The following is a 121896-nucleotide window of genomic DNA, read 5'->3' as shown; positions in this document are numbered from 1 at the left end:
CAAAGGTTCTTAACCAGTACGGCTACAACATTTTTTTTATAGAACACATAATTGTGTGTCCTATATGTCCTGTAAAAAAAACAAGTAAGCAGTGACCCTTCCATATCTTGTTTTATTTACCATTTTATTAAAGTCAGTAAAACATCTTATGCCATATTTTATTTTACACTAGAGAAATCTGTTACTATACTATATACTGTATCTACAGTCAGTGGTGTTACTATAGAGGAAGCAGACCCTGCAGTTGCAGGGGGGCCCAGGAAAAAGGGAGGCTGGACCATGGGGTTTGCTCCCTCTATAGTTGTAGAAACGACCCCACATGCCAGCCACTTACAATTAGGCGGTGCAAGCAGATAGGTAGTGGAGGACGCAAGCAGGGTAGGCAGCTGCGTTTTACAGGGTGTGCGTTGCTTTTGCTGTGTGCGCTGGGTTCCTCCGCCTCCAGCGTGGGGCAATGATGCCACTGTCCACCATGTCATAAATATTGTTAAAAACTGAAATAGAATTATAATAATAATAAAAACAAGGCAGTATACATTTTCCTAGCAGTGTACATCTCTGAGAAATATTTAATGATGTTCAACTGGCACAGTTTACTGTGGTTAACAATATATTTATTTTTTTTAGATTTCTTTTAAGGAAAGCAAAATTAAATGACCCTTTGAAACTCGGTGACTTTACCAGCCATTTGACTTTAGGTTGCTATTTCAACAGTTAAAGTTTTATTTTGCGTGGCATAACTTTTCTGAAACGTTATACTGTATCTTCATAGCATGCCCCTGCAGAATGTCATAATATCGAGTGTCGCAGAGATGAAAAGACCTTCATGCCAAAGCTGCAATGTAAAACCAGCTCCTCTTCTTCCACAGTTGTTTGTTCCATGTTTTAATGGGAAATTGTCATGAACAATGGCTATAAATATTCCCTCCTAAGATTGACATAAATAGGAGACATAGACAATAATAAATAGATATCTAACAATGACCATATGAGCATGTTTTATCTACCACATCTTGTCTGCATTTAATTAAAACTCTCTAACCACCCAACCCCAGACTAAAAAGTAGATTAGAGCTAGGACTGAAACCTGACCCTGGTTCTGCTGGTGGTAAGGCTGTAAACAGCAGCAGGTTTAGTCTGGCTAAATATGAGCTTGAATAAGTAGTGTGTTAAAATATTTTTTGATTTTCTGATTTGCAGTTCACAGTTTAATGCAAAACTGACAGTTTGAATGAAGCAACATTATACTATGGGGCTGATTTACTAATGCACGAATCCGAATCCGAATGAGAAAAATTCGGATTGGAAAACGAACATTTTGCGACTTTTTCGTATTTTTTGCGATTTTTTCGTTGCCGTTGCGACTTTTTCGTAAATTGTCGCAACGTTTTCGTAACCGTTACGACTTGCGCGAATTTTCATTGCCATTACAAATTTCAGGAATTGTCGCGACTTTTTCATAGCCATTATGACACAGGTGTCAAACACAAGGCCCGCGGGCCAAATCCGGCCCGCCAGGCCTTGCAATGTGGCCCGCACCGATCTCACCGGCCGTACTTGCTATCTATTACGCATGCGCATAGAATCTATGCGCATGCGTATTAGATAGCAAGTACGGCCGGCCATAGTAGAATCATTCTATGCCATAGAATGATTCTACTATGGCCGGCCGTACTTGCTATCTAATACGCATGCGCATAGATTCTATGTGCATGCGTAATAGATAGCAAGTACGGCCGGCTATGCCATAGAATCTATGAGGCATAGCCGGCCGTACTTGCTATCTATTACGCATGCGCATAGAATCTATGCGCATGCGTATTAGATAGCAAGTACGGCCGGCCATAGTAGAATCAATCATCATAACACGCAGGTAGACCATCCTATTTGGAAGTAAGCCTGAAAGAAATGTGTTTGTCTTTTGCTAAGTACGTTGTCCCTAGAGTGGTTTGGTATTTTGTTCTGTAGTGGTTCAAAGATAACCTTGTACTCCCAACCAATTTGGTCAAATTGTGACACTATGTACTGTATATTTCACAGGTGTCAAACACAAGGCCCGCGGGCCAAATCCGATCTCGCCGGCCGTACTTGCTATCTATTACGCATGCGCATAGAATCTATGCGCATGCGTATTAGATAGCAAGTACAGCCGGCTATGCCATAGTAGAATCATTCTATGGCATAGCCGGCCGTACTTGCTATCTATTACGCATGCGCATAGATTCTATGCGCATGCGTAATAGATAGCAAGTACGGTCAGCGAGATCACAAGCCACAAGTCACGCGAGATTCAGGAGGCGAGTGCTAAAGAGCGTGTGCTAAAAAATACACAGGAGAGCGTGGGCTAAAAAATTTCTGGTTAACATTGTCAGTTTATGACTGTTCAGTAAACCATTCGGCCCGCGATTTAGGCTGGATTTTAGATTTTGGCCCCTTCTCTGATTGAGTTCGACACCCCTGCATTATGACTTTCGTAAATTGTCGCGACTTTTTCATAGCCATTATGACTTTCGTGAATTGTCACGACTTTTGCATAGCCATTACAACTTTCGCGAATTGTCGCAAATTTTTCGTATTGATTGCTCGAAAAATTTGCGACAATTCGCAAAATACCGATCATTACAAAAAAAACGAATTCGGACGCTTTTCAGACGTTCGTGGATTAGTAAATGTGCCCCTATGTATTATATGCAGTAAGACATTTTTTAAATTCATTAAAGAACCTGTTGATCCCAGTCCAGTACCACGGTTACGTTCAAAGGAACTAACAGCTCCAACAATACTGATTATTTGATTCAATGTACAGTATGGTGTTTTCTGCTTCCGTGTCAGGTGATGTGTTTTGTTGCCATTTTAAATACTGTTGTTATGGGTAAATCTGTACAGCAAGGGCTAAGATTTGAAGGTTTAGTAATTAATCATTGCAGCCAATTAGAAGGTAGTTTTGATCAGTATATGCTAATTGGTTGCTGTAGGCAACAGCACTGGTACGAAATAGTGCCAATGATATTAAATTGGCTCTATGATGGTCAAGGTAATATACTTCTAATGACTAAGTGCCCAGCAAGAATGACCACTGTGACCATAGGTGACCCTGCCAAACTCTTTACTGTGTGTATACAAGGCTCTTTGTATTTTGTGCATGTGATCTCTACTAGAGGTACTTCACATATTTCATCAAGCTCTAAATGCCTAAACAAAACTTTATTGGCCTTCATACTTTTTAGGAGCTTGGAAGTACAATTAAAGAAAGATTTGAGGGTTTAGTAATTGCCCATTGCAGCCAATCAGCAAGTAGTTTTGATCAGTAAATGCTGATTGGTTGCTGTAGGCAACAGCACTGGTACAATTTAGCACCAATGATAGTAAATTAGCTCTACATTAGCTCTATAATGGTCAGGGTAATACACTTGTATACACTAATGAACTGCTGCCAAACAAGCTTTGCATTTGCCAGTGATATATGACCATTATAGGTGACCCTGTTTAAAGCACCAGGCTACAAACAGATTAATGCTTTAACTGTGTACTGAGCTACAACAATGTCTCTGTGAATTTAACATGTGCTTGAGTTAAAAACTCACGTTTAGTCTTTGATGTAATATTTGTTACATTTATGTGTGAAGACAAACCATATCTGTATTATTCTGATTTTAAAGAGCTCTTGGATTTTATTTTCAATAGACCATTATATGGCACTGCATTTAAAAATATGACCATTCTTCATAAAATTCACTACGGGAAATGATGACATACACTCTTGGCACATTTTTAGGTTTCCATCTTTCTGGCACTATTTGGATCTTATAATTTATGGGTTTCTGAGTGTTCCAAATGTTTTTTTTTTCTTTGGCTCATATTAAATATCTTGAAACGAAGAAGAATGTAACTCTATACTGGCACTAAAACCATGAAATATACTCACAAATATGTCAGATTCTGAATACTAATTTATTTATTTTATTGAGCACGTCAAAATTATTTTGCAATTACTGTATGGGTCACCCACTGTTATGTATTGTGCCCTTTTTATAACACATAGATGAATGAATGCACAGACAGTGTCAAGTTAGACGCTGTTATGTTTCAAAAACTTGACGCAAGGATAATTAATAATTTTACATTTAAAATAATCTCTGTGTCTGTGAAAGTTTTAGCAGATAAAAAGTTAAAAAAGATTTAAAAATATTATTGCTGATTTGAACAAGACATTCTGTAAAGGTTTACTTCATTCTTGTGTTTTTCAGTGGAGACCATTACTTCATAATGATAGAAAAGCAATGCAGCCTGGCCCATCTAAATTGTTATACTGTTAAAGAAGAAGAAAAGCTAAAGTCACTAGGGGGTGGGCAAGTGTTAGGCATTCACCAGTATTTCTAACCTGTGTCTGTGCTCATTTTCTTTCAGGGTGAAGACACACAGAGCAGCAGCACTAGTAGCAGCTACTTGTCGTGGCTACTAAAATAGACAATACTGATCATTTACTGATAGTTGTCTCTATGTGTGTTTTAGTTGAGGCAATTCTCATTATTGTCTATGGCAGGGTATTTTCTGGAGTTTAGCAGCTGTGAAAAAGAAGCTGCTACTTGTAGCCCAGTGTGTCTTCACCCTCACAAATGCTGTGGCCTGGGACACTAGTTGCTGTGTACTTAACCACCATTTTTTTAAGCTTCCTCAGTGCCCAATGTGCCAGCTTTAGCATGACATGGGGAGGTTGCAATCACGGTCCCCTTTCTCCTAACCCACACCCCTATCTACCCCCCCCCCCCCCCCCCCACAAAACCAAACACAGATCTGCAATTTTCTTGGTGGAAAGGCCGCAGCTTATTTTATTGATAACATAACAAATTGTAATCAATGTTTCATTCCAATACACTTTACACCAATTACATAAACATAGGTTACATAACATTTAGCCGCTGAAGGCTGCATTACAATTCTTACCGTTATAACTTAACCTTAAATTAACCATAGACATTTGAAGAACCCTTTCAAGCATGTGACTAAGCCTCCACAACCAAACTTTCCCACCTGTGCCTATTATGCCTGTTTCCCCCCAAAGCTTAGCCCCAGGCCTGCCCCTCCAGAAAAGCACCTGTCCCTTAATTTATTTAGCCCCTTTTCGGCTCCCCCTAGGGCAGCCCCACCACGCTTAAGCTGCGACTTACCAAACCAATACCCACATATTACCTACACCCAAATCCCTTACTCCAGGGCGGGCAGGCAGGAACGCTGTCCTTTCCCTTCAGCTGCCACGAGGTAATGGATGTCTTCTTCCGGTTTCTCTCTCTCCTCCCACCTGCTCCTTTGTTACTACAACTCCCATCATCCTATACACCAGCTTCCTTTTGGGTCCCTATTTACCCCCCTTGTCATGGCCTCGCTCCTCTCCACCTGTTCCAGGCTCGCTATTCCGGGCTCCTGGTAGCATGCTCAGTACAGAAATCTTGGAAACACTTCTGTATTGTGCATATTCTTGCTTAAGCCCAGCAGTGATGCCTGGAAGTCTGGAAGAAAATTTTTGTACAGCCCCCTAGTGATTTTAACTTTCCTTCACCTTCTATTTTTGCAATGCACGTGGCTTTTACTGCTCTCCCTTCCTCTGCTCCACCCTTTGCTCCCCCCCCCTTTCTGAACCGCCCACTCAGACCCGACTGCTGCTGCCTGCCTCCTGTGTCTCTCCTGCGATCTTCAGCTTCTTCTGCCCAGGTAAGTGCCACATACACACACAAATCACACACTTATTACACTAATACACACTTATATTTACACTTACACACACACACATACATTTTTTGGGGGGTTTCACACATTCACAGCACTTACAGCACTCACACTTACTTGCACACACACATGCACACAAAACATATTTTACCTAGTGTACACACACACTTACACACTTATGTAATTTTTTTTTTATTGCACCGTTTTTATTCTTGCCTGAAAAAAATGTTTTATTGCCATTGTGGATAGCGTATTCGCTAACCGCACTGCGCAATACCTTTTATGTATTATTTTGGTGTTATTACTACATGTTCTGTAATTTTTGGTGCATTATTAGGTATTTTATTGCATTTTTAGCCATTTTATTACATTTTCAGTTATGCATAGTTGTTGTTCACTTGACTTTGTCTGTAAAACTTATTTGCCAAAGCCAAAATACTCAAACTATTATTCTGACCACAGATATTACTAGGCAAAAAAAAAACATTGATTTTAGTGATTTTTTTTTTATTCTTAGCAATTTTATTGCATTTCACATTGTACTTAACTTGTGTTACTTGTCTTTGCACATGGACATTTTGTCTGATGTATTTTAATTTGGCTTCCTCTGTACCCCATATAGTTTGGTAAATCTATGCATATTGGGCATCAAACTGTCCAGTAGTCCCCTGGTGTTTTATGTTGGTACGTTACTAAATGTGGGGGTACATAATGGGGCAACATGCAAGCTTTGTGACGATTTTCAGAAATGTCACAAAACTGTTCTGTTTAGCATAGCTTTGTAGTTTGGTAGTTTGCAGTAGAAAGATGTATTTACCCATTTTTGTTTTGTCAGAATGTGTACTTTCGGAAAATATATGGTTTTCTAGGGTCTCTGTACTGTTAGGGGGTCTTATGGCACATAATAAACATACCGGGTGCAAAATTTGCACGAGCCGGAGCGTCTTATGTGAAAATTCATATGCACTATTTTTTTTTGGTTCCCCCTGTACCCCACATATTTTGGTAAATCTATGTATATAGGGCATCAAACTGTTCAGTAGACCCCTGGTGTTCATATTTAGAATGTTTTATGTTGATACGTTACAAAATGTGGGGGTACATAATGAGGTAAAATGCAAGCTTTGTGCCGATTTTCAGAAATGTCATAAAAACCGTTCTGTTTAGCATAGCTTTGTAGTTTGGTAGTTTGCAGTAGAAAGACGTATTTACCCATTTTTGTTTTGTCAGAATGTGTACTTTCGGGAAATTTATAGTTTTCTAATGTTTCTGGTATAAATCCCTATATCATGAAAAATAGAATTTTTTCTTTCTTTTCTTTTTTTTTTTAATTTCAAGCTCTAACTCTTGTTCCAGAAGTGCAAGTACACAAAAACTCAGAAAGGTTTGGAAAGCTCAGTTTCTCCTGAAAAAAAACCAATATATAATTTGCCTACCTAAACTTAACCCTTCCCCCAGTAAAAACCCCTAAATTGAGAGAGCACAGAATGTTTACAAAACGTCTGGCACTGAGGGGAACCGAATTGTGAAATTCTGCTGGCACTTAAAGGGTTAATAGGTATGTCTGTGTTTACAAACCTTATTGGAGGACATACATTTTGTTCTTAAACCAACAAATGTATTTTTTTTACATTGTAATTTTGGTGTGTAGGCAGCCATCTTAGTACATTATGTCTGATTCTAAACTGTCAGAAGAAGTCAGCACTACACATTAGAATTGCTTTCAGGTAACCTATTGTTTCTCCTACTCCCATGTAACTGGAGGAGTCCCAAGCCAGACTTGGATTTCCTACTACTGAGTGCTATTCTGATATCTACTGGGAGCTGCTATCTTGCTACCTTCCCATTGTTCTGCTGATCGGCTGCTGGGAGGGGGATGATATCCAACTTGCAGCTCAATAGTAAAGTGTGACTGAAGTTTATCAGAGCACAAGTCACATGGTTGTGGCACCCTGGGAAAAGAAGAATATGGCTAGCCCCATGTGAAATTTCAAAATTAAAATATAAAAATATCTGTTTGCATTTTTAAAAAACAAATTTCACTGCAATGATTCTGCTGGAGAAGCTCTATTAACTGATGTGTTTTGATAAGAAAACTTGGATTGGGATGTTATGTTTTCCACTAAAAGCACAGAACAGAAAAGGTTGTCATTTAAAATGAATAAATCATTACTGTTCTTAATTTTTTTTTCAGTTCAGAAGTAAGGAAGTTAGAAGGAAAGCACTTAAAACTACAAGTCAGAGGGGACAGAAGCTGTGTTTATGAATTATAGTTAAGATAAGCAATCGTTATTAACAATAATAATAATAATGATGATTGCTTATCTTAACTATAATTCTGTCATGCAGTGACATGATTCCAGGATGATAAACATTGATATCAACATTTTTGATATGAAGCTAGACCCCACAACAAACTTAGTGAGCATAATTTATTCAGGTCCAGCATTCTATCTCCTTACTCTACTCTAAATGATTCCAGGATGTACAGTTTCTTTTAATTGCACAGCAGAGGGCACTGTATCATGCTTATTTACACTTAAATATCCATAGTGAATTCATTTCTTGCTTAATAATATACATACTCTATAACTCAATAAATTCTTAGTTCACTTCTTAGACTGTTCTGCAAGTGTGAATAAGCAAAGCATATTTAAAAATAGAAAATATATTCCAAACAGTGCTAGTGGCAGAGGCTTACAGAATCTTTATAGGCAACATTCGATGCCAAAATGCAGAACTGCGCAAATAGGTGTGATCAGTGTCATCTGGTAGCAACCAACTGAAACTATATCTGATCATAACGAGGAATCGTTGTACCTCTTATTAACCACAGCTTCCAAAAGTAAACCATGCAGTGTAGTGCAGTGATAAAATATTCTGTTTCATTCTGTTTTATAGGGAAAACTACAACCCCTATTCATTACAGAGGCTGGCTTTATTTGCCAGGTAGAGCAAAGAAAGCAGTGGAAGACAGATGACTGTCTGTATGTTTTCTTTACTTCTTTCAAGATAGACTGGATATGCTGGCAATAAATAGTCCATGTATTAGCTGTATAAATGTTCATTTATCCTGTCCAGTAATGTCATGTTTTTTCCCAGATACAAGTAGTGTAGACAAAGGAAGATAAACAGAATGCTGGGCAACACATACATTTTGTGTATTATTTGTATAACAGATTGTGTTGGAATTTGGGACAGTGGTGCATGCAATGCTGGAATTTAATTGGACTTCTGAAGCGGTACAACAATAAAACAGCAATACAGTAAAGAATTAACTGTTGTAGAGTAATGCATACTACTGTAAACTATTTCACTATCAATCTGTACAAGAACACTATTTAGGAGCTATAATTTCCACTCAGATTCAACTGTTGTTGATGCAGAATTGTGACAGTCCACAAAGATCTGGGTTAAAACACAGTTGTCCATTAACCCTTTAGGTGCCAGCGGAGTTTCTCATTTCAGTTACACCCAGTGCTCTTTTTAGGGGCATTAACTCGGGGGGGGGGGGGGGGGGGGGTTTAGCCCCTATGGGGCAGATTTATCAAAATGTGAGTTTAGAGCTTAGTACATAAAAACCCACCAATTTTCTATTCATTCCTATGGGGTTTTTAAAAGTGCATTTATCAATGGGTGAAAGTTAGAACTCACTATTTCATACATGTGCTTCTGAAAATTCCATAGGAATGCATAGAACGTGGGTGAGTTTTTTTGCACTAAACTCTAAACTTTTTGAGAAATCTGCCCCTATATATAGTTTTTTTTCTGGAAAACCTGAGCTTCCTAAATCTGCCTGATGTTTTTGTGTATTTTCACTTCTGGAATAAGATATAGAGCTCTAAATACCAAAAAAAAAGAAAAATTACTATTTTTCATGATATCATGCTTTCCCAAAATTGTTGGTTTTGAAGAAATACCTAAACATTGCCTCAAAGCTTCCACTTTCAAGCACCTTATCTCCAACATTAGGTACCAAGAAAAAACATCCTAAATATGAAAGCCAAGGGTCCACTGAACATGTGCAGTGTATCAGCAGATGGGGAGTTACTGGGGGAATTTTCGGAGGCACAGATCTTCCCTGATAAAGGGCTGTGGTTGCCTATGGCTGGTACAGGAGCCCAAAACATAATGTGCAGCATTTCTAGCCTTCTTCTTTAGTTACGCTTTAGTTCTCCTTTAAAAATGTGAACAAGGGTAGGGTGTGTGTATAAAATGTTTATTTCACAGAACTTTAGTCAGTAAAAGAATGGGCCATATATACACCTTTTCTATGAACAGTTTTGTTTTCAAAAGGGCTGAAGATATGCATTTAACCAGTAGATGTCAGTAGCACTTTGGTGAAAACCTTATCAAGACCATATAGTGCAGTGAAAACAAAGATTGTTAGAAACCAGCAATTCAGAGGTATGTGCTGTTTAGCAAATGAACCCCATGTTAATAAAAAGCAAATGACTAATATTAGAAATGGAGGAATATGACTTTAGCACTGAAATAGTGTCCGCATTTTCCAATTCCTTTACAGATTTGCCAACAAAGACAAGACATGCTCTGTTCTCACACATTATATATCTCCATAATAAATAAATAATACATTCCAATGCATTTCCTTAATATATATATTTAGGAAATGAAGAGATTAAAACAGGAAAAAGAAAATCTGATGCAGAAAAAAAACCCGTTATTTATAAAACCACTTAAAAATGGACCAAAGTAGTCCAGTATCATGGAGCAGCTGAATGTTTCCTTTTCAGTAATGGAGATTTGACTTCACCACTTTAACTATATCAGTGCTACATTAGGCTGAGCAGTGCCAGGCTTGCAGACTGTATGGGGCATATCTATCAAAATGTTAGAGTAGAGCTAACCACAGAAAAAGTCAATACATTACAATATTGTACAACTGATCTAAATGTAGCCCACTTTTTAAATGCTTGTGGCACTACCTGCTGATTTACTTTGCTTTGGCGCTACAGGAGTCCTGAGCCCCCGCTTACTATGGGGGTTTACAGGGATTTCTCCCCTTAATGGCGTGCCTCCACCCAGGGATGGTCTTGTGGAACTATAATCCACCCCCTGGGAAACAATCAGGATGCTATGCCCCTCTTGGGACCCACGTACTCCTGGTGTAATGTACCCCATCCTGGGGTTATTCCTTACCAGCTTGGTAGTGGTCATCTGGGCTTGATAGATATCCCAACACAGTGGTATAAGTGAATCAGATGAAATGGTTTATTTGGACAGAGACCTCTCCAGGAGTGGCATATCATTCATACACAAGGCAGGGCACTTCTCCTTACTTCTCATTGAGAACCTTTTCCTGTTGGACTACCCCACGGTACTCACGCCATATGCTCCCCTCTAGGTGCTCTCCCCGGTACTCTCGGCAGAGACACTCTCTCATAGAGTTCTCCCCGGTACTCACGCTAGGACGTTACACCACAGGGACCCACACCGGTACTCTCGCTGGGCACCCTCAGATCCAGCCTCCTGGACTAGCGGTGACCTGCTCCACCTACCTAGCCACTTGTGGCCCTGCACTCCAGCAGATGTAAAGCTGGGGGATCTTAATCCCACTACCACTCCTGGAGGGGCAATGTCTGCCCATTCTAACCTCTGGTGTCCTACATATCACTCCTAGAGCGACCTCTTATGTAACTTCTGTCTATTAACTGTGCCAGGGGTGCACACTACCTGCACAGTCCCTGGACTAAAATGTCTGCCAGCACATGGCTGCAACCCCTTATATGGGCCTATGCACCACCCTGTGGCCATAACCCGAACTACAGGTATACTCCCTGTTAACTATTGATAACCCAGTCATCCCAGTGTCCCTGTTAACTATCACCACCCTGTGGCCTGTCCTAGGGGCGTCTGTCCTAAGGGCCCATTTTTGGTAAACCCCTACATAAAAAAAACAAATAATGTCCATCTAGCTCAGGGATCTCCAACCTTTTATACCTGTGAGCCACATTGAAATGGAAAAAGTGTTGGGGAGCAACATAAGCATGGAAAAAGTTCCTGGGGTGCCAATAAGAGCTATAATTGGCTACTTAATAGCCCCTATGTGGACTGGTATCCTGCAGAGTGCTCTGTTTGGCAGTTACACCTGTTTTTATGCAACCAAAACTTGCCACCAAGCCAGGTATTAAAAAATGAGCACCTGCTTTGAGGCCACTGGGAGCAACATCCAAAGGGTTGGTAAGCAATATGTTGCCACGAGCCACTGGTTGGGGAACACTGATCTAGTTAATACCTGCCAGGCATTCCCATACCTTCCAACATTTGAAAAATAGAAAGAGGGACAAAAATAAATGGTGCACGTAGTGCGGTGAAATTTAGGCAGGTTATTTAAAGTATGAACACATTTCTGGGGGTTTTGGGGTTATTTTATGTGTTATTACAGTTTTGCTAAAAAGTTAAAATTGCCCTTTAAGATGCATCTCAGTTCCCCCAAGAGACCTGTTTAGCTTATTAGTTACAATTGTATCTAAGTGCAGGTGTAGCTTGTTAAGATTTTTGTCTCTCTGCCAAAAGCTTCCTATTTAATTAAGTTTGAGAAACATTGTATCTTTTTTTTAGCATTCAGTACAGGAGATCAAAGGGAAATGAGGGACTTTTCAATAAGAATCAGGGACTGCGGGCTGAGCTGTTAAAAGAAGGACTGTCCTGTGAAAATCAGGACAGTTGGGACGTATGCATTCCCTAGTAAACAGTTTGCTGACCTCTCTCTAAATCCTCAATGGATGCTAACCACTGCATGAGTTAACACCTAAAACACACTAAAATCAGAATTGAGGGGCCTAAAGGAACTGGCAATTTGGTGAAAAGCGCATCCAAAGCAGGAACTGAATCAACTTAGGACAGCAAGGAAGAGACACGCAGAAGGCAATACCCACTAAGTTATATTTTGCCTACAAAATCAGCAAGATGTTATAAAGAAGAATTAAATCTTTGTAATAATATATTTTATTATAAAAACACAACACAAGAAATCGCGCCGCCACGTATGCCATCCCACCGGCGAAAATGTAAATCGCCGGTGGGATGGCAATCCGGGGACATTAGTCGCCCGTGAACAGGGAAATTTGTCGCGGGCGACTAATCTCCCCGTGTGCCAGAGCCCTAAGCGTGACTGAGTAAATATTTGATTAGGTGAGCCAAAAGTGTGGCGTTTTTACTAAACAATAGGAGGACTATTGGGCAGTATGCTTTTTAAATTTTGACTTGCATTCTCCTTTAAGGGGAAAAAAACTCTGCAGCCTTACTTTGCTGTTTCCTTCTCCCTCTGTGATTGAAGTGCAAGTATTTTCTGCCTGCAGGGATTTGTACAGCTGAAATCCCAGTACAGCTCTGCAGGAATCCGATTGGCTGGAAGATGAATTTTGAACCACCCACCAGCCAAAACCTGTATGGCTGTACCCAGACTTAAATTTTAAGGACAAAACCAGCTTCATGGAATACTGTAGGCTGAGTGCTTATACTGCAGGAGTGGTACACTCAAAGGGAGGGAGAACATTTTCACATTTATAGAAGATAATAGGTAAGACTGGTGGAACAACATAGAAAAGAAATGAAAAAAGGCGGGCAAAAGGGAAAGGGAATAGGAAGTATCTGGGATCAGAGAGGGATACAGAGAATAGGAGAGCATAAGTGAATAGGAGATACGGGAAGGAATGACTCTATTTTGCACCTGGTGATATCTACAGTAATAATACTGAACTCATCTCTAACATTTGTGTGGGTGAGCATTTGTTGAACAATGATCATAACATGGTCTCCTTTGAGATAATGCTGCAGAGACAGCTCTATAAGGGATTAACTTAAACACTCAATTTTAGACGTGCAGACTTTGAGGTTCATTGAGGTCTGGCATGGTGCAGAGAGACTGGCAAATTGCTAATGTGGTTCTGTTATTTAAGAAGGGATCCCGTTCTCAGCCTGAAAACTATAGGCCCGTTAGTCTGACATTAGTAGTAGGAAAGCTTTTGGAAGGGGTAGTAAGGGATAGGGTACTTGAATACATTGCAATTTACAATACTATGGGGCTGATTTACTAATCCACGAATCCGAATCCCGAATGGGAAAAAATCGGATTGGAAACGAACATTTTGCGACTTTTTCGTATTTTTTGCGATTTTTTCATCGCCGTCGCGACTTTTTCGTGAATTGACGCGACTTTTTCGTAGCCGTTACGACTTGCACGAATTGTCGCGATTTTTTAGTATTGAGCGCTAGTAAACGGCGGGCAAACCTTTACAATTTTTTCGCGACGGCTACGAAAAAGTCGCAACAATTCGCGCAAGTCGTAACGGCTACGAAAAAGTTGCGACAATTTACGAAAAAATCGCAAAATACCAATCATTACGAAAAAAAACGCATTCGGACGCTTTCGATCTGTTCGTGGATTAGTAAATCAGCCCCTATAAGTTTGTACCAGCAAGGAACCTTGATGAGCAGGAACCCCGATGCTGGAATGGCAGTTGATGTCATCTACTTAGACTTTGCTAAAGCGTTTGATACAGTACCTCACAGAAGGTTAATGATCAATTTGACGAATATTGGCCTAGATCATTTGTAGTTGAATAGAGAACTGACTGAAGGATAGATTACAAAGAGTGGTGGTAAATAGTGATGAGCGAATCTGTCCCGTTCCGCTTTGCTGGAAAATTCACGAAATGGCAAGAAAACTGAGTGGTTTTTTTGTCACCCGAGACATTTTTTTCGCTGCAAATTTTCGTAGGAACATGATTACTCTGTACAAGTACATTAGAGGGGATTATAGGCAGATATGGAATCTTTATCATAAAAACAAGCAGCGCACCAGAGGTCACCCCTTTAGATTAGAGGAATGGAGCTTCCATTTGAAGCAGCGTAGGTGGTTTTTCACGGTGAGGGCAGTGAGGTTGGGGAATGCCCTTCCTAGTGATGTTGTAATGGCAGATTCTGTTAATGCCTTTAAGAGGGGCCTGGATGAGTTCTTGAACAAGCAGAATATCCAAGGCTATTGTGATACTAAAATCTAAAATTAGTATTGATGTTGGTATATATAGTTTATGTATGTGAGTGTATAGATAGGTCAGTATAGGTTGTGTGTGCTGGGTTTACTTGGAAGGGTTGAACTTGATGGAATCTGGTCTTTTTTCAACCACTATGTGGCTTTCTCTCCTGCACAATGGCAACAGTGTATCCCCAGATACAATTTGTTATTGGGGAATGGTGACAAACAAAACTTTGGCTGCCAGTGTCCACTGCCTTTTACTGCATCATTTGCTTAGGGGCTGATTTACTAACCCACGAATCTGACCCGAATTGGAAAAGTTCCGGCTTGAAAACGAACATTTTGCGACTTTTTCGTATGTTTTGCGATTTTTTCGGATTCTTTACGAATTTTTCGTTACCAATACGATTTTTGCGTAAAAACGCGAGTTTTTCGTATCCATTACGAAAGTTGCGTAAAAAGTTGCGCATTTTTCGCGTAAGTTTTAACGCTACGAAAAATGCACAACTTTTACGCAACTTTCGTAATGGATACGAAAAACTCGCGTTTTTACGCAAAAATCGTATTGGTAACGAAAAATTCGTAAAGAATCCGAAAAAATCGCAAAACATACGAAAAAATCGCAAAATACCGATCATTACGAAAAAAACGCAATCGGACTCATTTCGACCCGTTCGTGGGTAAGTAAATCAGCCCCTTAGTGTTTCCTATTAAAATAAATAATTAAAATAAATTATTGGGTTATTATTATTTCATTTCTGACATGTATGACCAACTTTAGCCTCCCCAAACAAAAAAAATCACCTATGATTAAAAAATAATGCGCATTGTGCAAAATACAGGGATACAGTTTCTGGATGTGTGTAACTGTTGCAGTCATCTTTGCAGGCCGCTAATTCCCTCACAGACGCAAATAATTCCTTGTGTCTCCATTTTTTTTTCTGTCTGTTGATTTTACATGACTCATCTAGATTTTTATGTATACGGTATGTGCAGACATAAAATGCCATATTATGCATAAAGTAACCCACCCCTCATCTGACCTTCTTAATTAAAAAGGCACACATATTGCTCCATAAAATTAATTTATTTGCACAGAATTCCTTGGGAATACTATTCGTTAAACGGCTCCAACCTTTAATGGTTTTAGGGCATCAATAAAAGGGGCTCGATAATTACTAGATTAATATCAAAGTTCAAGGGCAAAATAAATTGTTAATGGAAATCATGAGAAATAACTGCACACTGATCTCAGATTATTGCTTAAGAAGGCTATTGCATTTGAAGGCTCTATAAAAATCACACAAAGCTGGGAAATTTTATTAGCAATTTAATAAAATTAATTTTCCAATCCATTTATCATATTTAAAATGTTCACTTTTTTTCCCTTTAGAATTTGTATATTCCAAAGGGGCTAAAGGTTTTACTTCTGATCTGTGTGTCTGAGGCTCTGATTGTTGATGCTACTCTGTTCCTGGAATGGCTTTCTCATTTTCTAAACCTTCAGATAAACCTGGGTTTTTTAAGTTTGGAAAAATTAATAAGCCAATAAATTAAAGGTGTTTATAAAACGTAAAGAAAATTGCCATATAAAATTCCTTCAGTTTTCTATACATAAAAAAGGCAAACAGCACAAATAATTAACCCGTGGGACTCCAGTCATTGTCATTTTTTTGCAAAACGGGCCCAAAAAATCGCTACAGAAATATTTGCCACGTGACAAAAAAAATTGCATGCGTAAAAATACATTTTTGACACGTCATTTTTCTTTTCCCGTCCAACATTTTCCATGTTTCATGAATGTTCACAAATTTTCCGGCGAAATGGGACAGATTCACTCGTCACTAGTTCAGATATCTCCTGCACTTTCTCACATTGTATCACCTGAACCTCAGGTATAGTTAATAATAAATGTGCCCCTTAGTTAAAGTGATATTGACATATTACTGTGAGATATATATATGATTTTAATCCATATGCTCCAAAGCTCTACAGTATTGGTTCCCTTTCAATTGAATAAGTTTCTCTTTGTCTTCCTGACTCTGGTACTCATCCCCATGATTGAGTCCATGAGCCCATTCAGGCTGGGTTGGGAGCTGTGTATTGCCACATACTAAAAAAAAAAATGTATTTTTATGAAAATGGTTTATTTATATGAAGCAGGGTTTTAGATATGAGCTCAATTATGCAATATGTTTTAATAGAGACCTAGATTTTTTGGGGTGGGGTTTCCTTTGAAGAGCACATCACCTACAAATTGTTCTCCTTTGGAGGTGCAGGCTAACAAAGCATGAACTCCCAAAGGTGGAAACAACTGTATTTTTTGCAGCAAGCCCGTATTTCAAGTGCTCTGCCCCCAACATCAAGAGGGCACTCCTAGTATGGGCAGTAATGTTAGGGCTCAGGCATGCACATAATATGCGAATACCCCAGCTTGCTCATTATGTGCATGAATGTTACATGGGATCAGGGAGCACCTCAACCTCTAATGGGGGGGGGGGATATTTTTTCAGGTGTTAGGTGCCCTTTAAATCTTAAATAAGGGAATCCACTAGATCCCCTGAAGTTTAATATATTTTCTCATTTATTAAAACTTTCTCAACTATTACAAACTTTTTCCTAACAGGAAAGTGTTCAACATATGACATATATATCAAAGCATTTGCTACTTTGATTAACGCGTCACTTCACCATCAGCATCAGCTGTCAGCTCCATTTTGTGCTATATATTTTTACTTAGAGTTATTCTGCAGGAACAATGTCCACATTTCCTTGTGGTTTTAGCACCCCACACCATCCCTTTAATGGTGGTCTTATGCCTAAAAATGGGCAGTGTCTCCATTAAAAGCTGCAAGCAAGGAAAGAGTAAGCCTGTGGAATCAATGTTGTGGACTTGGCAATCTCTGTCCTAAAATGGCAATCTCTGTCCTAAAAAGCTGATGGCAGGGAAGGACTTAGGGGCACATTCATGAAAACTTGAGTTCGAATCCCGAAATGGTATTAGTCACGATAATATCGTATTGGCAATCCGAAAGTCACAAAATTTTCGTACCGAACGATCGAAAACCTTTACGACTTTGATCCTTCTGTGCATGATTTTTGAATGCTCAGAGCGTTCATAGATTATTAAATCTCCCCCTTAATGTCTGGGACAAATGCCCAGGTCAGAAGAAACTTTTTTCCAAGTAAGCAGGGAGGTGCCAGCCTATGAAAAACATGACTGGAGGTAGATAGGATAACAATATGGGCTTTAATTTGACACTGTATGGTGGCTTGTCAATTTTATAATAACTTTGTATCTGCACTTGTACAAATACTAAATTACCAGTCAAACAGGGGTCAGGGAATGTGCATTGATCAATTTCCTTTCTCTTTGTAGCTAATTTGGCCAGATCAGTTGCGCTTCCATTGTACTTAATATAAAGAACATGTAAACCTTAAAGGAAAACTATATCCCCAAACAATGTAGGTCTCTAGAAAAATATATTGCATAAACAAACTCATATGTAAAACCCTGCTTCATCTAAATAAACAATTTTCATAAAAATATACTTTTTTAGTAGTATGTGCTATTGGCTACACCTAAATAGAAAATTGCCATTTTAAGAATTAAGGGCTTCCCCCTGGGATCATTAGATTCACAGAGCACACAAACAAGCCAAGGTACACATACATGCTAGGCCCCATCAGCCAATGAATGGACAGAGTTTTGCCTTTTACTCCCACACTACTTCCTGTTACAGTTAGAGCTGCATTACTTCCTGTCAGGTGATCTCTGAGGGAGCACAAGGGATCAAGGGAAAAGGGGAAGGATGTAAAAGGACAATATTTACTGATGTATATATTCCGATTTGGTGAGATTCTTTAATAGGTCACTTTAGCTAAATATGTCTTATAAAACATTTTACATTTCTCTCAGCCTTTTTTTTCTCAGTGAGATACCACTATACCATCCCAATCTTTGATTATCTCAAGTCTAAAATGTATCTTATAGACTTTGGTGTGAAACAATAGGAGGTTTTAGTTCTTTGCACTTGAACCCTTTACTGCTCTCATTTACTAATGTTTATTTTGCTGTGGCTTTAAATCAGTTATTCAAGCTTCAGTGCAGATCATAATACAACAAAAACTGTTAAACATTTTAGCATCACTTTCTATTATGATTTCATATTGCATGGCTTATTGTGAGTGCTCAGTTCTTTGTTCTTTAAAGAATTTCGCTGCAAATCTATGCCTGGCGAAATAATTCGCTCATTGCTACGCTAAACTCACATTTTTATAAATCTGCCCCTAAGAGTACATACTGAATGTATTTAGTATGAGTACATACTAACTATAAACGTAGAACAAATTGCCATTCGCTTATTGACTTTATGGATATAACCAAGAAACTGACACCTCATAATGCGATTACAAAATATGGCCTCAGAATGTTGTATGTTACAGTACCAACATGTATTGATCATTCAGAAATATAATAGAAACTGCTTGTGCTTGGTTTGAACTTACATTTATATTAGAATATACAGTCAAAAAAACTGGTCTAATAGCAAAAAATAAACTAACAACAAAAAAGTAATCACTAAAGAATTCAAGACACAATTGGTGCAAAATTATGTTTCAATAACTGTCTTTATTTTCTTTTGTCTTATATATGTAATCATTTATTTGTTTGTTCCTCAACCTATCATTTCATTTTCCAGCTGCAGATCAATAGATATCACCTGGTCTGATGGGCATGAGACACTTATTTGCTAAGCAAAGCTGACAAAGTGCATGGTTGTTGTTTGCAGCAAGGAAAAATGACTACGGAAGCACACAAATAAAACTGTCAAAAGAATAAGAAAGGGTGATAAAATACCCACTACATTTTGGGTTTTTAACTATTACAGGTACGCTATAATAATATTTCACTGGAAGTGTTAAAGTACCCGCAATTACTCCATAATTAACTGTAGGCAATAAATAAAGCTATACTTTTCAGTGCATTGATACTGACTTCTAGAACAGCAATGTCTATAATCCTACTGGGAAAATATTATAAATAAGTATATGGAAAAAAAATTTGGGTTATAGTTCAGCACAAATACTCAGAAGCATATGGCTGCAGATTCCAGGTGTCTGTGAGCCACCCCAACAGTATATCATAAGATCAAAAAGCAAAAAGGAATAAAACAGCTCCAGGCAGCATTTGAAAACTGCAATGAATTTAATGGCAGTGTCAGCACACTACATGTTTCGGGCAGAGCCCTTTCTCTCACACTGCCATTAAATTCACTGCAGTTTTCAAATGCTGCCTGGAGCTGTTTGATTCCTTTTTGCTTTTTGATCTTAAATAAGTAAATACACATATTTCTTTATATCAGTACAGGTATGGATCTTTTATCTGAAATCCATGGATTTTTTGGGTACTGGTTTATTATTATTGTTATCATAGGGTTCAAGGACATCCATAAAAAAACAATTCTTTACTTAAATAGGACTCAAAATGTCATTGCCATAATAAAAGGTCTCTGGAAAACAGGTTTCTGAAGAAAAGACCTCATACCTGTGTATGTTGTGCTACTAAATTGTAGGAAGTTGTTTAGGGCTAGAAAAATATCTTGTGTTTACTGTTCATTGCAGTTAGTCAGTGGGCAATAATGAATATTTACCAGTTTGGGAACAATTCAGCACTAATTTTGCCAGAAAAGAATTCCTTTATACATTTAAATAAAATTCACTGGGAAATACCTAGGGTACCAATTTAGATAACTAGCAACTAGCACTATTATTATTATTCACAGTTAAAGGCCATTAGATGTTTCCTGCAGAGGGGATAGCACCAGGTTGATATCACTATTGCATTAAATGTAGCCCATGTTTTACACCCTTTTCATGTTTAATATTATGTTGATACATATGAAATATTACATCACGGCTTATTGTACTGTACAATTATAAAAGGACACAACTTAGATTTGTGGTTGGTGTCATACAGCCCATTATCCTTTGCAAGTATTACCCCATTGGCTTCAGTGGGGCACCATCCACAGATAGTAGGTGTTTTAAACGTCTTTACGAGAAGTGAACAAGCTATGGCCTTAGTATATAACAGCATTTCAGGTAGTTGTCTACTACATAGGCCCATATGTAATAGTATGCACCAAGTGTTCTGCATATGTATTGTAATACCCAGTAAGAGGCTGTGTTGGAATTAGACATGGTAAACAGGGACTTCAGTCTACAGAGGAAGACTGTCAAGTCTTTCCTCATGCTCCCAGCCATCATTAATCTCATGTTCTGAAAGCAGGTAAATAAAGATTTTTAGACAAACATCCTAGTGACATGATATGAACCAAGTGCATTTACACTTGGAGGGGGGAATTTATCATCTCTCAAGTTTAATGTTTTTTCATGATTCAAGCGCTAAAAAAAACACAAATTCGAATTATGGTTCAAAAGCTTGAATGTCTGGTATTTATTAAGTGAAAAAAAACCTGTAAACTCGAATGTGAAAATTCGCCATTTAAAAGCTTGCGAGTTTCTACAGTCAGTAAGAGGTGTCCTAAGCAAAGTAGTCATATTTTCAATTCGAGATATTTGAGTTTTCAAGTTTTATTCGAGCTTGAAAATTTGCTGGGGGCAAATTTATTATAATTTATATGATGGAATTGGGGAATCTAGGATATCCAGCAGGTTAATCTAGTTTGCCATTTTAACCCTGCAAGGCAAACTATTTGCAAGTGCTTGCAGTGAGATGATCTAAGCTCTACAGGCTCATATGAAAGGGCTATTCAGGTTGGGAGGCATCTGTGTTAGACACTATATCATATTCAAATAACGCACAGAATACACTGTTTTCTAACTGTACAGTTTGAAAATAAAGCCATCATTATTTTACTATAAAGTGTAATAAGTGATCATTAATGCTTTGTCCTTTGTCTTTTAGCTGATAACCACTGTAAGCCTGCCATACATAGATGTGAATTTTCTTACATATGCAATATAAAACTGGCAAATTAAACAAAAATAGATACAGCGACATGACACAATTCAATATAATTTCAACTTATAACAAAGCTCAATATACATATATATACATAAAAATATATACAGCCTCAGTTACAGAGCATATACATTCAGCTTTTGCGCAGCAACCTGTTAGCAATGCTAGTTTATTTCTCAAAAGGGATTTGCTTATTCACAATATACTGTACCATATTTTCATGCTGACTGTCCTGATTGGGCATCAACAATGAAAAAAACTATTCTTGCAAACTTCTGCAAAATTCTTGCAAAACTTTGTACCTATTCCATTTGTGATTGCAAATGGTGCTGCAAATGAACCCCCATAATAATTGCTAGCTAACATGCTCAGTTAACAGTACTCAGTACTTGCTCTTTAACAGTACTACTTTGTGCAAGGGCCTGCTCAGGGCAGAGGGAGGTACACTTAAGAAAAGGATCAAACATATTGGTTTAGCACCAAATTTATTTCCCCTGAGCCAGTGCAATTTTTATAGAAGATGCACATTGGCATAGTATTGCTGGGGAGTGACCAACATATTGGCCTCATCTAGCGTTCTCCCTTATATATATACCTGTAGATACGTATATCTGTAGAGTATTAGATCAAAATGTATGAGCTTTCTTTCATACTAAGCTAAACTTTACATGTACAGTATATTTCTTTGCTGTTCCTTTAACAGTTGGTTTTTATCTTTTGAGCATTATACATTGTCATTAGCTACAGGTTTTGTTGGCTGTCGGATGTATATAGCTTGGCCCACTTCAAAATTTTTCACTCAGAGACATGCGGAACAAAAAAGCAATTACAATAGGCACTCATATTTCAACAAAAAGCACACAAAATCTTATGATATATAAAAATTGATTTACACGTGATACTAATTGTAAAAAATATGTCTGGAAGTTTTTGACTTTTTGCTTCCTAACGTCATGTATATAAAATTAAAAAATGAAAGTTAAACATCACAAGATGTGCTTATATTCTAAATTATATCCTCACTTTAACTTCCCAGCACAAAATAGGGGAATTACAATGAAGAGGGTTTTTAAATGAGCCTCAACTGGAATACACCTTTCTATATTTCCATAAACATCTATGAACTGCTCAAAGTGTTATATACACCCTATTATACAAAATCCAAGAAATACATACATTTCACATTTTACAGTAAACAGTTAAAAAATTACAAGCGGTCTGACATGATTACGTTTTAAACTCAACTTAGCGAAATATTCCAGTTTTGGATTTGTTTTAAAGAGAATGTGTTTATATTTACTGTATTAATAAAGCTCTACGTTTTACAATGAAGCAATTTAATAAACCAAATCTTGTGACGCTAGAAGTCTATAAACAAACTCCCACTATTTAATTCCCTTGCTTACCACTTTGATGATGTCACCAGCGAATGGTTCCCGGTTTCCCTTCCTAGTGATCTCATTACATGTCTGGGTTGCTGCCTTGGTTTATACTTTTATGTCTACTGCACTTACAGATGCAGAGGGGAAGTTTACTGTAATGGCAGTTGTGGTAATTCTGTATATTTTAAATACAAGAGAATAAAAAAACAAATGAATGGAAAACTGAGCTATTAATGCTTAAGCCAGTGGTTGTCAAACTTTTCAGTTCAAGAACCAATACAACCTTTTTTCAAGGCCCCATCTTGATGTCCAACTTTTGGTCAGGTACCTCCTTAGCTTACATATGATTCCAGATACAGTAAAACATTGGTGTATTTGTCATTTAGTCTGATAATATTTTCAAGACTATGTAGAAATGGAAATTAACATTCACTCTCACTGAAATCTTACTGAAGTTTAAGGTGGAGTTTTGGGTGTATCTAGAAGAGCAAATAACCATTCTCCCCAATTTTTGGCTTAAGGCAAAGCACATTTCCATAAATCAACAGGAATAACAAACCCTGGTTCATCAGTATTGCATTGTCTACCATTCATGTCCAAAAAATGGCAGCCCAGTCAGCTGCCAGAGGCATTCTGAGCTGAGCGGGAATAGCATCATGAAAATTTTTTTGTATTCATACTTGCTTTGAAAAAAAAATATAAAGCCTTTTCTTCAATGTACTGGCTTTAGAAGATAAAAATAAATCAATTTTTCTGCACTGTCTGTAAAAGACAAACATTTGTTGTTACTATAGTAATGTATAGTAATATAGTAATGTATAGTATTTTTGCAGCTGCCCTAGTAACATTTGTATTTAATGTCCTAGCCATGTATAGCAGTTGTGTTCCATGCTGCATGCCTATAAAAAAACAAGATTAAACAAATCAGGTCACTTTACCAGCTTTTGTGGCAGACGTATAAAAATGGTCAAATACAGAAGAGGAATATTAGTACAATCGGTTTCGGGCTGTTATTCATTATAAATGTTTTTCAGTAAATAAGAAGGAAATATCATGTTTATTTTAAAACAGAAGCCTTGGCAACAAAAGTGGCAAAACCTGTCAAAATGGCCTTTAAAAAAAAAAATAAGGCAATATCTACTGTATATTGTGAAAGTACTATACTAGTATAACTGTCAGAACTTGGCTTGTTTCAGCTTATCGATGTGGTAGCAGAGCTTCAGGGCAGGCCCAAGTTTTAGTCCCAAATATTTCATGACCATGTCACTTCTTAGCAGCAGCAAAGCATTGCCATCAATTTCCTGTTTTGGAAAAAGAAATAAATAAAGCAATACAAAAACAGATGAGGACATTTTTGTAGAACACTGACATTTCTTCCTGCGTATATTAACCATAAATCCATGGGGCTTTTCAGCTTAATTTAAAATAGTTGACATTATAGGCCTCATTTGCAAAGCCAAATGCAAAAGTGCAAAAGAAAAAAAAAAGGCTGCAGTCTGCCATTTGCGCACTTTTCATGCTGCATTCACCCATTTGCAAATGGCCACAGGCCTCTGTGCTCTGATACCTGGTGCACGGCCTTTGGATCAATCGCTGCCTTTGTAGGATGCAGCATGTAGACGTCCCCCTCACCTGCCCCCTTACTGCCCCTACACTGTGGCGCTCAGAGCAGAGTAGAGCATGCAGCAGCGCACTCTTGCACCCCCTTGCACTTGCTCCAGAATTGTACATGTTTTTTAAAAGACTAATTAGGTCCTTAATATATTAAATATGATGAGAAATCTGTAATTATTAATATATTTTTATTTTTAAAAAAAATAGTCCTTTACAGTTCAGTGGATTTTGTTTCATAAAAACAGCTCACCTTTAATGCTGCACCAAAAGGTGAAGGTGGCCAAAAGCAGGTTGTGCTGTATTTATGGGAAGAACTATAAGCTCCAAAATGGAGCGCAGAGACCTGCAGAGAGTACAAAGTGCTAAAAACATGACAGATTGTGCCTGTTTTTTACATTTTGTACCGTGCCCTGCAGGTAGTGAATGTCCCCCCAAATCTCTTTGCCTGGCAAGAATATCTGAAAATGAGCTGCTTGTATTAGAATGCATAAGTCTGGAAACCAAGGAGCTGCATTTGTGCATGTGTGCAGCTACTTAGATGCATACAAAGTATAATATTGGTAACAGAAAATAATTGAAAGGCTGCAAGGATTGTACATTATATGAATCTTACTTACATGCTTTCTAAAGAGGTCAACGTGAGGCCCTAAAGCCTGAGGATCAGCATCTTTCACAAACCACACAACATCTTCAACACTCCAGTTGGAAGGGTCTTTGCTCATTGGTCTACATGCCTCCTGGTTTTCAGGGGAAGGACTAGAGGCTACAATGACAAAACAGTAAGAATCTGTAATAAGAAATGTGACTTTAGTAACAAATCATTCTCTTTTCTGTCTTGTTCTATAACAGCCTATTTCAGTTCTTTTTTTTATACTGCCTCCTTATGTATATTTTAATTTGCAAAAGATATCATTCCGTTTTACTAAAACAGGGAACATTGCTAAAGGGGGGTCTATAAATCACTATAATTTTAAGAATTCCTATTTAAGGTTTTATTATCATTAAATTATAATATTTTTAGAATTATATTTACTATACTGAGTAGAGCTGCACTAATTATTGTTATTCAGTTCTGCAGCTGCTGTCTAGCTATACAAATATGCAGGGATAGCCAGAGTGGGCTACAATAGTAGAATAGATATTAATTAACAAAGAATATAGTGCTTAATAAATTGTATTTTACCACTTCTGTTCCCCTCCATATAAGATCCGTTACTGGTGGGGCTTGATGCTTGCCGTCTCAAACCCACAGATGATTGCCCCCCAGAAGATCGATGGTTGCAGGATGATGAGCCTCCTGCTCCTCCAAGACGTCCTTCTCCAGAGTTCTGCCTCATAGGATAAACAGAGCCCATGTAGTTGAAGGCAGAATCTGATGGGTCTACATTGTACCTTTTTGTGTTCACAGGATCCACCAAGTAATCTTCAGGTATTACAGTTTCTGCAGACAGAAAATAACTAAGTAAACACTGAAAACTGCATTTTTTTATATATTGAACACAAAATAAATTAGCATAGTTGGTCCCTGTTGATATTGGAGGTTCAAGGATAGGTTATCCACCTAGGTGCTTTCAGTTTCATCTTATTAAAGCTGACAGTGTCGTGCAACTGGCCTTCTGGTCCTAAATAGCTTTCCAATGGCATGAAAAACCCTAATTGGCAAATACAAGGGTGGTGCCAAGTATTCAGAAGGTATATTTTCCAAAAGCTATGGTGTGCATGTTCCATAATAGCCTAGGGTAGCACAAATTATAAATACTTCTTTCTTTGATTAAAATGGATCATATAGGAGCTTTCTGGATAACGGGTTATGAATAAAGGATCCCATACCTGTATCAGAGTTGCTCTGCAATTCAGTGTACTACAAACAGAGAGACTTTCCCTTTGCCCAATGAGTGCACGTCCAGTTACATAGAGATTCTGGCCATAACATAATTATTCCACAATAAGTGGTATGTTTTAAAATGACAGTTGATTGAGTCCATTATTTTGGTAATGAAAGACTTGTACCAGCTGTTCTCTTGATTCACTGATTGCTCTCATTATATAATGCACAGTTTGAAAGGAACCTGCATCATACCGAAAAACAGGACAGGAACCTTATCTGCTTCATTTTGTTGCACGGTATATTTTTACTACATTCAGCATTAAAAGCAGTAAATCACCTAAATAAGTGTGTGGCATACTAATTATTTGTGTGTGACATGTCAGCCAGTTTGCACAATGGCATAACATTCCACCCAAACCCCTCTCCACCATTTGCAACTGACTTGAATGGCAATTGCCCTTCACCTATGCATATTTTGCCCAAACATGTACATGAGGTGACATTGCAGTCAATAGCAGTTAGCATGATTGATTTCGGCATTTCTGCACTGGCATGTTTCCTGGTTTGCCATTAACCAATTATATTTTATATAAATAAGGTGTGGTGGCAGCCATTTAGGTTGAGATTGGGTTATAGGGCACATGTTTACAAAGCAGATAATGGATAAGCTGTATAGAATCCAGCGGTTTTATTTTTCGTACAAGAAGTTATCCTTCTGTGTCAAATGACATTTTTGACCCGTCTACCCTGCATTAAAAGTACTAAAAGCCCTCTTATAACACAAGGTATTCACATGCATGGTACCTTGCACATATTGGTGTAAGTGAATATATTTTAAACTGTGTGCTAGTAAACCAGTGCTTTTGGATCTATATTTGTCCAAAGGGACATAAATAAGTAAACTGCATGTTTTATCACATGATTTCTTGATTTCTATTTTTTTTTTTTAAAGGGAACACTATGGGCTTATTTTTAATGCTGTGTAATGAATGGTGACAAAATACACTGCATATTAACAGGCATCACTGTGTAAAGCAACAGTGTTCTGTGTAGCAGTGTAGGGATTTTGTGCTGGAACTTACTTGCTGCTTACATTTTTTCCATTCACTTTAAAGGACATATAAAACTCTTTTTTCTACAGTTGGATGTTGTGCACATTTCCCTCACCCAAATGGCATAATTTTTACAGTATATTTCCCCTTTATCTAAACAAAAAAGAACAAAAGAAAGGGTGTGTTATTTGAATCTTAATGTCTGTATCAGGCACACCCCGGGTGTTTCCCACCCTTCATAGCTATACAAAACAAAACAAGGAGATTGTTTTGGGTGTTATGACTTAAAATCCAAAATTTTATTGAAATGTATAGTTTAAAATAAGTATCAATTACCACTCATAAAAACAAAAATCAAAACAGGAACAATTAATAGCGTTCCAATTGGCTAATTAGTTTCAGTGCAGAGTAGAGGGGTAAGGAAGGCGATTAATTCATTAATGGATGGACTATGTACATTGTATGCAGTATATACATTAAGTGCTTCAGTGCAGAGATTCTCAAATTCATTAAATGGGAGTTGGGGCCAATCGTGGCCATGTATTATGCATATCACCTATTAACTAATTCATTGGAAGTTCTGTTTTTAAGAATTCAATTATCCGGTCCAAATCACGGACATCAATTCAATTTCTAGTTAGTATTATACATAGAAAATCAATATGAGCGTTATTATTATCTCAGCAGCGCTCACAACCAATAAATAGGTGAAATAAATAAATAATTCAATAAATAGATATAGGAGTAGCTATATTTTTAACTCAAAACACGCGGTAAAATACTGTACTCTGCGTTCTTATCAGCACATGGAAGAGGAATCAATCTGGCCGTCCTCCCTCACGGAAGTACTACCATCTAGGCTGAGCTGTATCAAGCTCGCAATGAATTCTCAGCATTCGTAGCTGTGATGAGTCATGTTACCCTCTCGTCACCCTGTTACAGTTAAGGAGATAAAAATTCTACCCATCAAAAACCTCCCACGCACTCTCTCTCAACAAGTGGCTATCAGGAGCCACCACCACCCGGACAGATCAGTCCTGTCCACTTCGTGAAACCCACTCGCCTCCCTTCCACCCTCAAAACCCACACCCGCCCACCGCGTTGAGATAATAATAATGCTCATATTGATTTTCTATGTATAATACTAACTAGAAATTGAATTGATGTCCGTGATTTGGACCGGATAATTGAATTCTTAAAAACAGAACTTTAGTTAATAGGTGATATGCATAATACATGGCCACGATTGGCCCCAACTCCCATTTAATGAATTTGAGAATCTCTGCACTGAAGCACTTAATGTATATACTGCATACAATGTACATAGTCCATCCATTAATGAATTAATCGCCTTCCTTACCACTCTACTCTGCACTGAAACTAATTAGCCAATTGGAACGCTATTAATTGTTCCTGTTTTGATTTTTGTTTTTACGAGTGGTAATTGATACTTATTTTAAACTATAAATTTCAATAAAACTTTGGATTTTAAGGCATAACACCCAAAAAAATCTCCTTGTTTTGTTTTGTATTTCCCCTTTATTCTCTAACACCATTACATTTTCCTAAAACAGCAGCTTTCACCCAGCAGCCATTTTTCCTCTGACATCATCAGTAACATTTATATCTGCAAACAGCACATGTGCGCTGTAAAGTTCATGCAATCAGGCATGCAGGGAGAATTTACTTTGATATCAAGTTCTGCTTGAATTGTACACTGTAATGGTTAAGGTGAGCTCAGGAGAGGAGAAAAAAGCAGGAGCAGACAGCTATTGCAGAGTTTCTATGGGAACCAGCAATGACATCTCTTTACTCCTTGCTAGCCTGGAGGGCGTGTTTAGTAATCTGAGCTGAAAAGAACTAAGCATGCTCAGCAGCCAATAGCCAAAGTTAATTCCTGAGGGAGGGGCCCAAGTTAGAGGAGAAGAAGGAATCCTAGGTAATTAAGAGGATGCTGCAGCCTTACTATTAGCCTTGGAACAACAGAAGCGGCAGGTATTTAAATTAAAAAAGGCTGTTCTCCTCATTCTCTTTATCGCGCTAGGTGGAGTCAGGTTCTGATTAACAGTTAGGTCTAATACATCCTTTGGAGGAGTTAGCTTTAACACATCTGCTAGGAAAGGAAGCCCCACTAGAAGATGTATTAGACCTACCCATCAATCAAAATCAGACCCGGACTTCTGTATGAAGAGAGAATGAAGATAGATAAGTTGCTAAGAGGGAAATAGTAAAGAGTAACTTGATCATTTCAGGAAAGTGACATCATTTTTTTTTTTAAAGGTAATTTTTTTTGGTTTTACAACATCACAAAACAATAAAATACAAAACAGTGTTTAATATACTGACATTGGGATGGTGCCAAGTCGAGTTTAGGTCAATACAAGCAAGCATACTATTGCTAGGCATTGCAGTTGTCACTGTGTAGGTGGCTGTGTTTAGTTCTGTTGGGTCAGTCACACTTGGTATAAGGGGGTGAGCTATGTGTCCTCACCATGGCCGAAACTAGGGGTAGGCAGAGTAGGCGCCTTCCTAGGGCACAATCACTTGGGGGCTCACTTTAAAGGGGAGAGTTTTTTTTTTTTTTTTAAATGGTTTGCATGGTTTGGCCTTTAATAGTTTGAAACGTTAGTAAACCACCCGCCCCAATCCCCCTTTGAGGTGTGTTGTGTACTATGTGAGCCGGGACCTGGGAGCTCTCCCCACCCCTATCTTTGCCGGCGTGTACCTTTATTAAACTGTTCCAAGTCAACACGTCGCGCTCCTGTAACACACTGGTGCTGCGACACATATAGCGCATGCATACATCAGTTTCATAGGAATGGTGTGTTGGTGTGGCTCGCACAGAATACAGAGCAGGAGAAAACCCAGGCTTATTTTCTGACGCTGGGTGCTGGCACAGGAACATATTTGGTGGCAATATCTTGGCCGCTGCTGGCACAGGTACAGATTATTTGGGGGCAATATTATGGCTGCTGCTGGCACAGGTACAGATTGGGGGCTTGGGGGCAATATTATGGCTGCTGCTGGCACAGGTACAGATTGGGGGCTTGAGGGATTGGCTGCTGCTGGCACAGGAACAGATTGGGCACTTGGGGGCAATATTATGGCTGCTGCTGGCACAGGTACAGATTGCGGGCTTAGGGCCAATAGGAGGGATTGGCTGCTGCTGGCACAGGAACAGATTGGGCACTTGGGGTCAATATTATGGCTGCTGCTGGCACAGGTACAGATTGGGGGCTTGGGGCCAATAGGAGGGATTGGCTGCTGCTGGCACAGGTACAGATTGGGGGCTTGGGGCCAATAGGAAGGATTGGCTGCTGCTGGCACAGGTACAGATTGGGGGCTTGGGGGCAATAGGAGGGATTGGCTGCTGCTGGCACAGGTACAGATTGGGGGCTTGGGGGCAATATGATGGGTAATGGCCCAGGTACATGGGGGCAATATGAAGGCTGCTGGCATGGCAACATGGACAGTCAGAAGGGGGATGGGGTTGGATGATGGCAGCTGGCAGCTGGCACATTTATTAGTTTTTTCTGACTATCTGGGCTACAGCTGGGCTTCAGGGTTGCCATGTGTGACTGCTGTTACTGAGGGCTGCTGTTTTTTGTGTGCTGTGATTATTTGGTTGTATTTAATTCATATAAATTAAGTTTCCTTCATTAATGTGTTGTAAGATGAATGAAACTGTCTGTTGTGCCACTAACAATTTTATTTAAAATACAAAAAAAAACAAAAAAAAAATTAAAATGTATAATGGTAAGGTGGGAAATGTTAATGCAGGCAGGGGGTGGGGCGCTGATTAAAGCCTTTGCCTAGGGTGCCAAAATACCCATTTGCATCAGTGAAATGTAACTGACAAGACCTTAGTAGGCCTTACCCAATATTGTTGTCTCTTTCAATTATATCTACAGGGTCTACAGGGAAATTGGTTTTTGAAATACACACCTTAAATAAAGGTACAATAACATCATGCCAGAGGGAAGACAGAATTGATATCATCGAATTATTAACATTTGCCTTTTACAACAATGTCCTGTCCTGCACCTTGGCCAGAAACTTATCTCTGGTACAGACAGGAACTCGGATGAGCTCCGATTACCCCACAGATGGGTCCAAACCAACTAAATTAAGGGAGTTCTCATGACTGTTTAAAGGCTCTTTATAATAAATGTTTACACTGGATTTATTTTAATATTCAGATGGCTTTCAACAGGGAAATCTTGCCATGGCTTTAAATTACCCCAAAAATCTGTTTCCAGGAGAGTCTTGTTGTCCAGCACAGGTTTTAACTACCAGTAAGCAAATACCAACTGATTGTCTAAAAAACACAGTCTGGCAGGGTCAGGCCACCATCCATCACCAGGACTTGCATAGTTTTAAAGGCCAATTAGGGATGTCCCCATGCCATATAAAGTTCTGTAACAAAGTCTCCATTTATTTAAACCTTATGCAGTGCCACTACTTATTTGTGAAAGATGTTTTCTTTATGCCCCCAGCTTCTAACCTGCTTACCTACAATTTTACAAATACATCTCACAGATTTTGAGGCAAACTACCATGTTAGCAGATGGCATTGCTATTAAAATGCTGCATATGTAACAAAGTTATTTCATGCAATGCCAGATGGAAAGACCCCAAAAAAGTTCCTGAAATAAGTATTTAGTTAAGTATTTCTATAGTGAAATAGTAGAAGAAAAACAAAACATCCAAACATATCAACATATGGCAGTATTACAAATGCTGATTGTTGAGCTGGAGTTACATTACAACAGCATCTGTCAAGAAAACTAGCCTAGTTTGTTGCCATAAAATCCAGAAAGAGATGATTAAATACATTTATTATGTTTTTATAGAAGAGGGTGTACAGACACTACATAATCAACAGTTTTGGTATTGCTGCAGTTCATTATTTGATGAATGTTATGTAGTTCAGAATATGAAACCCTATTGCTGGGAATTTAGAGGTCAACAAATCGCTAAATATTGCACTGAACACAAAAGGGGAATTAATGAACACTGAAACAATTTTATTAGTAATTCTGGACCCACCACCAATTTTAGCAACAATGTTGAATGGACAACAAGGTAGAATATAAAGCTGCCCTTTAGCTGAGAGGTACAGTGTAACCAAGTACAGAAAGTGGAGCAGCTGGGCTGATACATGCCGCAACCTCTTACTGGGAACAAGAGAACATAATTCAGGCTGCCAGGTCAAACACAATTCAGAATTTGGTAAACAGAGCGGAACCTGGTGCAGGCGGTCATACAGTCAGTTTTTTGTAGTTCTGTACTATGATAAGGCCACTGCATCCTTAATATAGCACGCACAAATAAAATACCTTACAACAATTAGCTGTGTATTAAACCAAAGTTTACAAGCTCTGTTTTACAGTGAAGATCGTTTCTTCTGAAGATGCCCATATAGTTGCCCAAGTATATTCCAATCTTTTTTTCTGCTAAATCACAGCACATGCTCTAAAGTACCAGCTACCTGGGCTTAAGGGCTGACAATATATAGTATACAATTCACAACACAAGGTTGATGAATAATTATTTATATTACTTATTAGATGTCAACACAAATCCAAGATACAAGAGTGGGAGATGCTGTGTTTTGAAGGCCTGAATCCTCTTTATTCCTTCAGCCATATAACAAATATACCTACTTGCTGCCATATGTTCAATCGAAGCAGCCTAAAACATACCTCCCAACATTTGAAAAATGAAAAGAGGGACAAAAAGATTTGGCGCGTGCAGTGCGCCAAATTTTTGACCACGCCCACTTTGTGTGGCCACGCCCCAATTGCCACTCCCCATTTTTAAAAAAAATACTCCTTTTATATAGATGAAATGGCGGGATCAGATGCAAATGTGCTATACCCTCATACTGTACTACCTAAGGAAAACAATATAGCAACTCCTACATATAAAATACAAATATAGAGAGAAGGCAGTCAGTTATAAGTGAGTTATAACTATGTACCAGTTTTGCCCCCCCATACACAGTGCCCCCATACACAGTAGCCCCCCATACACAGGTGCCCCCCCATACACAGTAGCCCCCCTATACACAGATGCCCCCCCATACAGAGTAGCCCCTCCCACAGTGTCCCCCATACACAGTAGCCCCCCCCACACAGTGTCCCCCATACACATTAGCCCCCCCCCATACACATTAGCCCCCCCATACACAGGTGCCCCCCCCCATACAGAGTAGCCCCCCCATACACAGTAGCCCCCCCTACACAGTAGCCCCCCCCACACAGTGTCCCCCATACACATTAGCCCCCATACACAGGTGCCCCCCATACAGAGTAGCCCCCCCCCACAGTGTCCCCCATACACATTGCCCCCCCCATACACAGGTGCCCCCCATACAGTGCCTCCCATACAGTGCCTCCATACATGCTGCAGCTTCTTCTTCAGCGTCCCCTCTCTATATGCGGCTCCTTGTTCGGCGGAGCCAGGCCCTTTTATAAGGTTGACGTCACACACACGGGCCTGGCTCCACAGAACAAGGAGCCGCATATAGAGAGGAGCCACTGGGGAACGCCTGACTACAGCCAGCGCGTCCCGCTGTCGGGATAGTTACATGAATGTCCCGCATTACGGAAATGCGGGACATTCATGGAACTATCCGGGACAGCGGGACGCGCTACCAAAACCGGGACTGTCCCGCGGAAAGCGGGACAGTTGGGCGGTATGCTAAAATATGACCCAGATTTATTTATTATTTAGTGCTAGCAAATTACACAGCTCTTTACATTAAATATGAAATGGAAAAAACATATGTTGGCCTTACAGAATTTTAAAAACATGCCATTTACCTGACTCCATTCTCCCTGTGTCATATTCTTTTGGGTTGTCTGATGCAGTGCTGTACTGAATGAAGGGTTGGTTGCTGAACAGATTGTCACAGATGAGGCTACGGCAAAGTTTTTTCAGGAAACGAAGGACATAACCAATGCTGTTCACTACAGGAAGGCTAAGAAGGTGCTGCTTGCCCTCAAATGATGCTGAAACTATAAAAGAAAAAGTAACACATATTCCAATGGATGGTTATACGACCTATCATTAGGAAAATTAACCATTATTGATCAAAGTAGACAATCATTGCCCCTATAAGCAAAATAAAGGCAGTGTTTAAATATTGTTTACAACAATAACAAGGAATATTTTTTTTGTCTGTAAATTTTTTTTTATTACCCCTGTCTTATAATAATCGTGGAATAACCTGTAATTTAAGGGGTCATTTATGTAACAGAACACAGTGTGTAAAGTGCAAGTAAAGGGTTGTGGTTGACCAGTTTTTACATTTTGCACACGCAGACTTTCCACTTCCCCTTAAAATACAGTGATGACTGCATTATTCAGTGTTGTTTTAGCAAGGGATAGGAGGTGGGAGGAACGTATTGGTGTCAGAAGGTGTTTACAGAAACCTGGACATTGGGGTGGTAGTGAATGTGATATATTTGGATTTTGCTAAAGCATTTGATACTGTACCATACAGAAGGTTAATAGTTAAATTAAGGAAAATTGGCCTGGGGCCTGGAGTTGTTTTCTTTGGATAAAAAGGCACCTGTGAAGGGACATGCTTTCTTTTTACAAGTACTTTAGATGTGGTATTTACATTTAGGTATAAAACAAGAGGAACACCCATTAAGAGGGGCTTGGATGATTTCCTGAACAAGCATAATATCCAAGTCTATTGTGATACTTAAATCTGCAGTTAGTTTATTATAGGTATGTGTATATATATATTTATATATTTTATATATGTGAGCTTGAATTTAATGGATTATTGTTTAGCTTTTAAGCCAAACTATATAACTATTTTAGCAGTGGTGGAGATCTGGAAAATACCTGTTCTTCCCCTTCTGTACATGGCTTGTATGTTCGACATTGGATGCTCAAGACCACCTGTTCTTAATCCTAAAGTACCATTACATGATATTCACCCACTCGACCTACTGTGCCGTTATGAGGCACCTTAGCGACAGATATGTTCAAAAGCATTTTGTGCTTCTTTATACAACTAATATTAATTCTTGATTCATTGACAATACTCCAAAACATGACTTGGCATAACACCATCCAAGAAAATAAAATGTAGTTTTTTTTTAATACAATTTTAACAACTAAAAATATTTGTAAAGAAATAACAGTTACTAACATCAATCTGCCAGCTAATATTAAGGACTGTTTTTAAGCAGGATTTATGTCTGCATCTCTTCTGTGACTGATTTCAGTTTTCATCCCTAGAAGCATTTGCTCAGAAGCTTTTGCAGTATATTTTGTAAAACTCATCAAGTTATAATAAACATTTATAGTGCATAGCAAGTCTGGTGTCGGATGCTTCCGTACATGAATTTAACCATAAAATTGCAGATAATATACTGCATACTATATTAAAATATACTGCCTTTTTATGGTAGATAATGAAGCCATAAAACTCAACTAAACTTTATCTTTGTTTGAACCATACAGACGCCTTTTTGGAATTATGTTTTTTGTAATGTTTGTTCATTTAAAGGGATAATGTCCAGCAATTACATATTATGGTTTCAACCTTTTATAGCTCTAGTTACTAGTTACTAATAGTAACCTACTGATATGGTTATTTTTTTACTTTAGGGCAAACAGTCCAAACTGCAATACAGTTTTTCTCATAGGAACCAACATAATGTAACTATATCACTGCATCTCAACAGAACATTATATAAGCATCAGACCAGGGGTGCTGTGCCCCCCAATTTTTCCTGGTTCCGAATGTTGATGCAGGCAGGTGGGTGGGCAGAAGGGAGGCTAGAAAGGTTAGGTGCCACAGGGAATAGTACCTTTGCCAACCCTCCCCCAAAAGGATCATCTACAATGCCTGTATTATTGTGCTGCTATATCCCGCAGTCCATGAATAAAAATAAATTTATTCTTATTGCTTAGACTAGTGATTTCAAACAATTGAAGTAGTTTAGGGCAAACAGTCCAAACCTCATTACAGTTTTCCTCATAGGAACCAATATAACCGATACCTGTATAACCAATATAACCTACACATTTATTATTGGTTGCATATAATAATCCATGAAGCTTGAACCTCCACAGCCAACACCATTCTACCTTTCTTTATTCATGCTTATTGCCTAGGGGCATTTCTAATTCTTTGCATACATTTTCTAATCATTTGCAAGTTCTTATGATTAATTCATTAAATGATTTAGCAAGTCTGGCTAAATTAATTCCACAATTTAAAATTAATGAGTATCATTTACTTAATTTGAGACTATAAGAGAGAGACCTGTGAAATATTTTAAGATACTCTTTGGTAATGTTAATTTTGCTAAACTGTGAATATCTTATGACAGTGTTACATGAGCATTATAAATAAATTATAGTCATTAAATCTACTACAATTAAAACATTCACACTCCAAAATGCATGGTGTTTTAAGCCATCATTGTACATTTCAGGATTTCACTTATGTGGTCAGTGTAGGTGGTTCTCCGCAGTGAGGGCAGTATGGTTGTGAAATAACAGCTGGGTAATGGCAGATTCTGTTAATGCCTTTAAGAGGGGCTTAGATGATTTCTTAAACAAGCATAATATCCAAGGCTATTGTTATACTAATATCTACAGTTAGGGGCCCATTTACTTACTCACGAACCGGCCGAATGCGTCCGATTGTGTTTTTTTTGTAATGATCGGTATTTGGCGATTTTTTCGGAAAATTATCGCGACTTTTTCGTTGCCATTCCGAATGTTGCGCAAAATCTGGCGATTTTTTTCATAGCGTTAAAACTTGCGCGAAAAGTCGCGCCTTTTTCGTAGCCATTCCGAAAGTTGCGCAAAATGTTGCGATTTTTTCGTAGCGTTCGGATTCATTCAAGCATCAGTATGGTGACTTTTCTTGGGCCAAGTTGGAGCTGCAGGGTGCCATTGAGTCTGAAAGTTTCGCCCGCCGCTTACGAGCGCTCAATACGAAAAAGTCGCGACAAGATACGAGCGAATCGTAATGGCTACGAAAAACTCGCGTTTTTTCGCGAAAACCGTATTGGTAACGAAAAAGTTGCGACAATTTCCGAAAAGTCGTAAAGGCGCCGAAAAAAAACGCAAAAAATACGAAAAAGTCGCAAAATGTTCGTTTTCCAATCGGAATTTTTCCAATTCGGATTCGAATTCGTGTCTTAGTAAATCAGCCCCATAGTATTGATGTTGGTATATATGGTTTATGTATGTGAGTGTATAGATAGGTTGGTATAAGTTTATACAGTATATATGCACTGGGGTTCACTTAGAGGGGTTGAACTTGATGAATTTTAACCCAACTTTATTTAGATCATTAACATGGCAGGCTAGAAATGTTATAAACTACGTGTTGGGTTCCTGAACCAGCCCAAGGCAACCACCGCCCTTTAGCAGGGACGATCTGTGCTCCCAAATATGCCCCCAGTAGCTCCCCTTTTTATTTTCTGCTGATTCAATGCACATGCTCTGTGCTGCTGTCAGGTACTGACCTGCTCACAATATACTGTATATATAGACTTTAATTGTCACAAGGCTGATTAGTAATTTATTCAGATTCATGTAACATGGCAGCTCTGAAACCAGAGCAATAAGCATCAGAATTTAATAATCAGCCCGTAGCATCAGTTTATATGACATATAAACCTCATTTTCTGCTTGGCAATTTGCTATAATTCCTAATCTTAGCTTCTCAACAGCTGCACAGAGCACACTGAGCTTGTGAGTGTCCCAGACACATCTAACAGATTCCAATATGGTGATTCCCTGTGACAAGTTTGAAGGCTTGGATCATTACTAATATAGAGATGCTGAAACTTTAGGCTGGTTGAATAAGTTCAGTAAATTAAATATTGCTTTTCTAGCCATATTCATTATTAGTGTGTAGTTCTCCAAGGCCTGTTTGGTGCCATTATTGGCCTTTGACCACACCTTCTTCTAAGCCAAACAGGATTGTAAAATGATGCTAAAGGCTATGAAACATGAGGTGTTTTGTTTACTGCTGATATGTAGTGATCAAAGCACTGGAAATTGTCGTGGGTTACTTTACAATGATTACAATGAGTGCATTGGTAGCAGGGTTTGACTGTTGTGTTACAACACACTCCTGTGCACAAGGCCAGTATTTCCATCAATATGTTTGGTGTTTTAAAGCAAAGGGTACCCAGACTTTACTAATGTCTGCATCTTGTGACGCTATTCCATCAAAATATACCACTACAACCTTAATATCAAGATTGTGATATTTATGAAAAATGTAATTCATCTTTAAGAAAACGTATATTGTCATACTAACAAAACTGGTTACTCACCTCATTTATTAAATAAAATTCCATATAGCAGGATGCAGATTGGAAGGTTATCTAATGAACCTATCTGTGGACAATGCTTTAGCACCAGCTAAATATAGGGGGGCATTAACTAAAAGTTGTATGTTTATTATTATAATTTTTTTGCGCAAAAATATGACTTTGTCGTGGAATAAAACACAGCTTTTTCACCATTTATCATGTGTCAAAACTGACAAATCCGAAAGAATAAATACGCCATCTAAAAGTTGTGGAGGTTATGTAGAAGTCAATGGCTGCTGTACTTTTTACAACTGCAAGATCTTTCTTTGCTTTGTGGTTTTAGAGGTTTTCAGGGAGTTTTGACACTTGCATTTGTATGTATGTATGTATAACTTTATTTATAAAGTGCCACAAGGGTATGCAGCGCTGTACAATCTTACAAAATACAAAATTACACACTGAGAGGACAATAATTAAGCAATGAATGAAACTTTGGTTACCTGAGACCATTTCCCCTCCATAGCCTTGTTTCACAAGAGAGAAGACGCTTTTTTGCTGATGAGCGCAGTCAATGCAGGCTTGAACTGCTTGCTGTAAAACCATGGACGGCCGCTCTGGCCCAAAATGATTAGGCAGTTGCTGAACCTTTTTTCTATCAAGATAAGGTCCGGTGTTGGCATGTTTGTTCACGTATATGCAAACTGTAAGTCCCAAATAAAGAGTTAAAAAATATTATTTTTATGTAAATGATAAGAAGATGCATTTAATTTATAGAACCCTTTGTTGCAATGGCTTGTTAGCTAATTAAGATATAATTATTTCTGCAAGCTAATCAAGCAGATTTGTTTAGATAGTGATAGAACTAATGCAATAAGATACAGTTTGATTGCCTGTGACATTTCATGTAGTTATTTATCAGTAGTAAAAAAAAAGTCACCTTATTTTATTTTATAATTACTGGTGTATTTGATGCCCACAATAAAAGTTGCTAACAAATAAAAGTTCAGATTCTGTCTGTGAACCAAAGACAACATCTTTACTGCAGTAGGTATTTACATTGCAATATTAGATTTCAGTAAAAACATGTTTTCCTGTTGCATGGGTTTTCTAAGCCTTTGAATGTATGAACTATGAGAAGATACCTGTAAGAGCCTGGGGAACAGCAGAGTTGGGTACAGTAGCTGCATCCTGAGGAATTGAGCTAATATCTGGCTCTGGAGTGCTGCGCGGTGGCGAAATTGCTAATGGGGTCATAATAACACGAGACTTTAGCTGCAAAACAAAAATTAACATTCAAACATTATTAGCTGCTGAGAGAGCAAGAAAAATGGAAGAACTACATCTCCAGACCTAGTCAGTGTTTTAATAACATAGAATGCACTGTGCTAAATAAGACAAAGAAACACATTTACACATTAAACTACAGTGATTTAACAAACTTTATTTTATTAGTAGTGCTTTCATTTGCAGAGCCCTACTTGTGTGTGTATGTGTGTGTATATATATATATATGTGTATGTGTGTGTACTGCCAATACCCACAATAATGTGCATCAGTTCATCATTACTCATGTTAAATTAGTTACTTGGTTTAGTTTGCCCCTCTCATTTTTCACAATAGCAGCTCAGCAAGCCTGGTTGACAATTTCTAAAATACTACAATTTTGTCCATTAGGGAAGTGTTTCTTAACCTTTATATTAGGGGAACCCATTCCAGCTTCATGGGGTTTATGATGGGAAACTTTTCCCTAAGCAGAGCGAAATGCTGTAAATGAAAGATAGTTTATTAGATTCCTTTGTGCAGTTGTGAGATACGGAGAAGATATTTAGTCACATTCTCAAATCCAAATAAAGTGAAAAAATAGAGAGTAATTAAAGATTATAAAATCGGTGAAATAGTTGGTACAAATTTACAGATAACTCCTATAAACTTTTTTTTTAAAAGGAATAGAATGAAAAATGAAGTTGGCCTCACATTGGTTGAGGAGTATTAATCAAAAACTGAATCTTGCCAATAGGGATTGACAGATACCTAACAGCATGCCTTACAGGTGTAAAAACACAAAAACCAACAGAGAGATGAATGTACAGCCCCCTGTCTCAGTCTTGACAAAAAAGTCTCGAGATCCACAAATTCAATTTTATTGTGTATTATTGTTGCAAACAACATGCAAAAATACACCAACGTTTATAATGTCACAAAACCTTTGGCTTCTTAGCAATGGAAATATACTGTCTCATGAGTTTAACTTTACTTAATGCTCTGTTTACACTGTATCTGGCTTCACCATACACAACATATAACCAACTGTTAAAATAGTGCAGGATACCATATAGCGAGACCATGTGTGTGTCTGATTCCTGGAAATCCAAGGCAAGAACCAGGAATCCAAAACAATTTGAAGTAGCCAAGACCAGAATGGATTTGACTACAAGGCAGCATGTATAATGTTAAACTGACTGTAGATTTTATTAGAGGTTAAATCCAACCATTGTGGATGTAGATAAACATGCGGATACAAAGAGGATAACTAGTTATCAACTGCAGCTTAAGTGAAAGTACATGGTTGTGATGAGGCTTAGTGCAACTATTTGCAAGTGTGTTTGGACCCAGTCTCTTTAATGAATTGCATAAGTATACAAGGGGGCTGACTTACCAATATTCAAATTTAGATTTTTTTCCTCAATTTTAATTTTTTGCATAAAAACACCCAAATGCAAAGTATGGTTTTCAGAACCTCGATGTTTGCTATTTATTAAGTGCAAAAAACATGAATATTAAACTTTGGCATCTAAAAGCTTACATTCATGCAGAAGTCAATGAGAATTGTCCTAGGCAAAAAAATTTTTCACGGTTTAATGTGATCAAGTTTTTTATATTTGAATTTTTTAATAAATAAAAACCATTAGTGAAATTGTGAGTTATTCAAATGTTTGCTAAAACGCACTCTAAAATTCACAAATTTGAAAATTGATAAATAAGCCTCTCTCATTTAAGTCCATTTTAGAGAGAACACACTTGCGGTCGCAAACTTCTAAAATCTAAGTCTAAAAATCTGTATAGTTGACATTATGCTTCAACTTCTTTAGTTTAATTAAGGGGTCAAATCCCAATAATAAAGAATTCCTTTTTATGAAACAGAAAAGGATGATCTTCAAATGTATATCACATTCCAAAATCTAGATTAAAAAAATCCATGTAAATATCCATGTAAAGACAAAAGGCTGGTGTATCCTTAATAAGAATCAGATACTCACACTCCGAAGATGCAATGCTTGAAGATTTATTGTGAGGGCATGCAGAGAGAAACAACGTTTCGACTTTGCTATGGACCCTTCATCAGGTAAGTGGAACAGTGGTACAGGAGCCCTCATATACTAAAAACATAAGTGAGAACAATGCTATCAGTTCCCGAGTAGATACACCATCCTTTTAGTCTTTACAGCTTATTTATTGTTGTGTATTCTCTTGTTTACATGTGTTTTTCTTTGCATAAAGTCCCATTTCATGGATTTACAAACACAATTTTACACTCTAATTGAAACCTTCATTGCACCAGAAAAATGTTATCTAGACTTATTTTAGTTCAGGCCTCCCCTTTAATGACCACCATTTGTCAAACACCCACCTCATCAAAACATGGAAACTTTGTCAAATCAATAATCCTGTTGTAGCTTCAAAATATCTATGAACCTCACCATAATTGGCAATCAGGCTGGCAGTAAATTAACATTCATCTCCCCCAAGTTTCTTTTGCTTGCCTCTATGATAGGATCCCATCAATTGCCTCAGGCTCCTTGGGGAAGGGAGGAGGGGGGCAGTGCCAAAGATTGGAAACCTCTCTAAGGTTTAGGTTTTGACATAATTACTAGTGATGAGCGAATCTGTCCTGTTTCGCTTCGCTGAAAAATTTGTGAATCTTTCTAAAGGTTTTGGGAATCGGTGAAAAATTCGCGAAACAGTGAAAATGTCGGCTATTCTTTTGTCGCCCTGCTATTCTTTTGTCGCTCGCGGCTATTGTTTTGTTGCCCGCGGCTATTCTTTTGCCGCTCGCGGCTATTGTTTTGTTGCCCGCGGCTATTCTTTTGCCGCCCAGCTATTCTTTTGTCGCTCGCGGCTATTGTTTTGTTGCCCGCGGCTATTCTTTTGTCGCCCGCGGCTATTATTTTGTTGCGTGGCTATTGTTTTGTCGTCCGCGGCTATTGTTTTGTCACACGGCTATTCTTTTGTCGCCCGCGGCTATTCTTTTGTCACCCGTGACAATTTTTGGACGTGCACCGAATTTTTCCGCAGCAAATTTTTTCATCCGTTTCGCGAAACAATCTGCCAATGGCGAAACGCGGAAATTCGCTGCAAATCCATGCCTGCCGAAACATTTCGCCCATCACTAATAATTACTGTTTCCGCCCAGTTTTAAATGCTTTGCCATGGTTTTCAATTACTTCAATAAACAACTGAGATGGCAAAATGTATCTTTTTCATGGACACCGTTGCAATCATTTGATTTTAATAAGCAGAGAAATCTAAATGTCAGAATATAGAAAGTGCATTTCTAATGGAAGAATGAAGAATAAATCACTCTGAAGGTAACTCAACTCTTATCTCAAAATAAATTGTGTGTGGCACTTAAAGAAAATGAGGATATTTTCAGAACTGGCCCAATGTATTATAGTAAAGCAAGATTACTGCAAACGTATATGATGAATAATAAAATAGTCCCGGTCCTAGAATCTAAGAACAAGTTAAGACAAGGAGATAATTTGAGTCAAAGTACTGTGACCCTATCACTGGTTTTACAGTATTATCCCCATCTGCATACAATCTAGCCAGTGTGTAAAAATATAATTCATATTGTATAGTGTTGGCACAGTAATCGCTAGTTGTACTGTATGAAAGCAAAGCATTTTAAAAATAGGAACGATTCCACAATAAGCTGAATTTAAAATAATTTCTAGATTTGTTTTAGGAAGACCTTACTTAAATATATGCTCAGCTAAACCTAGAGAACTTTATTCTCAACAAGTTAACATAGAGAAGAGCAAAGTATCTAGATTGTATCTAGGTTAAGGCTAGACATATAGGTAATGTTATAGTCTGAAGGAAGTAAAGTTAACCACAAATGACTTGTGGCAACACTTGCCATCCATTCAGCCTTTGGACTAAAATGGCTCTCTGCTCCAACTTATGGATTGCCAAGTGAAATTATTTCACTGTTGTTACCTTATTGGTGGATAACTGCTCCCAAATGACAGTGTTGGTGATCAAGATTCTATGATTGTTAGCTGAAACCCAAGGGGACCTCCAAGCTAAGTGATGGCCAGACAATTCAAATAAGAATGATCAACATATTAGATATGTTAGTCTTACCACTTTTACAGAAGTATTGTTATCCTGACCAATCATAAATGTCAAACACCCAGCAGATATGGAGGGTTAAAGGCCCAGTATACCCCCTTGTTCAATAAATGGGGCTTATGCTGAACATACTTTTTACCTTTTGTTAAATAATTAAAAATGTATGGTTTTTGTTATTTCTAAAATGGGCAAACAGGGAAACTGAATCTACTCCATGTTTGGTCCTTGTTCAATAGTTAATTAGATTACCAGTATACAACCCCTCCCTTCAGCCTTTGTTGCAACAGTTTGTTATGCAGGGGGTTATACAGTATGAATGAAAGAGGTGATTCACCTTTAAGCTATCTTTTACTATGTTATAGAATACCCTATAACTAGGATTTATTTATTTTTTATTATTTATTTTTTAATTATTTGCCTTCTTCTGCCTCTTTCCAGCTTTCAAATTAGGGGTCACTGACTGGGCAGCCAAAAACCATTCTCTACGAGACTATAATTTTCCTTATATTGTTACATTTAATTCTCTTTTTTCACATTCCCGTCTCTCGTTCATACTGCTGTCTGGTTGCTAGGGTTAAGACCCTAGCAACTAGATAGCTGCTACCAAACTGGAGAGCTGGTGAATAAAAAGCTAATTGCTAATTTGTCCCAGAATATCAATGTCTACATCGCCCTAAAAGTTAATTCAAAGGTGAACTACCCCTTTCATTTTCGCGATTAAAACAATAGGCAAAAAGCATATTCAGTAGTGATGAGCAAATCTGTCCCGTTTCGCCGAAAAATTTGTAAAAACTTCGGAAAGATTTGCAAAATGGCAAAAATTTGTGAAATGCGAAAAACAACTTTTTTTTGTTGCATGGCAAATTTTTGCACAGCTAATTTTTGGGCCCATTTCGCCAAACATCCGCCAATGGTGAAACGCGGAAATTCGTTGCAAATCCATGCCTGGCACAAATATTTTGTTCTTCACTAATGTTAAGCACAATCCATATTCATTGCACTCATGTTGAATAAGGGCCCTTCAAAGTACCAAGTCAGCAAGTAGTTTTGATCTCTCTACTACAAGTTAAAAATTAAATCACAGATTTCTCTACTAGTAAATCATGTCATTGACTTTTGATACTACATTGTTTGATCTACAAGGTGTAAGAGGAGCATTAATGACTAGTGTCTTTGCTTGCCAACTTGGCCACTCTACATTGAGTTGGCAGCTTATTGTCACGTCTATGGTGCCTGTTGATCAGCCTGCTCAACCAATAGTAGGCAGTAGACAGTAATTTTGCTCAAACAATATATGTGACAGTAATTCACTTCTAAGCAATGATGAGGGCCACATCTGAATGAGAGATCACACACCTTCCCAAGGTCCCTGAGGGACACAGACCAAACTCCAATGTGGATTAAAAATCCTGTTGCCCAATTCCTCTATTGGCATGTGGAAGGCCAAGAGAGAAGAAGAACACAAATAACTACCTTGTTTGAAATCTCCAGCCAGTCCTAACCACAGGTTACATAATTATATAAAATAACTGAACACAGGACACATTCTGCATTTTTAATGGATTTCTTATACCCTAAACAAAAACAGCCGTTTTATGTTTTTGTAATGTCCCATCAATTGATTCCCTGCTGTATAAATGCATACTGTAGTTATAAGCTTTCAATAAGCATTGCATGGCCTTTTATGCTCGCAGTCTGTCCCTTTCACTAAAATGTTTGAGAATTGAATTATCAGTGGAAGATTGGAAATATCATGTAGGAAAAGCATTTGAAATAGCAGAAGGCTACTGCTGTGCCATTCTCTGGGGTTTAATTGGAAACCTGGGAATATAAAGCAACATATTACATTTCTCATTATTTATGTCTGTTCTAGGAAAGCCGGACAATACACAAAGAACTGTAATTCACAAAATAATTTGGCAAAAAGTAATTTATAAATGACATAGGTATTGAATTTGAATCATTTTGCTGACACGTTGATTAATTATTACAGTTAAGTGGGACTGAAGCATTGAGTGCAGAGAGAAAACAAGAAAAATGTTTAGTAGCCTGGAGATCAGGCCTCAATGAGCCAATGTTGATTTTAGAGATTAAACTTTGTCACCATGGTGATGGAATCATTGAGAGCGTCATGGTTCCACTACTCATGAAGAGGCCTAATAAGCTGTGTGAATAATCTGTGACATTTAGAAAAAAACTGATAAGAGCCAGAATTGTCAGAGTGGGTGTAATAAAAGGAGAAACAATTTACAAAATTAATCAAGTGTACGCACTGAAATTCCCTGAGCTGTGAAAACCCGGGCAGATGGATAATGTTTAGAATCCAAAAGAGAAAAAAACACAAATCAGAGGCAAGAATAGCTAAAAGGAATCAAGGTATGCAGCTAGGGGCACCAAGCCTAGTGCAATTATTAATACAGGTATGGGATTCCTTATCTGGAAACCTGTTATCCAAAAAGCTCCATTTTTAAAAAAAAGTGATTTCCTTTTTCTCTGTTTTAATAAAACAGTACCTTGTACTTTATTCTAACTAAGCTGCATAAATCTATATTGGTGGCAAAACAATCCTACTGCTAACATAAAGGCTCCTAATACAGAAATCCCCAGGTCCCAAGAATTCTGAATAATAGATCCTGTACCTGCTTTGCTATTCATCCATACTGTATTAGCTATACATATTTTGTTTGGGAGTTATTTTAAACCAAAGCTAGTTTACAAATAAAATGCCACAAGGACATACAATTCAATGTATTGCTTTCATATTTACTGTCAATGGGCTTAGCACGGGGAAAATATTTGTATGAAAATGTACGAAGATTAGTCTTGAGCGCAGCATGTTTGGGTATAGATCAACCGCAATAAGACTAAAATTGCCTCCAGCACCTTTTTGTCTTGTTATAGTCCTGCCGTTTAATGGACTATAAGTTCAGTCTAAGTTCAGAATGAAGGAAACATGATCTATTAAGCCAAGAACTACAATGAAAACAAAGAAAGTTCGCCAAATATATACTAAAGCAGCACTGTAGGTACTGTTATACAGGTCTCCATCAGTGAAGGGCTTTAATATGACATAAATGATATATTGCGAAAATTTAAAGGGGGTAATATACACCTGAAAATAACTTTGCTAAAAATAAACACAATAAATAGGAGTTGTCTAAAAATAACATTCTGCCTATTGTTTTAATAAAAAAAATATTATAAAACACTAATTTGATAATTGGCCTAGTTTTACTGTGTTTACCGTCACCCCCTTCCTTTATAAACAGGCCAATTTATTCTGAGCACCCAACCTACCATTAAACAAACAAACCCCTCCCTTTTTTAAGCAGAAGCCTTTGAGCAGCTCATCATTAGGAGATTCTCAGTGAACTGATAATTTGTTTTATCTGCTCCTCTGAGATTCTGAGGGACAGGAAGTGACAGGATGTACTAAAGCAAAAATGGCTTCATATTCTTGGTTAGTGCCAGAAAAAAACAGAACAGAAAGAGTCCAGGCCACCCACCAACCAATTCTTTCTGACACTAGTCAGTAATCTCATTTAATAATCATGAATCATCTAATAATAATCTCTCGTGCTTATGAAAGAGTAAGAAATAAACCCAAGGTTCACAAGGTGAGACGAGGTCAGGTTTAAGTCAACAGAAACAAACTTTTTAACATAAAAACTAGATCAAATAAATATAAGAGGACCATAAAATGATGTTCATTCTACTTTGTTTTAGTGTTTCCTTTCATCAGTAAGTTGGAAAATATCCTCCCAAATGGAATGCTATAGTCATAATTAAGAAAAAAAATAAAGTTGTGTCAAACTGGACCTGAACAGAAAATACATTTATTATAGTAAGCTTAATATTGTGTATGTAGGCACTGAAAAATGGGTCCACAGTTCTTAGTGATTTCATTGACTTTCAGTCAAGTTAATATGCACATTCCATAATCACACGCAGTAAAAACAAAATGAAATGCTTTCTCCACAAAGTTCATAAAGCCTTGTCGTAAATATGTTGTAAAATGTTATAATTGTGCCTCTGTTCATTTGGCAGTATATTATAAAATTGTGTTAGATTACTGACAGCTGTTCATGAGTCTATATATACTGTTTCACAAGAAATAACCCAGTTCCTACATGCATAAAGTAGCATATATGGGGCTCTGAACACAATCAAAATGACATTTATTATACTTTACCTATTCCCTGGTACATTATATAATAATCATCATTATCTGCCTCCACTAGTTATGTATAAACAAAATGTAAGATGGAAGGAACTATAACTTGAGTTGCAGCGGTTACTGTTTGAAGATCATAGATAGGTTCCAATTCACAAATCTGCTATCCCCATTAGGTAGTAAGAGTAGGCTGTACCTTTAAAAAGGTAAATTCATGACTGGACTCGGGAAAGACTAGGTTTGTGACTATTGTGACTAGGTAAGTGACTATTTTTTTCTGCATTAATACTGGTTATGTGGCCTAAGTGATTTAGAATCAATAGTAGACAATAAATCTAACAGCATTACTGGCAAATTGTAATAAATGTTTTTTTTAAGACAGAAGAAACCATAATTACATTGTATAATGACTGTAATGTGCATGGATTTCTGTATTTTAACTTTAGTATGGGGTACTATTGTGGGCCCCTTGCAATAAAATAAAAAAGATGTTTACAGCTAATTATACCTAGATGTTATTAGACACTATTGGGGTTATGTAATAAAAGGGACTAAGTTTGCCCAGGAGCTGTAACCCATAGCAACCAATCAGCAGGTAGCATTTACTGGCCACCTGTTTAAAAGCAAACATCTTATTGGTTGCAATGTGTTACAACTCCTGGGCAAACTTAGTGCCTTTTATTAAAATATGGAGGTAAGGAGCTTATGGAGGCAGTGAAATAATGTGATAAGTTGTGTAAAAGCTGGAAAGAATAGCAAGCCTCCCAACAGCCCTATTACAGTCAAGAAATGAGTGCAACCCTGTATCTATAATGAATGTGTGGCAAGAACATGGTGGAACAATTTTATAATGGAGTTACCATTGCTCCACACTGAAACATATGCAGTAGATTGGGGATAGCCACTTTGCACACACATATCTCACTTAGTACATTTTTTAGATAAATTCTGTATTTAAAGAGAGATCAATGTATTTTTATATACAGAATCTATAGAAAATGTTATATAAAATTAAGTGCCTGGCACTGGATTTTTTATCCGGTGCCCACTACAGCCATTCCCCTGGGCAGAAGTGCTGCCTGAATGAGCACTAAGGGGCACATTTACTAATCCACGAATCCGAATCACGAATGGGAAAAAATCATATTGGAAACGAAAATTTCGGAAGATCGCATATATCACGAAAATGCTTACGAAAAAATCGTATTAGTCCCGATAATATCGTATTGGGGATCCGAAAGTCCCGAAATTTTCGTACCGAACAATTGTAAACAGCGGGAAAAACCTTTCCGATTTTTTCGTGCAAACGTCCGAAAAAGTCGTGCGCCGTACGAAAAAGTCGTTTGTGCTTTTGTAAATGTGCCCCTAAGGGTGCACTCTAGTTCTTCTGCCCTAAGGAATTGTTATTGGCCACTATAGTTCTATAGCTAAAATACAAAGATCCTGTAAAATCATTATGTATGAAGACAGATGCTCCCAGACAAAAGCATTTAAGGTGCTGTCAGTAATACTTAGCATTTTCCTATGTTACATATTCCAGTTTTCATTCAGTGTATGAGCTAGCCTTGTTACCTGACAGCCATTACTCTTTATTATACAGATTTAGTCCTTCTATGTGCTCACTGTATTTGAGCTCCCATTGTGACATTGACCTGCCACAGCATGTACCTCACATTTTTTTGTCTGAATCCTTTGTTCTATAATTACAAAGTCATTTTTAGAGAAAAACTAGGATTACAGTATCAGTTTTATAATTACTTGTCAAATACCCAGCACCCAGTTTTAGCTCTCTTTCTGATATACAGCATTCAACTACCTTTATAAAAGGGGCAAAACAATATGTGATATATAATTAAAAAATATTAATAATGCTGAAACAACAAAAAATATTTGTATTATTTACAGGTACAGGTATGGGATTCATTATCTGGAAACACGTTATCCAGAAAGCCCTGAATTACAGGAAATCCTTCACCCATAGATTTCATTTTAATCAAATAATTCAAAAATTAACAAATATTTCCTTTTTCGCTGTAATAATAAAACTGTACCTTGTACTTGATCCAACTAAGATATAATTAATAGTGATGAGCGAATCTGTTCCGTTTCGCTTCGCAGAAAAATTCGCGAATCTTTCAAAAGATCCGCAAAACGGCGAAAAATTAGCGAAACAGCGAAAATGTTGTGCGGCAAAAAAAATTGTCGCCCGCGGCTATTATTTATATATAAAATCATACAGTGAATGTTCTCTAGCAGGAGTTATCCAGGCTTATAAAGAAGGATTCACCCTATCATACATATTTACCCCAAAGCTGAGCATCAGAACTCCTACTTTTAGTGTGTGGCCAACAGTGATGGTTCTGGTACATGTCAAACTCTTGTAATGTAAGTTTCTGACTTTCTGAAACCCCTATGCTGATTTCATTATTTTTACATGTAAAAATCGCATCAGTAAATTCTTTCTGATTCTTTTCATGTATAAACAATTGGACTAATTGTTCTGCCCAGTCATTTATTATTACATTGTGCAAGGAATAGGTTACTCCCAGGAAAAAAAAATATAAAATTAGTTTCTGAAATTATATGAAAATACAACATGTTCTAAACTTTCTGGTATAAGTAATGAACACAATAGTTAAACTTATTACCAAACATGTCATAATAAAGGTCATGACCGTTAAAGTGGATGAATAGCTCTAGAGATCTGTACTGTAGACTGCCCTAAATTATTCCTTGCTGCTATTAATCATGGACGCAAATCTACAAGGAAAAGAAACCCCCATTTTTACTTGTTCTGCTTCTCCAGTAAGATAAACAAACAAAACGGTTCTTTAAACATATTTGTACTTGGCATAGTATTGGGAAAGATTACCTTAAAACCTGGCTTTCTGCCTCTTTTCTTTGGAATTTTTACAGTTGGCATGGATCCAGCTGACCCAGTGTAGAGATTATGGACAGCCATCTTCAAAGGGTTCGAATGAAGTGGGGGCCTTCCTCGTTTTCTGCCAGGTATCCTTGGAGACTGCATCTCTTAATATGATCACTCACTTAGTAGCAGGGAACACAGAACCTGTAAATGGTAATAAGGGAAAAATGCTTTGTTATATTATGTGCTAACGCTCTGTTAATGGCTTATTATAGATACTATCCCATAATTAAAAAACTACCAATAATAAAAAAGTGAAGACCAATTGCAATTTGTCTCAGAATATCACTCTCTACATCATACTAACAACCCCTTTAAGTATTTTCCCCCCTAAATTGGTTTCTTGGCCACAAAGAAAAATCATATGGGCTTACATACAGTTTATCTTTGGCAATGTCTACTAAGTTAACATTAATATCCCTTTATATACCCTGTGCCTTATCCAAAGTAAAGCAATATGCTTATGCTTTATTACATTCATTTTCCAACTGTTATCCCTAGATGAAGAATTTGCAGGTAGCTCTGTAAACTGTTGTTGCCTTTATAAATTCTGCATGTGGTCAGTTCAGTTCAGTGAAAGAACAGTCCTACTGGGAGGAAATGGCAGGCTTAAATAATGTAATACTACATGAAGATCAAATAGGAGTTACATCAGAGAACATTATTGATCTCAGTTCTTTTAAGCAGGCTGTAAGCTTTTACAATTTGCCAGCTTGCCACAAAGGCTTTGTGATTTGACATTCTCCTACCTGTTACATGAAAACCCTATCTAATTATAGCAGCAACACCATTTTGGTCACCTAGAGGAGAATGGGATATATTTCACTAATGACAGAAAAATCAGTCGCAATGGGACAAAAATGTTGATTTGTGACAAATTTTGTATTTGTGCAACAAAAAAATCCCATAGGTTTGAGACTGCAATTTTTTTAAATTGCCCCTATCTTCAAGCAGGTCTTAAAATGTGCAAATAAAAGTCTTAATGTAATGAAAAATATTACATTCCCCCACTAGAGATGTCTCTAGTTACAGATAGCTCTTAGTTTTCCGTGTAACTATGTAACAAAAGAGCAAAACAGAAAATGTGCACTGAAAGAGAGGGACAAGTGTTTAGAATGTAGGATTTTTTTAAACAATAAACATAACTTTTTTTTTGTTTGCCAGCAAAACCAGAATCTACAGTGCTCACATACAAAAGCACATAATAGCAATGCATTGATGCTGTATATTGTATATTCATAAAGGTTCCTGGTGGCCTTTTGATATATGTCACACGGGGGGGGGGGGTCATTTATAAAGCCTGGGCAAATTTGCACCTGGGCAGTATCCCATGGCTACCAAGCAGATGTTTACAACTAAGGGAAGGCAGAGGAAAATAGACCTTTACAGTACAAACTACTGCATGAATATATTTTTTCTTATAGCAGAAAACTGCTTGGCACTAAGTAGGCATTCTTAAGGCTCTGGTACACGGGGAGATTAGTCGCCCGCGACAAATCTCCCTTGTTGCGGGCGACTAATCTCCCCGATATGACATCCCAAATGTAAATCGCCGGTGGGATGGCATATGCGGTGGCGCAATTCTTGCCAGTGGGATGTCATATCGGGGAGATTAGTCGCCCGCAACAAGGGAGATTTGTCGTGGGCAACTAATCTCCCCTTGTACCAGAGCCCTTAATGCTCTCAGGAATACTCTCATGGAAAAACATGAAAATCATGCACCAGTATTATCCAATCTATAATCCAATATTATTCAATATTTGGTATTCTTCTAAATACAACTAAAGCTGCAGTGAGACTGAGTAACACTAGCAAACACCAATCATGTAGTGGCAGACGTGCAAAATATTTTGGAACTCTGGTCAGTTCTTCTGAACAGAAGGGTTTACATATAATAGTGAGGTCAGGCAGGTTCCACACTGTCAGCGCTTAGCAGAGGCTTATTCTTATCACCATTTCTAATGCAGCTTTACAGAACTTAGAAATAAGCGTTATATCTAAAGTTACAGTTGCTGTCTTGCTGGTACTGATATTTCAAACTAGTTTTCCCAGGTATGAGCTAATCTAGCAACTGTTCCATAAATCTGTGCTTATACTTTGTTGGACTGAGACTATGGGGGTAATCCTTCATGTACTGCCAAAAAAAATCCATGTGTAACAGACCTAGAATGGCTCTGCATTTTAGTTCTATACATTCTTACATTCTAAATATATTAATAAAAAGGATTTTTTTTAAAGGAAACTATGGCCATTGCAAACAAACCATATATCGCCAAACAATGTAGGTCTTATGGGGGTATCTTTTACGCTCACACTTCATCCTGTTACAGTTAGGGCTGCATTGTTTCCTGTCAGGTGAGCACCCAACCCATCACTAAATGGTGGCTCAATGGAAAAACTGTACAAGGGCAATATTTACTGATATAGTATATATATATATATATATATATATATATATATATCTGGCAAGATTCTTTAATAGGTCACTTAATATGATATAAACTATCTGTTGGTTAAATATTCATTCTGGGCAATAGTTTTCTTTTAACAGTAGCTACCCAGCCATGCTGTGTGCATCGCAAATTGCAGACGTGTGCTGAAATTAGCCAGTTAGAGAAGGCGAAAATTGTCAGGGTGATGTAGCTAAAAAAATAAATAAATAATAAAGCTCCCCATTTAGATCAGACCGTACATTAATATAGGATGGAACTCATTAGGGTAATCTGTGAGCAGCACTGTTTTTGCAGCAAGGCACAATGAGGCTCATTTACTAACTGGACAAATTTATATTTGTTTGACCAGCTGCAATTAAAACAATAAAACAACTGTTTAATTGGCTGCTGTGGGTTACTGTCCAGGTACAAATTTTTCCCAGTGTTGTCTTCTTATTGGAGGGGGGTAGTTTAATGTAGCTGCAATTAGATGTGCATAGTGACAGACACAATGGAAAGATGCAACTAGAGTCTTACACCAGGGTAGTAGGTTATGTGAATACATAGCATGAATACTAACCAGAAATAAAATGCTATGCTTATCTAAAGTCTATGCAAACAACAGTTATGCTAAGCAACTGATAGAGGTAGGTGTGATATCCAACCCCTTGGATGTTGCTCCTAGAGGCCTCAAACAGCAAGGGCGCTTCTGTTAAAAAGCAGCTCCTGGTAACTTAAAGAGATGAATTTCCATTTTTTAATATGAAAATTTGGCTCTGCTAGTGCAGAGAGAACCTCCTGTAGGCTGCAAGTCCACATAGGGACTACTAAATAGCCAATCACAGCCCATATTTGGCACGCCAGTAACTATTGTTGATGCTTGTATTGCTCCCCAACTCTTTTTCCATTTGAATGTGGCTCAGGGGTAAAAATGTTTGCGGACTCCTGTTATAGAGCAAAAATTGTTTTTTTTTGTAAGAATATACATTTCAGACATCAATTCATTATTGATAATATATTATTGATAATAGTTTTTCTTTTTATATGGATAGCATTTCTTATAGTAATATTAGTAATAGTAATACAGGTATGGGATCTCTTATCCAAAAACCCACTATCCAGAAAGCTACAGGAAGGCCATCTCCCTTAGATTCCATTCTAAGCAAAAAATTCACATTTTAAAAAAATGGTTTTCTTTTTTTGTGTAATAATAAAATAGTACTTTGTACTGTTTAAAACATAAGTCATACTTAAAAGGTCAACCCTTTATTATATATTTGCAATTAATTGTAAAAGGCTCTGCATATATGGTATTAATCAAAGAAAAGTGAAAATAAGTTTCTTTGGAAGGATTAGATTTATATAGTCGCTATTCTCCCAATTGCTTTTATCTTTTCTTTCTTTTTCTAAATGTCACCTACAATTCCAAAAAAGACAAAGGACAACAAACTAATATTAATAATGGATCTTTGTACTAAATGGAGCTTTGTACTAAAACATTCAGTTAAAATAAATATATTATGCAAGCACCTGGCTGAGAAAGTAATTAAATTTACCAGTATTTCAATAGCATGTAAAAAGGCCCCTTCATACAGATCTGTCTCACAATAGCGCGCTACTGCTTTTGGGTTCAAAGACACAAAAAAAAACATTACTGGCATAGATAAACTTCAGTCTGCTATTTGTTTTTGCTTCCATTTGCAGCTTGTTATATTATTTTCACTAAATGATCTCTGGAGTCTTATGACATTAATTGCACAGTGATCAAGGGAAACCTTTATCTTTCGAAAAGGTCTCTTATTGCTCATGGCAAAGTCTGCCACAATTCTTTAGCCTTGCCCAGCTTCCTGATGTGCATAATTCTCTAATAATGAAATATTAATTTTAGACATTGATTATAGAAATTAAATAATGACTTGAGATGTGTGCAGGGGGGGGGGGCTTACTGCCAAATTATATTTTAAATGGAAAATTAAAAGTATACGAATAATCATATTTTATTGTTCCTGATACATACAGTGGAGCTTCTGACCCTCCTGAAACCTTTCCCCTCAATTTACCCCTCCAACACTGGGACTGAGGCAAGGGAAAAGGATTGCTAATGCAGGGAAATGTTACTCTTTACACTAAGGGGCAGATTTATCAAAATGTGAGTTTAGAGCTTAATACATAAAAACTCACCCACATTCTATTCATTCCTATGGCAGGCAACCCCAAAACCTATAAAAAATAGTAATATTTTCTGAAGCAATGTTGTAGGCACACATAATAAAAATGTTTATCCTTTTTATGGTAACACAAATAAAAAATAGACAATAATTCCCCTCCCTGATGTAAAGATGTCAAATAATTTGGCTATAAAATTTTTTGATTGTTTACTTAAATTGCATTACTTACATTTACTTATATAACATGGATACAGTTTGCATGTGTGTATTTTTATAGTACCATATAGCATTCCTTACCCTCAGGACTTACAGCCCAAAGTCTTTGTGCCATCAAGTTTTGCCATTTATTAATCACTAATCTGCAAGTACATGTTAGCAGGTAAAGGTTGAGCCAAGCATTTCTTTAATCCCTAGAAGGGTTTTGATCAGCTAGAGTTGATATACAGCCTGATATACAGCTGGGAGGGGGAGTGTTTACTATTCCGGGTTTAAAGTATTTTCCTGGCAGTGCAGTAACTGGGCAGAGAGTGTCAGGATTCCCTAGTTATAAAAGGGGAAGCCAATGTGTGCTTGGGCTCTTTTGGGTTCCCCACTTGCTGGAAGAAGTGGTGTTCTGGGAGCCTGGAACAGAGCTAGGTTTCAGTAAGAGTAGCAAGTGCTAGCATAGATTTGTAATAAGTAGGATCAAGGTAGTTAGTAGAGCAAACAACAGCAAACTGATGCTCACACCAGCTTCCAGTTCCAGCGGTAAAAAAAGAAACCTTTATTTCACATCACAGGAAATATTTTTTTCTTCTTTTTACCACTGGAACTGGAAGGTGGTGTGCACATCTGTTTGCTATTGTTTGGCTGATTCTCTCCCTGCTATGGACCACAGGGCCAGCCTGGTGAGTAACCTGGTGTAAGCACAAGATTTATTTGAAAATTTTTGGCCGACGAAGTGGGTCACAAATTGTGAAATGTTCAATCAAATAGTTTGGGAGCATGCTGTTTATTGTTAATATAGTAAGCTAGAGCAGCCAGAGGCTTCAACAAGGAGGCCAGTAAGAGTTTGTACCCTGCAGTGACAAGGTCACCATTATTGGGGCTAAAGTGTTTAGGCTCAGGGATAGAGAGAGACTTAGAGCGTGGGACCGTTGTGCGCTTCACGTATCGCTGGGGATTGTTTCACCAAGGCACTACAGTTGAGAATAACAACTGATGTGAGAAAGTATTTGAAGCTGATTTGTAACACAATAAACATCACTAAGAAAAAAAATATATATTTTGCCAATAAAGAGTTTGATTTGTTTTTAAGAACCACTGGCGCCCAAGTTATATGTGAGATCAAATTCTATGTGTGAAATCAGTGTAGTTTACTCTTCATCCAATATTAAAATGAGGGCCTACCTGAGAGGGAAGAGTCCATATAACACATGCTGTACAGGGAGTTGCTACAGTCTAAAGCAAGCCTGGGTAAGAACTATTACAGTACAAGGTACTAGCAAGCAACTCATTTTCTAAAACCTGTTAATATACTGTAAAATCTAGAAAATTAGGAATTGTCATATATTTCCGAGATGACTTTACTAGAAGTGATGATAAATAGATGTTGCACAGCTCTAGGCCAAGTCTTTGGGGATAATATAATGACTTACACAAAGTTCACTCCATCCTAGTAAGTCTTTGCGCAGAATTTTAAATAAATCAATTTATTTACAGTATATGCACAGTTTTTTAAAAGGGCCAATTAGCTGCTCCCTAAGCTCTGTCTTAGTTGCTTCATGATACATCTGGGCCTGACTGCTTCCATTATTTCCACACAGAAAGAAATATATAGGGATTTCTGACATAGCTTTTAACAAGTAAAGAACAAAATGACAATAAGCATTGTGTTACTCCCTTTAGCAATATGCTATACATTACATTAACTCCTTTTGCATCAGAAAATTCTACAGACTTCTGTTTCACAATGGTCATGTCATTGTCAAGACTTTATCTGCACATTAATCTATTCACAGCTTGACCAGACTTATGTATTTTTTCCCTGCTAGCATGCTGACCTTCATTTTCTCTTTGATAAGCAGAGGTGTAGGAAAGTGTAGTTGTTCGGCCACAATATTTCAAAGAGTATGCTGGAATGATGGAATGCTATCTATAAATCTATCTTTTTATCTCAAAATACAGAAACTAAATGTATATGATAAATCTAAGCATATTAACAACTAGATGCACGTGTACATAAGAGACTGAGGCACACTGAGCACTACTACTCCTTAGGGTAAGAATGCCATTTTAGCTGCTCAAGAAGGTAAATACATGACAGAGTTATTGACTTTAGTAAATGCATCAGTTCATTAAAAACTTCCCAGGCTTTCAGGAAAATGTTCTGTCAGGGAAGTTTTAATAAACATCAACACAGACTGAACTGCTGGGAATCCTTTACAGAAATCCTGTATGTGCAGAGGCAGGGAATGCAATGTAAAATTCAGCTATGCTTCACTATATCGCTTCTACTATTCTGTGGGATCTACACAAAGATTATATGCTGAGTGAATTCAGTCAAAATGTAAAAAAAAATGCTGCCAATGCAAGGCAGGTGAGCAACTGCCAGCAGCAATAAAGAAATGTGTACCTGTCCATCTGGTCTATTGGGTGAACTTTAAACAGAGGAAAGCAAGTATATTAGGTTACAAATTAACTATTGGCCAGTGGTACCATAATGCCTGCACACTGACTGCTGCTATAGCTGGATTATAAACACACACACATAATATTTCACTCTTCATTCTTTTCTTACTATATTTAAAATGTATGCAATCTATTTTGCATAAACCTGTTTTCTAGAAAGCTCTAAAATATACCATTTCCCACAGGCTCCTATTTACATAAGCAATTCTGCATTTTTTGCTTTGATTATATTTTCCTATCTACATTACCATATACTATAGCTATTATCAATCCTGGAGGGGAACTTATATTAATATACAGTATGCTTGCAGTATTTCTGGTGCAGTGCTTTGAATATGTACTATTCAACTGCTGTGAGATTTTGATGGATGCAAGTTAAAATCTAGTACAAACTATACATATTTGGTATCGGCATGCTCGGGAGGCATGGATCCTTCTAAATCATAATAAAATATGTTTATCATATATTTTTTAATGCATTATATAATTTTCAATGCTTTGGGTATTTAGAATCTTGTCACAGAAGTGGAATTACACAAAAATCCAGTTTCTTTATACTAAATGTTCCCCCTGGAAATGCCCCTAAAATGAAAGAGAATAAATGTTGAAAAACTACTTGGCTTAAAGGAGAAGGAAGGGTATCATCTCTACCCTATGACGATGCTACTGTTAGCTGAGAAAAATGCATCAGCCCGTGGTCCTACTATTCTATTCCCATGCCGCCATCTTCTTCTTCTTTCGCAACCTTCTCTAAAGTCTGATTTTCACTCTCCTACACATGAGCACAGCGAAGATAGAAGAATGCTATGTGGTGCAGAAGAAGAATTCTATGTGGTGCAGAAGAATAGTAGTACCCAGCCAGTGTAGAATTCAGGACAACCAGTCCAGGGTCTCAGGGAAGCTATTAAAATCAGGGGGGGAGCATAGAGCAAAAATGTGCTGACATTAAAGGGGTTAATTGACCATATACATGCTGACCAGATTGCATGTTCTCCTGAGAGCAAATAAGAGAGTACAGTTCATTTAGCACTTTGTTATGTCCCCTTAGTTTTGACTGAGCTGCAGAAACAGCATCGTCTGCCTTATTGTAACTACAAAGCAACCTCTTGAACCAGTAATTCGACTGAGCAACCAGACTCTGCTGTACAACAATATAATTTTCATACTGCCTTACCTATATGCTAGTTTATTTGACAATAGCCTGTATAATACATATAAGGTTAGTGGGAATTTACAAATATGCATAATATTTTTCAAATGTAGGAGGCTTTGCAAGCAAAGCAACTTAACAAGGTATGATTTTTTTCTAATAAATATGTGGCTTTTCAATCAATAACACTAATTAAACATTAATTAGGCACTAATTAGTCATGTCACATTAAGAAGCAATGAAGCAAAAATCATTATACACTCTTAAACGTAATACAATTTGTCCCCAACATTTTTTATTCAGTTTATTATCCTGCTCTGCAATATCAAGAATACGGGGAGAGCATTAATAAAGTCAGTGGGGCAGAAGGGATATAACTGAAGTGGTAATGGGATTACTGTTTAGGATGACAGCTTGCAAAAATCTGAGCTCATGGTTTTCAGAATGACAAAAAGTGACACCCCAATACTCTGTGATTACTAAGCATACTCATTACAGCTAAGCAATGACAGTAACAAAGGCAAAAGGTTTGATATGTCAGAAAAAAATCACAGTAATGAATAAACACTCTCAAGGGCATCCGCAAATAAGAAACATGGGGGGGGGGGGCTGTCCCCAGGGGTGTTTCTGGGGTCTATGCCTCCCTGAGGCGAACTTGCAGGCTGCAGCGCCCCTGCTTATCCCAGATTGCTGTTTAAATGTCCCACGTTGCCCTGCTTGTTCTAGGTTCGTCTCAGCTCCCTGCTTCTCAGAGAAAAAACATCTAAGATAGGATTGGATTTTTTTACATGAGCCAGGCAGAGGGAGAGAGAGACAAGCAGCGTGGGAACAGCAGGAAAGGATAACTTTGGTGTTGGGATTCTGCTTGTACAAGTGTAGGTGAGGGAATGCTTTCAATCTATCCATTTCTGTATTCATCTTACTGGAATGTCTGAAGTTAATGGCGTGCTCATTGGCCATTACTACAGTCATTATAGGGCACATCTTGGGTTAATATGCTGATCATCCATTTCCACAGTAATTATACTGGCACATCTGGGCTTTAATTGCCCATTTAATGAATATACTGGCTCTTTTGTGGTTAATATACTCGTTTTCCATTTCTTGTAGTAATTATACTGGCATGTCTGAGGTATGTTTTGGTAAAATGGGTGCCGTATTTAGGGGTGTGGTCACAAAGTTCATGTGGCCAAACATTTCGTTGCACTGCATGCGGCAGTTTTTCATGGTTTATACTCTCTACTTAAACAATAAATTCAGGGCATGTCTAGCAAATCCAGCAAGAAATGCTGCCCTGATTACAATTTAATTCACATGCAATCAGTGCAGCCCTGCAACCTGCATTTAGTAGATGTACCAGCACAGGGCAAATGTGGATACAGACATCTGTAAGGGCTAGGGCAATGTTCCCCAACCAGTGGCTCATGAGCAACATGTGGCTCACCAATCCCTTGGATGTTGCTCCCAGTGGCCTCAAAGCAGGAGCTCATTTTTGAATTTCTGGCTTGGAGGCAAGTTTCAGTTGCATAAAAACCAAGTGAACTGCAAAACAGAGCCTTCTGTAGGCTGCCAGTCCACAAAGGGGCTATTAAGTGGCCAATTATAGCTCTTATTGGCACCCCCAGGAACATCTTTCATGCTTGTGTTGCTCTCCAACACTTTTTCCATTTAAATGTGGCTCCCAGGTATAAAAGGTTGGGGATCCCTGGGCTAGGGGGTTGCCAAAATTTCTGGAAAAAAATACCAGCCTTCCTATATTTTTCTCTTTCCTCCCTATTAACAAAATTGGCATTAAGCATTAATTTTATTGGCCAATGAGGCATTTTTTTTTTTTTGCAAGGGGAAGGAGGGCTGGGAAAGAAGGGATCACCAACAAGCTGAAATTTAACCAGCGCCCTCTGGATAGTTTTTTATCTTTTACAGTCCGTTGCTCTACACTGAGCTTTGAAGGAGCCTATTTGTATATTAAGCAGCAGCTCCCTGCTTCTCACAAAAAAAATCCAAAATGGTCATGCATTCCATGGTTATCCACTTTCTATAGTAACTAAACCGCATATCTTTGGGGAAGTTTTGTTATTATTAGTATGGTATTTAGGGTTGTGCTCAAAAAGTGCATGTAGCCAAAAGATTTTTCGCAGAGCTGCGCATGACAGATTTTCATCCCTCCTAGTTATACAATTATTAGGTGTGAGAAACTCTATGGGCTTTGCCAGTTAATTGGTTTCCTACAAACTTAGTTATTGTATACAGGTTTATGGTGGCCATACACGGGCAGATTTCAGCTTATCTGTTTGTCTATGGGCACAATGACGGGCCTACTTGACTGGTCTAAAATTGGGCAGATCTCAATCGGGCAGATTTGATTTTCCCATGGAATCAGGGGCCTGCATGTGGTCCTCTATTCGGTGGCTCATATACCCACCATTTTAATTACCTGCCATTTTAATTGGCCCTAGGGCCAAACAATCTAATTAGCCCAATATCGCCCACCTTAGATGCACATATCAGGAGAAGATCTGTTCATTTGGGGACCTCTTTAGTCTTAGAAATGTAAGTTGTTTTTTCTTGATGAATTTGCCCCCCTGAAAAAATTTTCTGCGGATGGTTTGTTTTCTTAAGAAATGGATTGTATGTACAGGTATCGGATCCCATATCCGGAAACCAGTTATCCAGAAAGTTCTGAATTATGGAAAGGCCGTCTCCCATAGACTCCATTATTAGCAAATGATTCTAATTTTTTAAAAAATGATTTCCTTTTTCTCTGTAATAATAAAACAATACCTTGTACTTGATCCCAACTAAGATACAATTAATCCTTATTGGGGGCAGAACAAGCCTATTGGTCATATTAAATATTTAAATGATTTTTAGCAGACTTACGTTATGGAGATCCAAATTACATAAAGATCCCTTATCTGGAAAACCCCAGGTCCCGAGCATCTGGATAACAGGTCCCATACATGTATTAAGAGATTGGGTGGAAGTATGAGTATGAGTGAAAGAGCCTTTATTTGGCATTTGTCTCATGGGTCTTATCATAGTAAGACTGTAATATATCCCTGTTTTAGTTAATGGTATTAGCCATTTTGATATTTAGACATGCACCTACAGTAAGCATTGAGTTTGGATGCAGTTCCACTTCCTTATGAGCCACAATGCTCTGACATTTTTTAGGCGCTTTAATAATTGGAAATAATGACGGTCAGGATGTTTAGCAATGATGCAGGCGCATGAAAAATTGCTTCAGGGAAAATGATAACAATGTAAATGTTAGTAAAACTGTACAAATTGGAAACCTATTCCCTCTAGAGTTTAAATATAATTGCTGCTGTGTTTCTATAGTCCTGATTAGTTGGCGGGGACATAGCCTTCTAATAATGGTTTATTTTAAAATGATATATAGTGACTAGTATTTCAAACAAATGGCTTGGTCTGACACACTGCTGAGTTGGCGGCCGTGCTTTAACACATGTCAGAGCTTTGTGTATAATTAGGGTGCAGACATAGTATCTGCTTATGCATTAGTAGGCAATTTAGGCTTAACCATTAGGCAACCAGTTTCTACATGCATAAATGTAACTCATCAGAGCATCTGAGCTTTGCCTTTAGGGTAAAATCAATAAGGTGTGATCTATTAGAGCTTTCCTACATTTGGATAAAGGGAATAGAATTGGTCACATAAAATCCTTAGGGAGCTTTTTATTCCAAATGCAGAGACAATAATGGTTTCATAGAATATGGGCAAGGGAAAGGGATTAAAGCAACATTTAGGAAATGTTGTACTTAATTTGGACCAAAAAATATTAGGTAAGTCATTCTGGGCCATTAGATGTTTTTCAGTCTTAGATTTTATAGCTTAATATAATTTGGCCCCTGCTGTGTGTTATTTCAAAACAAAAACACTGAATAGGCTTATTAGCACTGAAGACCCAGATAATGTGCTTCTGCCATTAGACTTTACTTGTATTGAAAATAAAAAGAGTCAAAACTTTAGAACAGAAAACATCTGGTATCTTTGGTGCAAGAGAAAATGAATTTCTTTACAAGACAAACACAAACAAGGGAACAGTTATTATAAATTCAATAGTGATAAAGCATTTCTCAGTGCTAGAAGTATTAGTACACCGTTGATATTAGGTCCCTGTCCCTAAAAGCTCACAGTCTATAAGGAAGAGGAGACAGACAGAAACCAAATAAGATGGGGACATAAGTCTGGGGTGTGTTGTTGCAGGGGAAGACTACTGAAATGCTTCATTTTCATAAAGTGATTTCTTAGGTTTCAACTTTTTATATGGTCAACCAGGGTTTGTAAAAATTGAGAAATAAAACTGTGGGGTTATCATGCATTTTATCAGCTGCAGAAACTTGTAAGCAAGATGTAAGTAGTGCTACATAATTCTTCCCTTAAAACTGTATTAGTTGTATTTAAAGCTTTTTAAAACACTCTGAAAAAAACTGAAAACAGTGAATAGAAGATGTTTGACAGTGTTTCAGTAGTTTTAAAAAAAATGAAAAAATCTACTGATTGGCTATTGGTCAGTGAGTAATAGATGACATGTAAATTCTACATTTTTCTCAGCTATTAAGAAAGCAGTACTGTGCTCCTTAATATTTATTATTTTATAGTATTGTGCTATCCAATATTAAAAGCAACACTACCAACAAATCTATATCTGGCTTGTTTGTGCTTATTCTACTTCTAATACTTCTAAAATACTCTAGGGACCAAGCAGTGACTTTAAAGTGGTAATGAACCATGTGTGACATGTTTATCATTAGACTTCAAAACATATTACCTATTTCTTGTATTAATTGGTCATTGCAAGTGATCAAATCAGTGCAATTTGGCCATCAATATGCATGTTAAAGAAAAACTATACCCCCGAATACTGTAGGTCTCCATAAAAATATACTGCATAATCAAGCTCTTGTGTAACATCCTGCTTCATCTAAATAAACCATTTTCGTTTAAATATACTTTTTTAGTAATATGTGCCATATATGTGGATACTCCTAAATAGAAAATTGGCTTTTTAAAGAGTGCATTTTATCATGTACTTGATCCCAACTAAGTTGCATGAATCCATATCAGTGTCAAAACAATCATACTGGGTTTTATTTAATGAGTAAATTCTTTGTATACACTTCTAGTATGGTTAAGTGTATGGAGAAAAAAACCTTTATCCAGAAAATCCCTGGTCCCAAGATTTCTGGATAATAGATTCTATACCTGTACTTACATCTGAAAGTTCACATAGTGTTCACGAACCTTTCCCACATACTCCAACTAAATAAGCTTATGTTAAAAGGGGGTGTATTTTCCCTTTAACCGGTCAGTGCTATTTACTAATAGTATGCAAAATCACAAATCGCTTCTAGATATTTCCAGGCAACAATTATTTGGCAACCTCATTTTAGATAATTATATAAAAGCAATGTATTATTCATGCAAAGATTAGCTAGCTGCAAATGCCCATTGGTCATTTATCAGAAGCCAAAATGTTATTAGCTCATTATAAGTTTTTTCTCTTGGGAATCTATGCCAAATGTACCGTAGTATAATAAAACAGAACTTGAAATTATCACATGAATCACATGGTTTGTCTAAACATACAACGCAGGCAATATACAGTACAGTTAACTAAAAATAAACAAGAAACTTGAAACCACCATGCAGAATGCTGTATTGCCCCATTTTCTATTTCAGTAATAATGCACTGAAATTCAACTTAAATGTAATAGAAAGACAATGTGCAAATGGAGGTGATCAGTAATTCCCCAACAGCTGCGATATTTTATTATAAGAGCAACTTTCATCCATAAGTGCATGTAAAAATTTAGAAGCCAAATTACATTCCATTGTACTGCATGCATAAATGAATAGGAATTGTTAAATGCTTTAGGAATGAGAATCATCTGAAATTTAAGCATAATACAAGCTGATTTTAACTGGGCAAGGTAAATCTGTAGTACATGGAGATGCTTTTATTGTCTCCATTTTTTTATGTTGCTTAAAGGTCCTTGATGTTCCACAATAATTGATTGAATAGGAAGGACACTCTATTGATGATCTGCCGTGGAAAGCCTTGGGGAGCTTAATAACAAATCAACAAGCCACGGTTTTACATAATTGTGTCCTTGACATTGTGTGCTTAGATTACTGAAAAAGATACCTTACCAATTCAAACTTGGCACATGGGAAATCCCACACATTTTGTGATATCTGGGACACCCAAACAGATCTGAACCAATGGCTGAGAGGTATGGTGTTTGGTACTCTTTCATTAATACTAGGCATTAGGTGAGAACATTGCATGCTCAACTCAACCTGATTTTTTAACGTCTGCACCTAAAACCTGGTGCATTTTTTATTATTTTTAAAAAAATACTCTAGTGGAAAAAATCCCTCATGGTTAAAAAAAAAAGTTAATGAAAAGATTATGATCTCTCTCTGTCTCTTACTATATATATTTAACTTGATTTACCCAAACACAAACATCATGGGATTACGAATCTACCGCTAAGCCTATGCTATGCTTCGCTGGGAAAATAGGGTAAGATGGTGGCATGGTGCTATTATTATAGAAAGAATTCCCAGGATACTGCTCTTTTTCCAAATAGGAGAGCCAGTCCAGGGAAAAAATTAATTAAACTCACTGGTGGGTGGGTGCCTAAGATAATTAGTTTTTTTAAAAAAACACATAAAAAACATTATTTTGCACTGATGTGACTATGTGAAGTGACTATAGTAGGGGCCCAGAAGTAAGTGAAATGCAGACTGTTTTAATGGGAAGGTTACATACAATAGATATTAGATACTTAGGGAAACCAAAGAGAGAATGGCAGCACTTTTAATCTGTCAGTCAAATATTAGCAAACTGCATACATTAACGTGCCTCAGTAAGTTAAATGGTTTTTTAATGTGGCTAAATAACTGTGGCAGCTTTGTGTTGGTGTGTTTTCTAATGTAAAAAGGTATGAGCAACAAAATTAGCTCCAGCTTTAGAAGATGCAGTGAATAAAATGGGTATTCCTAATAATCTGGTGCTCTACACTGAGTAGTCCTTTCCTCCACTGAATACAAAGATTGAGTTATAAATCGTTTTTGTTTTTTGTTATAAAGATCATTTCTTAAGTTCCATTCTAAGAAAACCTCACCTGACAGGAAAGCACGTTATTTATAGAGACACATCCTGTGCTGCAGACAGTGGTTTACAGAGGTCTTATACAGCCACATTTTACACTTTAACCTTTTTTTTAAATATGAAATTCAAGGCAGTAAATACTTTATATGTTGCACAGGTTCATTTGATTGGAAAGCCGCCTAGTTCTAAGGCTAGATCTAGACTCAGGTTGTCTGGTTCTACGGTCACATGGAGCCGATTCTCATCCTGTAGAAAAATGCAGGCCCAGAATCATCCCTACTCTGGCACCAGCCTCCTACCTTGCCCACACGCATAAGCATTGTCTCCCCAGGCAGATGGGGCAGATATCGGCTGGAAATGCAAAGTTCCATGTTTTTTGGCTGATATCCACCATGTGTGCCTGCACCAGGGCAGAGACAATGTATCCAGGTGCAGGCAAGGTAGCAGGCTGGTGCCAGCGGAGGGGTTGATTCTCAGTCGGGGTATGGTATATACACTATACCATATATATGCCAAAGAATGTTGGCCAGTGGCACAACTACCAGGGGTGCAACTGCACCCAGGTCCCCCCACCCTGGGACCTCCCAGAGCAGCGGAACAGAAGAGAATCTCTTTGCACATGTGTGCATTTGAAAGCAAAATACGTGTCTGGGGGGGCCCCCATTGCACATCCTGACAGAAGCACTTGTCTAAATGCAGTCCACATAGTAATAAATGCCCATGTATTAAAGGAAATGTGTACTCACAGGTCAAAAAGATTTTTGACCAAAAAGAAGTCCTATGAGTGCAGATGGGCATCTCTCTTTATATATAGATCTGTATCTAAATTCAGGATTTTTATTCCTCAGTAGATTGGCACTATGCAGTAAGATACACCACATATTGAAAATATAAATATACATTGTGGCTATATCCTTGACACATGCCTAATTAAATCTGCACACAGACCTAGATTATTCATATCGTTGCAAAGAGTACATATATTATCACTAAAAAGCTCCGTAGGAATCAGCTGCTTTGAGATTCCTTCTTTTGCTTTATGATTGGGGATGCACAGAATCCATATTTTTTATTATAAATTAGTTAATTATTTTTTTAATACTGAATCCTCAGCAAAAGATTAAACTGGATACCAAACATAATCTGAACCTAACCTAATACCTTTAAAATCAAAGATAAATATCCAATACGTATCACACACAATTATCACAGGAATAGCAATGGTTGTAATTTGTAGAATCTTACCCCCAATCAAGGTGGGTCCAGGTGCTCATGCCCCAGACTGCCTATGATTAAGTACCCCTAAGGTACGAAACGCATAAGGCTTCTGAAATTTTTGTTTTATGTATGGATTAAATAAATTGTAAACTTTTAACTACTACAAGCTGCTCCTTCTGACTTTTTTACATACTGTGGATACCAGAGTGCCTGCCTGCTTTTCTCCTGTGAATACCTTTAAAATCAAAACAGAAAAAAATGTAAACTCTGGAACAAAACAGGGGAGGGGCATGGCAGCAGCAGCCAATATGGCTGCACATTGAGACTGCTCCCACCCATAACATCTAACTTTTAAGCCACTGTGACACTATATTTTGACATCAGAAACAACAGTCCATTTGGATGATACCAGAATTCATGGCCGAGATTATTACCAACGTGCCTCCTACTTGGGCCATCAAAGAAGGTAACCATCCACCGCTGCCCCATTGTATTGATATGGCCAACCAACACAAAAAACAGCAAGGAGTACACCATAAAACCCCTACTCAGCTAGCCAGACCTGTTACAGAATACCTACACCACTACTTCAGTCTATTCCAATGCAAGAGGAAGGTCCCTTCAGTGAAATTGCAGACACCTATGGAAATGGATCAGCAAGAAACAGGTACCCCTGACCCCAACAAAATGCTGCTAGATAAATTCTGCACCACAGCTAAATGCATAACAGAAGATTTATCTTTACAAATTCAGGAACTTGGTTCCCGCACAGATCAACAAAATAAAGTTGACAATATTATCAATGTGTTAGATACGCTTGAGCATGTTGAACTAGCAACAACAACTGCAGGAAGCCCTTGGACAGTGATAACCACTCCCACAGAAATAATATTAGGGTCAGGGGTTTACTTGAGCACATCACTGAGCTACGTGCAACCTTAACTGATCTAGACTGATTTAGAGACTTGATACCCAAAACACCCCTCTCTAGACTAGAATTTTATCTTATACACAGGGCTCTCTGACCATACAAACAAGGGGACCCCCCAGAAATGTTATTACATGTTTTCACTATCATAAAACTCAAGATAGCATTCTATGAGCAGCCAGAGAACAGGGATCCTTGGAATTCCAAGGCCATCAATATCGATATAACCGGATATAACACTTCAAAAGCAGAAACTTATGCAACTAGTTACCAAATTATTACAACACAATATAAGATACCATTAGGCATTCCCTTTCCACCTGGCAATCACATTTAATAATAAACCATTCAGCTGCACTTCTCTAGAAGAAGGATTGGAAATAATGGCCAAATTTCATCACTCAGCATGATCAGTGTCTCAAATCTAGCTTTAATCTATACTACTTTGAACAACCATTTCTCCAAGGATATCTCTTGAGGCTTTATCCTCTCGCCTTTTTGCCTTATATTACCAATACAGTGTCTTAATTACAATCAAGGGGGAACCCTCCCCCCCCTTTTTTTTCCAAAACCAGTACTCTGCAGTATCAATGAAGTCTAGCATTTATAGCAGATTTAAATTGCATTAAATGTTAGACTGCCTATTAAACACTATCATACCTCCCAACATTTAAAAAACAAAAAGAGGGACAAGAAGATTTGGCGCGCGCGACCACGCCCCAATTAACACACCCCATTTTTTTCTAAAAATACTCCTTTTATATAGTTGAAATGGCGGGATCAGATGCAAATGTGCTATACCCTCATACTGTACTACCTAAGGAAGCCCACAGAGCCCCCCCATACACAGTGCCCTTCATACACAGAGCCCCCCCATATACAGTACCCCCCATACACAGTACCCTTTATATACAGTACCCTTTATAAACAGTGCCCCCATACACATTGCCCCCCATACACAGAGGCCCCCAAACACAGAGGCCCCCCATACACAGAGCCCCCCCAAACACAGTGCGCCCCCATACACATAGGCCCCCCAAACATAGAGCCCCCCATACACCGAGCCCCCCAAACACAGAGGCCCCCATACACAGAGCCCCCATACGTGCTCCGACTCCTTCCGCTGCTTCTCTCAAGTGGCTCCTTCGCCGGCGGTCCCAGGTCATTTTATAAGGTTGCGCCCCGTGTACGTGTGACGTCATTACGCACGGGCGCAACCTTATAAAAGGGCCTGGGACCGCCGGCAAAGGAGCCACTTGAGAGAAGCAGCGGAAGGAGTCGGAGCGCTCATCCCGCTGTCGCGGATCGTTCTATGAATGTCCCGCATTTCCGTAATCTATTACGAAAATGCGGGACATTCAGGGAACTATCCGGGACAGCGGGACGAGCTATAGAAAGCGGGACTGTCCTGCTTAAAGCGGGACAGTTGGGGGGTATGCACTATGCCCGTATCTCCCCTTTAATATCACAGAAAATACTAAATGTGTATTTTCATATCAGTTGCATAAAATATGCAATGTTAATAAGTTTATTATTCTTAAAATTAATATAGCGAACCACAGTTTTGTTAATAATATGGAACCTTTTTCCAGTCCAAGGATGATGGCAAGGACATAAATATTGACTTACCTATTAAGTTATTAATAGATTATATAGACTCATGAGGGACTTCAGCTTCATTATGTGGTATTTTTGCATATTTTTATGGATGTAAGGGCTCGACAAGTGAGTTTTTGTTTAGACTCATAAAGGTTACAACAAAATGGAGAAAAGGTGCTTGTATCTAGGATATCATTTAAACAAACAGACCCCACATGATAATTCTGTCCTACTGAATGGGGAGTCATTATCAAACAGCTATCCCCCTGTAACTCAGTAGCACATATAGTTACATAGTTACACAGGGTTGAAAAAAGACCAGAGTCCATCTAGTTCAACCTTTCCGAGTAAACCCAGCACACACAAACCTATACTGACCTATCTATACACTCAAATATATAAACTATATATACCAACATCAATACTAACCAATAGCTCTAATACCTTGGAAATTATGCTTTTTTCAAGAAATCATCCAGGCCCCTCTTAAAGTCATTAACAGAATCTGCCATCACAACATCACTAGGAAGGGCATTCCCCAACCTCACTGCCCTCACCGTGAAAAACCACCTACGCTGCTTCAAATGAAAGTTCCGCTCCCCTAATCTAAAGGTGTGCTGGCAATTTGATAAAACCACTGCCCCTGAAATTGAGTTTAAGAAATTCCCAAACATAGAAGCAGGCCTACTGAGAGCAGAGAAAAGGCCTACTGAGTGGGTAGGTCATGCAGGAAAACACGATCTCTGCTGTCTTACAATACAAATATATTTTTTTGTGATAATGAAAATAATTTCTATAGTAAGTCTAGCACTATTTTAAGTTGTGTTTACAGAATTGCACTATATGTGCTTATTTTCTTGAACTGTGTTTAGGGGAGAGAGTTGACTGAAAATGATATGTGTTTATACATATAACACATTACAAAAACAAGACAATCGTGTACCTTAGTGATCCCAAACTACCCACTACAGGTGAATACAGAACTGTTACTCCAAATATTATTAAAATCTGCCCTTTCCACCAATGGGAAGAATAGTGTGTCCTCCACTATATCCCCTTACATTACAGCAAATCCATACTTGCTTTATTATTTGCTATATGACCCACATAATTGGGTGTAATCAGCTTTTTCCATGCTATAATATTTATGGAAGTATGTCTTTGTGCTCATACACAGTGTCAGTTATGCACATGATTTACACAGATTGCTTCAAATATTTGCAAAATATTCTTTTGCTGAGAATGAACAAGTGACATTTTCTTTGCTCAATACATTCCGGTCTAAAGTCCATTAGTTGAAAGATCACATTAGACTGTTTATGTTGCTAGGCTACCAGACGTGAGTTAGCATATTCAGTTTATATTACTTGCATGTGTGACACACAGTTAATTGACGCAGACAAGGGCATTTATTAAAATCCATCTTACTGCATCAATATCTGTATATACAAACTGTTCATACATTCTACAAAAAAATGTTTCTTTTAGAACAGATTTTTGGCTGTATAGATTCTAAACTCAAATGTTAGCATATGTTTATGTGATTGCTTTTGCAGTATGTGTGTGGTACAACTGTAGGGTGCTCTTTTTGTATTTAGAAATAAGAACATTTATATTAGAGAAAAGAAGAAAAAAAAACAGCAGAAATGTTGATTTTTGTTATGTTGATACTCTATAGCCTTTATTAGGATACACAGGATGGCCTGTTGGTAATTAAGTGATAGCCTGGTTTGCCTGCAGTATATACAAAACTGGAACTGCACAGATGTCGGATGAACAAGAGCTTTCTGTCTCTGTCATGGTATATACTTATCAGGTCACTAGTGCCAAGTGGTTCGTGATGAGCTCTAACAATGAGATATGTGGTGTCTGTTTGCAGATGTCTGTCCCTTTAATAAAATTCTAATACATATTTTTTCAGCCAGCTGGCCATAGCTCACTTTAGCTATGAATGATCACACATTATACTCAGGCATTTACACTGTGCTGATTAATGAACTCACTTCAATAGGTTTACATGTAACAGACATCTATCTAAGCTGCATATATAGTCCCAACATGAAGGCTCATGGGGGGTTCTGGGAGATTTAATTGAGTGGAAAAACTGGAGATTTACAGTTGGACACAAAACAGAATCTAAATCCTCTTTAGATATTTAATATACTTGTAGTCTAGTATATTTGCAATCTAGCACAGACAACCTTAAAATAAAATGTCTTTGCCAGGAAAGGAATAGTCTTAATGGGCTGATGCTTACTGCAAGTGACACTTTATAGACAACGTGTTACTGGTTTAGAACTAACTAAGGGATGCATTCTTAATAAGAAATAGTTATCTTTTTTTGCAATATGAAAAAAAATAATAATTCTGGATTGCATTGCATGCAGTATAACATTAAACATCAGCATTTCCCCTCTATAAAGCTGTAAACCCTTATGCAAAATGAGCTATATATATATATATATATACACATATATATATATACACATATATAATACTAGTAAAAATCATAAGGATACAATGGAATATATGTACAATATGTATATATCATTATATAACTAAGTCGGATTAGAGCTGTACAGAGATACATTCTATTTATATATAATATAAATATATAAAAACAATGTTTTGTCATTTGACTTATATAAAAGGTACCAAGGTGCCAAGCACATCCACCTGTGCCTGTACAGTTTACCTTAGTGTCCACATGCAGATTTATGTAATTATAACTGTATATAAATACACATTGAGAAATGGGCATGCATGCAGATGGTGAGTGGAAGAAGCAGAGCAGTTGAGCGGGTATTAGCAATCCCCTTACCTATTAGCCTTTGCAGAACAGCTGTCAGTCTCCTTACTGAGCACTGTTGTTTTGACTTGAAGGACAGATGATTGCCAGCACATGCACACAGCCCCTCGCAAAAGCCATCTTCTCCCTGTCTGCTAGCAAACTGAAAGTCTCCAGCAGCTCCGCTCTCCAGCTGCAAACATCTCATTAGACTAATGCATTCAGCACAGGCAGAAAACTCGATTTACCATAGCTACAGCAATGAATTTCCATTACGATGACAGCTTCAACCACATCATGTCCGGAAAACCAGCCAACCACTGGCTTTTAAAAGAACACACACATTTTGCATGCAGAAAATGAGGCCTGTGTACTGCCTCTCTTCCTCTTTGCTGCAGTAAGGAAAAAATGTCCCTATACATATATATATATCTGCACATGTGTATAGAGAGGCTTAATAAATATGTGTGCATGACATTCAAATTCAGAAAAGGGGTTTTAAAAAGCAACATACTTTATTGACTCATTCTCAAATTTAAAAACATGAATGTGACTAAAAAAAAAACACAGTTGGGATATTATGTGCATTTTGGTTTAAACTGCATCCTTTTCCTGTTTCCATAGAAACCAGACAGTAACATCATCTCTTTGTCCTGATCATACTACGCTTTGGGCCTTGACTGAGCAAGCATGAGATTCACATGAAAGAATTCATTCAAAAGTATACGTTAAAACAAATATATATATAATGTGATTTTCCATTGATTCATAGTTATTTTATCTGAATATCACATACAGGTATTTTAAATAAATTGCAAAAAAGGCAGATATTCTGCAGCTGATTATTTATGAAAATGTAGTCATGTATAGGTTCTACACATATAGAATTCATCTGAGATAAATTGATGCACTTGAATCTGATCATCAGGGACTGGGGTTTTTTTTTTCTTGCATGAATGGTACTGGGGGTAGGGTATATCTTCCAGCACTCCCTTAAATAGGGACATTTATACAAAATACACTGTGCAAGTCTCTCTAAAAAAAAATCTCTCTAAAAACTCACAAAAATCTCTGTATTTCCTCTAACTTTCTTATTAAAAGATATCAATTAATGGAATTAATATAAATGTATAAGACTACTGTGTTCAGAATTGCATGTTTCATGAATGTTCCAATACCAGATATGTATAGTTTTATCACTGGCACTCTTGGGTCTGCTGCCGGCCGAGGCAGCAGCCCCGATGCCACCCCCCTTACCCGCTCCATACTTACCTTTTCCATGTCGGAGCTGGTCCTGGGGGGCCAAGTCGCTTAAAGTTACCATAGGCAGTTTTTTGCTCTCTGCTGCCTAAGGCAAGGTTGCTGCATGAAAGGAGTGGCCCTGAGTTTTATGGAGATTGTGTATGTGTCAAAAACTTAGTAAACTACCAAAATTTCAAAGCACCACCACAGATATCAGCATACTGTACTTCAGATTTCAAAGCCAAAAATCCTCTAATTGTAGGTCACCCCAGGAAAACATATATTTTTGGAAAGTACATATGAGAAATCCAAAATATGGGTAAATATGGTTTTCTCACACAGGTCAGATTGGTGTATTTGGGGGCTCAAGAGGTGAATCAAGAGCCCAGCCCCTGCACTACTCTGCAACCATATTACATCTCTACCGACACTGACTGTTGGTCAACAGCAATCTGGCTCACTCACCAGCATGCTCAGTCAAAAGAGGCCCAAGAGGACCAGGGTCCATCAGGTTTCTCCCTTGGGTCAGTCTAAACTTGAATTTACAGTACATGAATATCCCAGTTTGGGTGCCAGTGTGTATGTGCTGTTTGCTGATCACCAAGATGGCTGCTGGGAAGTGACGCAGCTTAAGGTGGCAGCCAATGCTGTCAAGCAGCTCAGTCGTTCTGCACATGCTAGTGTCTATGAAGTGATTAAGGGCTTGTACTTATGAGGGGTTGCTTCTGAGCTTCCCTGCGTTGCGTTCCTCTGTGTTCCACTGCAGGGAAGATCAGAAAAAAATGCATGCGCACAGGCGCATGTAAGCACTGAACAAAGGTGGAACGCATGTTGTGTCCCACATGCAACGTTTGTTTCTGCACTTCCCTGCGGTGAAACGCAGAGCAGAGTAATGGAGGGAAGCTCAGAAGCAACTGCTTGTGAGTACAAGCCTCAAAAACAGTTGCTAAAAAGTTACCTGGAAGGTTATACTTTTCCTTTGAATAAAGATTTATACAATATATTCACTAAAAACCTGCCTCATTCATTAAGTTAAAACTAGCATAATAATGCAATTGTGAAGTAAAACGTTTTTATATATATAAGATTGTATAGATTACACTCCTTTGTTTATGCAATGTTTATAAAAATGTCAGTGAGGCTTTTTGCACCTATTGTGCTAGAGTAAAGGTCCCCATACACAGGCCGATTGCAGCTGCCGATATCGGTCCCTTGGACCAATTTGGCAGCTTATTGGCCCATGTGGGGGCAGAAACGACGGCCATACCCGACCGATATCTGGCCTGAAATTGGCCACATATCGATCGGGCAGGTGAAAAGATTCAGTTGGATCGTAGACCGCATCAGCTCATTGATACGGTCCCTAAACCGACTGCCCCATTGCCAGCATTATAATTCAATCGTTTGGCTCCAGGGCCAAACGATCGAATTAGCCTACATGTTCCCCGATATCGCCCACCCGTAGGTGGGGATATCGGATGAAGATCCGCTTGTTTGGCGACCTCGCCAAGCGAGCGAATCGGCACGTGTATGGGCACCTTTAGAGAGAGACTTGTCCCCTGACAATAGACTGCTAATCCCCATTAATCTGCTAATTAGCCCCCAATGGTGCCCTAAAACAGGTGTAAAACGAAAGAACAAGTCAACCCAGAATATAATTTTTGCCTAATAAAAGAAAACTATATTCTAAGCAGCTTCGCAATATGTATTCATTACATGTTTACAGTTTAGATGTATATAAACTGCTATTAACAGCAGTGTTTGTCTGTCCTTTCTATTCTCTGCCCTGGTGGCTCTGGCATTTGAAACAATGTGCCGTTATTTAAAAAGGGATCCCGTTCTCAGCCTGAAAACTATAGGCCTGTTATTCTGACATCAGTAGTAGGAAAACTTTTGGAAGGGGTAATAAGGGATAGGGTACTTGAATACATTGCAGTTCAAAATACTATTAGTTTGTGCCAGCATGGTTTTATGCGTAACAGATCTTGCCAGACTAATTTAGTCGCCTTTTATGAGGAGATGAGCAGGAACCTTGATGCTGGAATGGCAGTTGATGTCATCTACTTGGACTTCGCTAAAGCGTTTGATATAGTACCTCACAGAAGGTTAACGATCAAATTAAGGAATATTGGCCTTGAACATAATATTTGTAATTGGACAGAGAACTGGCTGAAGGATAGAGTACAAAGAGTGGTGGTAAATGGAACATTTTCTAATTGGACCAGTGTGGTTAGTGGAGTACCGCAGGGGTCAGTCCTTGGTCCTTTGCTTTTTAACTTGTTTATTAATGACCTGGAGGAGGGCATAGAGAGTACTGTTTCTATTTTTGCTGATGACACTAAATTGTGCAAAACTATAAGTTCCATGCAGGATGCTGCCGCTTTGCAGAGCGATTTGACAAAATTAGAAAACTGGGCAGCAAACTGGAAAATGAGGATCAATGTTGATAAGTGCAAAGTTATGCATTTTGGTAGAAATAATATAAACGCGAACTATCTACTGAATGGTAGTGTGTTGGGGGTATCCTTAATGGAGAAGGATCTAGGGGTTTTTGTTGATAACAAGTTGTCTAATTCCAGGCAGTGTCATTCTGTGGCTACTAAAGCAAATAAAGTGCTGTCTTGTATAAAAAAGGGCATTGACTCAAGGGATGAGAACATAATTTTGCCCCTTTATAGGTCCCTGGTAAGGCCTCACCTTGAGTATGCAGTACAGTTTTGGGCTCCAGTCCTTAAGAAGGATATTAATGAGCTGGAGAGAGTGCAGAGACGTGCAACTAAACTGGTAAAGGGGATGGAAGATTTAAACTATGAGGTGAGACTGTCGTGGTTGGGGTTGTTTTCTCTGGAAAAGAGGCGCTTGCGAGGGGACATGATTACTCTGTACAAGTACATTAGAGGGGATTATAGGCAGATGGGGGATGTTCTTTTTTCCCATAAAAACAATCAACGCACCAGAGGTCACCCCTTTAGATTAGAGGAACGGAGCTTCCATTTGAAGCAGCGTAGGGGGTTTTTCACGGTGAGGGCAGTGAGGTTGTGGAATGTCCTTCCTAGTGATGTGGTAATGGCAGATTCTGTTAATGCCTTTAAGAGGGGCCTGGATGAGTTCTTGATCAATCAGAATATCCAAGGCTATTGTGATACTAATATCTACAGTTAGTACTAGTGGTTGTATTTATAGTTTATGTATGTGAGTGTATAGATTGGTAGGTGTGGGTTAAGTGTGCTGGGTTTACTTGGATGGGTTGAACTTGATGGACACTGGTCTTTTTTCAACCCTATGTAACTATGTAACTATGTAACACAAGGCAGCAGACCTGCCTTGCTGGTCAGACCTGGCACGTGCAACATTGTTTAAAAAGTAACAACCAGGAGTTCAGCAAATGCTGCTTTCAATAGCAATAACATTTACAAATAACTTTTAAAGCACTAATAATTTTTGATAAATTCACATTGGAAAGTTGCTTAGAATTATGTTTTCTTTTATTAGGCAAATAATTATTTAGGGGGTTGACATGTCCTTGAAGATTGGATGAACCAAAACAAAACAAAGCTTAAAATTGATCTGACAGAGTTAGACTGAGCTTTACTCCATTTTAAAAATGTCAGGAAAATGTTGCTATGAAAAAAAGGGCTATGTCCACTTTTGTGAATTCCCCCATGTTGATTCTAGTGTTTTTGCCACAGCAGATTAGAAGCGATTGGTTAATAAAATTGTGATGAGTGATGTAATTCAGATAACTGTAGCTAGTTACCTTATATTTTCTCACCTGTTTAAAGGCGCACAAAGGCAGAATATCTGGTAAATGCAAAAACTGTAGAATGTGCATTAATATATTAAAGTCAAATTATGCAGTTTCATCTAAATTGCCAGTAGTTTGGGATTAAGCAGCAGAAGCCCGCAAAGTCAACAGGCCAGTTTGGAAATAGGAAATCCGCTATAGACACCAATAGTGTCACTATGGGAGTGTTAATTAATAGGAGAATGCCATCATTTGCTGACAGTGCCCTCATTGCTTCCTTTGAAAAAAAAAAAATTATTGAATGGCTTAGCCAAGGAAAGTCACCCCAAGAGCCTTTACAGTGTAATTTTTCTAATAGATTTAAGTAGTGATGGGCGAAATAATTCTCCAGACATGGAAAAAAATTTTTGCAGCGCATCAGAAAAGTGACACATGTGTAAAAAATGACGCATGTCAAAAAAAGTTGTTGCCCGCGTCACAAGAATGGTGCACGTGACAATTTTTTTTGTGCGTGACATTTTCACTGGTTTGCGAATTTTCACTGTTTTAGCCAAACAGGACAGATTCGCTCATCACTAGATTTAAGGTATTTAGATCCAAATTATGGATCATTCTGGATAACAGGTCCCAAACCTGTAGTGAGCACTAATTGGGCATGTTAGAGAAGACACAACTACCTCTAATTTTTTATTAAGATGAGTGAAGATTTGTTGCTGCATTGTTTTGAAAACATTAACCATAGGTGAAACGATAATCAAACATTTGAAAATCAAGAGGACATTTTCGAAAATGATGTTAGGGTCATGTAGGAGGCAGTGGGATCTGTCCTAGGCATTTTTTTTTTTTTTGTGGTCCTTTTCCTTTGAGGTATTACATTTTTTGTATTTTTTTGGGAAGCTATCCATGCTATTTAAGTGATGTAAAATTCACAATTCGAACAATTTGTGTTTTTTTTTAACACATTAAGGTGTCCGCGTTTTTTTGTTGCGGTAGACATGCTACTCGTGCTTTTTAAAAAGTGAGTTTATTCTTGGTAGGCACTAACAAAACTTACAAATTACACAAATTCGAGTTTTGATAAATGGGCCTCCTAGCGTAAAGCCCATTGAAGTCAATAGGACAGTTTTAGATAGGAAAAATTAGCTTGTGTAGATTAATGTGTTAACATTTTTATGTAGCTTTCTCTAAGTTAATGCCTCTTTTTATGCAAAAATTGGGTACTATACATTTGTATGGAGTCATGTCACAAATTTATATTCTACTACACTCTGCCTTTTATAAACATCTTAACACTGCTATAATAAAATAAAAAAAACAGGTTTATTATACATCCACTAGTTTCCCTGATTTTGTATCAAAATGACAATTCTCCATTAAAGCTATAATATATGAAATTTCATATAGGTAATATACTGTATATATTCCCTTTGTCCCGTGTTTCTTATAACTGTTGTGCAATGTATGACTTTTAGCTTATTTTTCATAAATAAGGCATTCATTTACTCTCAGTCATACACACACCTGCATACTGCCATAGTTTACCAGTGTAAAGTGTATTCTGATCTTGGTATATATTTATATATAATTAGACCCATTTATTTGTGCAGCATACTTTCATGTATTGATAATAATGTGGTATTCAGATTCTTTCTATAAAAAATAGTAAGTGACACAATCATAACAGCTGTTCTGCACTAGTGCTTTTCTACCTCTGCCCCATTACTGAATGCTATATTAAGTGGTTTCTTTGAAGAATGCTTTTTTTCACACAAATATGCAAACACAACATAATACTGTTTCTTTTCTTCAAAAGCACAGGAAATGTTAAGAAGTGACATTTGTACTATGAAACTCATTTCTCTGTGTGGCTTTCTTTTTGGGCAGGGATGACTGATGTAGAGGAAGATAACAGGCATGTGTAAGCACTGAATGTAGGCGAGACACGCTCATTTACTGCATATGAATTCATATGTTCCACTAAAAATGCTGTGTCTATTTATCTAAAGCACCTTGCAAAAAGCACTGGGACCCTACACAAAAAAAAAATCTTTGGAGGGGCTCAGCACGCACAGCAACCTACCTGTCCCCCTGCTAGCTTGTGCAAGCACTGGTTGCAACTGAGGCACTGGTTGCAAATAAAATCTAGCCTACAAAAAGTGATCAAAATCTCATGTTAAGTATAGCATAAAGGGTAATGCCACACCCAGAGCTTCTCTGCCAAACCTAATTATTAGGAAATGGGTATCACCATTTTTTGAAGAGCATGTACTCATTGGGTGACCACCCCCGGGGAGATACTGTATGCAGTGGTGGCTATAGGCTCCCTGGGGGAACCTCTCTCAGAACTAATTGACTGTCTTCTTCACCCATTGGTTTTGAGATTTTTGACTTATCTTAAATACAGTTGCCATCTTATCACTTGATAATTTGAAATGGAACTCTACTTTTTCTATGGTCATTCTGGATGTGGCCTCTTTATATTCATTTATTCAACACACCTTAGGTTTATTACCTGGGCAAAGTAGTCTATATTCTGATCCACTTAAAAAAGTTGATTTTATAGGCCACCCAATACTTGTTTGACACACAACTTCTTTCTCTTTAATGACACCTATTTACAAAAATGTGGCACTGACATAAGGGGAAATTCACACCCTCCTCTGTGAATCTTTATATGGGGTGGTGAAAAGAGTCATTCATTTTTTTATATACTAACCCTTATCATAATCATATACAGTTTTATGGTTGTTACATTGATGATCTTATTTTTAAATGGTCAGGATATGACAAGAAGAGTTCTTTAATTATGTTCATTCAAACCAACTTAATTTGAAATTTACCAAACATAAACACCCTACATCTATCGTGTTTTTATATATGTCCTTATCTATAGTTGGTATCTACAGTTAGTGAATCAATACTTCCATGTATAGGAAAGACTGTATAGCTAATATGATTTTGAATGCTACCTCCTCACACCCCGTCATCTTATTCGGAATATGTGCTGATCAGCGCTCAAGCATGCACCCAAAGGAACCTTTTAACCCCACTTCTTGCCCTACTTGGCCTTCAGGCAGAGTCTTCGTCTGCTGTTTCAAATCCTTGTGTAAGGTTAGGGGTACCAAGCAGTTTTGGAACCTGTCCAGTGAATATTTTTATCTGTGGGTATATTTCACTAATAAATGCAGGCTGGTTATTTCCATAGAGTTACTGCAAAACATTTTAATGAATGGATCACTGACTCTAGTCTGTCAAACATATGTGGCTTCTTCCTAATTAGTAAAAGGTTATGTAATACAACAGATTGAACTGCCCCATTAGCAAGTAAAATAACATATAAGAGGTATGCAAGTCTGAATAATAAAAACACATTCTGCATTATATATATAAAATTATATTAAACCGGCACACACTAGGTTTACTTGAAAGGACTAGATACTCAAAGAACTGTTTACAGTTGTGTTCAGATGAATAGCAGTTTGACATCACTAACCTAAATATATAAAGAAATGCAGAAAATGAAAGGACTGATGAAAGCTAGATTGTTTTTTGGGTTTAGGGGCCGCAGAGTTTGTCAGACGACCCCCAAACACTGAATTCAATCCACAGTACACTGTAAAGACAGTAAAGCACGGTAGCGCAAGCATCATGATATGAGGATGTTTCTCATACTATCGTGTCGGGCCTATTTATCACATACCAGGGCTCATGGATCAGTTTGATTACTTCAAAATACTCGAAGAGGCCATGCTGCTTTATGCCAAAGAGGAAATGCCCTTGAAATGGATCTTTCAACAAGCCAATGACCCCAAACACAACAGTAAAAGAGCAACATCTTGGTTCCAGACCAACAAGGTTGATGTTATGGGGTGGCCAGCCAAATCCCCGGACCTTAATCCAATAGAAAACTTGTGGGATGACATAAAAAATGCTATTTCTGGGGCAAAACCAAGAAATGCAGAATTGTGGAATATAGTCCAATAATTTTGGGCTGGAATACCTGTTCACAGGTGCCAGAACACAGATGTGCAGCAGTTCTCAGAAACAGTGGTTATACAACTAAATATTAGTTCAGCAATTCAAAGTAAAGGTCCAGTAATTACGGTCGCACGAAACATCGTCAGATGTGCTACACACCATTCAGGGCTGAATCGGCAGGTAAGGAGGTAGAAACAATAGGATTTCTACCTCCTTCTGCCGATTCAGTGCTGAAGGGAGATTTTGATCAGGCGCCTTCTATGGCGCCCGATCAAAATTTTCCAACTGGTCCGATCGGCGAGTCGGCCGATATCCGCAGCTTCCTGCGATATCGGTCGACTCGCCGACATACCATACACGCACCGAATATCGTACGAAACGAGGTTTCGTACGATATTATCGGTGCGTGTATGGCCACCTTAAGGGATTACAAAGGAGCAAAATGGCCTATTATGGGATGGCTGTGAACACTGGTTGTATGGTCTAGATGTAATCTTCTGTTTCGGCTTCTTACCAGAGAGTAAAAAATGCTCTTCCCTCCAGTAATTACGGTGATAAGTTGTTCAAGATAAGGTCCAAACAATGAGTTCCGTAAATCTGAGAGCTAGTAAGTAGTTCTTGAAGGCAGTTTCTCAATTCCAGTGGCAGAGCCAGAGGGCTCTCATGGCTATCACCCTGTTTCTCAATACCAGACAGCAGCGTTTGATGAGATGTTGGTGGCTGCAAAATCTTAGGATATGTCCAACAACTCACCCCAGAAGAGGCCAGATGCAGTTTTTTTTTTTTTTTTTTTTAAATGAAAGTAACCATTGGTGCCTGGAACACATCAGATAGCCACCAACATTTCAACATTTTTTTTTTTTTTTTGGAAGAGGAGGCACTCATTGAGTAAATCTTGAGGCAGAATTCTTGATTAAAAAGTAGCTTCATTGGAGTACCATAACCACCTTACACATTTCGTGTTCGCAGATACTTAATCATAAACCATTTGGCCTATGATTAAGTGTCTATGAACACGAAATGTGTACGGCAATTATGGTACTCCAAATAAAAAAAAGCTACCTTTTAATCAAGAATTCTGCCTCAAGATTTGCTCAATGAGTGCCTCCTCTGAAAAAAAAAAAATGTTGAGATGTTGGTGGCTATCTGAAGTGTTCCAGGCACCAATGGTGCTCATAAATGCTTGCTTTTAATTGGCTTTCACTCCTCAATACAGAAGCTAGCGATTACTTTCATTTAAGGAATTTTGGAACTGGGATGGCTGGTGATACCGGGCACATAACTTATATATCACAAGGTAGATTAATATTAAATATTTCTGCTTATATTTTCATTGCATTTCCTTTCTGTTGTGTAGATTTTATGTAATGTATGTGCAACACAGTTAAGTCAATTACTGATTGAAACTTTACAACATTTAAAAATAATTTACAAAAGTAATATCAGTCAGTGACTCGAGAAACACAAATAAATCATTATGCATATAAACATCTGGAAGAAATATTAAAGACTATCAATGTAAAAGATTTAATAAACACTCACTGAGGATTTTTATTTTAGAATAGTTATGATTCACTTCTTAGGACCAGCTAACCATGCAAACGTGTGCTGACAATACAGAGTTAGTGCTACAGTTTCACAGTTGTTCTGAATCTCGGGAACTGAGAAACAAATTACTTGATATAAACTGAACCATGAAATATATAATAAAGTCTCAGATCAATATATAATTTATTTTAAAAGACCAATTCTGTAATTAATATAACACATTCTTAATGGGGAAAAAAAGGCCTGGCTTGTAGATTGGTTTTAATGAAAACTAAATAAAATGAAAGAAGACCACTTAAAGATGCATTATTCCAATGATGATTTCTGATGTTTATTTGCAACTATTGCATTACAAAGAATATATCAATGTAATTTTGCATTTAAAGTGACGACCCGTTTTCAAAAAAAAAATTTTTTTTTACCTTGAGTGGCTTAAATGAATTTAAAAATATTGGAATAACTGCCACGTGAAGGTCACCTCAGCATTACATAGTTATAGGTTCCCACCATACATGATAATCTTGTTTTGCCATTTCTATATTTAGTGAGAACTACAGTGTAATGAATGCTTTCTGTAATCTCATCCCAGAAGGTGCATTTGTCTTTGTATAGCAACAGGGACTTTTCAAATGCCTGGTATGTACAGCAGTTAAAAAAATCCGATTTTTCTCCATATTACGGATATTTGGAAGGGTAGAAAAAGAACACTTACATATGCAAAACAGTCATTGGAATAAGGTATATTGCAGATTTTATCATGGGTTGACTACACAAAGCCACAGCTCTCAGTTTGAGGTGGTTTTTTTTGTCCAGCCTGTATAGTTTCATCTGCAGAAATCCAAAATGAGCCAACACAAATGAAAGCACAACTGTTCCATATGTTGCAAAGCATACAAAACATTGGTAAAAGAGTAGTAGCTTGGCACTGTTCCGAAGACTAAATTGTAGTGTAGCTACATAATATTAAGAATCAAAATATATATTTCATGGCTGTGTGTAATGTTCACCCCTTCTCTAGCCACAGAGAACAGACCCTTCTATTTTACCTTACATTAAAATATCCAAAAGTGCACGTCTACCTCTTAGAGTGTACCTATAAAGGCCTCATACCACAAACATACTGCTACTTGTGGTCCCACAGCTTCCAGAGCTTTTGCTTGGAGTAACTGTTTGCATTGATTTGCTAGTGGTAGTTATGGGTTCTATTGATAAGGAAAAATAAAACAGTGTGGGGAGGTTCAAACACCTAAATGTTAAGTTGTGGATTACACCTTTCCTCTTAAATTTAGGCCTTGTGAACAATGTGGAATGTGACTTTTTACAAAATCCAGAAGAACATGTCTCATGCTACAAGAAGCTAAAAGTAAACAACTGAAAGGCAATATGTCAGTTCAAAAGGAAACAAGATGATAGAAAATGAGAGTCATACAATTTTAATAAAACTCAAAATGAGCTCAGAATATTCTAGTTTAGGATTCAACTCTTTCCACAGAACTCTTCATTTTGCACAAAGATGGACAGTTTTAGTCAAACCTGGACATGTTTTTAAAAAGTTTTGAGGATGGAATAAATGTATCACTCATTATCCCATGTGATTACTTGGCCACTGGGCATTCCAAGTTAGTACCAATGGCAAAGGTTTGTTTGACCTCCTAGCATAACATAAGCATGTTACACAAAGCACTCGGTACAGGTACACAGTTGCTAAAATAAACGTCCCCAGGTACGTCTACATTGTGGCTCTGCAAGATGGAATAACTCCGATATCAGGACAACAACCATGAACAACCATTCCAAGTCTTTCTTTGTACTGCCATTTAATCATCCTCATCGTCATCATCTTCCTCATCATAGCTTTCTTCAAAGCCATCACTGTCTCCCTGATCATCATCCCCTTCTATAGTGGTGTCCCACTGTGGATGATTTTCTGGGATTGGTTTAGCTTCATGAACCTCCAGCTGTAACAAAAGGGAATTGTGTTATAGTTACAATTAAACTAAATAATAAACTAAAAAGACTCATTTAAAGACATTAGGTATAATTAGCAACAAGATATATAAATAATGAACTTTTTTTTCCAAGGTACAAAACATTGTGTTAAAGACTATTAATATCAAATTAGTATATCACTATTTTTAGGATTATTTTGCAAAACATCAAGATGTCCCCAGCCCACAATAGTACTTTTATGTGTCACACTGTAACTGCAGTTATAGTAAAATCTATACCAAAATAGGGGCTTTTATCCTACTGAATTCATAACTTCTACTATTGGTAGCCAAGCTAGCAATCTCTGTAGGTTTATAATTTAATTATAATATATATATAATTATAATATATTTATAAGTTTTCAATGATTGTGGTGTAATAGACACATATACAAAAAAACCAACTGGCACACCTCTGTCTTAACAGAACTCTTAGAATTGTGACATAAAATGCATGTGCTACATATCAGACGCTTCCTTTAATCTTGCCTGTGTCTCACACAGTTTTTAATGTGCTTGGGTGTTTGTGTTTCAAAAGATCATCCTTTAACCAACAGGAAAGAAGTACTTTTAGCAAAGAGAAATTTACACCCTAAAGTTGTGTTGTGGATTTTATTTCCCTGTTCCTTAGAAGTGCTTTTTTCATGTGCTCTTATTGGAAGACGGCAAAAAAACATACCATTCTAATAATTGCTTAGAGGTAGTCTTTACCCGGACAATAAATTAATTTCTTCCTTTTCGTATTCTTGTTATGATGATGTTACAAAGGGCAAGTCTAGGAGGTTACATACATATGTACTGTTGACAAGCTATTTTAACTGATTTGGCAATAATATATAAATATTTATTGAGACCTAAACAGTTCTTAAGAAAATATTTATGCTTTAAAAATCCCTTTACTGAGCCCTTAAAATAACAGAGAGCGCTGCAGTTTACATGGAATTTCCATGATGTTATCTAATACTAGGCATATTACCATGATTATGTATATGTTTTAGGTAGGTATCATAAGAATTTAGTTTACATGAATGAAGATGGATGCTTCTCCCTGTTCAAAAAATTTCCAGCTAATAAATTACATATACAAATACTTCATACCCATTGTATTTTAGTGTACCGGTATGGGATTTGTTATCTGAAAACCCAAGTTACAGAAATTCCATCTGCCACATAAATAATTCAAATTTTTGAAAGTGAATTCATTTTTCTGTGTACTAATAGAACAGTCCTTTATACTTGATGGTAACTAAGCTGCATGAATCCATATTAATGGCAAAAAAATAAAAATAAAAAATTTAATTATTATTTAATGTTAAAATCAACTTAAATGTAAGATATGGAGATCCAAATTAGGGAAAGATCCTATATCTGGAAAACCCCAGGTCCCAAGTATCCCAGATAACAGGTCCTATACCTGTAAATTTCAATGAGGCAGGGAAAAATATACACTTTGATTAGCTTATTAAAGTTTCCAAAGCAAAAAAAAAAAAGATAACTATTAAACCTTTAGTCCAGAGTTTGTGAAACTTCTGAGCTCATTTTATTTTTTATATTTTGTAAAGTTATAAGAATTACCTTCAATGGTTTTATCTGATCCAAGCCCATATAGGAATCTGATCTTAAAAACACAGTATATTGATAATTCCCTGGTTTATTCGGTGCTGGAAACTTAAGCTCCACCTGAAACAAAGTGAAAAAGTAAAAACTTACCATAACTATTGCATGTTATCGATAAAAGGGTAGAAAAAAAGAATATATTCAGTGTTCTAAGAATATTTTGTAATGCACTTTGTTGAGGTGGCCCTGCTCCTTTTCCATCTGCACCTCAGTTACATTAATGAAAACATTTTTATAGAAGCTGGTAGGACTGTGAGGTATATTCGCAGAAGTGCATAGTCCTATCGGCTTCTGTAAAATCTGTTCTATTACAGCAAGGGCGGTGGAAGAAACAGTATTTTTTCCCCACATTTTTTTCTGAGGAGAACACTGTACAAGGTTCAAACATTGTATCCAAACTGGAAGATAATCCGTTCATTAGTGAAGCTTTAGTGCAAGTAAGTTGACTGCCCTCATCCTAACTGTTAAGTTAAAATAATTAAAAGAATAAATAACATCACCTCTTCTTGATCCTTAAGTGTACACAAATGATAGGGCATAGATATTAATGTTTGGTCTTTTCTATCTGCAATATAAATCCACCACCACTCCTGCTTTTCCTACAAAAGAAACAAATTGTTAATACAGACACATAAAAATCACTGACATAGTAAACCTGTTAATGTTTAATTAGCTGTTTGTGCTTTATATAAATTGGAACAGAGTATCTGAAATCTGTGAACATAAAATTTACCTCTGGAAAATAAAGACTGTAGACGGAATGAGTTATCTTTGATTTGGTTTCCAGGAGTGCCCGATCTTTACGCTGTATACTTTGCTGCAACTCTTGCCATTCCTATATAAAATAGATTTTCATCAATAAGCTGCTTTATTAAAAATCAAATTTGCATAGTGATTTAAAGATCATTAAATCAACCAGTGATTCTAGTCAATTCCATCCTAACCAAGACCAGTGATCCTCTGGCACTTATGCACTACTTAACAAACCACCTGAGCAATACAAAAGGGAGCAAATACAGAAGGTAATAGTACAAAATGTAGTGTCAGGCGGCAGCCATAAAAAAAGCAGAAGCATTACTCTATGTATAAAGCACTATTAAGATCACATATTTTAGTATGAGGGTGCAGTTCTGGGAATCAAGCTACAAAATAGAACTGTATAAAAAAAAAAGAAGAAGAAGGATATGAGTTACAGATGCTTTATCATCAGAACTGGAAGGGTGGGAAAACAATGGTAGGCGAAACACCTGTAGCACCCAACAGATTCTGGCAATCACTTGGCTATCTTCTCCCACCTACAGGTGAGCAATATTGGGCTAATTCGGTCATTTGAACCTGGGGCCAAATGATTGAATTACAATGGCGGGTATAGGCACTGTTGGTTCATGGACTGCATCAACAAGTGCGGTCCAAAATGTGATGGAAAAATCAAACCTGTGATCGAGATCTGGCTGATTTCAGGCCAGATGTTGGTTGGGCAGGCCTGTCGTTCGTGCCCATACACGGACAGTTAAGCTGCTGAATTGGTCTAAAGGACCGATATCGGCAACAACAATCGGCCCATGTATGGCCACCTTAAGAGATAAACTCTGCTCAAATTTTATCCAAGATGCAAACAAATTGTCTATATGTATCTTTGGTGTGTAGATCTTCATATGAAGTTTTTCTGTAATACATATCAGCCATTGTCTTTATTGCTAAAAGGCTTCTTATTTTTCGCCATACAAATAAAGTATCCCTTTTGCTTAAGAACCTTATTAATGAGTCTTGTTATACGAGATAAAACTACCATTAGGGTGCGATTTGGTGGCAAACGTAAATGCTTTATGAGGCTATCTTTAGTCTTGTTATAATGGGGGGCCCTTGTTCATTATGAATGCAGATTTTTCCTGTTTTAATCACATATTTTTTAACTAAACAATGCAGAGAAACTAAGGGCAGTGGCACACGAGGAGATCAGTTGCCTGTGATAAATCTTCGCTATTGAGGGTGACTAATCTCTCCAACATGCCATACCACAGGCAAGAATGTATATGATGCAATACTCGTTGCCAGTGGGATGGCATGTTGGGGAGATTAGTCGCCCACAATTGCAAATATTTATCGCGGGCGACAAATCTCCTAGTGTGCCACTGCCCTTAGGCTAATGTCCCACGGAGAGATTAGTTGCTGCGATTTTTAAAAAGCTAGTTTCAGCGACAAATTGCACGTCTTTTCCTAACAAGCGATTACTAGAGATTTCAACAATGGAGTGATTCTATTTTCCTCAAATCCAGATGTTATATTCCACAACCACAATTAGAAATTACATTCAGTGCAATGGGGAAATCACAGTGACATCCCGCTTAGTGGGTTTTACTTTCAGCAATTCCATTTCCATAGCGATTCAGAGCAATAAGTGATTTAAAGTAGTATTGTTAGTTTAGGTACTGGCGATTTATATTCTTCTCTATTTAGAGACTTGTCACTGGAACTCACTTTATAAAAATCGCAGCAACTAATCTCTCTGTGAGACAATAGCCTTAAGCTACTCCATGTTTGGTCCTTGAAAGATTCATGATTAGATTACCAGTGCAACCCCCCCACCCCTACCTTGTTGTGACCACTACTTTCGCAGGAGTCCATTACAAGGAGGACTTGTGCATTGGTATTGTCTGGTACAGTTTCAATTAACAAGCGTTCCAACTTATTTTATTACTTATACACATCATAGAAACATAGCTTACAGCTTCATCATCTTTTCCATGTTTCTCATCTGTCTCTCTGTCTGAATCTTTATCACTTCCTTCACTTTGAGAATCCCGGTTCTGATCTTCATCTTCAGAGTCGCTGCCTTTATCAGAAGCCTCCTCTTCATCATCTTTTACAGTGACATCCTTAGAAAGAAATAAAATCACAAATTTACTCTTTCAGCTGTTAAAGAATACTGTTTTCTTTAATAATTTAGGAATATTTTCTTATAGGCCCAGTTTTTGGGGATCCTAGTTGAAGACTCTTTGCAGCTCTGATGGCTTGCAACAGGGGGCTACAGGATTTCAATATGTAAGAGCACCCCTGTTATGGATATTACTGTATCTTCTAACCCCAATTAATATAATTAACAAATTTTAATTTGAACTGGATGCATGATGAGCTATGCAACCAATGGAAAAAAGGATAAACAGCTTCTTACATCACTTACGTTTAAAACAGCTCCATTTGCTTGCTTTTGTTTGATTTGCTTTTGCTGGGGTAAAGGTTGAGCTGCTGGTTTCTTTTTTGGTGGCTTTTTTTTCTTCGATTTGGAAGACTTTTTGGCAGTTTTATTTTTTTGTTGCCATCCCTTTTTCGTTTTACCACCCTCCACCTGCTGGATTGTTTATAAATAAAAATAAAAAAAAAAAAACAAAAAACCATGAACAGAATATTCCTAATTAACATCTGCCTACTTAATGTAAATACATTAGAGTAGTGTGCCTATGAAGATTTCCATTTATGCAGGTCATTATATAAAGCATCTAGAAGTGATAAATCACTTGGATTTGCTATGTAATCTTGAAAATGTAAAACCCACTGAAATGAATATAATTCATTATTGAGCACCACAGAATTAGCGCTTTACAAATATTTTGACATTTAAAATCTTTTTGGCCAGTAACTTTGGGGCAAAAAACATAGGGATTTTACTTTTTTTATAACATGTACAGTTTCACAATTTGCTGGAATCATTTTGAAATTAGCAATGTAGTGAGAGTTACCAATTGTTATTTTAAAGGCTTAGCCAGTTCAAATGTTAGTTTACTGATACTTTAAGAAAAGGTGGCATCTGTAACCATGACCAGAGTAAAATATGCATTACTTCTCAAACAAACATGAATATATATATTTAAATATATTTCTTACATTTTCATCCACAGGCTGATCTTCTGCAGAGCAAGTTGACTGTTCTTTCTCAAACACCTCCTATGTTTTATAAAATATAAAACAGCATACATGTAATTTATTCAGCAATGTGCAAGCCAAACTGTAATATCAAGATTGTATCAAGATTGATATCAAGATTGTATCAAATATAGCTGCCCTATGCCACAAAGAGTCATCATTTAAAATAATTTTTTGTTAGAGAAGTATAAATCCTCTACACCCTTGAATAGAATTTCCCTGTATAGATGGATCAATTTATAGTAAGAAGTATATTTCTATGTTAGAAGCTTCTGAATTAGACATGCAATTTAATATCAGGGTAAAAGTTTATTTGGCATTAAATATATACAAAACCATTTTATTACTTGGTGTTCTGGTCATTTTAGCAGGGAAAAATTTAAACAGACTGATAAGTGTAACCAACTTTTCACAATAATACATAGACCTTTTCTAGTTTTTACAGAGGCTGAAAACATATTTTGGTACTATTAATATTGTACTTAAAATGACTGTCACTTAATACAATGTCAATCATTTCTATTCTCTGTCCATGCTAAAACATTGTGTTAGACTTATAACATTCAAATAAATGTGTACACCTTTGTACATAATACAGAACACAACTAAATTCATGCAGGCTTACTGATAACAGATAACTGGTACTAAAGTATATAAATATATATTATACTTACAGCCATTGTCTGCCTTTTTAACACCACTAAAACAGTGACAAGGGAACCCACTGTGATATTATTACTGTCCTCATCATCTAGAACTGAAACAAAATAGAAGATTGAGAAACTGGAAGTAAATGGTAGTAATTATTATATAATTAACCTTAACTTCTTGGAAATAGTAGGAAATTACTTAAAGTGACTGACACCTAAAAGAGGTATGAACCATTATGCACTATGTAAAAGTGCACTAATAACTGTCTGTTATATTAACCCTTAAACTGAAAATTACTTCTCAGGGCAATTATAAGAACAAGCAAAAAAAATAGCCAACAATATAGGAGTAGGGACAGGACCTCGAACCTTCAGCTCTCAGTACCCAAGGCAGCTGCTTCTGTAAATACAGGTATGGGAACCTGTAATCCAGAATTCTTGGGACGTGGTGTTTTCTGGATAAGGGGTCTGTAATTTAGATCTCCATACCTTAAGTCTACTAAAAATAAATTTAAAATTGATTAAACCCAATAGGATTGTTTTTTTCTCCAATAAAGATAAATTATATCTTAAGCAGTGATCAAATACAAGATACTGTTTTATTATTACAGAAAAAAAGGAAACATTTTTCAAAATTTTAATGATTTGATTAAAATTGAGTCTATGGGAGATGGCCTTCCCACAGTTTGGAGCTTTCAGGATATTTGGGTTTTTAGATAATGGATCTCATAGCCAGTTTTATTTCAGTCATAACTGGTTAATATACAGTAAACATACAGACAGTTTTGAAAGCATGCTTATATTAAGGGTAAGGGTTACTAAAATGTAAAGGTACACCACATTTTCCTTGCATTTAGAATATTACAGCTTCTGCAATGTGTTTATTAAAGAATAAAAATACATACAAACCATTTTTTCAAGTATATGATACCATTTATAAATGTAACTAAAAAATATAAACCCCCAGAGTGCAGCTTCAATCTCTTACTGAAAAGCACACGTTTCAGTTGGCTTATACTAACTAAATGCATTACACCCAAAGGTATAACTAAAAGAAAACACAATTATACACTGTGTGGCATAGTAGTTATTTTGCACTCCCATAGCCTATTATTAGGGGGGGGAAATAATATAACATTTGTATAGAAGAATGGAGAAATACCCCTGATAGAAATATAATGGAGACAATACATTTATGGGGAAATGAAATAATGTGTAATGAAAGAAAATGTAAATCAGTGCATCTAATATACAGTAATTTAACATCTTTAGTGGTTATTTGTATAAGTAAATACTATTAAAAACTATTCTCTTCTGGTTCTCACTCCTGAAAATGTAGCCAAGCTAACTGACAGACCTGGAAAAATATCTTTTTGCTACATTGTTACAAGAGTCAGACCCAGAAGACAGAAAGGGAAACACAAGAACATTTACGAATAACTTACTGAAATTACTGAAAAATGTTCTTGCTGTTTTTGGGTAGAGGACCCCTGTTATCTGTTATATAAGGAGCAGAAAATGCTGTTCGGAAAAAGTATTTTACTTACCCTGAGTTTTTATTTCCATGTTAATGTGTGGAAAGCTGCCAAGCACAGCCAATAACTCTTCATAATTACTGTCCTCTAAGAAATTAAACAGGATGCGACGATCAGACTCCTTCATGCTGACAAGATCTCGAATGGACTTGATTTTAAACTGTCACAGGAAAAGATTATTATTTCTGTGATGCACTCCAGTATGGAACAAAAACATGCAAGCCTTGCTAAAAGGAGGTAAAAGCTCTTTCTTAAAGTGATACTGACAAGAAAAAACGACTTTTAAAATTATGAATCTACATAAAAAGTTACCTATAGGTCATGTTTATCTTTTTTCACTGTTAGAGCTGGTTTTGTATGTAATTGTTGCTTGAAGTCCCTAAACCTGACTGTTTTGCCAACCTGACTGTCCCTTCTCAGCCTGTCAGTTATAGCTTCTAATGCTAACGGAATACTGCTGCACAAATATGGCAGCCCCCTTATAGAAGAACATGGGGGATCAGATAAGGAATGGAAAAGCATCAGGAAATACTTTTATGGCAAAATGATAAAGCTCATGCAAAGACAATGTTATGATAGATGTAAAAAAGATTTTATTTCTGGTGTCAGTACCACTTTAAAGGAGAATGCAAGTCAAAATTTAAAAAGCATACTGCCCAATAGTCCTCCTATTGTTTAGTAAAAACGCCACACTTTTGGCTCACCTAATCAAATATTTACACAGTCACACTTACTTCACATTTTCTACAACAGGCAGCCATCTCTAAAAAGGTATTCTCCCTTCCTTTCCCTCCTTGCTTCATACTGCACATGTGTTACATTCCCTCCCCCCCCTCCCCCAGATCCACTTCTGATTGGCTGGTGGGCATGTGTAGCTCAGAACAGGAGACAGGATCAAGTTACACACATGCTCAGAGAATAGGAAGGCTGCCGCTGGCAGCCTACAGGAAGGACAGAGAGATTTCAGTGATGTCACTGTAGTCTTCACACTGCTGTAGGCTGCCAGCACCATATCTCAGAGAAGCAAGCAGGGATCTGGGAATTTAGATATGCAGTAAGTACTTAAAAATAATGCCTTTAGACTTACTTTTAATTTATATTAACCTTTCATTGTCCTTTAAGAACTAATCAATTAACAAATAAAGTGACCACCATGGAATAATTATATCTATTCTGCCATTTCTCTCATATTAACTATGCAGAAAAACAAGGACCTCTGGAGAAGAATATATAAGGAAATTAGGTCCATGTTCCCAAGATACATGCACTGTTTTATAAGGAGCACTGTTAAATGCAGCTCACATCCAACTAGACCACAGATTATGTGGATAGACAGGTTTTAAGCAAAAACTAGCTGCAATTAATCTTTAACAATCACAACATGTTTAGAGCCATGCAGCCCTTTGTGAAGACTTGAAGCCTGTCTTTTCATATAACCTATGGTATTAGTAGGTCTTACCTTTAGTGTCACACAATGGATGACACACATTAATTGACACAGTGGTGAAAAGAAGGGGTTTGTCCCCAATACTGGAATCTAACCAGAATGTAACAAATATTGCACAGTACAGCAGTGTGAAATCTTTGTAAACTATAAAAAATAAAGTATGTACTATTCTACAGAGATGACTCACTCAGTTTACAAACTTTTCTGAAGAGAAAACTTTTAAGGATATGGTAAAGGTTTAAAAGTTTCCTAGTGTTTGTGACAATGCGATATTAACTGTAACTTCATGCTAATAATTAAAAAGACATTAAAAGCAAGTACTGACATGATGTGAAGCACCACAAGTTGTGAATGATCATTTTTTGCAACCAGCCATTAGCTTTAAAATGTTTTGTTCAAATTACCAGAATGTGGAGCCCCCAGCGATTTAAATAAAATTTAAATCCTACAAACTGTTCAGTACCTTCTTATGGTTAGACACTCTTCTCAAATGGTCTTCTTCAATGAATGGTAGTTGCAGCAGAGGAGATTTAAACTGTTGAAGTCCTTGTACAGTCATCTGAGAGAGCTTCATGCAGTTCTCCAATGAGGACAATGAAGGCGGCCTAAGCTCCCTTTCTTGAAATATAGAAAAATAGATGTCAGCAGTATTTCTTATCATATCTATATACCTAGGACTTGGGTGAGTATTTATAAAGAGCAGTTGTGGCTTTGGTTTTATGTGTAAAATGCAAAATCTAATATATTCTTACCTTCACGACTACGAGCCATAATAATGAGCTGACAAATTACATTAACCATTTCTTGGAGTAAAGCAGGGCATTTCTTCAACATAAACTGCTGATCTGTAAACACAATTAGTAGAACACAATGTACAAGGTTACCATGGTGAGTTATAATAGCCATGAACTTCTTTAAACTACAAAATGAGTAATTCTGGTCATTATTGTTTTCAATAAAATCATAAAATTACCATCTTTTAATGTTTCAGGAATCTGCATTCTTGAAAGGTGGGCCAGAAGCAGAACTCTAGTCTTGAGGCTATACGGACAAGTCAGGGGAGGTTCGTTCTTTTTTAGATTGATGCTTCCAATCTCTCTTATAAGCTTTAAAAGAAAAAAGGCCATTAATATCCTTACTTTACAACTGCAAAGGAAAGACGAGATAATTGAATCCCTTACCTGTGGTATCAGTATATTATCAGCAGGCCGGCTTGTAGCATCCTTATTGTACTGAGGATCAAATTCTGATGCCCCAGCCAACACCATGATTAGGCCTATAAACAAAGGAACTCAAGCTAAATAAACTTCTAAAACTCATACAGAAAATTTTTAAACTTTCTCAGCATTGTTTTGGTCTTGAGTGGTTGACTAAAAACTGGTAGTATAAAGAAGCAAAAAGTGGGCCGCATCTCCAAATATCTCTTAAAACGTCATCCTTTATTTAGGCTATTAAAATTGTATACAAAGGTCAGCTAAGCATTGCCTGGTGCGTTTCAGACTTTCCCGGTCCTTACTCTCATATTTGGAGATGCGGCTCATTTTTGCTTCTTGATATGAATCGTTCATGTAGAACCAGCACTCCAATACCGAGATGCCACCAGAAGTGAATGGGACTGAGGTTTAGATAGACAGAGTGAATGGAGCGGATTCTTCTATGAAGTTTCTAACTTTCAGTATATTATACTTTTCAGTTGGTCCTCATTTTTCTTTTAGTTTGCTTTCCTCTTTCCAGCTTTCTAATGATAGTCAATGGCCCTGGTAGCAAAAAAAACCACATAATTTTGCCTCTTTATAGGTCTCTCGTAAGGCCTCACCTTGAGTATGCAGTGCAGTTTTGGGCTCCAGTCCTTAAGAAGGATATTAATGAGCTGGAGAGAGTGCAGAAATGTGCAACTAAACTGGTAAAGGGGATGGAAGATTTTAAACAGTTAACCCTGTATTTTCTCTCTTGCTTAAAAAGCCATCAAAACCTTTCTTGTTACATTTCTAACTAATCTGCCACTACAACCACTTTAGGGAGCAAATTTCATAACTTGTGCTTCTGCTAGCTTCATTACTTACGTTTCATATCCATGTTGCGGGTTTTATATACAAAATAGGTATATATCTGTGTAGTGCGAATAAGGATCTGGTCTCCACTGTAGCGGATGGATTTGTACCACCAAGAACCCTAGAAAATATTGCAATAAGTTAAAGTATGCAAACATTTGCTTGCCACATAAACACTGTATATCTATACATCTGTATTTTTTTTTTAGACACACCTAAAAAAAGGACTCAAAGTTTTTAAAGCAAAACAGGTCAAATTGCAGTATTTAAAGGGGTGGTTCACCTTTAAGTAAGCTTTTAGTATGTCATAAAATTGCCTATTCTAAGCAACTTTTCAATTGTTCTTCATTATTTATTTCTAATAGTTTTTAATCTATTTGCCCTTTTCTTCTAACTCTTTGCAGCTTTCAAAATAGGGGCCACTGACCCCAGCAGCCAAAAACTATTTTAACTTATGGCAATGTTAGCTGCACTATAAGCAAAACAGGATTTTTGCAAAGTCCAAACACTTTTTAACTTTGTGTTTAGTTTCAGTATGCCAGATTCTCTATGTGGGCAAACTAAGCAAGACTGATGGGTCTGGGCTGTGTTGCAGCTGAGCCTTACATGATATCATTCAGTTGGGCTTATGTATAAAAGGATCATAAACACAATCTGATCTTTCAGAAATATATACACACACACACACACACACACATATATATTATATATATATATCTATATATATCTATATATCTATATATATATATATATATAGATATATATAGATATATCTATATATATATATATATATATATGTATATATATATATATATTGTAATACACAGACCATGCAGGGATAAGCTCTTTTTACCTCCTTACATTGTGATTCAACCCCTTCTTCTCCAGTGTGAAATGGCACTTGAAGTGCCCCTGCTTTCCAAAGTTCCTGTGCACCAACAACTCTGGAAATCAGAGGGGATTCAAGTCCCAGAATCCATTACTTCACAATGGAAAGAGGGACTGCATTACATGGTCAGCCTATGTTGGGAAATGGCTAATCGGAGCAGAATGGTTTCCATTTAATCTGACGAATTAGGTCTGCCCGGGAAAAAAATTGTATTTTTGGAAGTTTAGATAATGTTTAGGTGCCTTTTCTACTGAGCTTGTGCCTAAAAGGGGGGTATGTTTTTTCTTTAAACAATATGTAGACATCACACCTTTCTTTTCTCTATGTTAATGTTTTTCCCCTAACTGTAGACAGTCAGACAGTTGATCTTTAATCCATCCACCATAACCATCCTACCCTTTCTATTTTTTTAACATTAAAAAATTGCAGACACTGCTATTATGTCTTACTTGGCTAGAGACATTCAGCAAAAAAAATGTTAAGAGTCCCAAAATATCTTAAATAGTGCTAGTCATACAAGACAAAAATATTTTTTTAGCAAAGAAGGCTTAAAATGGTAAAAAAAAAATATTTAATATGAAAGTGACCCTTACACCAGAAAAAAGAATGCACCATTTTCAAAATGAACCTACACAGCAGACAAGGAGCTGGCTGGGCTGGTAGCTGAATCCTTCTATGTCAGATAGTCAGGTTTGGGATTCAGGTGTTCCTGGGAGCTGCACACTCCTCTCAGGAAAGAAACACTGACTAAACTGCCTGGTGGATGGTAAGTCTGTGCTGAAGGCAGCAGATCAGTGTTCTCTAAATGTCTAATGTGACAAAATTATAGTACAGGCATCGGACCCCTTTTCCCGAAACCAGTTATCCAGAAATCTCAGAATTACGGAAAGCCTGTCTCCCACAGACTCCATTTTAATCAAATAATTCCGAATTTTAAAACTGATTTCCTTTTTCTATTTAGAAATAAAACAGTACCTTGTCATTGATCCAACTAAGATATAAATAATCCTTATTGGATGCAAAACAATCCTATTGAGTTTACTTAATGTTTTATTGATTTTTTAGTAGACTTAGGTATTGAGGTATTGAGATCCAAATTATGGAAAGACCCCTTTCGGAATACCCTTGGTCCCGAGCATTATGGATAATGGGTCGTATACCTGTACAGGTATGGGATCCATCATCTGTAAATCTGATATCCAGAAAGCTCATAATGGGTAGGCCATCTCCCAACAAATAATTTAAAAAACATATTTTCTTTTTCCTCTAACTTCATTTAATGTTTAAATTACTTTTAGTAGAGAAAGTATTAAGATCCAAACTATGGAAAGATCCCTTATCCCGAGAACCCCAGGTTCGAAGTGTTCTGGATAACACGCCCCATACCTATACTGTAAGGTTACAGCCACAAATCTGACACACAAACCTTATACCAAGCCTGGCACTCAAAATAAAGATCCTGCTGCTACGTGAGGAAAAAAAAGGTTAGAACCAAAAATGGGATAGAAGTTTGTCTGTCAAGAGGCAGAAACCTCCCTGAAGCTGGTTGAGAAGGCTGAAGCTACCAATAAGTTGTGCTTGGACTGTGAGGGTTGCTTTTTGTTTTTAATCCCTGTAATTACCAGGAAATTACAATATACAGACATTTTTTAATAAACCTTTAACTCTGACTGACAGATATTGTTATCCTGTACCAATACTACCACCAGCCTCCTATAAAGCTGTGTAGTGGGACTACTTGGTCAGCTACAAAGTAAAAGCTTAAATGACACCACTCTAGGATACAAATTCCCACATTATACATGGAAATTAGCAACTACTTACCACAACAACAGGTAGAATAACCATGAAGGCTAATCCATACACAAGTAAAACCTACAAATACAAAATAACACAACTATTAAAAATAAAGATACCATGCTGAGTATTTTAGCACAACAGACACATAAAGGGGAAAGCTCTAACCAGTAACATAAAACATATGTGGATATATAATTTAATAATACCACTGCTATATCACAAGTAACATGTAAATAGGTTTGAGCTTACAAAAAAAAAAAAAAAAGTAATTGCCTTTTTTGGCTTCATAAAGAAACAAAGCCCAAAACAATATTTCTAGAAATTATGTCTTTAATAAACTGAACTGCTATGGTCCCTGTGAATGTTTCAAATAGGAAGAGGGCATGTCATAAAGGACAGAAGAAGGGGGATAGCCAATCACAGCATTTACAAAAGCAAAGACAGGCTTCATTAGGTCAGCCTAGCTGCTGGTTGGTTCCTATCTTACAGCACAGTGTGCCGAGTGCTGCCGGCTCCCCTGCACAGCCTGGGAAAGGAGGTAGCAGGAAGTGAAACTGATGGATGGGGACAAGTTTTCTAAGCACATTTTTTTCCCACATTAGAGGAATATAATGCGCTGGCGCATCTGTTGAGAACAGCTTTATGTATGTTTTACAACAGATTCTATGGGTATTTATTATTCAGAATGACTTTACTATGGTATTATTTTGCCTGTTTATAGCACTTCAAATCACTTACCAACATAGAATTTTTCTGGTCCACAATCCACGCTGGTAGGGCTATACCAAACGTTGTAGCTATAGAAAAGAGGTGAAAAATTCAATAATTTTCTAATTAAATGAGCATACTATTGTCAAACAGACATAGATAATATCTTATGTAACACACACTATATATATATATATATATATATATATATATATATATATATATATATATATATATATATATATATATATATATATATATATATATATATATATAGGCTGAGGCACACACTTATAGGGATTACAACCTGGGTGCAAATCAGTATGTGTGTATATATATATATGTGTGAGAGGGAGAGGGAGCGAGAGAGAAGTAGCTAAAGAAAAGGAAACAACGAATGTAATTTAATTTGGTCAATAAATAAAATAAATGACAATACACTACCTTGTGGACCATCTGGGTTACCGTGCTCTTCCCAGTTTTTTCTTGACTCGTCATCTGTTAAACTATCATTTAAAAAAAAAAAAAAAAAATTAATAAAAATATATATTTAGTTTGATATAGCCAATATACCTGGTGGAACATGTCACATAAGCAACATTTAACTAGAAATAACGAGCTTTAACAATATGCAATGTCTTCTAATGTATCTTCTATAAACATACAAATATTGCAACTATTAGCCCGCACCTCTGGGGGGGGGTTGCAATTTCATAGGGATAGGTGTTTAAAAAAAAAACAAACCTTTAGATTAAGACCAAGAAAACAGTAGGTTTACCACAGGAAATGATATGTTGGAAAGTAAAGTACTAACACTTACTGACCAATATGGGTGAATTTGTCATTCTACTACAAACCACCAAACTGAATTGCTTTGCTAAAGTTAGCGTATTAAGAAAAATGTATGTAAATTCGTAAAAATATGACTTCAAAGGAACCAAGACATTAAAATCGCAGTTTCAATAGTTTCACAGTTTCAATTAAGTTTTATGGTCACAAACAAGCAATCATCAGCTACGCAGAACTGAAAATGCAATAAAATAGCTAAAAATGCAACAAAAATCATTAACACACATTAACTTTTTAGGATAAAAAAAAACATTTAAAAAATAAAAATGTGTGTCAAATTGACAATATGAATCCCTAAAAAATGTGTGCACTTAAGTGTAAATTAAAGTGTGTGTTAGTGTAGAAATTTTGAGCTGCTATGATGGTGAACACTACAGGGGTTGACACTGGGGGACACAGGAGGTAGAGACACCTAGGCGATTCTACATTCTGTGGCGTTTAAAAGGTATTCTAAACATGCTTTTGTTTTTATAAAAAAAAAACAAAAAAAAAAACAAACCTTTAAGTACTCAAGGCACCATTGTCATGCAATATCAGGATAATGAAAAATACTTTTATTGGTTCAAGAATCAAATCTTAAATGGTAGAATGAATTATTTGCAATGTATAGTGTAATTTAGAAATAAAAACTATAGCATAAAATCATGACAGAATCCCTTTTAAGGGGAATGGTTTAGCACAGGGGTGGCCAAAACATTGATCATGGTCCACCAGTCGATCCCCTGTGGATTTCTGGTGGACCGCGTCTAACCCGGGAAATGCGGCGCTTTTATCAGATATGCGCACGTATGCTGCGTTGCGTACGTATGCGAGGAGGAGCCAAAGTGGATCTCTGTCCGAAAAAGTCTGGGCACCCCTGGTTTAGCATGTATTCTCTTCTGCTATAAAAATGGCAGATACAGGATGAAATTGGCCTGGATTTGACAGAAAAAGGAAAACCTTGTGATGTGTGTATGCTAAGGAAATGTCATGACTGCCAAATTATAAAAAAATTTTGCAACAAGTTAGTACTTTGTTGTGAGTGAAGCCCAGGTAACCTTTAGTGAATATCATATTACGAAGGAGAATGGAAGTGCGATAAGAGATATAAGTTTAGTGTAGAATCACAAAATGTATTATCAACTGAGCAAGGCATTAGGCATATTTTAAGAAGGTAGAATTTCTTGTCACATTAAGAGCAATGACAGATGTGGCGCTTTGCACTAAGCCAGAGTCCCCAGCCTTTCTTACTTGTGAGCCACATTCAAAAAAAAAACTTGGAGAGCAACACAAGCACCATAAAAGTTAATGGAGGTGCCAAATAATGGCTAAGATTGGCTATTAGGGAGTCTCTATGCACAGCTTACAGGAGGCTTTATTTGGTAGCAAATCTTGTTTTTATGCAACCATAACTTGCCCCCAAAGTCAGGAATTCAAAAATAACTACCTGGTTTGGGGGCACTGGGAACAACATCCAAGGGCTTGGTGACCAACATGTTACCCCCAAACCACAGGTTGGGGATCACTGCTCTAAACCATCCAAACCATATCACTGCCTGCAAAGTAAATAGCAGTGAGTAAAGTACACAAATTGCACAAACATGCCATAATGCCATAAAAAAGCTATTTCTATCTGAGTGATTTATCTGCAGCAATCTGTATCGGTCTATATACATTTTGTGGAAGAGAGGTTTTCGAGAAAAATTACAAAGAATTTCCAAATTTTATTAACGTTAATAACTTCTTTGTTTACACACACACAGACTGGATCTTAGCATTTGATGTTTGCACAGAAGCTCTGTTTACATTACTTACGCTGCATAAGCTTTGGCTATTCTCATAAACATTACTTCATCTCCTCCTTTATCGGGGTGAAATTTTCGAGACAGATGATGATACTGTTTCCTGATTTCTGAGACAGTTGCACCCTTTCAAAATAAAAGCATTGCATTAGTAAAAAAAGACTTAAGGCCAGCACCTGTTTTTCCCGAAATCGCCCCGCTGCGTCTGCCATCCCACCGGCGACTTACATGTTCGCCGGTTGGATGGCAGGGGAAGGCAACTCGGGGAGATTAGTCGCCCGCGAACAGGGAGTTTTGCCGCGGGCGACTAATCTCCCCGTGTGCCAGAGCCCTAAAGGACTGCTCTATCAAAATTAATCCTATTAAAGAGGGTGTTAGCTCTAACAAAATTAGTCCTATATCTACATGGTTACAGTTGGTTGGATTGTTCCCCCGCCTAGGGTGAAATGGGGTCTAGTGAAGGGCTGCAAGGTATTCCATGCGACAAATGTCCTGAACTGTATGTTCTATTGTCATCTTTGTTGGTGGGGTTCTGGGGGGGGGGGGGGGGGGGGGGGGATTGTGTCTTTCAGTTCGGAGCAAATAGTCATTTAGCTGCAGTAAGTTTTAATCTAGCTAGTTCCTGGACATGATTTTTGAGCTTTGTGAATGACTGCCCCTTCTTAACCTGTCCGTTATAGCTTCTAATGCTAACAGAATTGAAAACTATTGCAAAAATATGGCAGTCCCCTCATAGGAGATCAGATAGGTAATGTAAAATCATTGTGGAAATACTTTTAAAGGGGGTTTTCCACCTTTATCTAATATCCTCAAATCTAATAGTTCACATTAATAGAACAATCTTTGCCACATACATTATTAACAAAAACTGTGCAGCTGAAGAGATATTCATCTCAGAATCATCCCTCTGCTGATCCTTCACTTCTGCACACATTACAGTTGCTTATTTACTTTCTTATATGATGTCATGCATAGTACTGGCAGCAGACTCCTATTGGCTGCGTCTCCTGTCAGTCTGACACTGCTTCCTGGGCCTGTGACAGTGCTGCAAATCTAACATAGTATGTTAGTATGTTAACACAGTATGTTAGATTTGTGATATGCTGAGTCTGTTTGCCTATGCAATTGGAAGGAAAAAATGAACCAATTAACCTTTCAATTTTTGCAACTGGTCAGAGTGCACAAGTAACCAATAAATTGGTCCAATAGGATAAAAGTAAGGGCAAAGCCTGGAAATGATGATGTAAGCATATAAGAAGATTTCAGTGTGCCAGGTTCATAACAGGCCACTCCCATCCAGTCAAAAATGATCAGAGAGACAGAAGAAAGACAAATTTTTAAGGTAAAAAAGTAGCTTTTACAGTGGTCTTTTCATTTTTTTATGAAATATGGATTTTCTGAGAGCATTGTTGGTGGTTTAATAAGATTTGAAAATTGAAGCTGAACAACCACTTTAAGGAAAAATTATAAATAGCATGCAAAGACAATGTTATGATGGATGTAAAAAAAAAAGGTTTAATGGCTGATGTCAGTATCTCTTAAAGAGAAGTTTTGTATAACCCCAAAACCTTGTGTATGTGCCAAAATGGGGTCCTAATGCCCATGCACAGGCTACCCGTTATAGAGCATGAGGAGGGAGGGTGAATTAGGAGTGCAATAACAGTAAATGACTTCCCGGCCTCTATGCCTGAAGCATACAGGCAGAGCTGGCTGGGTAAGAATTGACCCTATGTGCAATGCTGAAGACAGGCAAGGCTTCTGCTTTTTTTCATAACAAAATCAGGAATTAGGATATGAGAAACAGGAAAATGATTCTTCTATGCAAGCAACAGTAAACATTTTGCATTCTGATGACAGTGTTACTTTATAAACCATTTTATGGATATGCAAACATAACTCTTTTGTCATGAAATTTATTACTTACTGGGTCCAAACCTAACACTTCATATGGGTTGTATTCCTGATATTCTCTGTCAGTTTTGGAAACTTTATAGGCAAGAAAAATAAATAACGCCCATCCCAGAAGCAAAAATATTTTCCTGTTGGGAAAAATAAAGTAATTCAATTAAAACCTGAAAAGTTTAAATACCTGAGTACTGTTCAGTATAGGGCTGTACTCTATACTATAGAGGGCAGGAACGGCAAAATCAAGAACAAGGTGTAAAATGTGACCACACACAATCAAAGATTTAAGTCATCCTATATGTTGACTTACAAGATAATGGGTTGCATGCTGTATAAGTTGGCTAAACAAGCAGATCAGCAATCTGAAATAATTTACTTATTCTTCTGTTGCGCTATAAGAGAGGATCTCCATCTTTTTGTGTAGAGCAGGCCATATGCACACTACTTAAAGCTGCCAACTCAGGCCCTTCAGACTTAGTCCTATCCCCTATGTTGCCGTGTGCGTCACTTTTGGTAATGGCACTTCTGAAGACAGGCATCACACCGTGCTGGAAACCCCTAGCCCCACTGGCATATTTCCTTAGGAACTGTGTGGTGGGGGCTGGGGTTTTTTTTTTATTTTTTTGTTAGAAAAAGAAAAATCTTATATATAGGCACATGAGGGCCTCCCCCAAAAGCTTCCCACCCTAGGCACTGGCCCTTGGTGCCTATAAATACAGCACACTTTTTATCAGTGTAGTTTAACAGTGTATAATATTTAAATGCATACAAATGCTCTAAATTTTTTGGTGTTACAGGCCCTTTAGCATGACATGGGCTTGTATCAGCATGTCCACAGTAAAGCGCACAAATCAATACCATCTGGAAACAAATTATTTGCAAACAAAAACTTACTTTAGGGTGGGAACTACATTCCTCTGTGGCTTTACTAATTTTAGCTGGAACCACTGACAACTTCTATAGACGTGTCTTTTGTTTTTCAGCCGAATTTGCTCTATAAAAATGAAAAAACAACTTAAATAAATAACTGAATTAGATTTCTGCAGCAAGCAATAACCAACATTGAGAGATAAAACTTGGCTCATATTAGTGACCTATAAAAGAAAAACATTCGCCCTCTAAACTGCTTGCAAAAATGTAATGTACCTTATTCAAACAGGAAATTATAGTCATTTGCAATAACAATAAACAGACAAATATGGCTTATCAACCTTTTTATAAATTGATAATATAGTACTTTTAATAGATATAAATTCATTGCAAATGCAATAATATTTATTTGATAATATAACACAGTATACAGTATATTACTGTTGGGATGGTGGGACAATCAGTTGCATAACTTCCAACACCAGTCAGGGTATGCCTTCCATTTACTACCCGTCAGTTTTTTCCCCGATTCGCATTTTCAGCACTAAAATTTGAAACAGAGGTTTCGGAGTCAAAAAATTCAGGATCTTTGCAACTTTTCTCATGTAGTAAATTTTAAAAGAGAGAAATGTTAGAGTTTTAGTCAATGTGACCCTTGATCTGTGAACAGAGAGTTGGAGCTGTTTTAGGGCTTAACTACATGGAAGATTTTGATCAGATTTTGTGGGTCAGGTTTTATCTGACCCATGCAACATCATGAGATTTTGTAGGAACACCACAGCTGTAGCCCATACATTGGCAGATTTCAGCTGCCGATTCGGGGCCTTTATACCGATTCTGCAGTTTATCTGCCCATGTATGGGCACCCCTGACATGCATACCTGGACAAGACCTGGGCAAATTTAGGAGAGATCAGGCAGGTTTGATTTTCCGTTGGATTGGGGACCGCATAATCGTGTTGATGTCTTCCCCGATCCAACGACGCCTATGACCATCATTATAATTCGATCACTTGGACCTAGGGCATATCGGGAGAAGATCCATTCCCTTGGCGACCTCGCAAAATGAGCAAATCTTCCAGTATACGGATACCATGCTACAAAATCTTCCATGTAGCTTAGGTAAAAAAAAATTTCTGTAGTAGCAGGAGAGAACATCACTCTCATCAGGATTACGTCCAAACTATTTAAATAAAATCAAATGGTTTGATCGCTCCATGGTGATCTTCCTCAAGGAAAACAAACTGACTAGTGCAATTACTTTTGTTTAATTTTGTTAGTTAATTTGTTCTCACTGCCTGGCATTTATCACTAGATTACAGGTGTCTTAAAACATTTTATATATCTTTTATTGCCTCCATGAAAAAGCTGGAATCCTTGACAACTTGATTTAACATTTTACTAAATCACTATTCTGGTACAAAATCTTGTTCCAGTTCTGTGAAGAAGGAAAGGGGGCACTTTCTTTGGCTTTATAAAGAACAAATTCTAGTTTTACCACCCACCCAAACATTCCTCTCTGCCCTCATTTTGTATTTTTAATCATTATTTTGCAAAGAAATAACCTTAAACCAACAGCATTTAATCAAAAGTAATTTAAATATAGGAACCCATTCACTGGCCCCAGTGCATTATTGCGCTAAATCACTCACTTGTCATCTACGAATTTTAAACACCAAGGAAAAATTGGGATACAAAATATAATAATTATAATATTTTTCACTTTATTACTTTTCATTGGCAGCCAACAGAGAGCATTTTTGACTGAAAGAGCTGAAAAGAGTTAAAAACTTGAATGAACAAAAAAAACAACCTTGTCTGAGGTGGTTCTTGTGTCATGTGGTCAGCTGAACACAACCTCTGCCCAGACATACCTAAACAGACATCCCTGTACAACTGACTAAACAGAAAAGGGGACATACATGGTATGGCCACTGTTCATTTTGGTGACAGCCTAAATATTCAGAGCAGCAGAAGTGTAGAGTAGCTTTGTATATTTTATCTGCATATGTATGGCCAGCTTTATTCTCAGTAGAAAATCAATAATGTAAACCTAATGTTTGTATGCTGAGGCAAAGGTCTTCAAATTTGAGGAATGGACATAACTATGTGTTAGTCAATGCTAACATATAACTAAAAGATCTGAGACTCAGGAAATTCCATTGTTCCCAATTTGTCTAGTTTAGATACACAATACCTATGTAGTGTACATAAGAACACATCTTTGTAATGAAGAAAAAGGGTCATAGAACATCTGGAATCTGTCCTGGATTAAGCATATGCAGCAAGGTATGAGGTCCGCAAGAAGCATGTTGCAACTACAGGATAAATTATTTGGTGGCAATGCAACATGAGAATATTTTGAAACATTTTCTTTCAAAACACACAGTGGGTGTCATGGGCCTTGTCCACCAGGATGTGAAACTGGTCTATGCAATTAAGCATTCAAGGGGTCAAACCACTTGCGTGTCTTGCCTGCCTTGCATTTTTACAGCCAGCCAGATTGTAAGGCATCTGCAACCATCTTGCAACAAATAGCAGGCATGAATCATACTGTATTAACCACATAATGCTTTAGCTAACATTTAGTCACATAATACCACATGTATTAACTGCTTTCATTATTCTAACCTGCAAATTCTGACTAGGACATATATACTGTGACTCATGACTTAAGGCACAGGCCTAAGATTAGATGAAATGTCAGCCATAGAGAATTACATTTTTTATTTTTGCAAGAGTGATGTAGACATAGTGACATATGTACACTGGATTAAAAACACTTCAAATGTTTTCAAATGTTACATAACCCTCCCCTAGATTATTTTGGTTATCTAAATATTAAACACTGTTTTCAGGCACATACAAAAACAACATTTTACTGGTTTCATATTTCCAATTAAAGAAGTACTGCCTCCTTTATTTTAACCACATACCAAGTAAGATATGAATATACTCATAAACTGACGCTTAAACTGGCAACAGAAACAAGCACACAAAAAATATATTCAACTACACTAAAAATCTGTCGCTGTACTCACCTTATTAAAGTAAATTACATATACTGACATAATGTTATGTTTCTTCTGCTATCCCTGGTCTTTTAAAAACACCCAGAAACGGAAATGTCCAGGCACAAAGCTAGATGATTTCTTGTAGGACCCACCATGTAATGATCCACATATTTGCCACAACTTTCACAGAACAGTGGTCAAATCAAAGAATGTGGATCTTGGTACAAGTACGGCACACCTGCTTCGAGTTCCTCAGAGATCTTTTAACAGGTACAGATACTGAACATACTAAACATGCACTGCAGCTGTACTACAAAAAGCTACAAACACTACTGGTAACTAACAAAAAGAAAAAACTGCAACGGCTTAGACTACATAGGCAACGCTATGCGGATCCGACAATGCACAAAAACACTGTGTTATGAATTTGTCGGACTACACTCCTACTAAAGAGCAAATTACAGTACTTTCAAAGGGGCTAACATACTGTCCCACAAGAACAATGGATAAAATTGAACTCTGCAAGGACATGGAGGAATTCTTTAGAAAGCTGCGCCTTAAGGAATACTTTCATGAAAGGCCACACAAAGGTTCTGACACCTCCATGCAACAGGAACAAATTACAAAAAAGAAAGTCAAGTGGACACCTCCTGCAGGCCTTAATCCCAAACTGGATCAATATATAGATTCTTTTAGAGACAAGGTTAAATCAACCATCCTGGTCAAGGCAAAGAAACAGAACCACAATCTGAGTATCCAGGAAAGGAATGCTGTTAAACGCCTAAAAAACAACAAAGACATTATCATCAAACCAGCTGACAAAGGGGGTGCAGTGGTCATTATGAATACTTCAGACTACATTACGGAGGCTCACAGACAGCTATCGAACCCAAACCACTACACTAAACTAGATACTGACCCCACAGTGGCCTATAAGAAAGAACTAAAATACACAAAGAAGGTAACCCTGGACGACCTATAGTATCTGGGATTGGCACTCTGACAGAGGGCATATCAGGCTGGGTTGAGCAGATCTTGAAACCTGTTGTAAGGGGTACACCAAGCTACTTACAAGACACAACTGATCTGCTTAAACTTGCAGGTATAGGGCCACTCCCAGAGGGCACCCTGTTGGCAACAATGGATGTGGAATCACTCTATACAAACATTCCACATACAGATGGTATAGCCGCCTGCAAAGAATTTCTGGAAAAGGAGGGCCTACCATCTCATGCAGTTACACAACTGATTGAGTTCACCTTGAGACACAATCACTTCCTATTCGGGCAGGAAATATATCTACAGAAGATGGGTACACGCTTTGCACCCCAATATGCCAATCTTTTCATGGCAAAACTAGAAGAGGACTTTCTCTCTACCTGTAACACCAAGCCTCTGACGTACCTCCGCTATATAGATGACATATTCATAATCTGGACCGGTACTGAACAAGACCTCATTCAATTTCACAAACAATTTCATGACTTACACCGAACTATCAATTTAAAGCTGAACTACTCCCATACCCACATTCACTTTTTAGATACAACCATTCTGATCAGAGAGAATAATTTACAAACCAACATATATCGAAAGCCAACGGATAAACCATCTTATCTAATGTATGATAGCTTTCACCCTGACCACACCAAACACTCCATCATCTACAGCCAGGCTCTACGATATAATCGGGTATGTTCTGACACTACTGAAAGGGACCACCACCTAAAAACACTTAAAGCAGACTTCATTAACAGGGGCTACAACCCAAGGATTGTGGATCAAAACATCTATACAGCCACCAGAATTCCCAGAAGTCAACTTCTGCAATATAAACAAAAAACAGAAACAAATAGGGTTCCTCTAGTAGTCACATACAATCCCCAACTAAAGACCCTCAGAAAAATAGCTAAAGATCTACAGTGCACACTCCATAAGGATGAGAGGCTCCGAAACATATTCCCAGACCCACCACTTCTGGCATTCAGGCAGCCCCCAAACCTAAAAAAACTAATAACAAGAAGTGCCTTAACACAACCCAACAAAAATGGAACCTATCCCCGTGGCAAAAAACAATGCAAAACCTGCCCACACGTCTGTAATTCAGACAAAATACAGATTCCGGACACATTAGAGGAATACAGCATCCATGGCCAGTACGACTGTTATTCCTCCAACGTGGTGTACTTAATACAGTGCACTAGGTGCCCAACAGGAGGACTGTATATAGGAGAGACTGGCCAAAGCCCAAGAAAGAGGAATACACACCACCGCTTTACCATAACAAATAAAAAACTGGACACACCAGTAGGGAACCATTTTAACAGCCCTCACCACTCCATAAATGATTTAAGAATCTTGGTCCTTAAGGGAAACTTCAAAACAGAGAATGAAAGGAAGGTATGGGAGTACAAATAAATGAAAACTTTCAACTCTCTGGAGAAAGGACTGAACCTGGGCCTTGGATTTATAGCAAATTACATAGATTAAAGGAGAATGCAAGTCAAAATTTAAAAAGCATACTGCCCAATAGTCCCCCAATTGTTTTTTTTTGGCTCACCTAATCAAATATTTACTCAGTCACACTTACTTCACATTTTCTAGAACAGGCAGCCATCTCTAAAAAGGTATTCTCCCTTCCTTTCCCTCCTTGCTTCATACTGCACATGCGTTTCATTCCCTCCCCCCCTGCCCTCTGGCAGATCCGCTTCTGATTGGCTGGTGGGCATGTGTAGCTCAGAACAGGAGACAGGATCAAGTTACACACATGCTCAGAGAATAGGAAGGCTGCCGCTGGCAGCCTACAGGAAGGACAGAGAGATTTCAGTGATGTCACTGTAGTCTTCACACTGCTGTAGGCTGCCAGCACCATATCTCAGAGAAGCAAGCAGGGATCTGGGAATTTAGATATGCAGTAAGTACTTAAAAATAATGCCTTTAGACTTACTTTTAATTTATATTAACCTTTCATTGTCCTTTAAGAACTGCCTGCACCTAGCCAGAAATACCAACATGTGTACCTTATCTGTTTGTATCTGTTTGTCCCTTGCAGCCCCCCCCCCCCCCCCCAGCTTCATTGTATTCAGCTTGAAAAAGGAACTAAAATGTTCTGAAAGCTTGCTATGATTATCTTAGTTAGCCAATAAAGGTATCACCTTTATACCACTTTTGTTATTTTTTATTTCAAAAGGGTTACCCTGTAAACATAGTTGACTATACATAAACAGATCCATTCATTAGCCATGGCGACTGCCATGGAAAAAGCAGTCAGAGATGATCTCTGTCAGAAGAAAAACACAGGACAGAATCTGCCCATGTGACATTAGTCTAAAGAACCCCAAGATTCATGAACATCATATGTTTATAGAAAGAATTATTTTTTGTTATTTTCAGAAGATTATATTGTGTCAATCCATTTATTATCATTAAACATCTCTCTAAAATCATTCATTGTAATGCACTATTGTTTCTGCCCCTGCAGTGACTTCAGTGAAGAATTCTTTGTTCTAATAGCCTTACTGGAACCTGCTGGAATACTGGAACTTGCCAAAAGAAAAGAGCGCTCAAAGAGCAAAACTCAATTGGATTTCTCAAAAGAAAAAAATTGAATTAAATTAAATCAATAAAGTAAATAAATGACAAACTAACAAACAAAAGTACACAAATTAACAAAAGAATAAAAATATATAGGTAAGGTATATACCAAATAATGAGATTGGGCTCGGGTGTCAAAACCCCGAACCTGTCACTTAAGGTTCAAGGTTCAATCTCCCAAGCGGTTTTAGATCAGAGAAATCAACGTGCTCACCGGCATCCAGTAGTGGTCCGGGTGCTCAAAGCCCCGAACCCGCAGCTGAAGGGAAAAATCTCAAAAGTTGAAAGTAGGGCATCAAGCACTTCGGACTCAAGGAATCTGCTAAAATACGAACTTTATTTCTTCATGTTTAAAAGCAAGAGTGCCTCTTGCCAACTGCTTGTCTTACTTTGCATTATCATTACGGATTAATTTAGGAGTGTAAGCTCTTCTGCATCAGTGCAGTACAACTTTTTATCTGCAGCTCAGTCGCTGAGGAATACTTAGGTGGATGTATAAACGCTCTATCGTACTAGCATGGAACAGCATAATCATACCCTTCATTAACAGACACAGTAGTTTATATATTTAATTACCCTGAAAATGCCAACTCCATTACAGGGAGCATACAGCCGGTGCCCCCAAAAAGTTATTATTAAAGACTTTCAGTGCCTTTACTATGGAAAAGGAAATGGAAAACACTAGGCTGCTTTAACAATTGGGCTAAACTTGGTTCCACTGTTAAACAGCTGAACTAAACACATAAAAATGTAAATACTTTTTTTGTATAGTGGCACAGTTAACATTTTCTGCTGCCATGACTTGATGACTATAGAGGCCAAAGGACAGCTGCTTTGGAATAGGAAGTGATGACGCGCTTGTGTAACTCCCGGCATCCCCCGAGAGCCTCGGACCAGCACCAGATGCTGCCGGGCAGCTGCAATTGAGCAAATACATGAGATATTCCATCCACAGAGTGCCAGCAATTATGACGCGGGGTCAGCACAGAACATTCCATTGTACCACCTGCTAGGCACTCACCAGAGTTCTTGTCCTGCGGCCACAGGTAATATGTAGCCGGGATGACGATAAGCCCTACGAAGGAAGTCAGGAAGTAAAAGAACGTGTTGCCACTGTCGTCATACTGAAACTGTTGCCCGGCCATGTCTCACCAACTTCCCGGCACCTCCCTGCGGGGCGCAATGCCGAGAAGCCTGTAGGGAGTGATCACCGATTCACCCGTTCACAGACCTACCGAGGGCCGTTACACGGCCAAAGGCCCACCCACCACTTCCAGTGGGGTTCCGCCCACACGTCGTGTCATTTCTCGCGATAACTCTATGGAAGACGTGTATCTATTTTGTATAAACTTTATCAAACAGACAAAGCGTCTAAGAGTTTTCGAGAGTTTATAAAAAAAACTTTATTTATGTCGATTACAGGTCCGGAAGGGGGGATTTTTTTTATACTGTGCCATACACAAGTATTGAGAGCAGTGACCAATTATCTCATGACAGTACGTAACTAGTCTTTCACTGAGAATGTGGTCTTTGCGCTAAAACTTAAGGAGCTCTGTGTGGTCAAAAGTCACAGTGGGCGATAAGGACTGTTACCATGAGACAAGTTGAGAATATTGCCTCGGGCAGCAGCGCCTACACGTTACCAGGGGAAGCAAAAAAGCTGCTAGTAACTAAGCCGAAATTCCATTTTTTAAATCAGAATTTAGCCTCTTCTAACGCAGAGAGCGCAGTTGTAACATTCTCCTCTCCACCAACTCCAAAGCCAAACAAGTAAGCGCAGGGGCAGCATCAGAAAAGCTGCCCCAGGCAGGGATGTATTTATGTCCGGCACTGCCCAAGGCTCCAGACCTAAACACAGAGCCGCCATCAGAAATCACGGGGCTCCTCACAACAAAATTTTCTGGGCCCTCCCTCCTCCCATGCCCCCAATAGCCCCTCCCCCATTGACCCCTCCCATCAATACAAACGATACAGAGTCTTTGGTAGCCAGGACCCCCTAAAACATTTGTGGCCAGGGGCTACATTTTGCATTGGTGCCAGAACATTGCTAGCCAGCCCAGAGCCCCCTAAAACATTGGTGGTCCTCCCCCAAATACTATGGCCCGCTCCCCCCACGCATCCTTCAGCTCCCCCGCCAGTATCCTCCAGCTCCCCCCATTTCCTCCTGCTTCCTCCAGGGCCCTCCAAGCATCCTCCAGTCCCCCGCCCCAGCGTCCTCCTGCCCCCCCAAAGCATCCTTCAGCTCCCCCAACATCCTCCAGGGCCCCAAAGCATCCTTCAGCTCCCCCCAGGGCCCCCGAAGCATCCTCCAGTACCCCCCCAGCGTCCCCCTGCACCCCCTCAAAGCATCCTTCAGCTCCCCCCAACATCCTCCAGGGCCCCAAAGCATCCTTCAGCTCCCCCCAGGGCCCCCCAAGCATCCTCCAGTCCCCCCGAGCGTCCTCCTGGCCCCCCCCACTGACATCTCCCTAGCCATGGCCGGGGTTCAGCCCACAAGCAGAGCAGCTAATGTCCCGTTTCTCCTTACAGAGGTGCAGATTTTATAGCAGCCCCCCCCCTTCCCCCCATCCCAGCAAAATGTGAGATTGCGGAGCACATAAGGAAGAGCAGAACCACTTGTGGGGGCCCCCCTGCGTTACTTTCCCATTGGGGTCCCGCAGACCAGCGGCCGCTGTTTATGACGAAGACTCCGCTATGTCCTGCAGCTCCCCGCTCCATCTGCGCTTATATAAGGTTGCGCCCCGTACGTGTGACGTCACTACGCACGGGGCGCAACCTTATATAAGCGCTGATGTAGCAGGGAACACCAGGACGTAGCAAAGGATGCTGGCAGTGAGAGGGCCCGGAATTGATTAAAGGGGGCCCGAGCTAGGAAAACTCTAGTACGGCCGGGCCCCCTTTAAAGTTAAAAACATCCGGGCCCGGGACGACTGTACCCTCTGTGCTCCCCTGATGGCGGCCCTGCCTAAACATGCCCCTACATCGTGCGTGTGACATTACGCACTGGAGCCTGTGACCCCCTATTCCAATGCAACCATCTTTGGTGTAGGGCAACGCTTTCCAACTCTTGTGGTATCAAGGGCTGGAATTTTTCTGCCCTACACAGTGGAGAGCCGATAATGGAAGCCGGTTTTTAGCACTCCCCCTTTTTAAACTGCACCTACTTAAAGCCATACCCATGTTATCACAAGAGCTTTTAAGACCATACCCACATTAATGTAATAGCGCAGCAAAACCCCAAATGGTTGGTGCTCACTGTACAGATATCACCATTCATATGTGAAAGAATTTTGTCATATTAAAGGACATGTAAAGCCTACATTTGCTTACAATGTGTATCAGTCGGGCACATCTCCCCAACCCAAATGGCATCATTTGTACTGCATATATCCCCTCCGCTTGCCAGCACCATCACATTTTCCTAAAGCAAACCGCAGCTTTCCTCCGGTGGCCATTTTTCCTCTGATACATAATCAGATACATTTAAATCTGCAAGCGGCATACACACACACAGACCCTTATTCAGCATACATTTCATCATGAATACATGCTCACACAGGCACAACTGTCTTTGATAAAAGTTCTGCTTTGTTTGAGCTGAGCTCAGGAGAGGAGGTTGGGAGAAAAAAATGGAAGCAGACAGCTAGAGCTGAGGTTCTATGGGAACCAGCAATGCCATCTCTTCATTGGCTGCTATACTGGAGGGCATGTTTAGTAATCTCAGCTGAGAACAACTGAGCATGCCCACAAGCCAGAAGTCAAAGCAAATTCCTGAGGGAGGCGGCCAAGTGGGTTACAGGAGGAGAAGGCAATCTAGGTGACTAAGAAGATGTTGCAGCCTTACTGGTAACCTCTGGACAACCAGTGTGGCAGGTACTGAAAGATTTCAAAGAGGCTGTTCATTGAATACATTTTTGTATGTGGGGTTTCCTTTAAGACAAACCTTAAATCCCTATGCCTCCTCTTCCCCTGTGGATAGCAACCCCCTGCATATAATTACACATCTTAGGGGCCATATAATGACTATTCACCTCCCACAGGCAGCATAGAGCAGGCAGAGTATGGCACACACAAGCAGCATAGGAAAAGCAGAGTAAGGCACATAGGCAACATAGGGCTGACAGAGTATGGCACACACAGGCAGCATAGGGCAGGCAGAGTATGGCACACACAGACAGCATAGGGCAGGAAAAATATGGCACACACAGGCAGTACTCTGCCTTCTCTATGCTGCCTGTGTGTGCCATACTCTGTCTGCCCTACCTATGTGTGCCATACTATGCCTGTCCTATGCAGCCTGTGTGTGCCATACTCTGTCTGCCCTACCCTGCCTGTGTGTGCCATACTCTGCCTGTCCTACCCTGCTTGTGTGTGCCATACTCTGCCTGCCCTACCCTGCCTGTGTGTGCCATACTCTGCCTGTCCTACCCTGCCTGTGTGTGCCATACTCTGTCTGCCCTACCCTGCCTGTGTGTGCTATACTCTGCCTGTCCTACCCTGCCTGTGTGTGCCATACTCTGCCTGTCCTACCCTGCCTGTGTGTGCCATACTCTGTCTGCCACAGACAGCATACACAAAATGTTGGCACTACATCTACAGTCTGTCTGAGGTGTGAACAGGTGAACAATGTGGGTGCTTACAGTGTGAGCCAGAAGTGTCAACAATGCAGAGATTAAAAGGTGTGAACAGTACAGGGGATTACATGTTTAAACAATACAGGGGGTTTACAGCCTGAATATGAAGTGTGAACCATGCACAATTGTTTAAAAATATAATTTTGAACAATGGATAGATGGACGTCGGATAAAAAATCACTAGGTGTACGAGCGTTTGATGGATTTGTCAGATCGCATTTAAATTGGTCTTTAGGGAGAGAAAAATCTTGTATGATCACTTTAAGATGTCAGTTTTTAACGAGAAGCAAGCATCATCGACATACAAATGGGAGAGAATGAAGAGAATGTTACATACAAATGTATTACAAATACATTTATTGAGAAATGAGTATTATAACTTAAAAATAGTTGATATTACTTTACCATAATTCATTTGAGATTATTCATTCATTATTACAATTTCTGTTAATTCATAGGAACTATTTGTTAGTGTTGCCATTTGAAATGACACCCAAAAAAAAAATGGACAAGATCTGTAGAATATGGAGTTGACCAGAAGTAAAGCTGAAATCATCTGTTAGGCCTCTGTAAAGTATTGCAATATAAATTCAGCGCATCACACCATTGAATATATAGGAGTTAATTTTGTCCCAACAAAAGTTTGCAGGGTAAATGTGAGATTACATAACCAATTTTAACAATTCTATGTAAACTGACACCAAAATTGTTTGTTCATGTGCATTTTTTTCATAATAAATCAGTTCCCATGATTTAATGTTTGTACAGCCACCTTTTGCAGCAATAACCATTTTTAACCCTTTTTGGGTAAATACTAGGTTTGTACACTGTTACACTGTTCAAAAGTGATTTTGGAACATTCTACCAGACAGGTTTTTCCAAATTAACAGTTTAATGATGTGCTTCTTACTCTTTAAATAGTGCCACAGATTCCCACCAGATGGCTGGGCCATCATAGGATATATTCAACTTTGTCCTTAAACCACTCCAATATTAAGGTGGCCATACCCAACCAATATCTTGCCAAAAATCCAGCATATGTCGATGCGGCAGGTTTGATTATTTCCAGCGGATCAAGGACTGCATCCGCTAGTTGATGTAATCCTCACCTCATGTCCTGTATCCCTGTTGTGATCTGAGATCAGCCCATAATCGCGTACTTTAGGTGGGCATATATCAAGAAAAGATCCACTCATTTGGTGACTGTCACATGTGCCAGGAGACCGATGTGTGCTCTTACCTGAGGCGCGCTGGTCCCTGTCATCCCCCGCAGCCGAAAGTCCGGGGTCCCAAAAGGGTATCAGTGAAAACCAGGGTTGCCAGGGCTCTTCTGTTTAACCTAAAAGGTTGTTATTAAAAGTCTACTGGCTTCCTCATATTACAGTCTAAGTGACCTTGCCAAACCAGCACATCTTATCATGTATGGCCAGCTTTACTCAAGCCTTGTGTTTGGAATCATTGTCCCACCAAAAGGCAAACTTTTACCAAACTTCAGTTTTTGGCAAGTTCTCTTGCAGTATTTCCACACATTTTACACCATACATTCTTTCTCCTATTTTTAACAGAAGAAGATTTATCAAGATTCTATAAACGCCAATTACAATACTGGGCATACTGCCCAATAGTCCTCCTATTGTTTAGTAAAAACGCCACACTTTTGGCTCACCTAATCAAATATTTACTCAGTCACACTTACTTCACATTTTCTAGAACAGGCAGCCATCTCTAAAAAGGTATTCTCCCTTCCTTTCCCTCCTTGCTCTATACTGCACATGTGTTCATTCCCTCCCCTCTGGCAGATCCGCTTCTGAATGGCTGGTGGGCATGTGTAGCTCAGAACAGCAGACAGGATCAAGTTACACACATGCTCAGAGAATAGGAAGGCTGCCACTGGCACCTACAGGAAGGACAGAGAGATTTCAGTGATGTCACTGTAGTCTTCACACTGCTGTAGGCTGCCAGCACCATATCTCAGAGAAGCAAGCAGGGATCTGGGAATTTAGATATGCAGTAAGTACTTAAAAATAATGTGTTTAGACTTACTTTTAATTTATATTAACCTTTCATTGTCCTTTAAATTCATTCATTCATTTTAAATTCACTCAACAACATGCTTCTGGCATCTTTTAGGAGGAGTGACTACTGCATGGCTATATTACTATATATATTTGTCACAGTTAATAGGGGAAGTAGGGGATGGCTGTTTCACAGCTTGTGCAGAACAACAAATTTGCCAATTTTGGGTACAGATCAGCACTGGATTTCTGTTTGGGACATCCCCAGTGCACCATATTTGAGCAAATTTTATTTGTGACTGAGCTGCACACCACCCCTAAATTTATGCTGCCCTAGGGCCTGGGCTTTTGTGGCCTTACCAGATGCTGGGAGGACCACTCTGAGCTAGCATGTATGGAGCAGGCTGACTCTCAGAGCCCCCTGGTGACAGTATCTCTAATGCAGGTGACGGGAGGAGTGCTAGAAATAAAAGGCAGGTTGAAGTTACAGGGGATTTGTACCCTCCACTAACATTTAGAGCTGAATCGTCAGATATGGAGGTAGAAACAATAGGAATTCTACCCCTATCTGACAATTCAGACCGAAACGCTTGCTCAAAATTTGATCAAAACTTTCTGTTCCACTTGATCAAAGAGACCAATATCCAAGGCTTTTGCGATTTAGGTTGCCTCGTCAATCCACCATACATACACCAACCTTGTTTCGTATGATAATTTTGGTGGGTGTATGGCCAGCTTAAGTTTGTAAATTAAAATACTAGTCCATATATTTTAATACAAGCATGACACCATTACCAGTAAGGAGCGGGCTGTGGGGGTACGAGGGCACAGAATAGGCAAGTAGAAGAGGTACGTACCTAGGGCCCCCCAGCATTGCACCCTAGGCTTGTGCTTCTTCTGCCTAACCCTAGTTCTGGCCCTGATACACATAATGCTATATCAGAACTCTAGTTTATGTGTTTCCATAACAGTCTGCATATTAAAGTGCAGCATATTTCTAAAATGTGCAAATCATTCATTCAGGTCTACAATTTAAGTATAATGGTAAAAAGAAATAATACAATAAGCATTAAAAGTGTTCACACTGTGAAATGAACACTTCCTTTCTGAAAAACATTGTACATACAATCTTATATACATGACAGATATAAGGAGAGAATTCTAGATAAAATAAGATGTGGCCGCTAAAAATATTGTATTACAAAATGTTGATTAGTGTTTTCTGCACAAATGACCAGGAGAGGGCAATGAAACATAAGCTGTGGTGGCCCCAAAGGATAGCAGAATTTAGAATATGATCTGCAATTGCAATAAAATACTCTTTTTGCAATAAAAAGAAAAAAATATTAGTAAATGGGTAATTTCTTGTGGCAGGGCAGGAAACAATATGCAAAACACAGGCACAATCCAACAGGTTTTTTGTACTTTGTACACTGACATAAACATAGATGAACTGCTAAAGGTTTCTGTGCTCAGATTTTGGATATTGGTAGGGGGGGTACCTAGGCATCCCCCTCCCTCGGTTTGTCCTTTTATTTACATGTCATTCAGATGCTAAAGTTAGGGAGCGTTGGCAGGCCTCATTGGGGCCTGGAATCAAAGTAAGTGACCCCTTAAGTGTCATCCAGAAAGCTCTGGATTACGGCAAAGTAATCTTCCATAGACTTCATTTTAAACAACTTATTCTAACTCTTCTATATATTCTGTAATAATAAAATATACAATTCTTTTGTGTTATTTTATTGAGTAAAAGCAGAAAAAAGCAAGCATTTTGCACACTCATATACGTGTACTGATTTTGAGTGTGTTTTATGTGTCATTAAAAACAAGCAAGGCCATACTATGAATCATTACTACATAAATAAACCTACACAGTACCAGCTTGAATATTACAATATTAGTACAGGTATGGGACTGTTAACCAGAATGCTTGGAACCTGGGGTTTTCCAGGTTAAGAGGTTTTTCCATAATTTGGATCATCAAAAATTCACTAAAAATTTATTTAAACATTAAATAAACCCAATAGCATTGTTTTGTCACCAATAAAAAATAAATATACCTTAGTTGGAATCAAGTATAAACTACTGTTTTATTATTACAGGGAAAAAGCAAAAATATTTTTTGAAATTATCTGATTATAATGGAGTCTATTGGAGATGGCCTTCCAGGTATTCGTAGTCTTCTGGATAACAGGTTTCTGGATAATGGGTCCCATGCCTGTAACTATTTTATGGTATCAAACTGGATATTACAGACTACATCAAATAATGCCATCTGAAATATTATAGTAGCAGCCCCCTGTTTTACTGAAGAAACCTGCACATTGCGTGTTACTTGCACCCCTTATTCATTTAAGTACCTATATTTTAGAGTGCCAGTCTGAGATACTGCATTACCATGAATATACCAGTACCAGCATGCATAATACACTATCAGCCCCATGTCTTCTAGCTTCCAAACCATAGAAGCCGACTATCATTTACAGTACCTAGCTATATAAGATAGTACGAGCCTGAAAATTAAAGTATCAATTATATTGCAAAAAACAGCCTATATTATCGTAGCAGCTTGTATATGTATTAATGTTATACCATTAAAAATTGATATAATGTATCAGGGTGAGGCTGCATGTTGCTTTGCAGTACAGGTATAGGATCCATTATC

General features: G+C 37.9%; 2 protein-coding genes across 4 annotated transcripts; both read right to left on the bottom strand.

The window, feature by feature from the left end:
• Positions 1–20027: 20027 nt before the first annotated feature.
• Positions 20028–73821, bottom strand: scml4 (Scm polycomb group protein like 4). Of its 2 annotated transcripts, XM_031902635.1 has the most exons (9): positions 73485–73821; positions 51300–51497; positions 42156–42275; positions 40041–40170; positions 39399–39599; positions 34417–34611; positions 25893–26150; positions 25327–25472; positions 20028–24396 (listed from the first exon to the last, which is right to left on the bottom strand). In XM_031902635.1, the coding sequence occupies exons 2-9, from the start codon at positions 51453–51455 to the stop codon at positions 24271–24273; spliced, it is 1332 nt and encodes a 443-aa protein (XP_031758495.1). In that variant the 5' UTR covers positions 51456–51497; positions 73485–73821; the 3' UTR covers positions 20028–24270. The 2 variants fall into 2 exon arrangements, with proteins under 2 accessions (XP_031758495.1, XP_002937206.2); XM_002937160.5 differs by lacking the exon at positions 42156–42275 and having other exon boundaries at positions 73485–73818.
• Positions 73822–83942: 10121 nt separating this feature from the next.
• On the bottom strand, positions 83943–113912 carry sec63 (SEC63 homolog, protein translocation regulator). 2 transcript variants are annotated; one of them, XM_018094318.2, is made up of 22 exons: positions 113604–113673; positions 106417–106519; positions 106000–106099; positions 105125–105239; positions 103214–103326; positions 101015–101076; positions 100601–100659; positions 99887–99937; positions 97186–97294; positions 96304–96398; positions 96096–96228; positions 95875–95967; positions 95586–95740; positions 93688–93835; positions 92165–92247; positions 91452–91511; positions 90751–90918; positions 90296–90445; positions 88303–88404; positions 88070–88168; positions 87528–87632; positions 83943–85922 (listed from the first exon to the last, which is right to left on the bottom strand). In XM_018094318.2, the coding sequence occupies exons 5-22, from the start codon at positions 103243–103245 to the stop codon at positions 85782–85784; spliced, it is 1845 nt and encodes a 614-aa protein (XP_017949807.1). In that variant the 5' UTR covers positions 103246–103326; positions 105125–105239; positions 106000–106099; positions 106417–106519; positions 113604–113673; the 3' UTR covers positions 83943–85781. The 2 variants fall into 2 exon arrangements, with proteins under 2 accessions (XP_017949807.1, XP_012819007.1); XM_012963553.3 differs by lacking the exon at positions 106417–106519 and having other exon boundaries at positions 113604–113912.
• Between the last annotated feature and the right edge of the window lie 7984 nt (positions 113913–121896).

This window comes from Xenopus tropicalis, chromosome 5 (assembly GCF_000004195.4).
Source record: "Xenopus tropicalis strain Nigerian chromosome 5, UCB_Xtro_10.0, whole genome shotgun sequence".
NCBI classification, from domain to species: domain Eukaryota; kingdom Metazoa; phylum Chordata; class Amphibia; order Anura; family Pipidae; genus Xenopus; species Xenopus tropicalis.
This window is presented reverse-complemented; position numbering and strand designations above follow the sequence as displayed.

Bases quoted from the DNA above. Each gene is read 5' to 3' on its own strand.
- scml4 (XM_031902635.1), bottom strand. From the start codon at position 51,455: ATGCAGTCTCCAAGGATACCTGGCAGAAAACGAGGAAGGCCCCCACTT. The intron at 40,171-42,155 runs GTGAGTATCTGA...TTTGTTTTGCAG, and splicing joins AAGCATTGCATCTTCGGAGT to CTAAAGTCTCGTGTTATTAT. The intron at 39,600-40,040 runs GTATCTTCTCAT...TGGGACTTACAG, and splicing joins TGTTCCCCAGGCTCTTACAG to TTTGCATATACGTGAACAAA.
- sec63 (XM_012963553.3), bottom strand. From the start codon at position 113,727: ATGGCCGGGCAACAGTTTCAGTATGACGACAGTGGCAACACGTTCTTT. The intron at 105,240-105,999 runs GTAAGTTTTTGT...TTTTCCCAACAG, and splicing joins AATGTAGTTCCCACCCTAAA to GAAAATATTTTTGCTTCTGG. The intron at 90,446-90,750 runs GTAAGTGATGTA...TTTCTTTCTAAG, and splicing joins CAAATGGAGCTGTTTTAAAC to GATGTCACTGTAAAAGATGA.